Here is a 123,436-nt window from a genome sequence, read left to right on the forward strand (position 1 = left end):
TTCTTCCAGGAGTGGAGGGTTAAGAGGTCTGTCAGTTGATCGGCTGCACCTGACGAGGGAGCGACCAAAGGATATAAAAGAGCTGCTGTCTCTTCTTCTCTGCTGAACAGCAGCAACCGTCCAAATGACTTTCACTTTAGATCAGTTTGCTTTACTTCTTTTACAGCCAACATTTCATGCATCCACTTTACACCACTGATGCCTAAACATTCCCATATTTAAATATGAATTGTTATGTTTAGTTAAATATATTTTTGCACCGTTTATCAGTGTGTGGACTCTTATTCTGTTTGTATTTATTGTAGCAATATTTATGCTAATAAATAAAGGATAGAAAGGAAGACGTAGTGTTATAATCATGGCCCATAAACACTACATGTTAACCGGTCTCTCTCAAGTTACACTGTGGTGATAAAATCTTCATTTTACAATCACATCATCTGACTAAATCAACATAAACACTGAAACTGTTTTTGTAAGATTTACACATCGGAGGAAGTCTGGACGGAGGGCTGACGATTCAAGAAGAGAAAAATGTGTGAGTGAATGTTCTCTAAATCTTAAATTGCAGTCTTGAGTATTGTTTTCAGTCCCAGTTTAATGAGTAAAAATTGGCCCTGGTTGCAAAACCTTCTAGTCCTATAATTGGTCGCCCACGTCTCTGATTTGTTCAGACAGTCTCAGGCCGGGGAGAACAGGTCCCTGTTCATTTAAAGCTGCGCAGTGGAAACCAGCCGATGGTGATTAAATCGGGCAGCTATAATTGGTGAATACGAGCTGCTGCATGAATGTTTAAAAAAAAAAAAAGGACGAGGCTGAAAACACGCAATTAGTAAAACCTCCCCTGAAACTGGACTTTAACTTCAGTCGCTAAATGATTTGTCCGTGATTGTTAGAGGTCCGTTTTCTGAACCAGCATGAAGATTAAAAGAAGGGAAAAGTCATGTAATTCTGGCTTTGGACTGAGTTGACAGCAGTGTGCAGCAGCAGGAGCCTGATGGAGACGTTTTACTGAGCAATCTGCCTTCTTTTTAAGGGCAGCAGCTTCTCATATTCATGAATGAAGGAGTCCAAAAAGAATAAACTACATCTCAGCTGCTGTCTCACAAATATTAATATTTATGAAGACAGAATGAGTTGTCAACCACAGGGCCACTGATGTGATGGTTTCAAGAGTCTTGAGATGAATAATGGAAATAAATATTTCTAGTATACAACCTCCATTATTATGTTCTAATTTTATGTTACTGGCCTCAAGCCTACCTGGGCCAGTAGCAAGGTTGCATCACAGTCCTGGATGGCTGCGGAGACACAAGTTTATCGATGTGTGACCGACTCAAGTGCCATTTTTATTCTGTCAATCCTTTTTTAAGAGATGTTCAACTTCAATATCATCCTCATGAACAAACAATGTATTTCTGTATCTAAAATAAACATATATCCCCCGTTTAACTGATACTGCCCTTTGTATCATTTCAATCATGTTTCAGTCACATCATGTAAATATCACTTCACATTTAACTGGTTTCCGCTCCTAACAGTGTGGTTTACTGTTATACTGACTGAAAATAAGCCGTTTCAAGTACCAGCATTTTTTAGCCCTAATAATACTTTTATATAAATGGAATACTATTGCATAGATGCACCGTCAAATGCATGAAAACAATGAAACAAACAATTAAATTTCATAACTGCAATGTCAAATGCACAGATGATGAAACACTCTGTGAAATCACAATAAAACATCCCTACGTACATATTTCTCCTCTCTCTAACACCAAGTTAGTCTGTTTACATGAACTACATCACACCACCATTATCAAAATTACGGCGTCGTTACGTACAACAAATTCACCATGATTTCACCTCCTAGCTCATGGAATCAAAAGTAAATACTTTCCCCTCACACGAGGAACTGTAAATCTACTTTACTTTAGTTATTTTCAGAATGCGGTTGAAACCGAAAACTATTCTTTCCAAACTTGCATCTCAGTTACTGTGATGCTAGCTTGAAAAATACACTCGACAGTAAGGAACAGACACAAGTTTATCGATGTGTGATCAACTCAAGCGCCGTTTTATTCTGTCCCTGACGTGGGATGTTTCTTACTGGACCTGGTATTACAGTGACACCTACTGTCACGAGATGTAACAACAACAACATTTAACCCAAATGTATTAAGTCACTTGCTATTTACATGTCAGTTTTTTACTACTTCTAATAGAGGCTATTTTTTTTTTTCCATCATTTCAGTTTTTTTTTCTAATTATCAAAGAAAAAAGGGATAAATCTATATGAAACTCACCTCCATGGATAATCATTTCAATGTGTTGCTTTCAGTCCCTACAAACGTATGGTCTTGCTACGCCTTGCGCTACAATGGAAAAACCTGGTTGCCGTGGCAACCTGCCAACAGTAAGCTCCTCATACTGTCTGCTGTGATTGTACTGCTGTCCAACTGTCAGAAAAAAGAGAAATACCAGCTTAATATTTGTTTCTTTTATTTCTATTAAGGCATTTTCATGTTTGAAGAATATGTCTGACTAATGTACTGTCTGCTAAACTAAAAATAAATGTAGGAATGTGAGATGTTAGAACATAACAACTCCTTAACAACATATTGAATGTTCTTAAGTTTGTTTTCTGCCCACATGCTGAGCTTCTTGCAGAGCTGTAATTATCAAACAGTCTCAGTAAAGGTCGGAGACAGCAGACGGCTTTTGTACAAAGTCTCACGACAAAGCATGTGATAGTCGTTGAGATATTTCAGTCTGAACCAAAGTAGCAGAAGATGGAAAGTCCCACATAACCGTCCCTAGAGAAGTACTTAGAAATTAATAAACAAAAGTATAGATTAACTGTCAAATTTGGAGTTAAGAGGTTGGATTACTGAAACAGAAAAAGAGTTTTTGACTGTACAACATCTAATTTGTCCCGTATTTTATGGGCTTCCTAAAAATCCACAAATCACTGATCAACCGCCCCTCACACCTATTGTATCAGCGTTCTTTTCACAATATCTGGATTATTTTTTCTTAAGAAATTTGCTCCTAATCTTCCCTCCTATTTAGGAGACACAACAGATATTTTGAAACTGTTGGATTCTTTTAACAGCAACAAAGATTTCATTCTTGTAACATGCAAAGTCCAAAGTTTGTGCACCTGTATCCCTCACGATGCAGAAGCACTGTTATATATTATTATTATCATGAAACACGCCCTGTTCAGGTGCTACCGCCTAATGAATTCTTGTCGACCCTCATGGAAATAATCCTATCTAAAGGCGAGGTGTTAGCATGGGGAGTTTCTTTGCGCCATCATACATGTATTTAGTGATAGTGAGATATGTCGCAGCACGTCATGGCTCTACTGTATCTCCTTCCCAGAGAGGAGGTGATATTGTTTACAAACTGCTAAGAGAAGCTTTTTGGATAAACACACTAAACGCAGTCGAACCACTTGGACTTAATGGAGAACTCTTATCTTATCTGTGATCTATGTCCCAAAAATAAGATATTGACAGTTACCTTGTATTTCCTGTGATGGGTATTGTGGTTAATTACTGTTTCACATTGTAACACCTCTCCTCTTTGACTGAGTGCTGTCAATGTATTGGTTTACTGATTGGTTAATAAGGACGGGAGGTAACCAATGAGAGACTGTTCTGTGTATGGAGGAGGTTATTTTTCAATCAATGCCATTACTGTTTTAAAGATGCACTGCACGTCGAAACATCAGTAGTTTGCACCTTTTTAATAAATTTCTAAAGTGAGTCGTGTGCTCCAGTATCTTCTTTGAGAAGTGAACTGTTTATCTTTTTCTGAGAGCACAAGAGACTCTTTCAACTATGGCATAAAAATACTCTTTGAATAATAATTTGTGCCTAAAATGTTTTTTCCATTAAAAACATCCACTTAGCTTGTTAGAAATTCTTTTAAAAAAAGACATCTCCTCCTTCTCCTTCATGTAAAAATCTTTGAATATGTAAATATTGTTCTTTTCAAAAGTTAAACTGCAGGACACAAGATGTCTCCTCCTTCACTGAAAAGTCTGTTCTCAGTGTTTGTGCTTCAAGTTTCCACATCAAACTTGTGTTAGTTTTATACCGAACATGTGATTTTTAGTTTACCTGCAGGTTCTGAATTGTTAGAGTCATTACAATAAACTTTATTTGTTAAGTTTTTTTGGTTGTTGTCGAAGTCACAACCTGCACATAACCTGAGGGAGCAGAACCACAAGATATCAGATTTAATTAGGTAATGGTTGACGTGTAATGAAGTTAAATCCTTAAAAGTGTAACGTGTGTGTTTCCTGATGATGTCGATGTGTGTGAGTTTATTAATTTATCTCTTCAGAATATTTCCTGTGAGGTGGAAGAGATTCAATCATTCACACATATTTCAGTTCCTCCTCTGTTGATTCTGGTTGTGTTGTTATGATTTTCTACACTGTTCCCCCTGATATATTAATGTTTTATTTAGAACTGACAAATTCAAGCACCTTGTTTGCAATAAATTTTTCACTTTTCAGCCCATTTACTGGAAATTGCATGTATTATATTTTCACCAATTGGGCTAAAACCTGCAAAAACAACATGATCCTTTAACTATATTCCAGCTCAGTAAGTTTACACAACTGTTTCTGATCTCTACTGCAACACCGTGAGGTAAAGTTAAAGGATAAGTGGTGATATTCTATATTTTTATTATTATCTGCAATTCCCACTAAAATATCCAAACCAACAAAGAATTGATCTACTAAGACGTTTTTCTGTGCTTTAGAGCTCCATTGTAGTCTTAAAAACTATTAAAAACACATCAATGAGCCACACTGGGTGACATATTCCTTTTATTTTCATGAATTCACACACTGTAGTTTATTTTGACTCAATACTGTGATGGTTTGACCTTCTTGTTTGTTTTCACTGGTGTCAGCCAGGTCTCTCTCCTGGCATTTCAAATTGGTCAGAAGTCGTTTTTTTTTTCTTCTTTTAAACAGACTTTACTCAACCCTCACAAAGGACGCAGGCTTATTAAAGTGGCTACAATCGATCTTCTTTATAACAACATTGTATAATCTGTCAGTGTGTAATGTGTTGGTTGTGGCTCGTAGTGATGAACCTACAGAGACTCTGCAGCTCCTCTCAGTTTCCAGTCTGGTCGCCAGAGTAAAACGTTGGCATCGTACGTTTCTGCAAACCACAGAAACGTTGAATATCTACGTTTCAACACGTGAAATATGCAGCATATCAACATTTCTGAGGTGACGTAGTTCATATGTGATCTATATGAGTTGGTCTTTCCTGTACAGGAGGAGGAGCGGCAGGTGGATGGTTAATATGTTGGAAATCAGCAGAGAACACGGTTCGAGACCACCTCGAAACCAGTTCCTGCTTCCTGTTTCAACCGACAAAAGCGGCTGTTTTTAGCAAGACGTCAGGACATTTGCTTTTTTAAGTGAGACATCGGCTGTTTTTATTTTATTTTTATTTTAACCCAAACCATGATCTTTCCCATAACCCTAACCAAGTGGTCTTTGTGCCTAAACCTAACCAGACCTTAACCACAGCGTTGTCACACCATAAAACATCATAAAAGGTAGAAATGTTAATATGCTACGTTTGTAGAAATGTTGATATGATACGTATTACACGTGTTGAAACGTGTATATATTCAACGGTTCTGTGGTTTGCAGAAACGTTCAATGCCAACGTTTTCTTCTGGCGACTGGGTTGCAGTTTCAGCTCATTGTTTAGCTGTCCACTACCTGCTCAGCACCAAACAGACACAGTTAGCTGTAGACTAGCTGGTGAACATAGTGGAGCATTTAGCAGCTAAAGAGCCACATATTTCCCTCAGGAGTTGGTAGAAAGTAAAAACACACTTACACCGTGGCTTTCGTGGTGGTAAAAAACAAATGTAGAGTACATCGGCCTTGAGGCTCGAGAGCTGAAATGTGAGGGAACATTAAAGTCTCTTCTCTCCTCCATCTGTACTGATGGTAAAACAGCAGGAAGGTAAAAACAGACGAGAGTAGGCACTAACTGATCAACTGTGAGGAAATCTTACAGGAAGAGTTCTGGCAGTGAAGGAGGATTTGAACAATGTAATCAGTGGAGCCAACATTAAAAGCAGGACGCTGTGATGGATGAGGGGCTGCAGGGACGCAGACACTTGGGAAAAGTTTTCTGAAAAGAAGGATTCTTTTAAATAACTCAATCTCTTCAGGCTGTCAAAACACAACGAATCAACTCTGAGCTGCTTCATTTGGTCAACATTGGACTTGTTGACCCACAGTGCAGTCGTCTGGGTGTTGAACACTCGGGAGCAGTTTGATGCCTGATTTCATTTAGTAGTAGATGTTTGTTTGTGTATTTCTATTATGTTTTATTTTTTTATTTTACTTTCATTGTTTAAGTGCCCCTTTGTACCACTTTCTGACAATGTACCTTTTCAAGGGTTTATAAATTTGACAAAATAATCTTCTTAAATCAAAACGGTCACTTTGTTTCTTTCTGGGGCTTTAATCCAGATGTGCTCAGTTGTCATGGAGATGGATCAAGTCAAGTCAAATCTATATAAAGAGCACATTTAAAGAACAAGTGTTCACCAAAGTGCTTTCCAGAAAAAAAGATTAAAGGGCACCTATTCTGCACAGGTCTATATTTATATTCTGAGGCTCAACTGGAATATCTTTGCCTGAATTACAGTTTGAACTTATTTATCTTCTACTGGTCCTTTATGCAGCCCCTCAGTTCAGCCTCTGTCTGTTAGCTCCTGTCCCTTTAAGGCCCGCCTCCTGATGATTAACCATGAGGGTAAGGTTAAGGGACGATCGTATTTATGGTTGCGTTTAGAAACAGGAAAATGAACAGCGGTCTCTTGTGGCGAAGTCCACTGTCGGGTTAAAGCCTCCATCCACCCTCCTCGTCCTCTGAATGAGGAAATCTGTCAACATCTAGATGTCATCTGAACTGCCTCACTGCTCCAGGTCATAATTACTACGGCTGTCATTTTTAGGCAACTGACATCATGACCTATTGTGTCGTTTTTCTCGAGAGGACAGTCAGTGAAGTTGAATAAATGCAAAGACAAACAAAACTGATAACACAAAAGGTTTTGACTTTTTGTAAACAGGTCATGCAGACATTGAAGCCTCAGAACATTCACACACACACACAAACAAAAACACTTCCTCTGTAACCACACACACCTCCACACACCCAAATCAACACACACTCGAAGCCCTCATCTGTATTCAGGTCACTCTGTGTATAAATTCGTTGCGTTTTTGCTGTTGTTTACTTTTTAAATTGACACTTCGACCTTTACCTGTCAGCTACCTGTCTCTCCTCTCATAAGCAGGTGAACACGAGGACCATCACACAGACCCGGGGGGGTTCTCACATCCCCAAAATTTAGAGAAATCTCTGTGACAGGAAGGCCACCAGCTGCATACCTTCGCCGCTGTGGACATCAGTCTCATTACACTCTGTAACACTGATATTCTGTGTGTGTGTGTTTAGTGGATGGATAGTTTGATGTTTTCAGACTCTACAGTTTATCTGAGCTGTGGTTGGAGGATCAGCAGCAGTCAAAGACTTCCAGCAGATCAACGTCAGCTCAGCGTTCGTCGAATCTGAAAGAGTTTTCTTGTAGAAAAAGTTTCACAAGCGTAGTAAGTTAACTTTCTATGTAATGACTTTGTCTGTTATTAAAGTGTCAACATGAATCTTGAACAACTTTGGAAGAGGTGTAGAGTCTCATGGACAGTCATTGTTAAATCAACAAAACGGCTCCTTTCAGAGTGTTAAGTAACGAAGCCTCCAAGATCCCATGAGATGATGCACAATACTGTGCAAATGTTTTAAGCACTTGAGATGTTTAGAGTTTTATCCTTGATGCAACACCATCAGCGAGGCGTCTGATTGGTCTCAGATTTATTCTGCAGCATGACAACAACCCCAAACATCCAACCAGAGTCATAAAGAAGCTTTTATTAAGCGTCCTCACCAGAGTCCTTGACTGTGACAAAATAATCTCAACTCAAAGCTCCGCTAACACTTTTTCTCACAAAAAATAACCTTATTGACAGAGAGACGCAGTAAATTATTATTCAGTCTGTAATGTAATTTTAATATAGACTGGTGTGTTCATTTTAATACATTTATATTTATGTAAATGTGGTGATATCTGTACATATAGAGCTCTAGAGGCAGCGCTGTTGTTCTGTCCAGTAAAAACATGAAGCTTCACTTTCCATTCAGACAAACTGATGTGGCAGCTACAAGTGTTAGATTTCATCTGTGAGACCAACATTTATCTTCCAAAAGGAATAATATCAGATATCAAAATGATACAGAGACATTAGAACCAGCAGTTAATCACCAACGAGCTGCACAGATCAGTTCACTGGATCATGTTCTCACTGAGATGATGACAAAGGACTCGGGCTGCACGATGACTAGCTGGTGTCCTCCAGCCAGCAGCAGACGGGCGTTTATTTGGATAAACTGACCACATGAAAAAATATTAAATCTGACATATTAACTGTCCTAGAGTGAAAAATACAACAGTCTGGCTCAGAATCTCTGCCATGATGCCATCACCCTTGGACATCTTCGTCAGACTGCAAGGCATACTGGGTAACGTAGGCCGAGCAAGTGCCCTCCTCTCCACGCCGAAACGCTGACAGAAAAAAAAACTGACAGCATACAAAAAACCCAAAAAACGACATGAAGAATAAAGCTGGAGATTCATGTGCAGTAATGATGCTGTTTAATCAGCATCTTGATGTGCAACACCTGTCAGCTGGATGCATTATCTTGGCAAAGGAGAAGTGCTCACTAACCTAAATTTAAACAAATTAGTGAACAAATTTTGAGAGAAATAACCTTTTATGTGCATTAAAAAAAGAGTCTTAAAATCTTTTATTTCAACTCATGAAAAATGGGAACAGAAACAGAAGTGTTGCATTTATATTTTAGTTCAGTGTAGTTTGGAGATGTGACTCTGTTCATGTGATGCTACAGAAACAAATCTGAGCAACTTTGACACAGACCGTCCTTGAGCTCGCAAACTCCCTCCCGGCAGAGCCTGAGATACATGAAACATTTTATGAATGTGAACACGTTAAAAAAAAAAAAGAAACATTAACAATTCATGACCAACTGACGCAAACACAGGAGGAGGCCAGGGAGACGGACGTGGACATACATACAGAGATGAGACCTCGTCAACTGACACAAGCCGAGAGCACAGAGCAGTCTGCAGAGTCATTTTCAGTCCGTCCTTCTCATAGATAAGATGAGATGAATTCACTACCGGACAGCCAGAGACAGCTCGCCACCTGGATTCACCACAGTTTTGACTGCATATTGTAATAACTTAACAATGATTTAGACATTTTACACATCGTGCAAAAACAAAAATGTGAATTAATGAATTTAATTCTATACATCAACCAGCCCCCGGGGTCATATGTCCCTCAGTCTTTGTCCTCTTCCCATCAGTTTGTCATCCTCCTTTTGTCTCGTCTTCATCCCTCACATTCAGTTCCTCTTCATTTCCCTCTGTCTCTTCTGCTTCTCACTCTCCTTTTTCATTTTCTATCAGGAAGCCAATCCAGCTGCATTGACCTGCAGTAGTCAAGATAAGAAATGATCTGTGTTTTATATTGTAGAAGCAGTTTATTGCAGTATATTTCCAGTCTGACGATCAAGGATGCAGCATGTTTGTGTGAAGACTCATATTGACAGATTGGTTTAACAGGAAGGACTGTTTTTAAATATTTTAATTTATAATCAAAATACAAGCTTATATTTAAAGAAGACATATTCTGCACATTTCCATCTATAGTAGCAGGATTTCACTTGTTTTTTCTTGTTGTTTTCTCAAAATGTCAACTTCTCAGATACATCCATACGTTTTGGAGATCAAGATCCGTAATATGAGAGATGAGCAAGACTACAGGGAACTTTAACTATGTTCAGCATAGATATCCAACATCATAACAGATAGAGTTGCACATCAGCCACCACAGTGGACTCTCATGTGTCATCCCATGTTTAAATAAAATGAAGTTCAAATATTTTTTTTCATGCCTAAAGGGGAATAAAAACACTTTGGAAAAAAATCCTGACTGAGGTTGTCATAATTCATGCATGAAAGGGTTAAACATTTTAAGTTATAATAAAAATTAAGCTTATATTTAAAGAGGACGTATTCTGCACATTTCCATATCCATATTCTGGGGCTCTACTGGAATATCTTCTCCTGAATTACAGTTAAAACTCCTTATTTATCTTATACTGGCTCTTTATGCAGCCTCTCAGTTCAGCCTCTGTCTGAAACAGGCCGTTTTTAGCTCCTGTCTCTTTAAGACCCGCCTCCTGATGAGCCCACTCTGTTCTGATTGGTCAGGTTCAGGAAGCTTCCTCCGGCTCCAGAGGCTACGTAAACAAACTATAGTAGCAGGAATCAGATTCATAATATGAGAGAGGACAACATGAACAACAAAGACTACAGGGAACTTGAACCATGTTCAGCATAGATATCCAACATCATAACAGTATATAAATAACAGAAAACCAGAAAAAGCATAACGTCCCTTTTCATGCACTTTCATTTTCTCATGACAACCTTCCTTATGTGCTCTGTTAAGCCTGGTCTTCAGAGGCAGAGGATTTTACCTGAAGAACTGTCAGAAATTGCATGATGCTTAAATCTGCATTTCTTTATATGAAACCAGCGGTAGCAACAGCAGGAGAGCGTGAAGGATAGGAGGTCTGAGGTGGGAGGAAGAGGGGCCCGGTGTTTCTTCCCTCCTGCCGTGTGCCAGAGGGAGGCTTGTGAGGTAGATGATTTCCTGTGTGAGTGTGATTGATGCACTCTTCCTCACCTCTGCATCCTGCAGCTTCAAGAGTTCCTGACAGGGAACGGCCAAGCGGTGGTCGTCTTCAAAGAAAATGCACCTTAAACTCTGTCAGCTCCTTTTTAAGAGCTGCTGTGCTTGAAGTTCTCTGCATTTGTTAGTTAATTTTGTGGTTTCGTTCATTATATTTATTTGTTTATAACATATATTTGGCTCCAGCAGAGTTTTGCAGGAACAATTGTGAACGCAGGGTCAGGTGAAGCTTTTTAGGAGGTTCAAGCATTAAACTCCCAGAATAGGCTGTGACATATTTGGAGATATTGGGCTTTTTAGGGATTATATGATTTACAGTTTTTACATTTTTACTTCATTTGGAGGCGTCCTGGTAGCTGAGGGGCTCTGAGCAGAAAGATTTACACAACAACTTATTTTCAAAGTTTTCTTTTAATGATACTAAATGTTTCACAACACAAAAAACATATCAGATTATGTTATGACCATCAGTTTTTTAATTATTTCAACTTGTTTTCTATGAAATCTTCTCTTTTTTTAATGTGAGTATGGTGTGGCAGACGGCTCTAAATACTACAATACCCATGTGCCTTGGCTGCTATGGAGAAGAATTTGTCCAAAAGTAACCAAAAATCTATAGCGGTTAATTTACAATATTATGTCTTTATGTCCACAGTTTCATAAAAAGTCAAAAATGGTCCAAAGAACAAATACAGTTACTCAATCTTTTGTACTTATGATTCAGCCATGAGAGTTTCACGTCCATCAAAAGTGTCGCAGAGCTCAAACAGTCATCTAGTCTATGGAGAAAATGAACAAGACTTCGACTCCTGAAAGACTCCATGTTCCAATTAACGATTTACAGTTACAGAAAGGCATTCTGGGAAACAGGAAATAACTAACTGAAGTAGCTGAGGCATGTTGAGACTAAATGGGCTCATCAAAAAAAGCAGATTACAGCAATAAATCACGGACCAGAACTTCACATGATGAGACGTAACTGTGGAAGAGGCCAGAGGTTTGTTCCCTGCTTTAACATGATTATAAATAACCTCAATAGGGTAAACTTATTTTTCCAGAGCTTGTGCTCTCCAAACCAACTGAAGCGTAAATTCCATCCTGACAGGAGTGTGAATTGGGGATTAGAGCTCTGCTGGATTTTCCACATTTGTTTCAAAAGCTAATCGACATCTTCGGACGCTGCGATGAAATATTCATTTCACACGCACACGCACACGCACTGCGGTGGACGTCTTGACAGAAGGATTCATGAAGAGGATAAACTCTGGGAGAGGTCTGGCCCTCCTGTAGGTTTTTCAGTTTGATTGCTTCTGCAGCCTCACAGTTGGAGAGGCTGTTAGTGCTTCGATTCACTGACAGTAACATTAAATACGTCTGCTTCCTTTGTCTGTTTGTCGGCATTGTCTCATTTGTCAGTCAAAAGAGGCTTTCTGTGGAAATAATGATGAGCTATGGGCCTCCTGCAAGAACAACTCCACATTCTTCTCCTTCTTCTAACTTCTGTCAAACTTGAAACAGCACAAACTTGTTGTGAATCGCTCGTTTCAGCCTGATGAAAGTCACCTGTTCATCAGAAGCTGAACGTTCCTGAGGCTTCATCATTAGCATAATCAGCGCCTCTAAAATATCCACATAAGGAGACCTGTTCTGCTCTGTTTGTGGGTGAGTTTCATTCACAAAAATCCAGCGTCTGTTGTCGTATTAGAGGAGCTGAAACAATTAAACAATATGAATCCATCAGAGCAGTGTGACAGAAATAAAGAGGAAATGGAAGTTAGATGCTAAAAAGTGTCTAAAGTAAAGTGCTCCATGACTAAAATGAGAGGCTGTCATGTGACACAGATGTTAGAGGTGAGAATATTATAATCCAGTGGTTCCCAAAGGGTCCAGATTTTCTTTAAACATGAGGTTCATGGACCACTGATTCAGTGCATCTCCATCCATCCATCCATCCATCCATCCATCCATCCATTCCACTTGTCAGTGGATTGAAACACAAGACTTTCTTATTATGAGGAGACGGAGCTAATCACTACTGCCCCACCCCAACATGAAAACTAAAATAACTGAAGTACAATTTAAGGCTTAAAGCTCAATTAAATAAGTCAGGAGCCCACATGAGCATTGAACACAGTTTTCCTCGCTGTAATCATTCCTCCTGTTCATGCTGGATGTTAAAAGATCCTTCAAATGTGCTTTCAATGTAAGTGATGGAGGCCAAAATCCACAGTGTGTCCACAGGAATTTCAGAGGAGAGTGATGGAGAGAACCTGCTAGCTGCTGCCAGGCTTTATCTCCTGGGAACACTGGTGCCAGGTGTTCCCAGTTGGGCTAATGAGCCACCTGTGTGAGGTGAATAAACCATAAACCCCAAAATGATGGGGGTCATCACAATGCATTTAAAAGTTGATCTGAAGCTTATGAGGCTTCAGCAGTCCGTCCGTCAGCAGTTAGTCATATCAATTAGCTTTTTTCACACTTCACAATTTTATTATTTGGCTATTCTGAATTGTTACATTTTTATCCTACCTCTGGTGTTTCCTCATTGCAAATTCATGAGAGTTATGATAGTCGGGGGGGGGATTGTATTGTTTATATTGTGTAAAGCACTCCGTGTTACATTGTATTTGTATGAAAAGTGCTATACAAATAAAGACTGATATCTGACACATTTACAGTCTTTTTAGCATCAAATTCCCTCTTTGTGTTTCCTCGGACAGTGTTTCCCTGTTGAGCTGCAGTGATATCTACTTGATTTGACTCATTTTGGACACTGAAGCTTCATATTAGCTTCAGATAAACTTTTAAATACATTTTTGTACAGAAGGAGGACTGTGGATTTTGTCCTCCATCGCTTCCATTGTAAGTGCATTATGAAGGGATCTTCTAATGGTCAGTATGAACAGGAGGAATGATTACAGCAAGAAAAACAGGTTTCAATGTTCATGTGGACACTGACACACTTGAAAAATTGTGAACTCGTCCTTTAAAACCAGCATTTCAAAAACATTAGAAGCAGTGTTCCGCAGTTACATCTAATTAAGTCTTATTCAAAACTATTTTTACACTACCACGACTAAAAAACAGCATGAGAACAGAAGAAAAGTTGTTTTCCAGCTAGGTTACTTAAATTCATTAACATTTTTTCTCCTCTTTTGTGTTCAGTATCAGTAAAACCAAGCTGAATATATTCTGTCAGTCAACAGGTGTGCAAGGCAAGAGTCACATGACCCACAGAGCCGGCACTGATAGGTTTACTTGTACTGTAAAATTGTGTGTTGTAGCAACTAGGAAGCAGGAAATGGTACTTCAAAATAAGTGCTGCTCTGGAAATTTACTACCCACTCAGAAACACATGATGATACTGGACAGAGAGCAACAACTACTGAAATAAAAATTAATCACATCTAAAAAGACCTTGCAGTAAACTGGCAGCCATGATGATGATGATGATGCTGCTATGGTAAACAAGGGCCATCATGTTTTATATTTCTGTCTCTGGAAAGCTGAGCACAGTTTGTAGAAATTCTGGGTTTAAATGCTTGTTTGGCAGAGTTCTCATCCCAGGAGGACCATAAACACCTGTGTGATCATGGAAATATGTCGGAGGATGTCAGACAAACAGGTAAATGTTTGTATTTCCCCTGTAAGGTTTTCTCTTAGAAGCCGGAGTTTAGATGGAGCTGGGTTTAGAGTGCCTCAACACATCTGGTTTTAATAAGAAGACTCTTATTTTTCCAATATTTTGGGATCAAAGATAAAGAGCTAAGAAAAAGAAATCAAGATGAGCCTTAACTTCTTGTCTCTAATGTGTCAGCCTCAATTCAGCTAATTGAAGCTTAGCTGCCCACACACAGTTCGTAGGGCGTCGTGGCGGATCGAAACGCCACGACTCCAACAGCGATCAAGCATCAAACTCTGCCAGTCCTCCCCAGGAGTTCATCCTCTTGATAAACGCTGCTTTCAAAAACTTTGTGAGGTTAATATTTCAAAAGCAGCGTTTGAAGTAGATTATCTATAAAAGATGGGGGAACACCAGCAGAGCCTCAGTTTACATAGATGACAGATTTCTCCCACCGCTGGAGTCCAGACGCTGGAGATGGTTTCGCAGAGATGGACTCCTCCCTGCAGGTGAGAGATCAAACCTCACACCTGGAGCAGGAAATCTCCACTTTGAAGGGCTGAAGGCCTTCTAACAGCAGCACAGCAGAGAGAATCTGGTGTTTTTAATTCTTGTCAACACCATGAATTATTGTTTATCCCCGGAAGGCACGATTGTTAATTTCAAACAGAAGAAGCAGAAAATGACAGTGAAAGGTGGAAAATCAACCACACAGAGCAGTGTTCGTGACTTCTGTCCTGAGGAAGTTTCATGTGTCCTCAGACATCCGTTCAGTGCTGCGTCGCCTGAAATGACCTTTGTTGAAAAACTCCACAGGCGTCCTGATTCACAGGCATGCTGAGAATATTCTCTGAGAAATACTAATATAAAACATTCCTGGCAGGCAGTCTCGGCTCAGGACTGAATTATGAAACTTCTCACAGTGACTTTGAGGGAGGAAACTTTTATCTCGGGGACAAGCGGTGTGATCAAAGTAGAGGGGGACATGTAGTGCAGAGACAACATGTTCTCTCTGTGACAGTTTATCAAAACTCAATAGACAAATTAAACCTCCAATTTTGAGTTTGTCTGAAGAATTTAAAATATTGTCTGCACTGGTGCACAAACAGCTACTGTACTTTTGGTCCAAGTATGCAATGTTGTCATGGTAAGAAGGTTAATTTACAGCCAACACAAGGTCAGACTGTACTGACTGGGAGATATAATGAGGAGTGGCAGTAAATGTAGTTTCTCTTCTTTTACTAATTAACTTATTATGTACTTATGTTCTCATATGAATGTACGCTTCAGCTCTCTTACTGCAGTTAAAGGTGCAACGTGTAGGATTTAGTGGCATCTAGCTGTGAGGTAGAATACCAACTGTATACCCCTCCCCCTCCTTAGCATGTAGGAGAATCTATGGTGGCTGTGAAACTTGTGAAAAACGCAAAAGCCCCTCTCTAGAGTCAGTGTTAAGTTTGTCCGTTCTGGGCTACTGTAGAAACATGGTGGTGGGATCTGTGGAGGAGGACCTGCTCCTTCTGTAGATATAAAGGGCTAGATGCCACTGCACCTTTAGAAATGGACGATGCAAACAAGAAATTACATTTTGTTTGAGAGAGACCTTCTTTTCTTGCACTTTCTTATAATTATGTGGTAATTTGAACTATCTATTGATACTATTGAGAGTTTTAGGACAGTACTTGGTATTAGAAAGAGCTGTTTCTAATACCCAAATATCAAGAAGACAACGTGGTTTGTTGTGAGTCCGTGTCAGACCTTGATTTAATCTCTTTCTTTGCTGCTAGCAACTGTATTTTACTCATCAACATCCCAGCATGCAAAGCTCACCTGGCTGCGGGATACGTTTGGCTCAAACTTGCAGCCTTGAAGTCAAGCAGATGGAGGTCGGATCACATCACCACCACAAACCTACCACGAGTCTCGGATGTTCTCTTTCTTGCACTTTGTTTTCTGGCTTGTTTGCACTGCTCAGATATTAAATGTAGCACCGTTGGACCCAGAGAAATAAAATTTAATGCATACTGTGTATATATGGATGGGTTGACAGTAAGGTCTCATGAGTCTTGAGGATGTTTTGGTCCACACCTCAGTACGATTACTGCGTTCAGATCTGCCCGAACGAATCGTACCAACAAGGAAAACCAACCAGAGTCCCCTTCAGCTGGACTGAACAAGGCAGGTTTGAAAACCCTCAAAATCAAAGAGGGAATTTTCTATTAAAACAGTGAGATTTGATAAAGTGACACCGCTGAAGCCTCATATCAGCTTTTACTGAAAACTTGAAGGTGTTTTCATCCAGAGTGGATTTAATCCTCCATCACTTACATTTGAATCTTGTTGGAAAGGGATCTCTGTGTGTTACAGTGTACAAATGAATATGTGACAATTGTTTTAAGACATGAAAAATGTTTACCTGTCCTTTTAGGTTTCAGTATTCTTTGAACAAACTAATTCTTCAAACCTGTTGTGTTGCAGAGTCTAAACAGGCTCCAGGCTAAATATCTCCCCAATCTCTCTGTCTGATTTGTGTTTTTGTCGTCTTAATACTATTAATTGGTCTCTCCTGAAAAAAAATAAAAAGTGATGGAAGTTGTGTGAAGAATGGGGGAAAAAAAAAAAAGTTTGAGAGAGAAGTTTAAACTCTGCTTACTTTTGCACCTCTGGACACCTGGAGATTGCTGGGTAAAAAAAAAGTGGATGTGTTTGTCAGATTGTCTTTTTAGGAACGTTAGGAAAATGATCAGATGCAGCGTCTGTCCAGGATCAGGTCTGTAATAGACATGAACATTCAGCAGGACAAAGCCAAAAGCCTCTCCAGGGGGACATTGGCGGTTTTACTATGTTCCCTGTTCCTGAATCACTAAATCTGCAAAGTATCTTAGTATTGATTCGTGTTCCACTGAATTAAATCCACTTTTCTTGTGAAACCTGGTGTACTCAAGTCCATAGCAGGCAGGGAAAACATATATGATGTTAAATTAAGGCTGGTCCGTTACCGACTTGATGTTTTCCAAACTGTAACACACACACACACAGCGCTATCTCGACGTACATAATAAAAGACATTATACACAAACTTTATATGCTCAAAAACATGTTTTGATCTGAACTTATTTGCAGATTCCTCTACATCTTAGCACCACTTTTATAGGGCTTTATTGCACATGCGCACTAAAACTACCTTACGGCACAATCCACTGTTGCAAGAAACATGTATTGTATGTTCCGGCACTCCAGCACCCAAGAATAATAACAATACATAACCATAGCAAAGTCCACCTATAATCCTCTTCAAAATATACTTGAACGGTACATATAATATGCATAAAAATTATTGCAAGAACTTAAGTAATGTTAGAACATAGTGTTGGGACTCAGGAGCAGGTTTGGTTATTAGCAATAAATAATAATTATCAAAGATAATTTCCGGCAGATCTCATCCAACAGGAGCCAAGAGTTTGTCTCTGCTGGATTTCACACATGGGTGAGAGTTGAACAGAGCATGATGGGAGATGACGTCCGTTTGGAATCATTTTGTTTGACTTGGCAACTTTCTTTATCAAGCTTTGTGACAGCGTGCAGGCCCGCTTTTGTTTCATGCACGTAATAACAACAAAAACATTTTACCAAATAATAACATGTGCCTCTTACACTTTTAATGAAGCTAATTTAACAAAATGAAAAGAGATATCTGCTAAAAATAGCAGTACCATTTGATGTGTTGCTTACCTGATGGTTCTATTTTTTTCTATCATTATATTGGTTCCCAAATAGGTCTTTATGTTTTTAGTATGTTCCCATCTATCAGTTAGTAAAAACATTTTTTTAGTAGAAGCACAAGAAGCTCTTCCTGCAGAAAAAAACTCAGATCTACTTTAAAATACGAGGACGTCGCTCTGGACGCTCTGATTTAAACTACAAGAAGATGAGTGAGATTGCTGAAAAACAGCAGGTACTCTCAGTTTTAATTATTTCAAGGGTGAAGATGAAAAAGGACCCACATAGACAGTCTGGACTGGATTAAAATCATTGACCAGCAGGTAATGTTAAGATCACCCCATCTCCCCTACAGACAGAAATCCAGTCAGACTGGACCTCAGTTCAGCTAATTGAAGCTCAGCCATCCAGAACCGACAGCGTGCATGTAGTCGATCGATACACCATGACTCCCAACAGCGATGGAGAAACTCTGTCATCCTCTTGATTACTGCTGCTTTCAAGCTTTTTGGAGGTTAATATTTCAAAGCAGCATTTGAAGAAGTTTATCTTTACAAAGAGAAGATGAGGAACACCAGCAGAGCCTTAGTTTGGAGTCCACACACTGCTGACAGTCTGCAGAGATGGAAACCTCACACCTTGGAGCAGGAAATCTCCAAGTTGAAGAGCTGAAAGCCTTTCTGAAGAAGAGCAAACAGGCATTTTTCATTTTGGTATTTGGTTGTCATGGTTATGCAGACAGATGGAACCGAATGCAGAAAACAACAGGAACTGAAGAATATAAATATTTATTACCAGCTGTAAAAACCCCAAAAAACATCCCTAACCATGGCAACAATGATGCTTAAACCCAAAATAGATGTTAAATTACTGCTTCAAGCAATATTTTCTATTCATTTGATAAAACCAGAGGCAAGGCAAGTTTATTTGCATGGCACATTTCAACAAGGCAATTCAAAGTGCTTTACATAGAGGATAAAAAGCATTAAAACAGAATATAAAAGCAACACAAGTAAAAAGACATAAAAAAAACAATTAAAAAGTGTTAAATTTGGAAATAAAAAGGAAGCTAAAAAGGGGATATGACAGATAAAACAAGAGAATAAAAGTAACAGTGCAGAGTAAAATATTAACCCTTAATGTGGTTTAATGAAAGGCAGCGGCAAACAGAAAAGTCTGGAGGAATCGACTCAGTTTCTCCATCACAGTTTGTCAAGCTGTGCCAGAGAATGCATTTGTTTACCTGCCAAATAATTAGCAGAAACTGTGTCTCTGCCCTGCCCCCTTACTTTGTCAGTGAGATAAAAGTTTACTGGTTTATTAAACCATTTTTATGCATAAGAGATGATGATTGAGATATTTAATTTACGACAGTGCTGCTGATTTTATTCACTTCTTATTAAGACGTGACACTAACATGTTAAATTGCTATAGAAGAAGCAGAAAATTACAGTTTACAGTAACCACCATATAGAGTTAAAAAGCAGCGTAGTGCAGAGGTTTCTTCATGTGTCATCAGACATCTGCTGCATAACCTGAGATGACTTTTGCTGAAAAGCAATTTTAAGATCCACCTGAGGGGCCAGATTCACAAACTTTCAGCGAATACTCAGAGAGCTTTTAACTTAACCTAAAAATCCTTGGAAGCAGTCCCGATATGATTGAGGAAAGTTCTCAGAGCAGCTGAATAATAGAGTATGCTAAAACATTTATCTCACTGACAAAGTAACGGGGGGAGGGCAGAGACACAGTTTCAGCCAATCATTTGGCAGGAAAACAAATGCATTCTCTGGCACAGCTTGACAAAGTGTGATGGAGAAACTGAGTCGAGTCCTACAGTTTTATGTTGCCTGAAGCAGTAATTTAGCATCTATTTTAGGTTTAAGCACCAGTGTTGCCATGATTTTATAGCTGTCATGAGATCAGACTACCGAGGGAGTTAATAAATTAGTAAAGTTTATGTAGTATAACATCTCTCACAAGAGATTTATTAAAAATAAGACCATAAAAACAAAGAGAGAAAACAAAATATGCAACAGAAAGACATAAAAGAAAAGAAAATATAAGCAACTGAGACATAAAAAACCACAATATTACGAAACACTAGACAGCATGAAGCGAGACAAAGGCCGGTTTGAATAAATGAGTCTTCAGCTTCTGTTTAAAGGCGTCAGAGACCACAGATCATGTCTATAATCACCTCTTGCTTTTATTCGAGAGCGATAGACAACCAGTAGGCTCTGGTCAGAAGACCCTAAGTGACCTACTGGTGATATAAGGATGGAGCAGGTCAGAGATGTACACAGATGCCTGACCATGCAGATAAGATGAAGATAAGATATACTTTAATTTCCTGTTGGGACATTTGTTCTGGTCTCCGTCCTGCAGTTACACAGAAGATAAAATCATACATATGGCATAGTAAAAGTAAAAAAATGCCAACATGTTAACAGCACATGGCTTCCATACACACCTACTGATAACGGCGACATATTGCACAACCCTCATGGTCAACATCTACATTACATATTAGCGTTTAGGCTTATTAGATACAGGCAGGAATGAATGTTTATAACGGTTCAGCCTGCTCTTGGGAACCTTAAATTTTCTGCAAGAAGGTAAAAGCTTGAACTCTGGGTGGAGGATGTGAGTTGGATCAGACACTATTTTCTGTGCCTGACTGATAATAGGCTCCTTTATAAAATTATTTGGAGGGACGAGTGTTTTTCCACCCTTATAATTTTCACAGCAGTCTGTACCAGACGAGTGATCTGTGATTTCAACTGTACCGTCAAGTTACCATCAGGTTGTAATACTATATCTTATAATACTGCATGGTACCATAGTAACATGGACTTCTGCTTAACTCTATAGACCTCAAGTCTACATAAAAAAGACATCTATACTATAAAAATACCACACATAACCCCAGCTATTCGTTGTAAATATGATCCTAAGTGCTTCCCATTATGTTTGAAACGTAGAAGTAGCTGTGGTACATACAGTCATCTTATGTCGTTGTGGCCCTAAAATCGCATTTTTGTTTTAGCTCTCAGTCCAACACAAGATTAAGAAAATATTTGGGATAGAAATCCCTCTAAATCCACATCACTTTATATCGAGGTTAGATGCTAATTTTGAACGCAAGTACAGGAACATTCTTTAGAATTACTTTGTATGCAACATGTCTCATAATATTACAAAAAACAGCTAGATGAAGAGCCCCCTAATATTCTAACGTGGTATGAAAAACTCATGTCCATTTTGCCGTTGGAAAGGACTATCGTATGTGTTAAGAGGCACCTGAATATACCTGAAAGAGGATTGGTCAAGAGTAATAAGTATGGGGGTAACAAATATAACTACATACAAACTGTATTTTGTAAATTCACTGGGTTGTGATTACTGTTGTTTTGTTCTGTATGTCTTGTCGTAGTTGTAGGTCTTCGTATTGTATCATCTTGTTATTGTTGAAAATATTGAGCACAAAAAAAAAGAAGAAACATATCCACTGTTGAAGTCTAGAGCAGAGACTTTCAACATGGACCCTCCAGCTGAGTGTATTATCAGTATGAACCCAGAGGTATTGATTAGAGCAGACCTGAGTGATGGATACATTGTGGGTAATCACCAGCCTGAGGTCTCCCACTGCCTTCAGGTCGAACACCATCTCCTCAGTGTTCTTCACAAGATGGTTAGTGTCACGCCACTGCACAAATCTCTCTATTTCAGAGTGGTAAACTGATGAACTGCTGCCTCTGTGCAGCTGCAGATGGCTGTATCATCCAAGAATTTAATGATGTAGTTCTCAGGGTGGACTCTTGTACATTCATTTGTGTACAGTGTGAAGACAACTGGGGAGCCGACATCAGTGCTGATTGACCTGGACTCTGAGAGGGCATTGTTGACCCCAACATCAATTTCTGAATCAACATGTGAGGCTGCAGTCAGTTAAAAGCTGAGCTAAAAACAAACGGTAGGCGTGCGTAAGCCTTGTGGTCTTCCAGGTGTTTAGTGACCAGGTGTGTGATGGTATTAATAGCATCATCTGTGCCGCTGCCTGTAAGCAAACTGAAAAAAGGGTCTAAAAACACATCTACCTCTTAAGCAACGACACCACGATCCTCTCAAAACATTTCTTGACAATGGATGTCAGTGCAACAGGCCAAAAAAAAAAAAAAAGTAATTGTTTACCTTTGGACAAGGTTTATTCGGGACAGGTGTAATTATTGGTTTCTTCCAGAGGGTGGGGATGGTGTGCAGGTCCACAGATTTTTTGGAAGATTGGGCAACATGATGATGTCAACACCTCTGCACATGTTTTGAGGAAAAATGCAGAGATGCCGTCTGAACCTGTGGACCTCTTAGTGCAGGTGTGGGGAAATTTTAGTGTTAAGCAGAATTACTTTAGTTATTCGTCCAGTAATATAACTTCAGAATCAGCATAATAACACTAATAAAGAGTTTCTCAGTCAAGAGGAGTCACATAAATCAGCTTTGGGAAGGAATGAACTTGCACTCAGGGAAGGAATTGGATACGTAAAGTGACTGAAAGTAAGTTAAAGAAAACAAAGGCAATGACTTTATACACAAAACATTTATTACTAAAAGACTAAATGTAACGATGACACAAAACAACTCTCACAAGACAAACAATGACGCTACAATGAATGAATGCAGAACCCGAGTTTGTCAGAAAAGGGGACGCAACAGATGAATAAACACAGAATGACTAGTGACCATCAATGGAAGCAGCTGGTAAACTAGGGTAGCACCCGGTTAGCAGAGCTGAAGTGTGCTACTTCCGTGTTCGTGGGCTGGTAGCTGCTGGGTGGGATGGTGCCGTCAGGAGGGATGAGAAGTTGTTGCCGCCGCGGGGAGTGGAGATGAAGATCCGTCAGCTGAAGTTGGTTTCAACGCAGAGAAAGAATGGGACCTCGTACCAGTAACAAAGGAATCAAACTATTGCATTCCAGTGATGGTCTTCTGTAGGTACAGTTAGGTAAGGGACTTCAGAGAACCAATCAGAGGACTGCTGACCCCCCCAGGGGTGGTGTCAATGCTTGACCCCCCTCTGAGGACATCGCATCCACTGGAGGTCAGATAATGAGTCTTATTTTTAAAAACAACTTCTCTTGTTACCAAACAACTACCATGACTAAAATCTAATGTTCTTATGGTCAGGAGATTACAATGCTACCAAACAGCACATGTTTATCTCTAGTGGTTATTGAGATATTAATTACCTGATTTTAACACATACCACTTGGAGAATTGAGTTAAAAATCACAGTAAATTTCAAACATAGTTATAGATACAAATGTATACATTCAATCAATAAGAAAGTGATGGCAGTATAGCCTTTTCTGCAGGGAGTTTACCAGGATGAGAGGGGGAGTGGTTGTGCAAAAATGTGTTCAGACACACATTTCAGCACGGCAGCTCCATCCTTAGTCCTGTTGGTCAAACGGTGTTGTTGGACATTTTATTCCACCTTTCCTTATGGAAGACTCTCACTTATTAATCTAGACAGTGTTCTGCTGAGGAATATCCTACACAAGTGTGCTTTAAAAGTGATTAGACCTTATAAAGGGTCACATCCTTGTATCCTGGGTAGTAACAGAGATTGTCTCTAAAACATCTCTATATTCAGAGGAGAAGTCCTGCATTTCAAATCTCAGGTATAAGTCATTTAATTCATTTGCTTTATGCAGGTCATCAGAGGTACTGAGACGTTTTTTTATCTGGAGTCACATCAGTGATTTCCTTCATAGTGTCCTAAAGTTTTTTGGAGTTCATTGCTGAAAGGTTCTGTAAGGTTCAATAATCTCCTTATGTCTCCTCTTAGCTTCTCCAAGCATGTGGTCAAGCTCTTTTTGCACAATTTTCAGTTGCACTATATCCTGGTTCTTAAATGCCTTTTTGTTATGGAATTTTCCATCTCTAGGGGTTACAGATTGGGTTACATTGGGTCAAGCCTGGGCCTTGAGGTCACACTGTAATTCTTAAGTAGAAAGAAGACATTCTCTCCTCTCCTTGAGACTCGAGAACCCTCTGTGATGTCTTGGGGAAGCAGAAACCTCTCTGATAAAGGGTAAATCAGCATTGCCATGGCTACCAAGGTCGGAGGGAGCTTTCCTAGACAACACAGATAGGTGAATGCATCGATTCTATTGACAATCAGATATTCAAACCAGAACATGCTGACGGTGACCTGAACTAACACGGGTAAAATGCAGTTCCTTGTTTAGAAACTAGTGAACCAATTAGACTCATTTTTAAGACTAAAAGTCAGACTTTCAGGGGGCAGAACGGAAAGAGACGGCATCAGAGTTGCAGAAGACTTCGATGTTCGCTATTTCAGTTCTCCTTGATCAAGATAAACATTTTCAGCATTAAGACATCAAAGGCTCGTGTGCACTCTCTCCACTGAGGCACTGACCATCGCTCAATATCTCCATGACACCTTTTATACTAATGCACTTAGATAAGAGACAAGAAGATGGAGACACTGGTGAGGAAGGAAGTGGTTTGTGAGGGACTGAAGAAACCACTTTGTGTGTATCAGGAGGTGCAAGCCAACATCAGAAAATCTCACCAAAGAGTACAGACAAGGACAGAGATGAGAGGGGACAGGATGACAACTTCAAAACAGGAGATACAGTTCCACTTGAAAATACAAGGGAACAGCAATGAAAGAGGGAGAAAATGAAGGGCGATTGTTATGTGGAGCTGAGCAGGTGGACCTAAACGCAGGAGACTGTAGACAGAGAAAGGCTGAAGAATAATGTCTTTCTTTAGGCTTGTGCAGGCAAAAACAAAGCTGGCTGGTAAACAAAATACAGAACAAAGCCTCCAACAAAAATGAACTGAAAACCACCACTAAAATACAAACTAAACTAATGAAACAACAAGGAACAGGTGGCAAGACCCAAGAGGAGGCTGGGAGCTGATTGGCTGGGGAAGACACAGGGAGCAGAGCAGGACTAACGAGACTGATGCAGGGCAGGTGTGGAAGGAAGAACAGGCTGAGGAAAACAATAAAAAACACACAAAAAGGCAATAACTACTGGGCTTGAGGACAAATCAAAATCAGAACTTCATTCAGTAAAATAAAAGTCTACAATATAATCATCTACAATCCTCTTCATATATATAAACCATCATTAATTAAACTGTCTTGCAATTGTATAAATATAAATTGAATAAGTGCACAGCAAACAAACCTCAGCATTACATCGCCAACCTAGGAACCTTTACCAAAAAGACCAGAAACATAACTTGCTTTTAACATAAACCAATTAAAAAAAAAAACTGCATATTGAGGCTACAATTTAACATAAATTGGACTGAAAGACAACAGTTTACTATGAGAGTCAATGTAGTAAGCAACAGCTTCACACTGTTACCAGTCCTACTCCCATTCAGTCCAGTCTGAAACAAGCAGAGAAGCCTGAGGGCACAACAGGGAGCTCTTTTAAACCAACTCACTTGGTGTTGATTAATTCAAACAAGAAGTGTCGATTGGAACGGGGAAACTTTTCTTGAGACTTGATGCAGTTTTCTTGTTTGTGTGATTCATTAAAACTGCAAAGAGGTAACTTGTGGGTGCAGCACCTGCCTGAAGTTCGGTGTATTTTAGAGGATTTTCCAAATAAACTTGGTTGAAGTGCTGTGATTGTGTTTTAAAACGACAAAGAAAATGCTTCAAGTATAAGATAAAGCAATTTGTAAAGTTGGGAGATTCATTTAGGGCTTTGTGGTGCAATGTAACAAATAAAAAATAAAAAATCTGTGAAATTACATTTATCTGTTGGATTTTAATAAGAAGCTCAACCCATCAATGCTGTGTTTTTTCTGCTGTGTAATTACAGAGTGAAGCTGCTTTGTCAGGCCAGACTGTCAAACACAAAGGCTATCTGCCCCCTCATCACCATGGTGACTGTCTGTCTGTCATATGCACAAAAACAAAACCATTAAATACCAATTTTTGGGTATTAAATTCTCAAAGCTATTAAAAACCATTGGGTATTTAATATCTCGTTATTAGTGTCAATTCTGTGATAAACAACAGCCAGGACTGAATTCTTATTATTCTTAAAGGGGAACGCTGCCAATTTTCCATATGAAAGTGTGTTTCCAGGTGTTGCAATCAAAAAATGTGTATTTCTGGAGAGTCAACGTTCATCAAGATGTCACCGGTGTGTCAGATTTTACAGCGAAAACGGTAAGAGCAGGTTTTTTATTCTCACATCCCACTGAAAATGAACTTTGCTTCATAACGCATCGCTCTCAGTGTGTCGTTGTGGTCGCTGGGCCAGTGTCTGACAGTGGGCAAAGCAGTTGAAAGTATCTTTTCTACATGTTTATGCTTGTTGAACAGGTGTTTTTGATAAATAACTCTTAGTGGCTTCTTGCACTTACAGTAACGAGTGTAGCTGTTAAGTCAAGTAAAACCTTATCTTTCACTTCACCTGGTTCACTGTGTCCATGCAGGCTCTCTGCTCTGCTGTCCACTGTGTGTGTGTGTGTGTGTGTGTGTGTGTGGGCAGAGAGGAGAGGCTGCTGCATGATCATAAATTACACCAGAACACAGTAGAGAACTCTCAGCATAGGTTTTTTTCCCCATTCATTCAGCTTAAGTGCTGTGAAAAAGCACCAAGCCCTGCACCTAACCATTATAATGATATCCAACTTTGAACTTAATAATACGGAAGTGAGTAAAAACCAAACAAACACAGATGCATCACGTCAGCCAAAATCCCTCGTTCAGTGTAATTAAACCCAAATTTAATGGACATAATGTAATTTTGACATTGCACAGTGTTTTTAAATCTCTCATACGACCAACTCAGTCATCAAACGACCTTCCTGAGTTGACAGATGATGTGAATCCCATCCAATCCGACACATCGTGAACACGACGTTAACATAACCAAAAACTTAACCATAGTGTTGTCACATCATAAAACTTCTGTATTTCTCAACAGTGATGCCGCCAAAGGCACTAACACATGATGCGGTCCTGATGATAACGGCGTCAGATCAAACATCAGGAAAAGACACCAACGATGCATTTTGTCCTTAATTTGAAAAACTTGTTGTAATCTGTCGTAGTTGTAACATCTGTTCATAAGAGTGAAAACTTGTAACATTTAATGTTATATGATCTAAAAGACTTATTGTATTTAATTCTTTTATAAATGTTTCATTATTGTAACTTTGGTTTTTGCCATCTGTTAGCATGCCAGATGTTCAAGGTGCCGCTTTATCTTAGCAACAGCACATCAAGATTCCTGTTCTTAATGTGTGGGAGGTTTTAGTTTCATCCAAATAGCAATCAGCATTAATTAAAATGCAAATGTATCAGACTGAAATATTATCATCTGCAGTCAGAGTGTTAAATGACTCCCTACTGACCATCTGCAGAGATGAAGACACTTTTACATTAGACATTACAACAAAGACAGTTAAAGAACAGAAACTTAAAGTATGTAAATTGTCTCAAAAGGCAGAAAAATAAAGAAAAAAGAGCAAAAGTTACATTTAAAGCCACTTTAGTAGTTTAGTAATCCAGATTTCATTTCTAAATCATTTGATCGAAACATAGTCCAACATCATAAGATGAGCAACTAAAAAGCATTAAAAAAAAAACCCACAGCTAAAGGCAGATTCTATCATCAGTAGTCACACACAGTATTTAGAGGCTCAAATCCTTACATCAGTTCTCACAAGTCTGATTACTGATAAACCAAATATGTATTGAGTTATTAATGATTTGCTGTTGTAGAACTCAGATTCGATGTTGTTTGTGGGTCTGACAGATTAGAAACTTTCAACCAGAGCATGTGAACATAAAGATGAAAAGAAGATAGACTCACAATTTTTCAAGTCAAGAAACAGGCTGTAATCATTGCTCCTGTTCATACTGGCTGTTAAAAGATCCCCTTCAAATGTGCTTTCAATTTCAGTGATGGAGGCCAAAATCTACAGTGTGTCCAGACAGTCATTTAGTGCAAAATTACATTTAAAAGTTTATATAGAGCTTTAGTGAAAGTTCAGTCAGGAAGACAATCTTATTCCCATCCCTCATGCATGCTCACTCATATCTTCCTTACTGTCTTTGCCCATTGATTGAGACGTCAGCTGTTCACATCTAACCAATAACACAGTGACACACCTTCATTGTCAGCCTATCACCATGCAGCTGTCTTTTTAAACATCTCCCTCTCTGCGCCAGTGTTGTCATGCTGCCATTACCACCTCCCCATCACCGCCCAGTCTCTGCAGATTCATCGGTGGATCACTTCATCAACCTCATCAGCCTTATCAGTCTCAGCAGACGTCATCAGCCACCACCATCAGTGTCTGGACTCCATGGGGTGGTGGTGGGGGGGGGGGAGATTTATCTTGCTGCTGCTGCTGCTGAGAACTGATGTCCCTCGATTACAAAATCTCCCCGTAGAGTCTAAGCGCCAAAGACTTTTGATAAGATTTAATCATCAGTATCATCGGTATAATGAACAATTCTTTTTGCTTCATTCAATTGTCTCTCCTGATTGAACTGAAGCTTATATGAGGCTTCAGCAGTCTGAGTTAGTCATATCAAGTAGATATCTGCCACATTTACAGTCTTTATAGCATCAAATTCCCTCTTCATGAAGGCATCTTCTAATGGTCAGCATGAACAGGAGGAATTATTATGGCAAAAAAATAATTATTTCAATGTTTATTTGGGCTCCTGACTGTTGTTTTAAGAAAAACGTATTTATTATACTCTATAAATTGTGAATCTGTCCTTTAAGTTACTCTTTATTACAGTGTTGTCTCCGCTGCCATGCACTATTGCACAACTTGTACAAGACAAAAACCCTTTATGTAGCAACAATGTATATTATAATATAACATAATGACATTTCCATACATACATGGTGGGCCTCCACTTGGATCTTTGATCTGTTTGGTTGAAGTTGGCTCATGGTGGACGGTGATAGACAGATGGTTCACCTGCCAAGTAGTTTTTGAAAGCTCTTTTCCAAAGTTTCCAGTGACGACTTCTCAGACGGTTCTGTGTAACAAACCATCTGGCTCCTCAGGTAACACCCTTCCACACAAACACACATGCATGTGCACGCCTTCAAACTCAATATTTTATACCTCCTAGGTGCAGTACATTTCTGTATATGAATTACAGTATAGGCTATTGAGCTTTGAAAATGTGTGTGTGTGTGCACACATCTTTGTACAGGTGTACTTGTGTTCCTACATGCAAGTTTATGTGATTGCATGACCATATAAGCCGAGAGCAAGTGGTTCTCATGGCAATTTTCTTCTTCATTCGCTCTGATCTCGTGTCTTTGATGTACACCTAAGTTCAAGGCCCTCAATAATTTATCATGTGCACTCGCACCTACACAGAGGCCCATACACAACCACACAAACAATCCTTCAAGACAATAAAAACATTGAGTATCTTGCAACGCCGCAAAGATGCAGCTGTGGGGAAAACCAAACTAAATCTGCCTTTGTTTGGTTTAGTAGATTTGAGACCATCAGTGAGTTTATGCAGCTCCGCTTGCAGCCAAAACCTATATGCAACTCGGGGGGGCTGATCATTTCATACCTGGCAAGATGAAGAGACATTTCAAAGCACAAGAAGCTTTGGAGAGAATCACGCAGCTTATTGACAGCGAACAAGACTCGGATGAGGAAGCCTCTGAAACTGAGGACACAAAGACAGATAATGAAGTCGAGTTTGAACTAGAGTCTGATTCCTCCGATTCATCTGATGACTCCACTGTGACTGGAGAGTAAACAGAAGAGACAGCGGGTCCTTCCGATCACGAATGGAAATCAAAGAATGGGCAACTTGTCTGGACTCCCACTCAAGCGGTGTGATCCCAGGACTCACACGGTACGCCACCGCTCATATCAGCACTGTGACGTCCTGTTTCGATCGCTTCACGACAGAAGAGATCATCCAACTTCTTGTGGATATGACTGTTGCGACCCCTCCTTTTCTGCCTGCAGTGGTTTGACTGGCCGCTTCCTGCAGGAGCTGGCAGTCAGGGAGGGTCATTACGGTAATGCTGGGACACCTGAGTAGGCCTCCACCAAGGCTATAAATACTAGTCTGATCCCATTGGGTACGTCTCAAGTCTCTTATTTTATGTCTCCTTGCTCCTCGCTTGAACTGGAAGTTGTTCCCGATGCGCCATTTTGACAGCCGCCCCAAGTCTCTTATTTTGCTCGGAGGAGCGAGGAGCGAGGAAGCACGAAGGCAGACTTCCCGGAAGACTTTTAGCTGAACGCCATAGCATATAAAAACTCCGCCCCTACATCTGGTACATTTGAACGAGATGGCGGAAAAACAGTATAAGTATAAATGCTTGTTAATTTCTTCTTTGCAACCAATCGCTGTAATTCAGATGTGCTTACGTTAACGACTTCAAAAAGCAATGAAATTATAATACAAGAAGACGGGGATACTAAACATTGTTATGTGTCAACTAGTTTATTCAATCCACAACCCGTTTTGTTATGTTATAAATCACACTAACAGCACCCACCAAAGTGTGTAACATCCTTGATCATTATTGAACAGCATTTATCGCACATCAAGTGTTACAAACAAAATTACAAGCATCCACGTGGCTGCCACACGGTATTTGCAGCTGTTCTCTTCAAGGAGCAAACGGGAATATGTCTCATTTAACAGGGGAAGACGAAGTGACACAAAAACTTATCAGATTAAGGTCACAAAATGACACTGAGGCACACTGCCAAGAAGGCCTGGTGGTGAGTTTACTGTTTCACATCTGTTTTCTTCGTGCTATTTTGCTCACCAGCACAAGCACCTTCATGCAACATCACACTATCACCATAGTCCACGTACCCACTAAATATAATGTTTGCTGTGAATATTGTGTACCTTGCTTTACTGTAAGTGATCACACTTAGGCCCTTCACTTTGCATGTGAGACCCTCATGAGTCGAATGCATATGACAATAATCCTTGCTAATAACAGACAGTTGAATATGTTCTGCCACTTTTACTTTCCTGTAATAAGATACCCCTTTACTAGTATTGAACATAAATATGTTGTGTGTGGAACCATGCCAGGGTTGCAATAAGGTGATGTGGTTTGTACTCCACAGGGAAATCATTAAGATGATGAAGATGGAGGGAAAGCTAACCCCCACACAAGTGTCCAAAAAATGGGACAATCTCAAGAGGAAATACAAGGTGACAATGAGTATTTATCATGAGCTCAGTTCACTTCCATATAAAGTATTTTTACATAATGCATCACAGTCCGGGGGTTTCAGTGTGTCTACATTTCACTGATAAATCCTTTGTTTGATATCTTCCAGGAGCTCAAACATCCACCGACAGGGAAAAAAAACAAACGCACCTCCAGGGGGGCTTTAATGGCCTTCTTCAAAGAGTTACATAACATAACAATTTGCTGTATTTGTGATGTGTTAGTTCAAATATTATTAATGCAAGATATTTGTGTGATTATTACCTCTAGTAAAAGTAGAGCTGCACGCCTCAGGGGTGCTCTCCTGCGTCCCGTGTGCTCCTGCTCCCGCTGGAGCATGTTCCATGCGGAAATCACAGTGGTTATGTTTGACATACTTGTAGATCATTTGTGTGGAGGTGTGAAGTTGCCTGTTTATTTGTAGCCGCCGTGAAACAGTTAGAAAATATATTTTTATTCCTCGCATTCACCGGCTTTCTCGCTACCATTGCTGCCCTCTCCTCATCCACTCTCTAGCTCGCTTGACCACTGCTTCTCTCTCTCTCTCGTCTTTTTTAAAATGATTCGGGGAGCCGACAGCAAAGCCTCACTTTACTTTTAACGAAGTTTACTTTCAAACAAAGAGAAATGTCCTCCCCTCTTTCTAGTAACGTGTTTGTCTTCCCTCACAGCTCTAATCAGTCTGATGGCTTTAATATACAAATGTCAATTAATCTGCACGAGTAATAAAGAAATAGAAGAATCACTATAAGCGTTTTCCACTGTATTTCATTGCATTAATGCAGCAGATCCAGCTGTGATGCCGTCATCAGAAACGGACGTCGCTTCACATGACGCTTCAGAGGAAAGCCCGTCTCATGTCTCTTAAAACAAATTTCCTTGCTTCCTCTCTCCTCGCTTGGAAAAGACGCAAGTGTGTTATGTGCAGTTATGTTGCTTTATTTTCGAATAAAACCAATATTTGGCACTTTAATTTCTCTTCACTGGCTCCCAGTAAAGCAAAGAATTGATTTTAAAATACTTCTTATTGTTTGTAAAGCTATGAACGGTCTAGCTCCCTCCTACGTTGTTGACATGCTCTCTGAATACACACCAGACAGACCCTTGAGATCATCAAATAAAGGTCTCCTCACCAAGAATAAATACTGAATCAGCTCATGGTGCCTTCAGTCATTATGGTCTTACTCATGAACTCAGGTCTGTTACAACAGTGTCTTCCTTTAAAAGCAAACTAAAAACATCTTTTTTCACAAGCTTTTAGTTAGGTTAATGGGTAGAACCTTCTTTTTAGAAATAGTATTATTGTTATTTCTTTTAACAATGATAATACCTTCTTACCCTACTCTCTTATTGTAATACCTTCTCACCTTCTAATTTTATGTGCTGTCTTATATGTTTTTAATATATGTAAAATCTTCTTATTTTAGGTTTTATCTCATTTGTTTTATATATGTAATGTTATATATTTTTGTCATGTATGATCTTTACTTGTTTTTAAGCACATTGAGTTTACGCCTGGAGTATGAAATGTGCTATATAAATAAATTTGACTTGACTTGACTTCACCTTGACTGGCTTCCCTTCTTTGTCACATGCATCGAGCCGGTTTGTGACAATGACAAAGCTGCAGGGGAGACGTCCCGTCACAGATCGGAAAGACTGAGATGCCACTGACCCTGCAGGCATATATCGGGGCTGCTGATTCTGGCTGATGTATGCAGGTCACGTAATGAGTCGACCTGCAGCCTGTGGGATGACAACACCAGACAGGCCATTTTCTGGGCCACCATGTCCCACCGTCTTGTAAGCTCAAACTTGTGGTTTGATGACAGGCTGACACGACCTGCGCGTCATAGGCACGACAAGCTGGCTGCCTTTTTGGACCATCTGGGAGAAATGCGTGCATCATTTTCCCCTTCTGTTCAACCCGGGCCAGAGTGTCTGTAGATGAGCAGCTCAGAAATGGAAACCTGCAAAATATGTGATAAAGATTTGGGTCACCTGCGATATAACATTATATACATGGAAAATGCAAATCTACACGGGAAAATCTGCTGACGGTCTCCCAGAGGTGAACCAGAAAAAGAGGGTCGTCCTGGACATGACGGAGGGTCTCCGGGGGAACACTGTGATGTGTGATAATTTTTCACCAGTTAGGCACTGGCGGAGGAGCTTCTTAGAAGGAAAGTGGCCATGGTCGGACCAATTCGGAACAACAAGCCAGATCTTCCCCCGCTACTGCTGCAGAAGAAGCAGAGAGAGCTCCGATCATCCCTCTTTGTCTGCACCAAGACACACATAGCGGTGTCCTACATACCGAAACAGGGGAAGACTTCAGCGCCAAGCACTGTGAGCCAGCTGTGAGTAATGCAAAGCACCAGCAGCCAACAATAATTACTGACTACAACCGCTGCAAAGAGCTGTCGACAACATGGATAAGATATTCATTTATTCTTTGGTCTTTTTCTTTTTTTCTTTTTGCTGATTGTCGACACCTATAGCTGTAGGAGGAGGATCTGTTGGTGGCCCTTGGTTCCCTTCTACAACATCCTGGACATCTCTGGCTTCAACAGATCCCTCCTGGAACCAGACCAAGATCTTCCAATGGAGGCTGTTCATGGAGGAGTCAGGGAAAATACCGGAGTCCCTGCAGATGCTACGGAGATAGAACATCCCCCGCACACCAGCCGCCGCTGCAGTGGTGGCGGATCTGCAGCACTTGGGACAACCCAGTGGGAAGTGTGGACCCAGACAGCACCACTAGCAAAGGGATGGTGGTTCTGCACTGGCTAAAAGAAGAAAATTGGTAAATCTGAAAAGACCACACATCGTCATACTGCAGCTCCTTATGTGCATGAACAGAACTGAACACACACACACACACACTTTGTTATGACTTGGCTCTTTGGCCACAACAAATAGGAAGACACACAAGTTTATTACACAAAGTAAGCCAAATTAAAGGATTAAATAGTTACAATATGGGGTATGGAAACCAGTAGTGTCATAAGCTTGAGTGCAGTGTGTGTGTGTGTGTGTGTGTGTGTGTGTGTGTGTTGTAGGGTGCACGAAAGCAAAAACAAGGAACTAAAGCAACATAACCCAAACAAACAGGTGCCTGTAGGGAGAAGGGAAAGAGAGCTGTCAGAGAGACAGAGCTGTCTGCTGCAACCAGGATTAAATAACCTGGAAACACTGTGGGGCCTCAGGTGTTCCAGGACGCGCTAACGATCACCTGCAGAGACAGAGCAGACAGGTGAATCACACAGTGAACCAGAGATGACAACAAGGGGTCATTACAACACACACACACACACACACACACACACACACACACACTAATATTTCTGTTCTGAATTTTTTGATTTGTTCAATGTTCTTGAATTTTGAAAAACAAATCTTGTTGTTGTTCCAAGTGATTTTGTATTTTTGCTTTATTTGTAGTGCAAAATAAGCTAATAGGCTATTAGAAGGTAAAAACTTTGAAGGGTAATTAAAGTAATTAAAAAGTAATTAAAAAAGAGTAATTAAAAAGCAGTAATGGACATTTTACATGGATTTTAAGTTAACAGGTGAGATTCTTTATTTATTTATAATCTAATACTGCATAAAAATACTAATGCATAAAAATCAATGTTGTTCCTAATCATTGACATATCCAAGACTGATAATAATAATTAAACAAAAATATCTCCCTCCTGGTCTTTAGTATATTGAAAATATTTCAGTTTTGTATTATAAAAATTAGTGCTACCATCACTGGTTTTTAAAGGGTTAAAATTCTGCAAATATTCAGGGCTGATGGTTAAAAAGTTTAACTCAGTAAAAGTGGAAAACAATATTAATATATAGTATTTTTTTTTTTTGACGCAGACACTTTTTCCTTTAAAAACATTGGTGCAACAATGTTAAGTCAAGCATGATTCTGTTTTAACGTTTTAATTTAATGTTTGGATCGTTAGCTGGCTAGCATGCTAACCTCAGCTAGCCGCTTTCAAACTTCCCGCTCTGGCGTCGCACGCCGACAAACAGCCGCTAGATGGTTAAAAACTCTGAATATCAGTTAGTTAATGCTGCGAACTGAAGCTCAGAGGGTTAAACAAGCTTATTAGAAACAGAACGAGGCGACAGAAGGATTAAAAAAGAGTGAAAATAAAAGTGACAAATAGCATAGAAACTGTTGCTGACAACAAAACAAACCATACTTTCGGTTTCTGCTGAGGACCAGCAGAGATACTAAACACGAGGAGATGTCTCACTTCGCTCTAAATCCAGACACCACAATAGTACAAAAAAACGTACAAACGAGGCAACGAGTTTTTTTTTCCTACCTGTGAATTTTATTTTATCTTTTTTCCCTGAGCCTAATGAACCCTTTCACTACGTGTTCATTTACCTCAAATGTGAAGTATTTCCAAACAGAACTCCTGCTGTTTTCTTTGTCAGCCAAAACTAGTGGTGGAGGCTCTGCACTTGCCATCTTTAATGAGCCATACCACCATACACCATAACAACCGATGTGGGCACAGCAGCAGTGTGTCTCAACTCGCTGTCGGAGAGAAGAGAGAGCAAGAAAGTGCAGCTGGTACCCAAGTATGAAATAAAATGAGTATAGAAACCGTTTCAAAAATTCAGAATCGATATGTCAAAAAGTTAGTTTGCACATTAAACAAATACAGTATATATACAGTACCAGTAAACACACTTTAACGTACGTATACTCAGCTATGCATGAATTTAAAGTAAAGACTTCAGCTTCCAGCAGACGTAGGAGGCTAAAAACTTAAAGACCTCTCCAAAGAACTCAAGACAAGATGAACAGAATTACATTAAATAAAAATAACATAAATAAAATAAACATAAATATTAATTTTATGGTGATATCAGGGCTTTCAGTTCTTGTTCAAAGACTCTTGAGCAGGGAGGGACTGACACTTGTAACCAGGTCAGCAGAGTAGGTGGAAATAACCGAGGCAAATAAGGACACAATCTGATAAACACACACACAAACACACACACACACACACACACACACACAGCAGATATGAGTTTCTGATCTGCATTTTGTGTTTACAGCCGTTGTTCTCTGTGAAACTCCCATGTGAGGTTTTAAATTATCTTAATCTCATCTCATGAGGCTGCGATCATCTGCGTATGAAACAGGCATAAATCCAATATGAGTCTGTTACTGTTTTATATTACTGAGCTACCAACGCACACTACTGTCATGGAGAAAAGTAATAAAAAGAAATTCCCCAAAACAGCGAGCAGTGTATTCATGTTGGTCTTGTTTTTATCAGCTTTTCTTCTTTTTTTATCTGTGGTGAAAGAAGTATTTCAGATACTTTACTTCATTAAAAGTATCAATACAGTAATGTAAAAATACTCCATTACTAGTAAAAGTCCTGCATGAAAAATCCTACTACAGTAAAAGTACATAAGTATTATGAGCTTGATGTAGTTAAAGTATTGCAGTAAAAGTACATAAGTATTATGAGCTTGATGTAGTTAAAGTATTGCAGTAAAAGTACATAAGTATTATGAGCTTGATGTAGTTAAAGTGTTGCAGTAAAAGTACATAAGTATTATGAGCTTGATGTAGTTAAAGTATTGCAGTAAAAGTAGTGGTTTGGTCCCTCTGACTGATATATTATTATATATGACATCATTAGATTATTAATAGTGAAGCATCAGTGTTAGAGCAGCATGTTACTGTTGTAGCTGCTGGAGGTGGAGCTAGTTTACACTACTTTATATACAGTTAGCTAGTTTAGTCCAGTGGTTCCCAACCTAGGGGTCGGGTCCCTCCAAAGGGTCACCAGATAAATACCTCAAAATGACTGTACTTGAGTGAATGTAGTTACTTACCTTCCAAAACTGTTTATCATAGCCACTATAATAAATGCTTTTTAACTTTTGTACTTTGACCTTCACTCTCTTTTTTACTAAATGCATTGATATAATCTGCAATCGTACATTTTAAAGGGAGAGCTGACCTAATCTATGGATACTTGACTGTGCAGAAGCTTTTAATGATTAAAAAAAACAAGATTTCGGGTCCCATCTGATGTTGCCATCAATTATGTATACTGTTAAGTGGTTTGAGGTCTGTGAGGGTAGTTGTTTTTTTGCCCTTTCAGTGCCTTTCACTTTGGTCTGAAAAAAACTTAAAGGATCTGAAAACAGCTTAAGAGGGTCACAGAGAAACTTAACCTGTCTGGAAGACCTGATACACTGAGGTCACAGATGCTAAAAGCTTCACTATCAAGATAGCGCGGGCCCCCAGCAAACACCAATTCAGCCTGATGTCCCCCAAAGCCCAACAAACTCTTAGGATCTGCTAAATGAATTTGTGAATTGTAAAACTGAAGTCAACTTACAACAACCTGTTCAGTTACGTTGATCTAGTCCACGCTTGTTTTTGAAGCAATTTTTCTGGCTCTGGCTCCACATTCTTCATCCTGCTTACAAAGCTCTGGTTGGCTCTGCTGTGTTCAAGGACTTCAAATGCAGCTGGAAATGAGTAGATACACTGAGATACATGGGGTGTTGATCAGAACAACAGGGGCGGGTGGAGGTATGAAAAGGACGCTCTGCAGGGAGGCAAAGAATCCAAAGAGGAGACAATCAGAGACATGATGTTGTTAATGTTGTTGATTAATTAGTATTAATTAGCATGTTTCAGATGGAAAACATAAGCGGTAGACATCAGGTTCTTCCTGTGCAGAGATGTAATCTCCTCTCTGTAGAGTGTTCTGATAACCCCGTTCAGAGCGATTTACTGTAAAATTGGATTTGACTTGTTGAATTGAGTTCATGCTGAGGGTCCCCATGCTCATAAAGAAACTAATAAAGCTGCTGCAACAGACCACCGAAACGGCACAACTGTCATTTTTTTTCAACCAGGAAAGGCACCACAAATGAAAAAGATGGTGACCCAGTAACATCCATTTATATGGGTACACAAACAGCCAATCATGGATCTCCATGGTGACATCAGTGATTTGGAGCATCAGAGAGACGACAGAGTTACAGCGGTTATTGTCTTTCTGCTTGAGCTTGAGCCAAAAAATACATTTGACTATTATATAACTATTATATGTGAAGTGACTTCCATAATCTTTGGAAGCTGTTAAAAGTCCCACGACTTTCACAGCAATGTTTTATATTAATCAATATCCCTTTAATGCATGAATTATGAAATCACAGAGTAATATTTTTTTTATTGTTTATTTTTACTCTTAAACAAGTGAAAAATCATGTCAATAACTTTTTAAATATATATATATATATACTGTATTTAGAAATGTGTCCACTGTAGTCGACACCATGCATCAACAGAGTAAAAAGTGATTCATGGAAATCAATTTAGGAAAAAAAACATATGTTTTTATATATATATTATTTTACTACTAAGAGCAAATGGTATGAATACACATAGGAACATTAAATAACAATAGAGAGGACATTTGAAAAACATATCATAGGCCCAATAGACAGAATGTACCCTTTGGTCCATAACGTCCACTGGAGCGGACGGATGTATTTTCAGTCACAGAAAAAAATATACAAGAAAAATATTATTAAAAACTTGATAAAAGTATTTCTAACATCTTATTTAGTTGAAAAATATAGATTTTTACCTGTTTTTTTCTCTGAGAATAAAAGTATTTAACAGATATTCCTGAGCTACTTGGTGCATTTCCTCCATCCTCCGCCATTTTGAATTTATGATTCAATATCTCAAAGTCACAGAGAGTCAAGAATGATATTCAGATGGAGTTGTAGACGACACTTTGGGGGTTCAACACCTGGTAGTTGGGACATGGCACTACAACTTAAATGGTTCAAAATGGCTTCCAAATATCAGTCCGCTGTAGTGGACACCATGCATGAAAGGGATAAAAACTATTTCAATTCAATAAGTTTGTAATGTAACGTCTTGCTGAAGTTCTTAGTGACTGATAACTAGCTTTTTACTAGTGGTTCACTAAATGAGGATGCAAATTAAAATGTGAGAAGTGTCTTAATATACCTGATAATGTGTAAATCGGTTCCTAAGAAGTGACTGTAGCATCACCGGCTGTAAAATGACTTCATCAGTAATCAGGACAAAACAAAATGAAGTTAACTGCCGATCCTTTGTACATGTGTGACTCTGTTTTCTTTCTGCAATCCAGGAGAAATACGGCCCCCCTTTACACCTCGCATTAAAATGCGTTTTGGGTGATCGGATTGTAATCAGTAAATACAGATGTAAATACACCCAAGATGATCCGATCGGCCAGATCTGGGACACGCTGTGACCACATGTAACACAAGTGTAAAAACAATTGCGTTGTCAGTCCACATACAACTACTACTACGTGGGTGGGAGTACGTAATCGTGTGTGACTGTTCCAAAGCTATAAACACGTGTAGGAATTATTATGTCTGTAGTGCAGAGTGAGTGATGTTTTGCTTTTTGTGCCTGATGATGAACAAACTTTTCTGAATATGTGATGCACTATAAAAAGTTAAAAATGTCTGCTGCCAAACGAAAGAGAAGAGAAGAAGTTAATGTCTGAGGGTTTTAATGTTTATTTCCAATGATCACAGAGTCACTTCAACACAGTCAGGAATCCTAATTTTGCAGCTTTGCACAATTAAAATGCAGATAATCATTATTGTGTATTTAGTAGTAACGTATCCATCTGTTTTTTTAGAGGACTTGCTTCAAAACCAGAGTGGAAATAGAAAGCAAAACGATTCTGTAAAAACATTTATTTCTCTAAGGAAAGTTTAACATCTAAATTAGCACCTTGCTGATTTATACAGTACGAACCATGAAGATGAACATCATCAGTGTGAGAAAGTTCAACACGGCTTCACTAATTAAACCCTAAAACTGCTGTGTTCCCTCCTGCAGAGAGAGGGCTGTATGGGGAGGACGTCTTTAAGTCCCATGATGAGGAACCATGTTGTGTAATAATGTATGCACAGCATGTAGCAGCCATGTAGACACACACATCAAAGGCTCAACTCTCTGCACTCTGATCATAATTATTTTGTAACGAGTGGATGGAAAATTATCTGTGACACAGTTTAATAGAAAAACAGAATTTAATTACTGTTCAAAAAGTGGAGTGCTGTGACAGCTGATGACAACCCCCCCCCCCTCCCCCCCCACGGTGTGTCTCAATCCTCCTCACACACACACACACACACACACACACACACATATCACCATCAGCCATGAGCTCTTCTATCTTTTTCTTTGTTGTTTTGGCTCACCTGCTGTGCACCTTAAGCACAGCAGGATGGAGGTTGGGAGTCGTGATGTTCCCGTGCTGCGCTGTAGAAAAAAGCTCTGGGGGGGGGGTGGGGGGTGGGTGTTTGGTGAGGTTTGGTGATTACATGAACTGTGAAAACAGTCACAATGATTCAGCCGAAGCCTCCAGGGGTCTCATCAGCACCGGGGGAGAACGAACATCGCACCAAAACAAACTAGAGAACCAACTTTTCTTACACTGTTATCATGTTCCTCATGAACTCTCCATCATCCACTGTCAGTCACAGGTATATGATTTATTTATGGGATGTATGAAGGTGCTGTTTTGTTTTTAGACAACTGAAAACAGAAGTCATTGTTTAGAGTTTGTGTTGCACGTACGACATGATCTCAGTGTGCTTGGTTGGGGTCTAAAACTGATACCAGTATCAGTCACGTACGTGTTTCTTTACCCTTTGTGCCCAAGTGACACAATTTGTCTAATACAAGATATACATCCTGCCTGGCCTTCTAGTGTTTTTTGGACTCTTTGTGTGTTTTTGTGTTCTTTGGGGTTTCCTGTGTTGTTGCACTTCTGTTGAGTCCTTCTGAGGGTTGAACTATGAAGCAAGTTCAACATATTCAGGCTTTCTTTGTGTGAGCTGGCTCCACAAACCCTAAACTCGCTATCAGAGATAAGTGCTATCACGACGGTGGTTATGAACTTTCTTTGTTAACTCAGGCTTTCTGCTTCAGGCTCTGTGTGCGTCCCCATAAAAGGGGGTGTTTGGCGCGTCATTTGACTCTTTTTCCACACAAAATGGACCGATCGTGTGCCGCTAACTTCAGTCAGGAGGAACAGGTCATTATAATGGAGAGATATGAAGAATATAAAAACATTATCACAGCAAAAAGCAACGCTGTTGCTGCAAATAAGGCGAGAGAGGAATGCTGGCAGAAAAATGCTGATGTAAATTTGTTCATTAAAAAACAAATTCATTAATTTATTAATTACGCAATTAGTTTATATACTTATTTTACCACTCAATGCACTCTCCCACACCCAGAGCTCTTAAACTTTAAACTTGATGCAGCAGATTTAAACTTTATACTCAAGAAGTGCGTTCAGGTCTGACTCTGTCTCATAATGAAGGATAAATGGAAATCACTTTAGATTCTGGCCAAATCAAAGTGAAATTAATATTATAGATTGAATATTATCTCTGATAAATACCAATACATTAATCTTTTTTTTTGTTCAAAGTATTTCTTCAGTAGTTTTTTTTGTTTGTTTTTTTTATTTGGAATACAATTTGATATATTGTAACAAAATCCCATCCTGCAAGTAACCCTAACCTCCTGCACCATTACAAATTTCATATATCATACACATATACATATCAAATCAATGGTAAGTGTGATAAAAGACTCATCAATTTTCTAATTGGTGTTCTAATAGCTGCAGTAGCAGCAGTGTTAAAAGGACTTTGCAGCAAAGCAGGTGGTTAGTGAAAGGACGGCGCTTTTTATTGTCGATTTAAGCCGAAACTCGGAACATAACCTGCTCCGGACCAGGTTAAGTTTGCTGTATAAGTTACCATGGTGATGAAGCCAGGCTTTAGGCTCAACATACCTTGCTAACCCACTAATCTCGCTTCGTAGTACACCCCTCTGGTCATATGTTTTGTTTGTTGTGTTGCGTACTTGGGTTTGTGTTCGTGGGTATTCTTGGATGGGTTCGTTTTCTGGGTTTTGGTTTTCTGTTGCTCTGTTTCCCTTGTGTGTTCATGTCCTCCTCTACACCTACCCTGCTCCCTGTGTTTCCTCAGCCAATCAGCTCCCTGTCTGTTCACTCCCTTCTTCTCCTGAGTTCTCCACCCATCTCCCCACCTGCACCTCATCTCCCAGTTAGTTCAGTTTCTTTTTAAGTTAATGGTTTTCTGTTCAGTCTTTGTTGGATCATTTGTTCTGTCTTGTCAAGTCTGTTTTGTTTCAGAGGTATGCATGTCCTGTCAGCTGTTGTTTGGACACTCACGCCGAAATAAAGCGGTTTTCTTCAGTCCTACTTTCTGGTCTCGGCAATTGGGTCCACTCATCCCTGCTACACTGTGACAAGATATCCGTTATTCTATCGATAACTAAACAAAATCTACTGATAATGAAATAAAATAAAGGCATGTTAATGGTAAGGATAATACAAGACAACCATTATTCGATAAATAACAACAAGCTCTTTTCCCCCAGAATGAGGACTCATTTCTCTCTTTGTGTCCGACTCTGAGCTTCTTTTTTTTTTCATATTTTGGAAAGAATTCCTCCCTAATATTTCTGTAGTTTTGACATTCTGTTAGAAAGTGTAATACGATTGTGATGTCAGAAGGTCAAAGGTCAGCCAGCCTCAGGACCAGTTGGCTCCTTTCTATGTTCAAGTCTTGTCAGGCAGGAGCTTTATAATGGCATCATGCAGGGTTGCTCTTTTTAATATGTCTCCAGAATTTGATAGATCTTATTTGAATACTAAGTGAAGGATACTGGCCTAATTCAGGCCTGCATGCAGAGTTGGGGGGGGGGAATTAATACTTTTGCAGAACTAATTTTTGTCCCATTTAGCCCAGTCATTTTGTAGTGAGGAGCCTCAGACCTCACTGCCATACAATGCAGCTGATTCTATAAGCGATTTAAATATTTTGAGCCATGTCCTAATTGGAATTTGGATTTGAATTGAACGCTTGACGGTATAGAAAACCCTTTTTGGCTTCTCTGTGAGTTCCTTCACAGCAGGTATTTGTTTGTTCTATTTGGGTCCCATCTGTCTTTAAATGTTGGGTCATTTCTCTGTAACCTTGATCCTTTTTTGGAAGGTAATAATTTTGGTCTTCTTCATGTTAACTGTCAGGGCCCAGGTGTGACAGTGCTGATGGAGATTCTGCTGAAGACCCTCTTCAGTAGGAGACAGTAAAACCAGATCATCTGCATTAAACAGAGTCTTGATTTCTGTGTCTTGAGGAGTGAGACCAGGTGTTGCTGATTATTCTAACAACAATGTTCATTGATATAAATATTGAAGAGGGGCTGAGGTTGCAGCCGTGCTTCACCCCTCTACCCTGTGAGAGGAAGTCTGTGTGTTTATCTCCGATTTTGAGAGCCATTTTTTTTATTTTCATATATTGATTTAATTACATCAAACCCCTTTCTATCAGTTTAAAAAGGAATCCCTCATGCCAGACTGAATCAAAAGCTTTTTGGAAATCAACAAAGCATGCAAGGACTGCTTCTTAGTTTTCCTTAGATACTATTAATTTAAGGAGAGGAGAGTCCTCGTCCTCGAGGCCTTTTCTCTCATAAAAGTGAAATATGAATTCTGCAGATGTGTCTCAGTCCGGATGCTCTGGGCGTTTCTTTTGCATCTCTTGCAACGTGGCACACAACAACGACGCTGACGTCAAATCCAGAGTGACGGAAGTGCATCAGAGCATTAAAAAAAAAAAAAAAATTCAAAGTCATGGCTGAATATTTTGCTGATTTCAAGAACAACTCAACGAGCGAGCAAGACTTGATTAGACAGAATAAAGGTTAAGGATTAAACTGCAGCACTTCGTGAGTCAATCATAGTGGGCTGGGGAACTTTGAATAAATCTAAATGAACATTTTTTTCAATGTTTCTATCCGCCGGCACAAAACAAACCGAATAGAGCTCAGTGACGCTCAGAGGATGCAAACAACACCCGGGAACTCTCATCTGAGCTGTGTGGTTTGTCGTGTTGGAAAGGCCCACAGCACAATAATAATAAGCAGCTGTTATCATCCCGGCAATGACGGTGACATTTGGAAGTGAGTCAGTCGGTACTGTATCTTGGAGCTAATGAAGTGGAATACATCACATTTAATGAGAGTTTATTGGTGCAGCCTGCAGGGAGGTGGACTGTATTTTGAAGAATTCCTGAATACTGAAGAGTCTCTGATGTGCTAAACAAGACTTGCATTCGTGTTTACTGCATAAGGAGCTGATTTCTTGTGAAAGAGGGACTATTATAATGTTTATTGTAGAGAAAAAGTGAGACCAGAACTTCAGGATTCTGTTCCAGTAGTAAGAAAACCTCATTCAAAATCACATTGACACTTTTAACTACACTAATAACTAAAAATCCAGCCTTGGAACAGAACTTTTCTCAACAGTATGTCATGTGGCTCGCTTCAACGAACACCGTTTTCCATAAGTCCTTGACGTTTGCAGGCCAAACGTCACAGCATGACAGACGAGACGAGTCCATGAGTGAGTGGTGGGATCACGGTGAGTTCAGACATGTCTGTAATCACAGCAGGACAGAGAGGAGTGAACACTGAACGAGTCTTTACACAGCACAGACAGCAGCTAGAAAGATGAATAATGACTTTAGAAGAATGTGTTGAGGAGTTTTATGGATATGTATGAAACTAAGTTACGATGACATAAGTAACCACACTGCTGCATGTGTAGTTTTGTCATAGGAGTTGGGGTTTTTCCTGTGCTCACAAAGATTTGTGGAAAGTAAACTCCAGGAACACACACTATTTTTTTTCAGAAGGACAAACTATAGAAACACTAAATGAGAGATTGCACTGAGTTACAGAAGCTAGTGGAACCGAGGCGAGAAATTCATGTTCTCCTCAGGATGAACTGACTTTTTATCTAGTGCCATCATCAGTTCAAATTTTCAATTTGTCCAGTATTTTGGTTTATGACCAAAATCCCTTCAAAAATAATGACGTTCCCATCAGCCACAGCTGTTTAGTGCTAATTAGCTAATTTGAGCATGCTAACATGCTAAACTAAGATGATACCTACTAAACAGCAGCACGGTAGCGTTATCATTGTGAGCATGTTAGCATGCTGACGTTAGCTGCTGTGCATCACTTCTATCAGATACAATCATACTCACCAAGTTAACTGTAAAAATTTGGGGATGCAGCAACATCACTAAAAAAGAAATCTAACAGAGCAGGAAACAAGAGATGCTCTCATGTTATTGTTATATCAGCCAATACTGAAAGGTAAAAATATTCATCAAAATCCAGAAGTGGAAGAAGCATTCAGACTCTTTACTTCAGTAAAAGTACCAATACAGTAATGTAAAAATACTCCATTACAAGTAAAAGTCCTGCATGACCAATCCTACTACAGTAAAAGTACATAAGTATTAGCAACAAAATGTACTCTAAGTATTAAAGTAAAAGTAGTGGTTTGGTCCCTTCAACTAATATATTATTATATATGACATCATTCAATTATTAATACTGAAGCATCAATGTGTAAGCAACAAAGTACAAGTACCTCAAAACTGTATTTACATACAGTACTTGAGTAAATGTACTTACTTTCCACTGCCATCAAAATCACATTACAAAAATACTCACATGACACGTTTTTCATTAAAAACATTTTGAGTGAAAGTCGGTTTTTCGACTCCTGCGGTTCATTCTGTCAAGTGGATAAAAAGCCATAAAAAGTCTGTTGTTGTATTTCCCACCTGGCAGAATGAGATACTTTTATTTGAAACCCATTTTGCTGGTCCAATTTGACAGCTTTATATTTTCTCCTCCCTCAACAGATCAACCCTCCTCATTTTTAAGAACATTCAGTGGTCCAAGCTGATGGATATTTCCCACCTGACAGGAGGAGATATCCCACTTTGAAGCCCCACTTTCTTTTAAACTTCTATTTATAGATTTTCAATTTACAGAACAAAAAAAAAACAAACATTGGGAGTATAGGACAGAACAAAGACACCCCAAAAACAGCAATTATAGGGCTCACCTGTTGTCAATGTCTGATATCTGCTGGGTTAGTTCTATAAGGTGCTTAGTTTGATCCATTATCCTGTGAGCTGCATATGAAATGATCTGTCCCCTGAGGTAGGCTGAGTGACTCCCATATGATAGTACATGACATTCCAGGGGTGCTATTGACCTCCAGGTAGAAATCGATTTGGTTGGAAATGAGCTTTTTGAATGAATGTGGGTCAAGCTGCCATTAGCACTGAGGTATGGGACTGTTTGGAAATGACATGTCTAGTTGGACACAGCAGTGGTTGGAGGTCATTATGCTATAGTACTGGCAGCTAGTTACAAAGGAAATGGTTCTATGGTCAATCAAGTGGAGGTCAAGTCTTGAATATGAAAGGTGAACTGGCGAGAAGAGTGAATACTGTCTGGTAGTGGGATTGGAGCGTCTCCAAGGATCCAACAACTTGTAGGACTGCATGAACAACAAAATCAATGCACCTGATTTGGTCACAGCTTTGTTTTGTCTGGGAATAGATTTATCTTACATTGGCTGTGGTGTACAGTTGATATCTACCTAATATTAGTCAGGTGAGTTTCCAATAAGGCGAGAGAAGAACTGAGGGTTATACCGGTTGGGGCCGTTAAGCTACCTAGATTGCCATATAGCTTTCCTGATACAATGACAAATCAGCCATTGTTATCTGGTATTTCACTGATTGGCATGACTGGAACACCTTTCCTTATTAGTATTGCTGCCCCCCTAGATCTGTCTCCATAGTTGGAGTGGAATATCTGTTCAATCCAGCCTTTCTTCAGCTTGGTGTGTTCAGAGATGGGTCTCCTGAACTCACATGATGTCTGAACCCAGTGACTTTAGGTGTGTGAAAACCCTGTTGCACTTGTTGGATCCCCGTAATGTCCCAACGAATGAACCCGGAGTTTTAGCCATTGTCTTGATATATTGTTAAAAGATACGATTGTGTAGCCAGTTGGATGGTTGCAGGTAAAATATAGGTTCCTATCATGATAGAAAATGTTGAAGAGTGTTCAGATATGTCATTGTTTTCCATTGGGCAAAAAGCACAAACAAAAATAAAATGGCTTTGGTTCCCTGTGCTGACCTGTTCTTAATTCCCATATCGCTCTAGCTTCTCCTACCTTATAGGGAAACTTTGGTATTTTTCAACCTGGACCCTTTTTTCCAATCTTTTTGTGTCCAAGTGACTAACAGAGACAACAATTTTTGAAATTGGTCCATTATCGAGTGAGCGCGTTGCAGCTGGCAGCCGCGAAATGGGCTGCAATGTAGTCCGACAGGGCAATTGCCCCCCCCGTCAATGTACATCCACTACAAATGTTTTTACCACTGACAGGCTCAGATTGCTATTATAGGTGTCTGACAACATTATGGAAAGGACCCTACAGAGAAATAAAAGGTTTTTCTTTGCCTTTCGCTTGATCCCGTCTGTTTGTCATTGTGTCTAACCAAGTCGCATTCTCAAATCTCACAAGACTACAGATCTTCAGCCTTGGCTTTGAAAATTTCTCCATAAAAATAAGCTACACTTTCTATACTCCAACACAACAAACTTTTCCAACTCTCCAACTCCATCATGGCTGAATATTTAGCTGATTTCGACAACAACTCATCTATCGTGAGATTTCAGAATGAGTCACATTTGTCAAGAAGTGCCTGCTTAAAACTTTTTAAATGAAAAGTTCTGCAGAGCCTCGTCACACACAACTACTCCATAGCTCAATCTCTCAAGACTATAAAGCCCTTTTTTTTAAATCTCTCTGCTGGTGACTCCTCCTGAGAGAGCAGCAGCAGGAGCATTTGTCACAGTAACAGCCCCGAGAAAATCTTAAATGTGTCTCGTTTAAGCTTTGTTACGAACGTTAGCAAACTGCCAAATGATTCAGCACAATGACTTTTTTAATTAGTGTCTCCTGCTGTAAGGCAGATTTTAATAGTGGTTTTATTTTTATCGGCTGTTTACAAGGAAGCATGTCTCAAAAATAATCTTAAGTGAGTCATTAGGTATTCTGTGCTCTGTGCTGTATGTGTGATATTTAAAGCAGTTTGCGTGTTTGAGAGATACAGCAGAGACACTGAAATCACCTCTAATGCCCATAGGGGAAGAAGATCAATCACTAAATCATTTAATTTTTGGGCTTGGCTCTTGTTTATCTCCACTTACCCCGACTTGTCCTTGTAAAGTGCTCTGAGACTCATTTTGTATTGAAATGACTGGAAACTGATAAATGACTAGATGTCCAATTCAGGTTTATATTACATTATTCTGTGTAGAGCTGAGCAGCAGAGGGACAGAAGCAAAGTTGTTGTCAGCTGAATTTATCTGTTGACCATAGTATAAACATTATTATCAGGATTTTACCTTTAACTTATGGGTGTAATCAGTGGTTCTGATCTGTACTTTGTTTTTTTTATCGCCCTTGTTCAAAGTGCTACAGAATAAATTGATGCTCTCTTTGGCACTTTGCAAGTCATGATAGGGAAATTTACACAACCAAGAAGGATGCATTTGCATTTCATTGGTGTAATACATAACAATTTATACCAATAATGTGTTTTAATTTAAAAGATAAAGCTCTTTTTATTGTCAACAAATCCCATGAGAAGACCAAAATCAACAATTAACTGATCTACTAACATGTATTGTGTGTGTGTGTGTAACCAAAGCCTGATATATCTTATTCCTCTGTGCTGTAGACCTCTGTTGTTGTCCAAAAACTATTAAGAACAAATCAGTGAGTCACACTGCTGCACTGGGTGACATGTTCCTTCATTATGAAGAGTTTGGGCACGTTAATTGGTTTAGAAGCGGCTCCGAATAGTTTGAGCTTTGACTTCCACTCTTTGACTGATATCATCTTGTTGTGTCCTCTTCTTCTTCTGCAGTGGTTTAATGGCATTAATGCTGTCTCCCGGCTCCGGTTTGTGGTAACAGCACGTTTATTCTACATCCGCAGTAATGACAAAGGACAATAGAGTAGAATGATCATCTCTTGTGGACAAATACAGCTGCCTGGAAAGATGGCACCACATTAATGTTAACTGGCTAATACCTGGAGTTTTCAATCTGCAATAAAATACAAAACGAATAATATCTAACCAAATTAAGTAAGCTCAGCTTTTATGTGCTTTACAAGTTAGTTAACATTATTTTGTCCATGGCCATTCACAGACATGATGCCTCGCTGGTGAATTCTCCGTTCCTTTGAGGATTACCCATAATCCCTTGGTATTGCTACTCAAACATATGGCGTAGTTGTCCTGTTTAGCAGGATTCAGAGGAGACATATTCTGCTTTTTTTAAATTTATATACTGTTACGATTTCAGATATTAAATATGATAAGAGTTCCCAAACTTGAGGTGAGACAAAGCCCAAGTTTAATTTGAAATGTCTTTTTACTTTCACAGCAAGATGACGTCAACTCATGCAAATAAACATCTGTCCGTTCTATAATCTTTGTTGCTGAGGTTGTTTGTGTGTCAACTCGCATGTTTCAGATCTGATTCAGGCTCCAACATGTGCAGATGGATTTGAGAAGTTTATATTTGGAGTAAAGAACGAGAAAACGTAGTGAAATCCTGCTACTATAGTTTGTTTACGTAGCCTCCAGAGATGGAGGAAGCTTCTTGAAGCTGACCAATCAGAACAGAGTGGGCTCATCAGGAGGCGGGGCCTTAAAGAGACAGGAGCTAAAACGGCCTGTTTCAGACAGAGGCTGAACTGAGGGGCTGCATAAAGGGCCGGTTCACTAACAAAGACCACGCCATTTGAACGGTATAAAAGTAGATTTATTTGGATTGTCGAGAGGGTTCAGGATTGATGAGGAGAGTGTATGGTGGGCTGGATGCCGATCGAGGAGAAGGATGAAGGGGTCGATTGCCGGGGGATGAATGGGAGCTGAAGGTTGGGGTCGAGGAGAGGGCTGAAGGGGGTTGATGGCGTTGGGACGACCAGGGACCAAATGGAATCACAAAGAGGCTGGAGCGTCTAGGAACCCGGGGGTTGAGCCTCAGGGTGGGGGACACGTGTCTCGATGAGCTTTCTGCTTCGTCATCCCCCTGTGGTTCCTAGAATAGGGAGGGAGGAGAAGAATGGAGTTTGTGGGGGTAGGGGGCGTGAGAGCTGAGACGTACGGGAGAGAAAGGAGTTAGGCACGCTTATATAGGTATGCACAGATGATTGAATTAGTGAGGCGCAGGTGATTGAATTTAGTGAAAGAGAGGGGCGTGGTCTGGTTCCTGAACCTTTGATATAATAATAACTCCATTATAAGATAAATAAGGATTTTTTAAAACTGTAAATCATAAAAAGATATTGCAGTTGAACCCCAGGATAAACATATAGACTTAGAAAGAATACATCCCCTTTTAATATTAACCTTTTAAACTATGTTACATATGAAGCATGTTTTTGCATTTTCTTTGGCCGATTTCTGGATATTCTGTGAAAATTTGCATTATATTTGGATGGAAACCTGACTGTAGTGTCATATTTGATTTTATCCACTGATGCATCTTTGTTCTCAGAGAGAATGTGATTGTGCAACCAAAACAACTTATCATTCATGGTACAGTAGGTATCAGATTGCTTGTTTATGCTCCAAAATGTGCACTGAACTATAATGTGGGTGCCTTTGTCCATGGCCATATGTTGTGTTTTGAGCTTTTTTCATTTTTTTCTCTTTTTTCATTGGATTGTGACTATAAAAGACTATACACGTGTCATTTACCTGTTTAATAAAAAATTGGGTCTCATTGTAGGTATCAATTTCCAATCTACCTTGCTTGCCTGCTCATTAAATTGGCAAACAGCCTCTTTAATCATCCAAATTGATTTAGTGTATATCAGCTGTCCATTCTTGCAGGCTCAAGAAGTTCAATCATCATACATCCTGTCCTAGAGTCCAAACATTTACTAATTTCATCCTTTTTCCTTTTGCGCAAGCTGAAACTTTTGGGACCATTTTTCTTCATCCACTCTGAGATTAAAATAGAAAAGGACAGAAAGGTTCCACTCTCTGATTTTCACTTTCTTCAACTCTAATAGTTCATCCATCTGTAATCTGCAGCTTTTCTGCAGCAATTTATTTTTTGAGAAGTTGGAATTAAGACAGAACGAGGTTGAACCTGCTTCATTCAGGGGTTTGGTTGGAGGAGGAAATGGCAGCGAAACTAATTTCTTACCCAAAAAACAATGCAGTCAAGTTCCAATTCTTTTGTTTAACAAATTGAAAATTAAAAATTCACAGCATATAGTATAGTATTTAAAAAATGTCATAGACACATGGGTGGATATGCGGTCCCTTTTTAGGCACTAAACAAAAGAATAAAAGAAAAGGGATGACTGTTCTTCAGGAAGTGCCCCTAAATATGTTCACGTTCGAGTGACAGTGCCATCTAGTGGCCGTAGTAATTATGACGGGAGCAAAGGAGGAAATCAGATGACGTTATGGATGGGTCAACAAAATATCCAACTTTAACACAAGAGTCACTTCCTGTTTCCAACAGCGAATCAACATTGTTTTTTAAAAGCCATGACTATGATCAACCCTTCATCTGTCTATAGTGGCTATAATCAATATTTTTTATTATAACAACAATGTATGAGTTGTCAGTGTGTAATGTGTTGGTTGTGGCTCGTAGTGATGAACCTACAGAGACTCTGCAGCTCCTCTCGGCTTTACGGAGCTTTATAGTGAGTTTCAGCTCATTGTTTATCTGTCTGGCTGCAACTTTACTGTTTTGGTTCACTCTCAGCGCTCTTATAGCGTCGTTTTGGGCCGCAGCAGGCAGCTGTTTTCAAAGAAAAAGCTCTAAAAAGCCACTGTACACTACCTGCTCAGCACCAAACAGCAAACAGACACAATTAGCTGTAGACAAGCTGGTGAACACAGTGGAGCATTTAGCAGCTAAAGAGCCAGATATTTCCCTCAGGAGTTGGTAAAACAGAGCTAAAAGAGAGTGAATATTGGACTTAGATTCACCAGGTGGACAGAAACACGACTCCACATGAATGATAATGTTGCTCCGTAACTGCTGGATGTGGAAATAAGTTCATCATATCAACTTAAAAGATGATGATACGTCAGTGTTGTGTTCACTACTTGTTTCTGCTGAAAACAAATGGACAAATCAGTTTGTGCAAGAAGATGAACTGGACTTTTAGTGTCACATGCCAAGTGTACAGGACTTATAGAGAAGATAACTTGCTAAATTGCAAATGAAACATCAAGTGAAGTACAGTGGGCGCCTGACGCTGGGCAGCTCATGTTCTTGAAATAATGGCGTTCGAGGAGTTGTAAGTTTGTAAATAGGCATATTGAAACACTGAATTAACAGCATTTGACAAGCTCAGAACAGCTTATTGTGAAGAAAAATGCAGATTAAAACCACACTTGGCTTGTGACATTTTAGTGCCAGAAGACTTGAAAAACTCATCCCACTTATTTTCTGGCTTCAGTAACCTCACAGACACTACAGTCATGTTTTTCTCTGTTTTTCTTTTATGACAGCAATCAGAAAACATTTCACACACACACACACACACACACACACACACACACACACACATCTGTCTCCCGTCCAACATTTTTCAAATCTTCTAAAGTGTTGTATTAGACAGAAATGGACTGCAAACCTTGTTATTACAAACTTTTTTACAGAAAGTGAAGTGACCATTGTCAGGCTTCTGTTTGTCTCCTGATGATAAATGGATCTTCGCCTCTTAGTAAACACAGCTCACATTGTGAGTTTTAACAATAAGTCCCTGATTCTCTCCGGACCAGCGCTCACATTGGATGTGTATCCTTGTCACGGCTCTGGGCTGTCGGCCTGGGACCGTTTGATACGAGGAAGCCGCTCAACTGAACTACAAAACAAATTAATTTTTGTCACCGGAGTCGGGCCGAAAACTTCCCAAAGTTGAATCACAGATTTTTTTTTTTCCTTCCAGCAGGGGACCGTGATACCACAGAGCCGGAGCTGCAGACGAGTGTCGATTACATCTGTTTTCTGTCCCTTCAAACGTGTCAAATTAACCTGACGTGCAAGACGGTTTGTCACACAGAAACATTTGAGAAGTCGCCCTTGAAAACTTTTTGGGAAAGGGCAGGCACTTTCAAAAAAATACTTGGCTGGTGATTGGATGAACCATCTGTCTGTCACCGTCTCACTAGATCACAAGATCATGCAAGAATCCTCATTGGACGTGCATGTATTTTGTATAAAGAGCAGGATTTTATGTATTTTATTCATGGTGTCTGACCTGCATTCACTGTTTTCTCTTTGTTCCTTTCAGCCAGAAGTTACACAACCGTCTTGTCATGCAGGCGTCAAGAAAATGTCACAACACAAAAGAAGTTTGATTCTAGTTAAAGCGCTGCTCTTTCTGGTTTTTTTCTCCACAAGGTTTGTTGCTTTGTGTGTCGTTATAATTGATGTTTTATCACCATTCGAACAAAACGGGACCCAAACTGAAGGATTCTGTGCAGAGATCACTGGCTGCTGAACCACAGACGTCTGATTGTTGATGAGATGTATTAATATTTTCACGGCTGTGTGTGTGTGTGTTGAAGCCAGTATGTTGTTGTCCACAGATGACATTTCACTTGACATTTGTCGGTCATCTCAACAGGATTAAAGAACTGAACACCGTCACGCTGCTGCCTTCAGACGCTCCTCGCTCACTGCAGATGAACAATGACGTTATTAACGGCTGAAAGGAGTCGGTGCAGCTCCGCTATACATGACGACATCACTCAACACAACACACTGCACTGTAATTTTGTTTTACAGCCCTGTGTTGTACATTCATTCATTCTGTGGTGGCCAATAAAACTGGAATACTTCCTCTGGCTCATTCTATCAGTGTTCATTCTGATAATCTTGATGAAGGTTTAGTATTTTAACAAAGATGGTTATTCGTTTTTATCAAATTGAAAACAAAAATTAAAGACATTTAGATACATTTTTGTCCTGCATTTTTAATTTTTATGTCTTCTAAGAAGCTGGTGAAGTACAGCAGGCTCCAGCATCAACATTTCATACAATTTATTATGCTTCTCAGTTCATTGTCAGGTTTTGAACATGTTTCTGCTTCCAGAAGCTCATTAGGCGTCTTTGAGTTGTAGTTATTTTAGCCTTAAGTTATATGCAAACGCTTAAAAATAATCCAAATTAGATCCAGTGAGTGGATTCAGTAATGGATTTGAAAACAAACGGAATAAAAAATAACCATTACAGTCTGAATAAAACAGACTTCCAACTATTGAGTCAGTCAACATCATTAAAAAACAAACATCAAGCATCAATGGAAGAATTTTCCAACCAGACATGTAGTGTTATTAATACTCACCAGTATAATCAGTGCATCTCAGCTGGTCTGAGTGTCCTTCAGTCATGGTTTAAACCAGATTTTAAAGCGGACATATTCTCCTTTTTCTGGTTTTCTGTTATTTATATGTTGTTCTGATGTTGGATGTTAAACATGGTCCAAAACTTGAGGTGAATGTATGTAGAAATGCTGTCTGCAAGTCGAAAGTCAGGGCTTGAAGGCTTCTTTGCAGCGTTTATTTCTACCTTGCTGATGTGCCGATGTCAGCTTGTCGTGCATGCCCATAAACAGCCGTCCGTACTGTAGTCCACTTTCATATTTCTGATCGGATTTCGGCTCAAACATGTACGTTTGGATTTGAGAAGTTGATATTTTGAGTAAAAAACAAGAAAAAGTAGTGAAATCCTGCTTCTATAGTTTGTTTACGTAGCCTCCAGAGTTGGAGGAAGCTTCCTGAAGCTGACCAATCAGAACAGAGTGGGCTCATCAGGAGGCGGGGCCTTAAAGAGACAGGAGCTAAAACGGCCTGTTTCAGACAGAGGCTGAACTGAGGGGCTGCATAAAAGGCTAGTATGAGATAAATAAGGAGTTTTTAACTGGAAATAATGCAGATATTCCAGTAGAGCCCCAGAATATAACTATAGAGCTGGAAATATGCAGAATAATTCCCCTTTAATTGTTTAAAAGTGCTCTCTGATAGTCAGAGTACTCACTACTTGAACTAAAAAAGAAGTTTTGACTAAACTTTAAAAAAGAAAATTCAACACAACAGTCCCTTCTACCAGTTATTACAATCTGTTTAAACTGTTTTTTCTGCAGGATTGCGAATGATTTTAAATAATAAACCAACCATCTGGTGTCTCTGTGTATAGAGAAAGGAATAAAAGTGGAAACCAGGTGTGTGTGTGTATACTTAATGAAGGTTGCTTTGAACCAAATGTGACATAAAGCAGTAAGCGAGACGTGTGCAGGTGTGAAAAGATTTTTAGTACATAAAGGATTACAAACTATTTCTAAAGCTTAAAAATGAACCATCACCAGTAATTAAAAATTAAAATCAGTGATCATCTGTCCTGTTCCTCCTCTATGCAGATTTTTCCAGATGGTGTGAAGATTCAAACGCGACCTCTGGTTCATAAATACGCTGCACGCACCTGTTCAAAGACTTGTTCCTACATACGGGGCCGTGAGCAGCTGGCAGAGTTTAGCATTTTGTGGAAGTTGTGGTGGGTCTGTAAGCCACCGTGTGTGTTTAATCTTCAGCTCTGAGATGAAGAGTCTACAGATAGAAACACCAGCGTGTCACCAGGATTCAGACGACCAAATGTGACTGACACGGAGACGGAGAGGAGGGAGGTGTTGGGAGGTTTTCTATTTAACAGAGAACCAAAAGCATTGTCTTTAATCACAGATATTCACGGACAGCTTGTTCTCCTACGGTAAGAAAATATATTAAAACATATCTTGACATTTCCTTTGCTGACTGAACAACCTTCAGGCAACTTGAGCAGAATCCATTTATAGCAGAAATGTGCACGAAGACATAAACATCACAAAGAAAGTAAAGCGAAGAAAGAAATGTGAATGAGAAGAAGCAGGAAGAACAAGAAGACATTCATGCTCTTTCATAATTTTTATTTAAATATGAGGCATCCCAAATACCATCACGGACAAAACAGAATAAAAAGTAGTTCACCGTCATTATCACTCTACATAATCTACATTATTTTAACCTCCATGCTGGCTTTTTAAACATTATTTTGTCATTTTTAGTGAACTCAAAGTCCTGGATGGCATTTTTTTTTTAACCACAGAGAAATAACAGAACATGGTCTGTAATAGACACGGACATTCAGCAGGACAAAGCCGGAGAGTTGAAGGTGAGGTAGAGACACTGTGTGTGGTGAAGAATTAAAAATCGTCCTCCTTCTCAGAGTCCTAACTCAGTCACATCTTAACACACAGACACGAGACGCATATTGATATTATTCAGTGTGAATTACACTTCTGAGAAAAAAAAGAGGCTTCTGAACTTGGCTGAGAATCTTCACTTTTTTAAGTTTCCTTCAGTATCACAGTAATCCAGTGATAGTTGGCTGTACATTTATGGCTACACTGCAAACAGGAAGTGCTAACAGCTAATTCAGCAGACTTTTAATGGAGCCAATTTGACAAAATGTACACAAATATACACTAAAATAGTTTTTTTTTTGCTTTCCTGATGGTTTTATTTTCTTTATTTCCATTGACTTAGTGGTTCCCAAATAGACCGATATATTGGTGTTAGCATGTTTCCAGGTTAGCAAACATATTTTTGTAGTAGGGACAAGTCTGATCGTTAGCTAGCTTGTTTACCTGCAGAAATTTTTTAAGTTTTCTTACTTAAATAAGTTGTAATAATAGTGTGTAATGGTGATCACACTTGATTTGATCACCACCTGCTGTTATGGGAAAAGTTTAGAGGTCAAAACACTAACTATTGTTAGACCACCGTGTTTCAGACCAACGTGTTTCAGCTTGTGGTCTTCATCAGGGTCATTACAAAACACATTACAAACAACATTTTAATAGAGTAGATTAGGTATGAAGCAAAATGGTAAAAATAAAAAAATATAAAAGACCAATCATGTACATCCAAACACATATCAGCCAACTGGGCATCTACAAGGACTGGTTGGATATATGGTCATGTGGCTTCAGGCCAGTCGTTGTCCCAGACTGGCAGAGAGGCAAGAGGAGGTCCAAGAAGGGACACGGGTGACTCCGTATTTGGTTTATTAACCAGAGAAGTGCAATTAAGGATTGGTACTTGGGTTTGCACAGAAGAGGTCTTAATCCAAAATGTGCCTATTTGATATGGTGTACTTTAAAAACACTTTACCTACAAACAGTAGTAATAATATAAATAACTTTATGAAATGCCATGCATAGAAAGAGTAGGAAGAGCAAAAACAACATAAAACAATATAAAATGATACATTATAAAAACCACTACAAAACCACATAAATAAGGGATATTTAAGAACGACTATAAAAACTCATTAATTGATAAATCCATATTCATGCCCCTGGAGATTAAACTTGGCTGGACTGGACTTAATCACTTCTACACCTATAAAAATAGAGATGAAATGTAATGTTGCTTATATATTGAAATGTCTTGCAACAGGACTGTTTACATCATTCCTCTTAATGGAGCTCCTATGTTCAGTGATATGCAGGTTATTGGGGAAACTGAATAAAATAAACAAAACCCTGAAGTGGTGCCAGAAACAAGTAAAACACGTTAAGTTTTATTTGACATTCGAACATCACATCATAATTACCATAAGTCTGTTGTGTAAACTTTTTTGTAAAAATTCTGTGTAATTACAGCTGTGACAGTGGGTTGACTCATAATCAGAGAAGCTGTCCAGAAAGCTGCTAAATTACCAGAATTAAATGCAAATTGCAGCATAAAAGCAGAACATTAATTTAACATGACACCGACCCTATTAAAACACACACTCACACACACACACACACACACAAACACACACACTCAGAGCTGACAGAAAATGCCAATTTACTTCACATCAGAACCAACACAGCAGTCTTTATGCTCTCCCACCTCTCGTTATGCTTCTTTTCATTACTAGAATCCTGGAAACGATGTTTTGACATCAAATGCAAATCACCTCTTCTCCTTCCTCTTTAATCACAGACTCTCCTGCAGGGCTCCCAGCTTCCCCCGTCAGACAAGCCGATTTATTCAGCGCAGTCGAGAGTCAGAGATACCTGCTCTGTACCACCCTGAACCGGTGTATGTGGCAGCGTTGTGAGGCCTTACTGTTGCTTTGTGTTTGCACTGTGGCTTTGATCACAGGCGAAGGTTTTTACATGTAGCTGTGAGGCAGGTCGGGCTCATTGCGTTACAATTTCTCTGCCTCCCAGTACTGAACAAGCAAGTAAATTGGGCTGCATTTTTTTCAATAGTGGAAGAAATGAGTAGATCTTTAATTTCATGCATTCAAATTAAATTACTTAAACACTTAATAACTTAAATAAGCAGCAAAATGTACTTAAAGGACCAGTGTGTAGTGGTCAGTGGCATCTAGCGGTGAAGTTGCAACCAACTGCATACACCTCTCCCTCCCCTTCCAAGCGTGTAGGAGAACGTATGGTGGCTGCAAAACTCGCGAAAAACACAAAAAACGCCAACAGCCCTCTCTAGATCCAGTGTTTGATTTGTCTGTTCTGGGCTACTGTAGTAACATGGTGGTGTGACATGGCGTGCTCTGTGTAAATGTATTTAGTGTCTTAGTAATGTTACGGAGCATTGTTTCAATGAATGGGTCTCAGTTTTGTTCACATTTTGTGCTCTGCTAGCACACAAACAATGTGATACACATTCCTGATGGTTTTATGCTATTCTACTGATCAACAGTTGGTGGTAACGTGGCAAGAAATGTAGTAATGTACCTGCAAAAGGCTGAGAAGAAGACCAGGGTTAGGGTTAGGGTTAGGGGTTGTTAGCTAGCAAACACTGGAAGAACATAGGCTATATTTATATAGCTAGCTTAAGGCACAGTACAATCACATCAATAACGAGGTATAACCAACCATTGTGATGATTTTACATAACTAACCAGTCTAAGCAGTAGGCCAACTATGGAATTAAACTGGCTGATAGCAGGTCTTCCATCTGCTGACATTAGCAGGCTAACTAACCAAAAATAACTAAACATTAATGATGCGCACAGTCGTGGTGATTCTTACCTCTATATTGTTCTTTCTGCTGCTCCTCTTCTTTGCACCGCTTCCTGCCTTGTGCGCCTGATAATTTTGTCCTTTTTTGACTCAATTTGCTGCTGCGACTCAAAGGCAGACCCAGACGCTCTCACAGTCTTGGAGGATAGCGCGTAATATCGTGCATGCTGATCGGTTACATGTGTCACATCATGATAGCAGGCAGTATTTATTCCACCATGTTGTCAACTTGTGACAGTTCAGGGGGCGCAGTGTGTTTATTACTGTAATTAAAAGGCTGTTTTTGTTGATGATGTTGTTACTGTAACCTGGCTTTCACCCTGTTAGCTTTTGTTGTGTTTAGTTGGTCTCTAATTTCATTTATCTTTTACAAAAGTACAATAAACCTATTTTTAGTTACTCATGGTTGGTCTCCCCTGCTTTGTCCAGCCTTGAGTCGGGTTTTGACAGATTGGGGGCTCGTCTGGAATCAAATGAAGCATTTTGCTAAAATGAAATTTAGCCTTTGTGGTAATTTGTCCGCCTTTGTTTTTGCTTCCTCCTGTGATGATGGAGGTTTGTCAGTTTGTTTGTAGGCATTTGGTTTTTGGTAAGTCTGGACTGAAGACTACTTGGTTATTTATTGTGCATCCTGGTTTAAGGTATTTGTTTTTGCCCACTAGGTTTTGGTAACAATTTCATTACAAATTCTTAAGGATAAAATAGATTTTTCAGTAAAACAATGAGTATTTCCCTTCATTTGTCATGGCCTAAGAGCTGGGTGTGTGTCTTTGGGATTATTGAGATTCAATTTGATCACATTGTTGTTTCTGTTATTTTGCAATAGAAAGGTTTTATGGTAACCAGAGATGATAAACCATGTTTCCTCAGTCCTTAGCATGCGAATGAAATCAACTAAAAAATATCACATTATAATAAAAACATTAAATCAGATTGATACAGATGAACCAATGTGGGCGCAAAATGTTCATATTTGGTGACGTGTGGAATGAGACGAGCTAGCAGATGCCTGTCAACTTTGGTAAATATTAATAGCTGAACCATTTGAAAGTTTTGAACCAGCAGTGCAGAATAAAACTTTAAGATTGTGCAAACGTCTTTGAGTTTAACAAGGTCTGACTTATATTAATATTGAGGAAAACTGACATAACTGTGCTCATCAATGAAAAAGCCCCAAATGTAATAATCATGATTGATGACCATTTCCCAGAACATGTCATATATAGCGTTTATATATTATTCCTACCGTCTAAGCAGCCAAGCTTTATAGAACGGCACAGAATTCAACTTGCAGAGTCTAAAACTTGCTTGTGACAGGTGGTCCATCACAGGGAACTCTGGGTCTGCTCCAAAACCCAGCTGGCACTGTGCCGGACTGCGCCAGACTGGTGAGGTGTGGTTTCCACTCCTTATAAATTCAGCACATGAAAAGGAGCCAAATCATCAACAGCTGCTGTGGTGAGAAAAAGATACCGACCGACAGCACGGCACAGAGTAGAGACTGAGAAGAGTCAGGAAAAAAAAAAAACGTTCACGTGGATGAATCCAAATGGAAACTTTTTAGTTGAGTAATTGTAGATCTGAGCGTCCCAACGAGCATGAACTGTGACATCACAACCTGTGGTCCAGTACGCGACTTAAGGCACGTTTCAGACTGTGTGACAAAAACCTGTGTCTGACTGTACCAGATTAATGTGAGGCTGTCAGATTGTGCGATGACTGTGTGGTGAATCATAGTGTTACGATGGAAATAGAAAAAAGCTTCGGTGGCCCTGAGGTGCAAAACACAGCAACACTTCACAAAACACAATGTCATCTTTTGTGAAATGTTGTGTTTTGCACCTCAGGGCCACTGTAAAAAACTTTATGAGAGCAGAGACGTCATCGGCTCGTCATCCGTCTGCATCTCTCGTGTTTTGACAAAGTGCAGCAAAGTCACACAGACTTTTACATTTTCCTGCCATTGTTTTGCTTGTGTGTGTGTTTAAAATGTGAGAGACGGCTGCTGAATGACAAAAAGCATATTTATTAATATTTGTATATTAACAGTGGATCAAACACAAATATAAAAGCGGTCGGCTTGAAGTGATAAACTCAGGTAAGACTATTGCATGTGGCATTAAAATGAGGAGAATGCGATCGGATCGGCCAGACCACATTTGGAGGTCTCGCATTGTGATCAGGTGTAAATGCAATCTGTACATAATATCCACATTCATAAGAAACAAAGTCACCCAGCTCCACCTCTTCCTGCCGGCTAAAGCAAGTCCCACAAAAGCTACAAGTAAAAGCAGCAGCCCAAAGTCTTCATTTGCAAAAAGTGAGTTAGAAATGAATAACTTCAATTTGCGGCAGCAGTTTTCCTGACCTGGAATGTGTCTCGTTTGTTATTGATCACATTGGGGGCACAATTAAGAAAATGAGAACGCATTTTATCTAACGAATTTAATCCTTAACTCTTTTAATTTCATCTGATGCACTTTGCTCCAGGCGCTGCAGCAGGCTAATGCTAATGCTAATGCTAATGCTAACGCTAACTCAAGGACAAACAGCCGCTGACGGTCCTCGTCTGGACTCTGTGAGACTTTAAATCAATTTTCATCAACATGAACATTACAGAACATACACGCTAACAAAAAAGCGAACTATAAAAGCGAACATCTCAGCTCACGTGTTGAACTACGCGTATTCTCACGAAATAGGATGACGCTCTGCTCATATCAGCATGAATGAGACAAAATTACGAAGATGTGTGACTCAGTAATAAATCCTTTGTAACTTTTATTAACCCAGATAAAGGTCACATCATTGCTAAAAAAAACCTGTTAAAGAACCTTTTAAGCCCAATGACGTTTATTCTATGTAGAGAGGACGTCTCTTTGGGACGTCTGCTCTCAACCAATTAAAGACTAAATTAAAGTTAAAAGTTTTTTTATGAAAAATAAAAAACAAAACATGTATAGATGTGTTGCACAGCAAAACTTCGAGAAGTGTTTGAACTGTTTTTGAAGTCATGTCCGGGTGGACCTTTACTGAACATGGAAAGGACGACAATCTGTGTCGTCTGCTCACAACCAAATAATATTGATTAGAAAGAGAAATGAACACTTTGATTTTTGTTTATCTGTCTCCAAATATGTGCACACGTTTCTCAAAACTGACTTGATTTTCATGCTTTCATGTGTATGTTGCGGTTCTTGGCGTCACACTAGGACAACTTTTAGCCGGAGACAGAACGTCATCGTCTGACCAACGTTTGCTGGGTCTATCTCATCAAAAAGATCACAAAAATAAGCTTAAAATGTCAAGTTGACCTGTTCTCAAAGAGCACACGCTGAGTTTATATTTTGACATGTACAGGGTATACTTGAGATATAAAAATCCTGGTTGAAAAGAGCAAGTCTTAAAACACGATCAAAAAACAGCGGTCGTCGTTGTGAGGGCGATGAGTCAGGTTTGAGTTTGTGTTAGGAGACTTTAAAACACACTTCAAGTCCTCTTCTGTCCTCTGAGACTAAACCTGCTCCTCTACTTTCTTGTTTTCATCAGTTCAGCTGAAGAGCTTCGAGTCTGCAGTCTGCAGGAATCCAACAAACCAGACAAGAGTGCAGATTTAAAGTCATCTGCTTTAAATTCCAGGCAGATTCTGACTGTTAGCCAACAACAGGTCAGGTCTAACTTTAATCTAAATGTTTATTAATGCACATTGTTTCTCTCCGATTCAAAGTTTTAATGAAGACATCAGTCTGCTGTTTATTCTCTGCCATCGCAGCTCTTGTGCTCCTGACAGCAGCAGCATTATTTCTCACAATTAAACTCTAAAGTTTTAATTGTCATTTAATCCTCTCAGGATCTGTTTTAGACCAACAGTGCCTCCAACAGGTGATGCCCCATCATTACACCAGCTCAACAGAGGCTGTGTGTTCATGCACATTTAATCTCCTTTCAGTCTGAAATAAATTGGAGAAAATTAAAATATTTTCACCTAGACACTATATATATAAATTTTAATTTGTCAGGCTACTCAGCATATTAAGTGCATATTTCCAAAAGCTGTATACAAACACATGTCAGGGGAAAACAAAACAAAACAAACAAACAAAAAAAAACATACCCACTCATTTGACATCCTAGACAACCACCTATGTGTCCTCATCACCAGGCCCACAAGGAATCTGCACCCGCAGAATTCCGAAATTTCCCACATATTTTCCGCAGATTTTAAACCAATAGAGATGCTGCTTGTAAGTTTTATGTTTGAGTGTCATGTTTTTTGCCGTTTTTAGAGGTTCTCAAAAGATATTTGGTGAAGTTGAGGTCAAAGGGGCCTTATCAGTTATTTATTTATGTATTTGTTTGTTTATGTGTTGTAGTGTTAATTGTTGGGAGATGATTAATGGTTAATGTTTTTGCATATTAATTTTTGCTCTCTCTGCTCCACATTGAACCTTGCATTTTAGTGGCCGTGTGTCTGTGCATTTTATTCCGGTAGAGTTTTCCGACAAACGTTCTCACTTTGTTTTGAACTGTTTGTGACGAAATAAAATCTCAGATTCAACGGTTTTACTAAAATCTACTAAATATTTCTTTCAGCCTGCTTGAGGTAATTTTAGGTTGTTTTAATGTATTGTGTATGTGCTTATTTTTGCTCAAAAACAATCTTTGTTGTCTTAAATGAATATCGTTTATCACATTACAAGCAAAAAAAAACATTCCGCAGATTTTCATTCTGGATCAGCAGAATCAGATTCTCATAGATTTGACCATTAAATTCATAATGAGACGGCCGGAGACAGCTCGCCACCTGGAGTCACCACAGTCCCGTAAACTGCAGCGGAAGAGCAGGTAGTGAAACTAATCAAGTCAGTTTACAGGACTGTAGCGACTCAAAACGGCTAACGTAGCAGCTACCGCGTTACTTTTTGATTATAAACAAACTTGTGAATGTTGTAATGACTACACGATAACTTTCACAATTAGACATTTTACACACTGTGCAAAAACTAAAATTTGAATTCATCTGATAAATCACCAAGCTCTAAATGGATCCTACATTTCCCATAATGCAACTTGATAGCCTCTCATCATTAAACCACCCGTGCCTCCCTTCCACACCTCCAGTTTGTAACACAGGCTCTCCATCCAGGTTAAAACTGAAATCACCCTGATGACATCACTATGACATCATCGGGGTCGCTTTCTCAGAGTTGATGAAACTCCTCCAGAAGCACAGAAGATGTTATATAACTGTTAACTGATGAGTAAACTGATGTTCATGTGTACAATGAGTGAAGTTATGTCTAGTATAAGTAGTAATAAATAATAAGTGTGTGTGTGTGTGTGTGTATTTGTGTGGCATTTTAACAGAAACTCCTTTAAAGTAAACATTTTCAAAGTAGAAACTTTTCTAATCGGATTTAAAAGACAAACAATGAACTTTATCTGTCCAACAAAAAAAAAACCACTCAGAAGCAGCTTCTCATTGATGTAGCTTTTAATACTTGATTCTTTTGTACATCACATGTTTTATTAAAAATAATCACCTCTAAAAGAGAATCACATTTTTTTTTTTCCTCAGACATCAACCTGAGTGACTCGTCTGTTGAGTGCATTTACAAAAAAGGACAGACGTCTATAAACAGTCACGGCAGGAAAAGATGAAACCATCTCAGTGCTTGTGACAGATCCCTCTCTCTACTTCCTGAACGACTGACAGAGTCTGTTTGAATGAAAGGGGGGAAAAAAACAGCGGGAGGGAGGTCGAGATGGAAGTAGTTTCCTGTTTCCTCTCGGCTCGCTCGCTCTGCAGCGTCTCCAGCAGACGACAACAAAGAGAGCGACCGCTGTTCACCGCGAGGCCGTCCAGTAGGGAATGACGGGAAAGTCAACACACATCTGTCGCTTCTATTCCAGCTTCCATCGTGTTTCTTATTCGCTGATCAGTATTCAAGCTTCTCACTGGAGATTCTCCAGAAAAAAAAACAAAAACAAAAACAAAAAACACCTGCAAACTCCCGCGGAGCCGCCGCGAGCCTCTGCCATCAGACAGACGCTCAGGAATCCTCTGAATAATATACTCAGACACAGATGAAACACACACACACACACACACACACAGACACACGGCGGCGCCGAGGCGTTCGCTTCAGGTGGTTGTTTCCTCTCCGTCAGTCGTCAGGTTCGATGACACACTGCTCCACGATCTCCCTCAGGTTTGGGTTCTCCATGGCGGCCGCCACCCGCTCCTTATCGTTGATCTGTTTGTTAACTGGAGACAAAAAAAACAAACTGCGGTTTACTTCACCGAGACAAAAAACGCTCACAGCCTCAACAATGTAAAACTAAACTCTTAATTTGGGGTTTTTATATTTGTTCTGCCACCTCTTGATTAATTTCTTGCTGGTTTTATTTTCAGTCATGTCTCTAGAAATGGCGACGCTCGTCTGTTGGTCTCAAACGTTGGTCCATCTAACAGTTGTCATGGTAAGTCTGGATTCCCTGAAATTTTGAACAGATATTCCTGACTCCCAGATGATGTATCCTAATAACTTAGTTGATCCTCTGACTTTTTAATCTAGCGCCATCATCAGGTCATTCATTAAATTGGTCTAATGCTTCAGTATTGCAGTCATATTTTAAGAAAAAATGTCTCAAACGTGAATATTTTCTGGTTTATTTAGTCTTATTTGATAGTTTGAGGACGTCTTCTTGGGCTTTGACGGACATTTTTAACTATTTTCTGACATTTAATAGATCAAACAACTGATTGATTCATTGAGAAAATAATCGACAGATTAATTGATAATGAAAATAATGGTTAGTTGCAGCCATGTTTTTGCTGTAAGTGAGTATTTCTATTGTTCTACTCTGTTTCTACTCTTTTAAAGGGCCAGTTTACTCCATCAGAAGTCCATATCTGTAACTTTCTGAAACCGACAATCCAACATTCACACAGTGATTGGTCAGCTGTGCGGAGGTGAGAAAGAAACCAGTACAAACCAGTGGTGTCATCTCTAGTCCTGAATATTTCGATCCTAGCCTCAGATATATTTGGTCCTGGTATTTTCATGTAACAGAGTGGAGAATCTGCGTCGGTGGGACAGGGGGACTATTATAACGCTGCACATGATGAGACACATGCAGACAGGAGCTGCTGCCTCCAGTGACCAAGTTTTCTCCACATTTCAGCTCTGAGAAAGTTTGCTCGGCTTTGACAGAGCTCCAAAATCACAAATCAACTTGAGTTCTGCCTCTTTTACTTCTCTTCTCTTAGTATTTCCATCTAAGTCTATTGAAATGTCAGTCAAAATACAACTATTAACGTGAGTCAGACAGATCTGTAACAGGTTTTCAGTCGCACGTCGCTGGATATAATCTGTGAGGCTGCTGAAGAATCGATACTGATGTTCTGTTTTGTTGCTCACAGCTGGCTTCCCTTGAGTTTATGAAATACCTGCAGCGATCACACAGCAGCTGGAAGTGAAATCTGCGTCTCCAAAACTAAGAGGCACAGCAGCGGTAACTTCTTCTTCTAATGATTTAAATTCCCCCCTGATACACCCAACCGGATCTGTCAGGATCTAACGGATAACGTTCGGTGTTCTTCTACACATCCGACAGGTCTGTTACACACATATTTTCCAGGTTTATACAGTGAGCAGCTCTTCTCAGTGTGAATCCTCCATCAGAGCTGTCGGGTATTTTATTTTAAGTAGCTAAAAGTCCAAACTCTGTCTCCTCTGCAGATTTTCCTCTGTCCTGTTTTTTCTCAATATTTGCTGTAGTGACATTACTGCATGCATGGAAGTGTTTCTATCTACTGAACGCAGCCTTAAATCCTTAAAGAAATACTTTTTATTGTGCCTTAAGTTTGTTGCCTGATTGGACAAATAGGTCTATCAGGACAGGAAGTGGTATTATTGTGTTTTGGGACTTGATGGTTGGTTCTTCATGGAGGTGAACTTCTTTGTTCCACAGATACATCTGAGCCTCTTTCTAACTGGTCCGTTTAAAGCATAGACTGTATAAAAATATGGACGTAGTTACCGTGACGTCACCCGTTGGTTTCTGAAGAGCGGTTTTGAAGCTCAAAGTGAGCCGCTCCGGCCGTCGCCATCTTGCCTAACTCTCAGCCAATCAAAAATGGGCAAAGAGGCGGGCCGAATGGCTGAAACAAGCCACCTAGCGGCTGGCGGACCTGTCACTCAAAGCAGCCATGTCCTTCATTATGCATAACTTTACAGCTTAATAAAATTTAAACAAGTGAGTTATAAAAAAATTCACCCCCGTACAGTTGTCATGAAAGAGGAAATTAGCTTTAGAGACCAAAACCGCTTTTTGTACCAGGCTGTAAACATGTTTATTTCTGCTGTAAAGTTGGGCATTTTAACATGGGGGTCTATGGGGATTGACTCGCTTTTGGAGCCTCAAGTGGCCATTCAAGGAACTGCAGTTTTTGGCACTTCCGCATTGCCTCTTGATTTAAAAAAATGATTTCTCTCTTATGTCTACATCAAGTTGTATCAAGCCCTGGACAAATCTGGCTGTTAACATGACAAAAAAAATCAATACAGCCATTAATTTGACAAAAATTAAAGGTGCAGTTTGTAGAATTTAGTGGCATCTAGCGGACCAGACTTGGCAGAAATGGAATATAATATTCTTAACTATGTTTTAATTACTGTTTAATCCCATGAAAATAAGAATTGTTGTGTTTTCGTTAGCTTAGAATGAGTGCTGTACATCTTCATAGGGAGCAGGTAGCTTTCCACGGAGCCCTCCATGTTTCTACAGTAGCCCAGAATGGACAAACCAGACACTGGCTCTAGAGAGGGCCTTTTGTGTTTTTTGTGAGTTTCACAGCCACCGTAGGTTCTCTTACACACTTGGAAGAGGAGGGTCAAGGTGAAGGGTTTTTCAGTTGATTTACAATCTGCAACCTCACAGCTAGATGCCACTAAATCCAACACACTGCACCTTTAAATACAATAAACACAAGAATCATCTTTTTAGATCATTTTGACTCAACATACACTTACCATCAGGCAAAAAAATGAATCATTTTATTGAACATTTTGTTCCTGAAAGCTGCTTACTTTAACCTCACTAAACTTTCAGAACAAACGCTGAGTTTATTGACCATATTTCTAGCTGACATCGTGCCACTGTGCAGAACATCGCCTCAGTGGGAGGTCGTTTAATCTAAAGAAGCCATTTGCTGCTATTATTTAAAAAAATAAATAAAAACAGACTTACTATCTTCTTCAGTAGAATGGGTTCCTTCTGAAATATAAATTTCCAGCTGAGAAGAGAAAGGAAAAAAAACATCTGATGATAAAAAAGGCAAAGTTGCATGCTGTGAGTTATTTTATTATTTATTCAGCTATTACTCAAGACATTCAATTAAGAACAAAATAAAGACTGTTTTCAGTTTTAGGTTGGCGTTAAAGAGGAAAAAGAACAGAAGCAGCAGAGAACAAAAGTACTTAATAATCTAAATCTGCTGACAGAACAAAGACAGAATAGAGAAAAGATAAAAGAAATACATTTATGTGACATATGAAGGGAATAGATTTAATTTAATATGTATAGTTTAGTCAATTATGTGAGTGTTGTCATTTGAATTGAATATATGACATAACAGATGTAGACTAACAGATTGTAATGTGAGTTAATTAATGCAAACTGTCAGATAAACGTCATTATGAGACACACGTTTTGCTAATGTGCTAATAGATTAATAGTATACAGGATACGTGTAAAAGTGTATAAGACATTCTTCCAAAAAAACAAGCGGTTTAAAAGGGGAGGGATCGTCTTATATTCAGGCTCATATAGTAATAAAAATATGTGATTAATGGAGCTTGAATAATCGTACAGGCTGGACTTTCTCCTGATGTATCTGGTATTTTTCCAACCGCAGGATATAACGGTGTGAAGCTGCATCGAGCTCTCTGCACTCAGCAGATGTTCAGCAGCTTCCTGGTAGAAAAAAAAAATCACTCCTCTAATCAAGAGGCTACTCATCTTGTTTACAGAATAGCTTTCATGCTGCAGAGATTAAGCTCTCTGCTCTCCACCTGCCTCCTGACACCGCTGCGCTCCTCTCTACGTGACCCTTGACCTGTCAAACTGGGTTATAAATAAACAGCTAATTGGCCGGAGGGAGTAGATTCTTGCATGTGACGAGGAAACAGATGTACATTCACCTCCACTGTATTGAGGTTGAGACAAATATCCCAAAACATGGACAAATAAAGCAGAAAGTATCTGCATGACTAGAGATAAATGTGTGTTTTTGTGATTTGGATGCTCTGACCCTTTGCACTCACCTTATGTTTAAATGGCAGACATCGTTGCAGTTTCACTTGTAAGCACAGGCCTGCAAACACACAAAACATCAGCATCAGACACAGATACTGATCACACATGATGAACGGAAACATTTCAGCACTCAAGAGGAAAAAAATATCCAGCAGATTAGAGAAGATTATATCAGAATTTATCGACGTCTGCTGGGAAATTATGATGCAGCAAACAGAGAAAACAGCAAAGATGAAGCAGGAAACAGTTAGCGGGCTGATTAATGATGAGAAATTAACTCTGAAGTACTTTTATCTGCTGAAGGATGACGGTGTATTTGGAGATGTGATTGAAAAACATTCTGAGAAGTCTTGTTATTAACTGTTTTTGTGAACTGATTTTCCTTCTCCTAGCATCATGTTCATGTTCTCCAGTCAGTGTTTAGGGTTGGAGTTTGCTGGGAGACTGATGTTTCTTGTCTTCTACAGATTTCAGAGATCGATTCTTATCAATACTGATATATCTGCACTGATCCGTCAGCCTGTCCCATTTACCCGTCGGGCTCTACGATAAGAAAGCTTTGCCGAACGAAGGTATTTTAGACGCGTCATCCGGAGACTAACGTTAGCAAAGTGGAGCTTCAGCGCTGTCAGCTGAGCCGTCTGACAACAGCATACCGACTGTGCTAAATAAATAAACTAAAAGAAAAAAAATGTATAAAAGCTTTTTTGATCCAGTTTGGGATCTTCACATAAGTTTTTGTGAACTTTATTAAACTTTTCTCTCTTCATGTTCTTCAAACTGTCGTCTATCTGCTCTGCATTCTGGTTTATTTCCTCCTCTTGTAGTTTAGTAGATTTTGGTTTCTTTCTTCTTCTCTGACCGATTGGTGCCTGTAAGATTTTCAAGCTAGAAAGAAGCTCTTTGATTCTGACGGACTGACACGAAATCTTGTCATTTACTTTTGATGCTCAAAATCACTGAGAGATTTTCTGCTATCAAACTCCGGAGGGGGGGGGGACCGGCTGGGAAAGGGCAACAAAATGTTCCAAAATGGACCCGGAGATGTGGGACGAACCACCGGCGGCTGCCAGCAGCTGCCCTCCTCGGTGAAGAGAAGGGACCGTTGAGCGCCAGCAGCCCCCTCTGGTCAGGAAATCATCTGCTACACAAAAAGTCTCCCTCCGGCGTTCAGTCAAGAGAGGCCGAGATCACTTCCGACCTCATGAGATCCGTCAGTCATTCACCCAATTAACAACAACGTCCTCTGGGAAAATCTGTCAGTTCACTCAGACTCAATGAACGCTGCGTGCTGACAGCGTACTGAGGCATCCAATAATTAGCGAGTCTACCAGCTCTCTGATTATTCAGTAACGTCTTTTACCATCTTTCCGTTTAATTTTAAAGATCTTAAAGTCCGCCTCCAGTCAAAACTGTTTTTCTTCTTCTTCCTTCGGTTGGATGTTGTTCTCTTCTCGGTGCAGAATGATATACAGAACTGTGCAAAAGTTTTAGGCACTTTAAATTCTTATCCGTTATGCAACGCCATCAGGGAGCCGTCTGATCGTCCCAGATTTATTCTGCAGCGTGACGACGAGCCCGAACATCCAGCCAGAATAATAAAGAACTATCTTCATCATCAAGGAGAACAAGGAGTCCTGCAGCAGACGGTTTTGGCCCCCACAGAGTCCTGATCTCAACATCATGGAGTCAGTCTGGGTTCACATGAAGAGACAGAAGCAGCAGAAGAAGAAGAACTGTGGCGACTTCTCCTCCAAGATGCAGAAACAACCTGAAACATTCGAGAACTGCTGCTGTTTTAAAGACAAAGCTGCTCACAACAAATATTGATTTCATTCAGGTTTCTTCTACTGAACTCAAGTTAACTGATTAAAAAAACAACTATTCATGGCGTTATTGTTAAAAGCATCTTCACTTTACTTTTACTGCCTAAAACTTTTGCACAGACCTGTATGTGTATCTCAGTTTAACATCTGGACGTACCTGCAGGATTTATGACATCATCAGGGCTGCAACTAACGATTACTTTCATTATCGACTAATGAAGATGAAGATGCAGATTAATTTTCCAATCAATCAATCATTTGTTTTGTCTAAAAAAAAAAGTCCAAAAATAGTGAAAAAAATTACAATTATAATATAAAGAAATGTATTAAATCATCATTTTAGAAGCTGAAACCAGCTAATTTTGTCATTTTAGCTTAAAAAATTACGATTGTTAAATTATCAAAATTGTTGCTGATTCATTTTCTGTCAATCGACTGATTGATTAACCAACTAATTGTTGCACACATACACTGAGAACAAGTAGGAGACATCTTGTGTCGAGCAGGAAAACTTTTGACATCAACAATATTTATTATTATTGATATTTATTCATTGATTCTGGGTTTTTACGTGAGGGGAGAAGGAGGAGATGTTGTTGTTTTGAGGATTTTTAATGAGGTAGTTGAACTTTGTTCTTGTTCAATAACCACATCAGACACAAATTATTAGTCAAAACAGTATTTTTATATGTTGTAGAATATATCCGAAAAGGGTCTTTAAAATATATACATATATGCTATATGGCCAAAAGTGTGTGGACAGCCTTGTTGAGATATCGTGCTATAAGCGTCCACATACTTTAAAACACACATGAAGTACGGAGGATTTAAAAAGTCTAATTAAAATTTTAAAAAAGTGAAAAAGAATACACAACACTAAATGCAATACACTTCCACCTCCTTAGTTTTCATGAGGAGGTGGACGGGAGCTTTTTATTTTTCTGAGACAAGAAACTAATTACGTATCGATTTCATTTCTAACTAAGGGAGAATTTTTGGCTCACTGGCTGACATTAATCAATACAGAATTCAATGTCCAGCTAGGCCATAAACAAAGAAACAAACATGCTGTTCTTCTTCTTTCTCTTTCAATAATGCATCCAAAGTTGCAGTTTCACCAAAATCATTTTTTATTTTTCTTAAATATTTTATTTATTTTATTTCCTATTCTGAAAAAGTTCACATTAAAAGTTTCTGTTTTGGGCTTCTGTAGGAGTCGGGACTAAATGTAAAATGAACAGACGGTTTTGAGAAGTGAGTGAAAGACAAAAGGATCCAATTAAAGCAGTAAAGCATGATTATCATGTAGCTGATACTAATTTATATTTAACTACACCAGTGCAGCGCCTGTTCAAAATGAAGCTGTTTGGAGCTGGCTGTTTTATTAAAAAAAAGAAAGATGTGCATCCTAAAATAAAGTGGATTGATCATTTGGGCTCTTAGATTGTTTATTTTCTCTGTCTTCAGTTCAGATTTGAGTGGGTATGTTTTGTCTGTTTTGGTGCTTTACAAACGCCAGTCTCGCAGCATATGACACAAACTGGTTTTGAACTTCCCGTGGGAAGTATTTCCTTCGTTCTACATGCATCCATAATTGTGTATTGGGCTCTGAAGGCTTGACCTACGCTCAACCATGTACCTGAACGCCTCCTGTGTAGTCACTCACTGTTGCTGATCTACTAAACGTGCTACTAATGCTACGCTTTCTGTCTAGACATGAGGTAAGAGTGTCCATTCTTGATTAAAAGCTCTTTTCGCTGTCTGCTTTTCTCTCTTTAGAGCACTTTTTTTTCATGTCACACCTCGTCTCCGGTCTCTCTGACATACTGGAGTGGCAGAGCCCTGAAGCTCTGCCCTGCCCCTGCACAGAGCGGAGCCTCTCACTGATTGCTGGTTTATTCAAAATGTATTAATATTAAACGTATCACGTGTCCAAATTGCACCAAATTCGACACGGCACTCCCTTCTGTCCCCAGCCACACACCCGCCATGTGTGAGGTCGATCAGATGAACGGTTCAAGAGATACGTGAAGGACATACATACAGAGACATACAGAGAGAAACAATTAACTGTCCAATCACAGATTGGGATTAATGCTGCTGATGGCAGCCATGACAGACAGCCTTTCACATTAAAACTGTTTCCTGTTGGCTACCTGGTTGCAGGAACACTACTATTGATTTTACATTTAGTTATTTTTAGTGACTGAGAATTCTCAAAACTGCTGGCAGTCGATCACAAATGTAACTAAATGTGTAATAGTTTCCTTTGGAATCAGCTCGGTGCAGATTTACCGGCATCAGCGTAAGTGTCCGCTGATAAATGACAAGAGGCTGAGCACAGAAATGCCAAAGATATGTTCTGAAACAGTGTCACATCACAAAATAGTGACGAGTTTAGTTTTCAACTGTAAAACCTCCTGATCGCAACCGTTAAAAAACTAATTTAAGGGAACCTTATCAAAAATGTTTATTTATGTTATGGGTTGTGCAAATAAAATTTATATCAGCTGACATATCTATTTTTTGAACTTTCAAATAATAAATATCAGCCTCAAAAATCCTGTATTGGTTGGGCAACAGTATGTATAAGAGTTGCAATGATTAATCAACTAATTGTCAACTATTCTGATAATCACTTAATCGTTTTGAGTAATTTTTTTTAAAGAAATCAATGTCCAAATTCTCCGATTCCAGCTTTCTTTAGTCTTCTTCTAATGTTTATAACTGCTGCACAACAAACTGTCCAAACAGAGTGGAAACATGTCACTGTGAGGCAACCTAAGCAATTAATTTGACGGCAACATTAAAACATGATCATTAAAAAAGGTCAAAACAGTAATTTAAATGTAGCACATGAATTCAAAACTGTCTCCAACTCGCTCGCTCATTATAAAACTCTCCGGATGACTTTGTTTACTATACACCTACGTTATAAATCACGAGTGAAAATGACGGTAATTGGAGTATTTAATTGCCGAGTGACGAGAATAATGTCTATTATTATACGTTCAGCTGGGAGCTCAAGGGCAGACACAGGATACAGAAATAAACCGCTAATTAAACCAGGGTCTGGCCGCAGTCAGGGGTCTATTCCAGCGCTGGACATGTGCCTGCTTAATATCTTCTAGCTAATGGACTTCTGAATCCAATTTACTGTGTGTATGTACAGTGTATGAACAAGAGACAAGTTTTACCCTCCTACCATCCGTTTAGCAGGAAAACTACAGGGGGTGGAAAACTCTGCTTCAATTTTAATTTCATTTTTTCCTTCTTACATGTGTTTTTTTTTCTCAACGCAGATAAAAAAGAGAACTGAGAAACGAGTCAAACAGCTCTGAATATGTGATGAAAAAAAAAAAAGGTTTTGTTCCTGTTGCAGCTCCAGTTCGACTCTGAAATGTAGGAAGTGAGCTCGCTAATCCTACAGCTGCTAACAACAGATTAGACTGATCAACGCTATAACCAGCAGTAAAGCAGTAATGAGGTGAAAGGCTGAACTTTCAGTGAAGCACCCTGAAGTGGTAATGAGGGATCAGCTCCTCAGCTGCTACTTCTAATCTCAACTTTTTTTTTTTTTTTTTTTAAATAGAACTTGCAAAAATTGTGTGTAGCAGCACAGAAAATTAAAGGGTTTTTTAATATAAGGCCACAGTTGCAGTTTATGTGAAAAAAATGTAATTACAAACAAAAAAATAATACGTCACCGAGGGGTAAACTATTCCTCTAAAAGAAAACTACTAAGGGCACATAGTTTTTGTGAACTTTTGTGGTTTGCATAAATTTAATAAGAAAAACAAAAAGAAAGCTGCTGTCAGACTACTGCAGACGTCCCTCCTGAGGACTTTTTGTGGCGTTAATGTGATGTTGTTTCCCGGGTAACAGCCCAAAAGTCCAAAAGGCTACATAAGAGAAACAAGCAAGTAGGAGGCTGCGATGTTTAAATGAGACATATTCTGCACATTTCCAGGTCTATATGTTTTATTCTGGGGCTCTACTGGAATATCTTTGCGTAATTTACAGTTAAAAACTTCTTATTTATCTTCTACTGGTCCTTTATGCAGACCCTCAGTTCAGCCTCTGTCTGAAACAGGCTGTTTTAGCTCCTGTCTCTTTAAGGCCCCGCCTCCTGATGAACCCACTCTGTTCTGATTGGTCAGCTTCCTCAGGCTCCAGAGCATGGATGTATCATAAGAGCTGGATACCGGACTAAAAATGGCGCCCATTCAGTCCTATAGGAATTGCTCACCTGGCGCATACCCCAAAACAAGTTTCTAGCTTCCGAGTTTGCTTCCGCGTTGTGCGGCCCACTGAATATGCGCAGTGGTGTTTCCCCCGCTGGCCCCGCCCACAAGTTCCTGCTCGGCCCATAGACTTTACATTGTGATGATGTCACGGATTTTCGCTTTTCTCGGCTCGAGGAAAGTTTTACAAACATAAAACCTTCATGGATCAAAAGTTCAAAATAGAAAGAGTCATAATTGACGTTGTTTGCAGTTCGAGGCGTCCTGTCAACAGTTTTACAGACGTCTCTTCTACAATGGTGGTCTATGGGGAAAACCCTTTTTGGGCCGCAGGGAGATTTTGAGCTGCAATACCGCGAGCGACCACTGGGAAAAATTGGCTGCAAGGCTGAGTGGCAGCGCCCTATCCAGCTCTTATTATACATCCATGGCTCCAGAGGCTACGTAAATATCTATAGTAGGATTTCAATTCTTTTTCTCGTTCTTTACTGGAAACTTCTCAAATCCATCCGTACATGTTGGAGCCTGAATCAGATCCAAAATATGAGAGTGAACAACATGAACAACCTCAGCAACAAAGATTAAAGATTGGACAGATATTTATGGACATTATGAACTTATCTCGTCAGGAAAGTCAAAAAAAAACATTGCAAGTGAAGCGTCAGGGTAGCTGAACTCTGGGTTTGGTCTTCAGGAGCATTTTTACATACGTTCATGTTGAACTTTGACCGTGTTTCACATCATATCAGGATATAAATAACAGACAATCACAAAGAGCAGAATATGTCTCCTTTAACATACTGGTGTGACAATGAAATATGATCCAGGAAATCCAGTTTGAGTAACAGATTTGGTTTGTAATACTCATGGACAGGATATTGCGACTGTTGAACTATTGAAGGATTTCACAACTATGAAAACTTATAACTGCAGCAACTATTTTATTTCCCGTCTCATCATGTCTGATGTCATGTTCAGTATTTCTGTAGCATCTGTTAAGTTGTTTGAGGATGTGAAACAGTGTAAACATTGAGACGCAAGAAACATTTCAGAAAAATATTCTGATGATAAAGTGAATTAAAAGTAAAAAACGATCGTGAGGTAAACAGCAGAAATCCGGCATTCATGCTACAAAGTAATTCACCAGAAATGTTCTCGCTGCTGATTCAACTGTTCTTCTGTGACGCTGACAAACTGACTCCATTTACCTGAATGAGAGGGCTGCGTTCTTTCACACAGAGCTGACGTCAGTGTGAATGTTTCCTTAGTCGACTAACAGAAAATGAACAAAAACAATTTTCATATAAGATGAAATCTTAAAACAAAGATGAACTGGTTCCAGCTTTTTTAAATGTGAGTATTTGCAGGTTTTCGACGTGTTTCCATCCACCTGTTTTTATTTGCACTTTCAATTTGCGCATAAAAACCTGAGAGTAAATGCAGCAAACTTGAAAGAAATCTCAATATATTGCAAGAAAGTTTTTACGCTTGGTTGAGGTAGAAAAGATGGCGTATCGATAAACGTAAAATGCGATAAAGTGCAACGTAAACAAAGAGCTGAAAACATCAGATCTGTGTGGAGCGATGAAGAGACTGTAACCTTCCTCAAATGTCATATTTCCCGTCACGTTTTCCATCGTTTGAGCTTTGACTGCCGCTCTTTTAACGATATCATCTCATCGTGTCTTCTTCTTCTGCAGTGGGTTAACGGCACCGATATTCTGGAGATTCGGTTAAAATCTGCGGCTTATGATATCAAACTAACTATCACCTCTCTAAGCTGCCTGCTCCTACCGAACCGTCTACTTACCTCACTTGGATGTTGCCATAACAACAACTCAACAAGACCTTTTTATTGGGAATGTTTAGTGAATTATTCCTTCCTCCATTAAGTGCTATTTCAATATGAACATTGAATAAAACAACTCCCTGTAAAGCAAAAAGGCTGCTAATAAATTAACTACTATACAACTATATTTAACACTGTCACATAATATCATTAGCTGCAGCTTTAATCCTTCCATCTCTTGTGTAAATGCTGTGATTAAAGTATTACACCCAGTTTCAACAACATCAATTAAAAACAGGAAAAAGTGAGAATATAAACAGGTTTTTTTTTCTTTCTTTTGTCAGAACAAAGCGCTGCATCTCTTCCTGTCTGACATCATCAGCAGTGATCAGATTAAACCCTGAATAAACCTGAACGCTGCAAGAATAGAAACAAGTCTGACATCTCAGCCGACATCTGCGTTGAAAGCCTTTTGAAATAAGACAGACAGAAGTCTCAGTGTCAGCCTTTAGAGGCACAGATCAGATCATGTCGTGGTGTCCGTTGTGTTATCAGCAGAGTGACTCACCAATCAGAGTAGCCAGAGAGCAGTGAGGCACGGTGGGAGAGAACTTGATAATGATGAGGTACTCGTCCTCCCCGAGCTCCTGGACCTCCACGCATTTCTCCGTCACCACATCGAGCTCTTCCAGGGTGTTGGGCTTCTCCGGGTCACGGATCGATCGGATCACGTCTGATAAGACGACGGGAAACAAGACGTGTCGTTGTTGACTACAGCAAACTTTATGTCTGATGTTAGAAAGCAAGTAGTGACTAAAGAGCGTCTAAAACCACTGAAAACATTTACCTGAAACTTAATTAAAGAGAAGATGCAGAATAAATAATCTAATATAATAAACCAAAAAACATATTAAGAGACTGATGATCACTTCTTAAAATTACTGCATTTATAATTAACTGATAATTAGAATGGTGTTTAATATGTAAAAACAACATAAAATACACCTTTTGTAGTAGTTTGATGTTAAAACATTAAATAATTTTATCTGCCTGAAATGTTTAGTCAGAAGACTTTTAAAATGTTTCAAGGATCCGCAGAAAAAATAAAGAATAATCTGATGACAAGATAAGAAATGACTGTTTTCTAAATCCATTGTTTTACCCCAGTAAAGATAAAATACCAGTTTTGCACCAGTACCAGTCCCAGTTCTACCATTCACTCTAACTCCACTCAATAAATCATCTATTTGAGTTGTGCGTCAGTGATAATCCCAATATACACACCAAACTACTCAGAGAATTAACTGTTTAAGTTGTGTAACAGTAACAGTCCCAGTAGGTGCTGATCACTGCAGCTACACTGAACTCTAATCAGAACATTAAATGAAACCAGTTCCAGTATTGATTGCAATAACTATTGTTCACTGTTGTTGAGTTCTGTACCTGCATTATACCCAGTAAACAATCACTCCATTTAAACCAAACTACATTCAGAAAATCATCATGTTTACTTTGTCTTCAGTTATGTTACCTGTTATAACTAGTTAATACGTCTCATCTTACGATGAATTATAATTTAACTGTTTAACACATGATTCATTCATCTATCAGCAAAGAATCATTTTAAATTTTCAAAACTAGTTAACCTTTCTTATCTTGAGTCATGAAGTGTGGCTGTAGTTAGAGCATATTTGTCAAATATCACAAATATTTTATTAAAAAGTTGGTTTGTGGATGCAGAAAGTAACACAAGAAAACACTTTTTGACAGGATTTTAAGTAGTCAGACTGCTGTGTAGCTGTTCCAACAACAACAACAACAACAACAACAACAACAACTGCCTGTACATTACTGGAGTCTTGAGTATTATCTCCAGTGATTGAAAGTAACTAAGAACATTTACTGAAGTACTGTACTAAAGTACAAATTTGAGGTGACCCTTTGGAGGGTCACGACCCCTAGGTTGGAAACCACTGGACTAAACTAGCTAACAGTATATAAAGTGATAATAATATATCAGTCAGAGGGACCAAACTCCTACTTTTACTGCAATACTTTAACTACATCAAGCTCATAATACTTATGTACTTTAACTGTAGTAGGATTTTTCGTGCAGGACTTCTACTTTTACTTGTAATGGAGTATTTGTACTTTACTGCATTAGTACTTTTACTTCAGTAAATAATCGGAGTTCTTCTTCCAGCTCTGTTGGTTGTGGGTTAGTATTTGCAGTAAAGGCCTGTTTACTCACCGTACACTTCTAACGCTTTCTCCTCCATCTTCTTGGTCTTCAGGACATTCCTGGTATCCACAAGTCCAGAAAACTGTAAAACCTTGTTGACAGTTATCGACAGAAGGCTGAACACTATTTCCATTTTTTAGAAAGCGCCATCATAAACACGAGCGACAGTAGTGACTTTGACAGGAAAACAGACGCAGCTGAAGCTGACCAGCAGCGCGCAGATTACACAGATCGATAACGTATTGGGATTAATATCAACAGCCACAGTCGGTATATAATCCAGTTTTCGCGCAATTTGGAGATCGGTGGATTTTATCGCAGCCAACGAACGTCACTGTGTCGCTTCCGCTTCCTGTATTTTGGTTTCTGGCAAAAGCAATCGATGACAGATCCAGAGATGATGCTATCGATCAATACTGATCAGAATCAGAATCTGTTTTATTAGCCAAGTATGCAAAGATACACAGAAGGGAATAAAGAATACAGATAGAGCAAAAGTACGGTAATAATGATAATTAATTAAATAAACAAAATAAGATTAGGAATTAAATTTAAAATTAAAATTTAAAGTCCATTTACACAATGGATCATAATATCTGTGAAATCGAATAAAAAACTTGGAAAAAAATATGGACTGTGGTAAGGAGAAAGAAATTAAGTGTGTTAAATGAATATTATTTCATTATATTATCACATTATTTGATATTACATTACTTTAACACTTGTATTTAGCATTTATAAGCACTATATAAACATTTAACAAATGGTTTATAAAACACAATAATGTAGTTTTTCATTATTGCTGATTAAAAGGACATTCTTAAATCTTTATTTTCTTCCATATTCTTTATTTTCTCTTTATTTAACTTTATTCTTTATGCATTTGTCATCAATTATAATATCTCTCATGAAGACATATTTTATATTATTACAACTATGTTTTACTATATCGTCATTCATGTTTTAATATTTATATAGCATCCTTCATGTACGAGTGCCCACAAGAGGAGTTATAGTTGTTGAAAAATGTATTAATGAACACTTATATTTGCTTACAACTATATTGTGTGGTATTATAGCCCATTTCTAAAATATTTATAGATATATGAAAATCCCTTGATTTTGACATGAAAAACATGTTTCACTCTTCATCTGGGCTCCTGACTGTTGTTTCAAGACAGACTTGAAAAATTGTGAACCTGCCCTTGAATTGAATTTTCAACCTGTGACACAATACTGTCACCCTGAAATTTCACACTAGTTGACTGAATTGTTGGTTATTCTTTATTTTTAAGCAAAAAAATATTCATGCATTTGCGCTGAAATTTGGCAGATTTTTTTTATTTATTTAATAACAAAATGAGGATTATTAAATTAACATCCTCACTCGATTAAGTTGACTGTATTATATTTTTGCGTTTTTCTATTGGTCAGAAGCGGTCAGCTGACAGCAGAAGACTGGACATGTGACTACCTGGACTCAGATGCTGTTTACATGACAGGAACATCTCTGACACTTTTGCTTTCATCGCTGTCTGGAGGCGTTTACAGGACCATTTCTTTTTTAGAAAATGTCTCGTTAGTCAACAGTTGAACCCGCAGTCTGTGTGAAACGTTTTGCATCCAACGTGTCAAGATGTTGGAGGCTCAGCGGCCGGAGAAGATCTCCATCGAGGTGTCTGTGATCCCGGAGAACCAGCACTGTGGGGAAGTTGCGGACATCCAGAAAGCTGAACTGGCCCCCGCAGGCTCCCTGCTCGGCTGTCTGGATGCCGGGGGGAGGCTGGTGGTCTGGGACCCGGCGGACAGAGAGGCTCCTCCGGCTACAGTGGACGGCTGCTACGGAGAGTGAGTCCGACCGTGTGAACACCCTTCCTGTTAGCAAAATACCAGTGGTGACAAGGAATAAGTACATCTACTCAAATACTGTACTTCTGTACAATTTTGAGATACTCTACTTTACTTGAGTATTTCCATTAATCATCTCACGACCCCTCAGATGTATCTGCTGACCCTTTGGAGGGCTCCGACCCCTAGATTGGGAACCACTGGACTAAACTAGCTAACTGTATATAAAGTAGTGTAAACTAGCTCCACCTCCAGCAGCTACAACAGTAACATGCTGCTCTAACACTGATGCTTCACTATTAATAATCTAATGATGTCATATATAATAATATATCAGTCAGAGGGACCAAACCACTACATTTACTGCAATACTTTAACTACATCAAGCTCATAATACTTATGTACTTTTACTGCAATACTTTAACTACATCAAGCTCATAATACTTATGTACTTTTACTGCAATACTTTAACTACATCAAGCTCATAATACTTGTGTACTTTTACTGCAATACTTTAACTACATCAAGCTCATAATACTTATGTACTTTTACTGCAATACTTTAACTACATCAAGCTCATAATACTTATGTACTTTTACTGCAATACTTTAACTACATCAAGCTCATAATACTTATGTACTTTTACTGCAATACTTTAACTACATCAAGCTCATAATACTTGTGTACTTTTACTGTAGTAGGATTTTTCTTGCAGTACTTTTACTTGTAATGGAGTATTTTTACATTGCTGTATTGGTACTTTTAATTAAGTAAATAATCTGAGTTCTTCTTCCACCACTCTTTGGACTTGGTTAATATTTACAGTAAAGGCCTGTTCGAGTGTTGCTCACTGTACATTTCTAACGCTTTCTCCTCCATCTCCTTGGTCTTCAGGACATTCCTGGTATCCAGACATGAAGTAGTTTAAACTAGCTTTACTTTTAATTTTAAGATTAATCAATAATAATAATCATGGTGGCAACTGATTCGTGTTCCTCACAGAAGTAGCTTGATCAGGACAGTCAGAAGACAACTTACTAACTAGAGCTGCAACAATAAGTCATTTAAGCAATTAGTTGTCAACTATTAAATTAATTGGCAACTATTTTGATAATCGATTAATCATTTGGAGGAAAATATTTTCTGGTTTCTTTAGTCCTCTGTGACATTAAACTGAATGTCTTTGGGTTGTGGACTGTTGGTCGGGACAAAACAAGACATGTGAAGACATCATCTTGGGCTTTGGGAAATAATGATTGACATGTTTATATAGACCAAACAACTACTCGATTAATCAATCATGAAGTAATCGTTAGTTGCAGCCCTATTATTAACAGTACATTTCCATTCCTAGCTTCTCCTGGGAGGAGGTGAGCGTCCACAGTCGAGGCGCCAGCAACTTCAGACTGCTGGCTGTTGGATCTCAGTGCAACCTCAAGCTGCTGGAGGTAGAAACAGAACGACCAGCCTCCATTTCTCTGCTCTCTGTCTATGAATATCCTGCAGACCGCCTGCTGCAGACTGTCAGAGAGAAGGACCACAGTGAGTACCACAATCAGTTCACCCTCACAGGATCAGACTCCAGTCCAAGCACGGAGGTCTGCTACTGCAGCAAAGCAAAACTAAGGACACTGAAACAGAAATGATGCTGCAGAATCAAAATCACATGTACCAGACACAGACATAACTGTAAATGATATAGTCATATATATTAATATGCATATACACACACTGAGCACTTTATTAGCAACACCTGTGCAATCTAATGCAATCTCATACAACAGCTCCTACATTAATTCTACCTTTACGAATCATAATATTTATTAATGACCGAGTCTTTATTTTCAGATGTGTGTGAGCTGCAGTCGGTGCGTGTGTTGTCGTTTTCTGCTGGCCGGTGCTGCGTGCTGCTGAACGGCGCCTGGCTGCTGCAGCTGCAGTGGCAGCAGACGGAAGAGGAGCTGCAGACGTTAACCTGCTGCAACATCCAGCCGACTGACAGCAACAGACACAGTGCCGTCCACCACTGTGTGTGCAGAGAAACCCTGTTCATCCTCAGCTCCACTGGACTTATATGTATCCTCAACTCACTAAGGCTGAATCTATTCTAATACTAATACGAATAATACAAACACCACTACTAAATGTAATAATAATATCACCATTGCGGCTGTAGTATGTGGTGCTATTTAACTTGATTGCATTATACTGAGAAATGTTTAGTCTCATTGGTATAATTTGGGTGGCTAGATAAACTGAAAAACAAACTAATCAGATAAACTACAGTAAGGTGAACTAATCAAAATGCAGATAAGTTAAACTAAATGAAACTTAAGTAAACTAAAGTAAACCAAGCTATTTTAGTTAAATTATTCCTAAATAAAACTAAGCTGTTACTGAATAAAGTTCAGTTACATGAAATTAAACAAAACCAAATGAAATTAATTGACTAGCAATTAATGTAAGCTAAACTAAAATAAACTAGTCAAGTGAAGTAAAGTTATATTTAATGAAACTGAGCAAACTAAAAATAAGCTAACTAATTTAAAACAAAGGAAATTCAGTGACTTGGTTAAACTACAGTAAGTTAAACTATATGAAACTAAGCCAAACTAAACCAAGTGTAAAGCTAAACTAAATAAAACTGCAAAAAGAAGCTAAATTGAGCTTAGTTACATGAAAAGTAGGCTAAATTAAATGAAAGTTATCCTTGAGGAAACTAAGCTAAATAAAATAAAGCTAAATTAAGATAAACTAAGTTGAACTAAACGAAATGGAGAAAGCTAAAGATGAGCTAACTAAGCCAAAACAAATGAAATCCAATGACTTAGATAAACTAAAGTAAGCCAAACTAAGGTTAAGTAAAATAAAATAAAATTTAATGAAACTGCAGAAAAGCTAAATTAAGCTAAGATACATGAAACAGAGTTTAACCCAATGAAGGTGAATAACTTACTATAGCTAAACTAATGTAAGCTAAATTAGATGAAACTAGATTAGCCTTGAGGAAACATAGCTTAATCAAATAAAACTAAGTAAACTTAACTAAGTTGAACTATGAAACTGAGCAAAGTATGCTAACTAAGCTAAACCAAATAAAACTTAATAAAGTAGGCTAACTTAAACTAAACCAAGCTCAAGTATACTAAACTAAGTTAAAATAAAAGAACAACCTGAGCTAAATAAAATAAAGGTGAGTAACTAAGCTAACCTTAAGTTGGCTAAATTAAATGAAGCTAAGTTATCCTTGAGCAAGCTAAGCTAAATTAAATAAAATGTTAAAGTAAACTAAGCTACGCTAAATGAAACTGAGCTAGACCTGATGAAATTAAGTTAAATCAAGTGAAGTAAAATTAAGAAATAGAAAAATAAGCTAGCTTTGAAACTGAGCTAAAGTAAAAAACATGAATAGAACCAAGCAAAAGGTAATTAAACTGCGACTGATTTTAACTATTTGAGCTCGAAAGTTCATTCTTGACTTTGAAAACAGTGTTATTTGAAAAATACTTGCTAGCTTTTTCTGGGCTTTTAATCACATCTCATGGTCTTCCTCAGCTAACTGAGTTTTTAAAATCTTAACTAAACCAAGAAAACTATATGAAACTAAGCTAGCCTTGATGAAAATAAGATACAATAAACAAAACTAAGTTGAAGTAAATCCAATTAAATTTAAATACACACAACTAAACTGATAACTAATCTAATCTAACCTGAATCTAGTCTGACTCTTTGTAAACTATCTGTTGATCCATTAACTCTGACCTCCAGCTGTTTGTAATATCACTGATGGCGGTCTGCTGGCCACCGTTGACCTTCCTGCCTACCTGAGCTCTGGCCTGGCAGAAGAGGAGCTCGTCTCCTCCTCATCCTCCTCTTTCTCCTCCTCGTCCTCCTTCTGTTTCCTCCAGGTGTCGGCTGATCTCAGTACAGCTGTAGCCGTCACTCAGTCTCACAACGCCATCGCCGTCGACCTCAACCACTACTTCAGGTACTGCAGCAGGAAAATAAGCAGAAACCCCCTAATTTTGGGGGTTAGTTTGCAATGATGGAAGAAGAATTCAGATCCTTTACTTAAGTAAAAGTACATAAGTATTAGTAGCAAAATGTGGTTAAAGTAGTAAAGAAAAAGTACCAATTCATCCCTCTGACTGATATATTATTATATATGACATCATTAGATTATTAATAGTGAAGCATCAGTGTTAGAGCAGCATGTTACTGTTGTAGCTGCTGGAGGTGGAGCTAGTTTACACTACTTTATATACAGTTAGCTAGTTTAGTCCACTGGTTCCCAACCTAGGGGTCGGGCCCCTCCAAAGGGTCAGCAGATAAATCTGAGGGGTCGTGAGATGATTAATGGGAGAGGAAAGAAGAAAAAACAAAGTTCTGATACACAAATCTGTTTTCAGTTTTTGGACTTTTTCTCTAATCTTTGATTTTTGCTGAAATATTGGATCATTTGAACATTTATTGAAATGAAAGCATGTGAGAAGTTTAGAGGGAAAAATCACTATTTGGTGGAGCTGTTAACAACTCATAGACATGTGAAATGTGACCCCGACTACACACTGCTTTTTGTAAGACGTCAAAAGCCAAAAAGGTTGGAAATCACTGGTTTCATCTTTAACAATGTGTTGTATTTTAAAAGGCCTGTTTGTCTTTCTGCCAAATGGTCTGATGTGACAGTTCCTGACTCAACTGGAGGAATATTAAACCGATTCACTACAACAAACACATCATTTAACTGCTCTCCACTCTGACTCATCTGCAGTTTAATGATGCCCAGCAGCAGACTGAGACTGACTCACTGACACCAAAACAAAACAAGCTTCACATTGATATACTGTCTTCCAGGATTTATCCAGACCACCTGCTGTGTGCTGTCCCCCCTGCTCGCCTCCCCCTCCGGCCCCAGAATCCAAGAGATGAGGACAGCCTGCCGAGCTCCAACTGCAGCCTCGCCGCCCTCAGATCGACCTTCTGTACTGATCGGTAAACTACTGAACACCACGCAGACTTCACTTCTATTGATTATAGCCCTGAGATAGCTGCCAGCGCAAGATTTATGTTTAGATTTGTTATGTTATCGGAGCTCACGAGTGCAAGAACACCTAAAGACAAATGTTACGATAATACATCTTGATGAAGATGACACTGTGTCCAGACACTGATGAAGACATATTATCTTAACATTTGTCTTCGGGTATTTTTGCACTTTGTCACCTTTTTTTGCACAATGTAATTTACTCACAGAGACTAAACACCTGTTGCCAATCATTGAGGAGGACAGAACAAAGGAACAACTGGATGTTTTATTGCCTGAATGGTAGGAAATCAGTCTGGGATGTATTTAAAATACTTGAAGCTCAAAGGATAGGTTCACATTTCTCAAGTCTGTCTTATAACAATATCCATGTGCCTTTTAAAATACATTTTTGCACAGAAGAAGGACTTTGTCTTCCATCACTTAAATTGAAAGGGAAGAATTAGTATCCTTTAAAGCATATTTTTTAGTATGAAGCTAAGAACATTATATGATTGGTCACTTGCTAATGTCATGCGTCCACAGTAGCTTTTTCAGGTTGTTTAGGTAAAGATCTCCGGCCTTTACAGCAACACCTCAACAACACTTTCTCTCCTTTGTCCTCTTTCAGCTGACAAATAACTAAACTGTTCATCACAGCCGACATGTGTTGAGCAGCGGGACAGACAGTCTGGTTCTCCTGCTGTGTCTCAGCTGGATCAACCTCATATTACTTTTTTATTCCTGTTTTGTCTGACAACTGAACAAGCATGAAACGGCAATTTTATCATAGCTCATAAATGCCTCTTGTTACTCCTCTCTGTTACAATGACGACAGCTGTGCTTTGTGATCGGCTCTATCGACATTGTGGAGTAAACACAGAAAGATGTCTCGACTGTGTTTTGGCAAGAATATGCACAGTTTTCCTACAGTTTGGTTTAACATGTACATGCTAAAATGTGAAGCAGATTTCGGCACAGTGTAAACATATGCAAAGGCTCAGCCGGCGCACACTCATTTTACCATTTGCACCTCATCATATGTTGTCATTGTAAGCAGTTATCATGTGTTTGTCTGATAGATAATATTAAAAACTGAATCCTGATCTTCTATACAGAATTTTAATGATTTCACTAATAAACCTGTGAACTCTTCACCTGCAGCTCTTGGGAAGCTCGTCTGGCCTCCATGTTCAGCAGAGCCCAGCAGCCTGTGCCTCCCCCAGCCTCCTCTTCCTCCTCCTCCTCCTCTTCCTCCCAGCCCGCTGGGACCTGCTGGTCCTCTTCGCTCCCCCACCTGGAGTCCCACCAGGCTCTGTCCTCGGCCCACAGCAGAGTTCCTCACGGCGGGGTGACCGTCGCTTTCTCCGTCCCAGAAGCGTCCAAGCTGTCTCTGCTCACCGTCTCCGAGTTCTCGGCCCTGCTGACCTTCGTATCCACCGGCAACAGACAGACCACAGTGGCCTTATGGGATCTGGAGTCGGGGAGTGTGAGCTATCACCAGGCGGAGGGTGAGGCGGCTCCGGTTCAGCGCTGCGGAGAGCAACATCACAGACTGCTGCTGAAGAGTAAGACGGCCTCTAACGTACAGTAAACCTCAGCAGTAGGTTAGACTAAAAATCTACTATAATCATCTTTTTACAGTCTTTATAGTCTTTGTTCCTGTTGTTTATAATAACATTTTACTCACCAAATTCATTGAGTTCTTGGGATATCATGAAGGTCATAAAGGTCCAACAGGGCAGGAACACAAACAGTCTCTAAACAGAACTGCAACTTCAGATCTCAGCAAAAAATGTAGTAAAATGTTCTCAGAACTGGTAGGAATTATGGCTGAAACTACAAACTAATGTTGTTTAAAAAAAGAAGAAGAGTAAAACACATTTGTGCGAGGTTGCAATTAGCCCCACTTTGTCATGTATTAGCAAACATTTGGGTCACAGAAGTAACCATCAGTTTCTCTAAAAGATAATTAACCAGCGATGTTTGAAACACCCCAGAAGGTCGTTTTAAAAACACTCAAAGCTGCTTTGAATCCAGAATCCTCAAAGACTTTTCTAACCATCTGGATGTAAATATTCCATCTAATGTCTGCTGGACAATAAAAAAGATTTTTAATCCGTAAGTTGTGACCCTGTTTTCTCTCTGGTAGCTGGAGGGATGCGTCTTTAGAGGTGCCACTTGGCAAATGAGCTAAAAATATTTTTTATCATGCAGCAGATGGAATATTTTTTTAATCCAGATGGTTAGAAAAGTCTTTGAGGATTCTGAAAATACTGTCAGATAAGCAGTAAATGTTTTTGAATGACCTTCTGGGTTTTTAAAACATCACTGATTAATTATCTTTTGGAGGATCTGATATATGCCAAGACATGAGAGACAGAGGCTGAGGTTAGGTTGTAATTATCTGTTTTTTTATGTCTGTCTTTCTGAAAAAATGTCAGTTTAAATTCTCATTATATCCATGAACTTTTTGTATGTATGTACTTTTTGTTCTCTGCTTCTCTGTGTTAAATATTGTCGTCTTGTAGAGGTGTCTTCATCTAAGTTTAATTCCTGTTGTCTGCTGACACTCGCTGTCTTTATGTGTCTCCAGAGTCCGGCGTGTTCCAGGTCATGTTCTCAGTTTCCCAGCAGGACTTGCTCAGCAGGTTGATGTTGTTCGGCAGTGCGGCAACAGTAGACGCAGTGTGTCACCTGAACAGCTGGGGGCGCTGCTCCATCCCCATCCACGCCCTGCAGGTAGGAAGGAGGCAGCGCTCACCTTTACTGACCACGAAGTGTATCACCACGACCTCCTGGTGACCTCTAGATGGTTTTGTGTTTTGCAGGCCGGTCTGAAGAACCGTCAGCTGGACACGGTGGATTTTTACCTGAAGAGTAAAGAAAATGTCCTGAACCCTTCGACGGCGTTCGGCTCAGCTGATCAGCCGGCAGCCTCCACGCTCAGCCTGACAGACAGTACGTGTACAGACATCATAAACTCTCAATAAAACACTTCTTATAATTATAGTCTGTCCTGCCGCTATCATATGAAACTAAACTAAAGCCCAATAGTTACATTTAGGAGCCAATATCAATATTTTTTAAATATCATAGTTTGAAAAAATCAGTTTTTATTTTTTTAACATAAACATTACAAACAGTTTGATAAGAATTGCTTCAGTTTGGTTATTAAAGAACAAAGGAATAAAACAGTATTATATAATAATACTGTTTTATATATGTTTATATATAGCTGCAGTTTCTTGTTAAGTCAACATATACAGATACTGATATAAACGTGGTTAATTAAAATTAGCAGATCATATTGCCCTTACGAAAAAAGCACATTTGAAATTCAGTCTTTCACATGTGAACTGAGACATTTCACATGTGATGTTGTGATTTTACATGTGTATCTTAAAATTCACATGTGAAAAAAGACAACATGTTTTTAGCTTTACATGTGAAAAAGATAATGTCACATGTGAAGTGAAACATTTCATAAGATGTTGTGGTTTCACATGTGAACCTAAGTTTCACATTTGGAAATCACATGTGTATCTTAAATTCACATGTGAAATGTCCGAAAACCACATGTGCCACTGAATATTTCACATGTTAAAACACATGTGAGTTATCACATGTGAAACAGCACTTCACATGTGATAACTCACATGTGTTTTTTTCATAAGGGTGGCCATTTGGTTGGAACCTACTAGAACATCTCAGAGACATTTTACTACATTGACTAATGTAATCTTTCATTTTAATCATGTTATTTTTTTCTAGCATTTATTTAAAGGCCCTTTTTGTGATATTAGAACATTTATGACTCCCTGTTGTGGTGTCACCCCTCCCCCCATGTAACCCAAGGAATTGATATGAACGGACTGAAAACACATAGATGTTCATTTTTCTACAAATACAAACTTATGCCATCAGAGTAATCAATACAAATCTAACAGGTAGTGGCTTTGATAATTGCAGTTGGGTTGTGTATACTGATATTTTGCTGATATTTGTGTCTGCAGGCGTGCAGGAGTTGTGTCCTGCGTTGGACCTGCTGTGTTCGGCCGTCAGAGACTCAAACAGTGAAGCTCAGAGCCGACAGTTCTCCGAACAGCTGCTCAACATCACCATGAGCTTCGTCAACACACAGATCCGCTCCGTCCTGACAAACACACACCGTAAGACAACACACACACACACACACACACACACACACACACACATGTCTCCGTCCACAGCTGTAGATACAGACTGCAGTTTTAACCCATTTTCATTCATGCAGACGAGGACGCGGACGTGCAGAGCTGCGTGGACGTTCTGGACCGGTACGTTACTGAACTGAGGCGCTACATGAAGAAATTCCCCTGGCCTGCAGGGGGCGACACCTCCAGCACCGACAGCACTGCTCCTGCTGAGGAGGAGGCGCAGGAGGACGAGTGGGAGCTGCTGTCCACAGAGGTGACATTTAGTCACGTAGTTTAAATTTCTGTCTTTGTTTTACTGTTTTTTTTGTGAGGAAAAATGTTGATTCGTGTTCATGTTTTCATCAACTGCATCTATATGTTTGCGTGCTGCAGGAAGTGGTCCGTCAGTCCATCCTGACCAATCAGATTCCCAGAGCTCAGGCCGTCCTGAGGAGGCGGAGCCAGCCGGAGCAGCGGTTGTCGTCTCTGAGGACGGAGGGTCTGCGTCAGGTCTTCTCCTGCCTGCAGCAGCGAGACCTGCAGACCGCCAACACGCTCCTCACCAACATGGTGAGCCTGATTTATACCCTCAATATGTGAATAAAGTTAAACTGACGGGTGACTTTCATCATCGTGATCAAACATTAAACTGCAGATATTTTGTTTTTTCAGGGTTTCAGCGTGAAGCAGCAGCTCCACAGTATCTGCCTCTACACCGACGACAAGGAGCTCAGGGAGTTTGTGGTGAGTCTGGTATTTTACAGTAAACACAAGCTTCTTCACACCCGACAGCATCGTTATTTATTCATCTGTTTAACCGTAAAATACAGTTTAATTCAGCTTTCAGTCTTTTTTGGGGAGACACATTATCCATACAGACCACATTGATTAACACCTGTGTGGATTTTCCATAATTCTTCCTACAAATATCATCCAAATCAAAGTTATTCATATGTAAACAATTTACAACATGTGCTGGTATCAGTGATGCTGCAACATGTAATGACATTTCACATTTCAAAATAATTGATTTGTCTCTTAAGCAGCAATTTGAAGCGAGTTTGCCAAGACAATTTATTTACACAAATAAAAATAAAACATAAAAATATAAATATGACAATATTAGAAAGAGTTGAAATAAGTGCAGAACAAAGATGTCTCATATTTAAATAACTTTGGTGGTGGTATGTGTTCTCTAATGATCTATTTCAATAAGTTTCAGTTGACAGATTACACTTTTTTTTGGAGGTTTTAAGAATTTTTTGTGCTTTTGTTCCATTTTATTAACTCCAAACTGCCCAGTTTTCAAGCTAATCAGTCCCTCCAGGGTTTCGCAGAGTTTTTTTGTGGTTATTGCAGCCAAAAATGCAGCAGCTTTTCTCAAAAATTAAAATCTGTGATGTTTTATCTGCTCTTTCTGTGGTAAAATTAGGAAAATAGGAATCGGGAAAAAGTGCAAGCAAAAGAATATAAAATCATTTTATTAAAACTACTGTAAATGAAGGATCATATGTAATCACTTCCTTTGGTCAAACGCATACTGCATATCACAGAAACAGCTTTATTCCAGGGCTGATTTTTTAATTTATTGTCTGAACATGAGAACGATGGGCTCAAAGTTATATAAAAAAGAAAATACTGTACTTGAGTTCCATTTATATCCTTGCTGAATGTGCGATGTGATGACGTAGCGGTCTGTTACTTTGGCCATGTCATGCAGAAAGGTTGCAGTAATTTAGCAAAATTGCAAGCTCTCGCAAATATTGCAGAGATTTCTTTAATTTGCGTTAATTATTGAGATTGCAAATTGCAGTTTCCTGGAGGGACTGTCTAATGTCAAGTTTTTTTTAAAAGCTTCCTGAAGAGTTGAAATTTCTCCTGACTGCAGCACCTGATTTACTGCTCTCCGCTGTACGTCTTAACTAGCGCTCTGATTGGTTGATTGCTCAGGTTGAGGAGCTGTTGAAGAGGAGTTACTTCCCTGAGGAGGAGATGAAGAGTGTTGAGTTCATCAGGGAGATGGAAAAGCTGGGGTCGCTGCCGGCGTCCCGCTGCCCAGCGAACGCCACGTCACAAAGGTAAAAGATGAATACACTGAATCTCATAACACTGCAAATATACAGCACATCCCGTGGCTATGGTTACCATAGCAACATTAAAGCCTTTCAACAATACAAGTACGCCCTCAACACAGCTCGGTCCACCTACTGTTCACATACAGTCTGGCTCCCAAGGTTCTCTTTTCCGTAATAAACCAATTTCTTAAACCAACAGACAACAAGTACAACAAAAATACACACAACAGCATGTTACTGTATGCAAACATAACTGCAGCTCTCTTGCTGAAATTAAATCATGGGAGACAACTTTCTCAAGCTAAATCGTGATAAATCCGATATATAATCATCAGGAAAAGAAAAAAACATTTGTAAACCAAGTGTTCAGGGCAGCTGAAACTGTTTTTTGTACCAGGCTGTAAACATGTTTATTTCTGCTGTAAAGTTGGGCATTTTAACATGGGGGTCGATGGGGATTGACTCGCTTTTGGAGCCTCAAGTGGCCATTCAAGGAACTGCAGTTTTTGGCACTTGCACTGGCTTCATTTTACAGCCCTGGAGGTTGCCGCTTGGTTTTTACATACATTCACCTCAAGTTTTGGAGCTTTGACCATGTTTAACATCTGACATCATAACAGTTTCGTAATGACAAAAAAATCACAAAAAGCTTAATATGTCCCCTTTAAAAAAAAAAAAAACACTCCCGCACATCCAGAAGCTTTTTTTTAACTTGTTGTGTAAAGCTTTTTATACATAAAGTGTATTAATATTATTATTACTATATAGTTCACTCAAAAACTAGCTGTTTGAGATGATGAAGCACTCAATAGTAAAAACTTCATCACCTCTCTGACCTCTGTCTGAACATGATCATCATCTTCTTCTTTAACTCTAAATCTTCTCTTTATCTTCCACTTTCTGTCCTCTTGGAGTGAGGTCCTGCTGAGTCTCCTGTGTTTAGACGTTTGATGCTTCTGGGTAGAAATGAGGTCTTGACTGTCTCGACTCAAAGAATTTTAAAAAACCTCACTGTTCTCTGAGTTTCCTGGTTCATCTGTCCTTCCTCCTTCTCTCCAGCGTGGTTCAGATGGTCCGCAGGGAGGCGGGAGGTGAGGAGGTTCTGGAGGAGCTGGTGGGACGGAGGAGGTCTGACGAGGAGGAGGGGCTCTGGAGGAATCTCAGACTGGACTGGGTGAGGAACTGGGACCAGAGCAGTCAGACCGCCGTCCTCCTGTCCAGACTCCAGCACACAGGTAGAGACGCTACATCACCAAAAGCAGAACCAGGATCCTGATGTGGTTCTTAAAGGTCTTAATTTCATGATTCTCTAATTTTCTTTCTCCGTGTTTTTGCTCCATCAGATTTGACTTCCTGTGACTTGGCGGTGTTGTGGCGTTACCTCACCGCCCTCCACGACCAGCGCCGAGTGATCGACTGGATCCAGAACAACGAGACCTCCGGCGCCGCCCGGTGGCCAGAGTTAACACCGGAGCTGGTCAACAACAACACGGTCTGCAGCAGCTACATGAAGGAGAACATCTTGGACCTGCTGGCCAGGTACAGCAGCCATTTACTCCAGAGATGTTGAATAAGTTTAAAAAAAATAGAGCAAAACAATAAATCTCTAAGAATCTGTCATGAGAGGAAACAAAGAGGCTGAATAATGAAATGTGCAGGTTTCCAGGTTTTTGCAGAATTTGCACAAGAAGAGAGAAATCAATATTTCCTGGTCTTGGCACCAGGAGGAGACACATCGTCAAAGACAGAAATTACATTTTTCTATGTGTATAAACCCAAAATATTTCATAGTAGAGAAGATTTTTCTCCAGATCGCCGTCCATTGGAGGCTTTTTGACTTTTTCGATGCTGTTATATGTTTGGATGCTGATGACACGGTCAAGAATCTGTCACCTGGTAACAAACAAAAGACAAAAACAAGACATTTGGGGAAGTCAACTTTGGGTTTTGGGAAACAGTGATCGACATTTTTCACCATTTTCTGACAAACAGATTAATTGACAAAATAATCGACAGATAAGTTGATAATTAAAATAATAAGAGAAAATCTATAAACTGTTGATAGGACACCAACTGCAAACAAGGTCAATTATTACTCTTCTATTAAATCCATGAAGGTTTTAAATTTGTCAGATTTTCCCGCAGCCTTGAAACATGACTTCAAAGTTTGTGATGTCATCCCCGTGTAAAGTCTATTTACTATTAATAGTCTAGTTTTGCGGCAGGCGAGCATCATTCGAGGTGAACTGGCGCCATCTTTGAGTCCAGACAACATGAGACATCGTCAAGAACAGCAGCAGAGAGGAAGAGGAGAAACATCAGGAAAGATGCAAACAGCTGAGCAGCAACAACAGACACTTGAAATGTTGCTACACGCCAAAAGAAAGAGGAAATTATTAGAGCTGCAACTATCTTCGATTAACGTGTTTAGCCTATAAAACGTCAGATAACAGTATTTATAATCATTTCCCAGAGCCCAAGATGATGTCTTCAAGTAACTTGTTCTGTCAGTCAGTCTAAAAGAATTTTATTTTCACTTGAAAGAATTATAGAACAAACAAATGCCTCAAAAAATACATCAAACTAAACGCTTGTGTTTGTACTGTCACTGGTGGAGAGTCGCCTCCGTACAGAAATGACCAGTTCAGATAAAACAAAATGTGTCCCATTAACAACAAGCATAACACTCTCTCACACCTGGAAACACCTTTGACCTCTTTGTGCTTGTTGTTCGGTTCGTTTTACTTCGTGTGTGTGTGTGTGTGTGTGTGTGTGTGTGTGTGTGTGTGTGTGTGTGTGTGTGTGTGTGTGTGTGTTTTTCCTCGTAGGAGAGGTGTGTTCATCCCGGAGGAGCTGGCAGACCTGGAGCAGCTGTTGTGGAGGTTGGCTCAGGGCGGAGGGGCGATGGCTTCGTCCCCGCCCGTCCCTCAGTATCGCTCCCCCCTCGGACTCGACCTCCACAGCCTCTTCATCACCTTCTGCCTGGACCGCAGCCTGCAGTACCTGCTCTACAGCTACCTGGAGCACTACAGGTGTGTGTCTGCATCTGTCTGTGCTAGCTATTAGCTTCATTAACAGCTGCTCTGATTGTGTTTCAGTTTTATTCAGTTGATTGTAAAATATACGTCAGTGAGTTAATTATCTGCCTCCACAGGTTGACACCCAGAAACTGTCCCCCGCTGGCCAATCAGAGCCTGTCTGAGAGTCAGCCCTGGTTTGAGATGCTGGTGAAGATCCAGGAGATCACCAGAGACCTGTCAGGTACTAACAGGCTGCTTCTCTAGATGGACTGGTTTTTAATGCAAGTTAGATTTGATTATTTTGATAACATTAAGTTATGCATATGATTTGTTTAGTGGAGTTAGTTTTTTAGTTTAATATAATTAGTGGTGATGAAAAGATTAAATAACATTTCTGATAAGTGATTTATTATTTAAGGTAATTTATGAAGCAAAAATGTTAAAAACATTCTCTGGTTGCTTTTCTCTCTTGTGTAACTTTATAAATGGAATATTTTGGGGTTTTGGACCAAACAACGTTTGAAGATGTCGCTTTGGGAAGTTGTGATTCTGAGTTTTTCACTTTTTTTTGGACATTTTTTAGATTAATACATGAACGAATCAGTGATTAATTGACGGATCAATTGATCATGAATATTACTAGTTGCTGTGCTACTTTATTTACTTATGTTTAGTTTCTTGCTATAAACAAAATGTTTATAGCAAGAAAAACCTATTTCAATGTTTTGGTACCTGACTGTTGTTTTAAGACAGACTTGAAAAATTGTGAATCCTTTAATCGATTAATTGAGGAAATAATCTGCAGATTAATAGATTATGAAAATAATCATTTGTTGCAGCCTAGTGTTATTTATGTAGCTACACTAAGTATACTTCACTTTAACTTAACTACACAAACATCCAAACATCACCAGAGTCTGTTCCTTCTTTCAGACTGACTGAGTCTCTGTCTGTTGTTGTAGACCCAGGACTGGTCTTCCAGGCCAGTCTGACCAGTGCTCAGGTGCTGTTACCAGGCAGTCAGGCGTCTCTCAGCAGTCTGCTGTTAGAGGGACACAGTCTGCTGGCCCTGGCTGCCATCATGTTTGCCCCCGGAGGAATCGACCAGGTAAACATCAACTTTAATCTCACCTGTTGACCAGGACCTCTGATCCCACCTGGTTTATCTCAAATGTCCATATGTGTCTCTGATTCTGCTGTAATGTGAGACAAGCTGAGAGGATTTCAAAGATTTAATTTATCCATTTAATTTGTCTATTTTAGCTTTTATTGAAGGGCTCCGTTATCTAACTAATATACAGCACGATGTTCAGGATGATCTGTATATGTGCGTCCTGTGTGTGCAGGTGGTGGTTCAGGGTGAAAGGTCGGGCAGGTCGGAGAGGACGGTTGACCCTCAGCTCCTGAAGATGGCGCTGGCCACCCACCCCAAACTGAAGGCCGCCCTGTTCCCCGCCGGGCCTCGAGGAAACAACCAAACCTCTGATGTCTCCGTCTACCACCTGCTGCAGGTAAACTCACACCTGTCGGCCTGTAGCGGGCTTTAATGTTGTTACAGTCAAGACAAGTCAAGTCAATTTTATTTGTATAGCCCTAAAAAAAAAACCTTCAACAGGGAAAAAATGTAAGAAACCTCAGGAGGAGCAACAGAGGAGGGATCCCTCTTCCAGGATGAACAGACATGCAATAGATGTTGTGTGTACAGATTACAGAAATACAGCAGGATGACAAAACGATAATGGATTTATAATATATATGAAGAATGTGATCAAGAGAATGCAACTTCCAGATGCCGCAGAGACATATACGACCTGAATAGAATGGGAATAGAGTGGATATTTCAGTGAATTTGAAAGTATATAAAGTAACTGTGACTTTGTGTGTTTTCCAGTCGCTCCAGCCTCTGGACCCGTCCAGGCTGTTTGGCTGGCAGGCAGCAAACACCCTGAACTCCACCGGTAAGCTCTGAAAACAAAGAGGTCATCAGTCATGTGACTGTGCAGCCCAGCCTGAACCACCTACTTAAAGAACATTTCAATGCATGTGTGGTCCTGGTTTAATCTGAACTGTATGTCTTCAGATTCTGGTCTTGTTTTATGTAGCTTTATTAAAGTAGTAGTAGTAGTAGTAGTACAAGTAGCAGCAGCAGAAATAGTAGAAGAAGAAGCAGCAGTAGTAAGTTATAGTAGCAGTATTAGCAGAATGAGTAGTAGCTGCAGAGGGAGAAGTGGTAGCAGCAAATAGTAGTCAAAGTAGTGTCAGCAGTAGCACCAGTACAAAGTACTACCAGCAGCAGTAAAGGTAGTATTAGTAGCAGGAGTAGAAGAAGTAGTGGCAGCAGTAGTACCGATAGATGTAGTCGCAGTGGTAGAAGAAGCTGTAGTAGCGTGTTTAGTAGAAGAAATAGTAGTAGTAGTAAATGCAGTAGAAGGTGGTAGCAGTAGTGGCAGCAGTAGCACCAGTAGACCAGTAGTAGTACTAGCAGTAGAGATAGTATTAGTAGCAGCAGATAGTAGAAGTAGTGGTTGCAGCAGCAGCAGAAGTAGCAGAGGTAGTAAATAAAAGGTGCAGAAGAAGAAGTAGTAGTAGCAGGATTAGCATTAGTAGTAGCACCAATAGAATTTGTATCTGCAGCTCTTTGTAGAAGTAGTGACAGTATTAGTATTAGAAGTAGTGGCACTCTGATAAATATTTGATATAGTTAAAATCCAAATAAGACAAAAATAGAGCTTTAATGTTGAGTAAACCTGTGCATTAATTTTTTGTGGGGTGGTGGTCTGTCTCCATAGAAACGACGGAGCTGCCCCACTTCTCCAGCCCTCACCTAGTCAACAAGTTCGCTCTGGTGGAGAACCTGGACTACCTGTACTACCTCCGTCATGGCCGACCGTCCTTCGCCTACGCCACCTTCCTCGTCCAGCAGCTGAGCGGCTGCAGTGACGTCAAGCTGCTGTGAGTACGACACGCTTCTCTTCCTTCATCTAATCCTATGAGACGTGCTTAAAACAATGGCGTCCAACCTGGAGACCACGAGATAAATTCATAGATGGAACAAGAAAGATAAAATGTTGTTCTGCTACACAACTTTAGTAACGTGTGTGTGTGTGTGTGTGTGTGTGTGTGTGTGTGTTTCAGGCTGCAGCAGGCCTGGCAGCAGGTGTACAGGTTGGCCCTGCAGTGTTTTAACGTGGCGTCCGTGGCGTCGGCCGTCGTTTGTTTCTGCGAGCTGCTGGGAGTCTGCAGCCTCAAGCCGAGAGTCGACATCAGAGCCATGAATGTCATCCTGCAGCACTGGAGCCAACACAACACACACACCGCTCCCACACAGCATCTACACACACTGGGTAAACACAACACACACATACACACACACACACACACACACACACACACACCGACACAGCATCTACACACACTGGGTAAACACACACAGTCATCCTCCCTGCTGACTCTTTTCAGTGTCTAAAGGTGTAAAGCTGGTGGAGGCGGAGCCCGGAGCAGCGGAGGAGCTGATTGGCTACCTGGAAGCTGCAGTGACAGACAGTCTGGAGCAGAAGGGCATCGGGAGGTAAGCCCCGCCTCCAACCTACTGATGTCATCATTAGGGTCGCAGAAGACACGCTCGGCCGCACCAGAAACAGGCAGAACAGAATTTACATGCATATTCTTGCAAAGTGTTTGATGCTGGGTGTTTGGTTATGTGCTGCCTACTGAGAGTGTGTGTGTGTGTGTGTGTGTGTGTGTGTGTGTGTGTCAGGTCGTCCTACGAGGCGGCTCAGGAGTGGGCGTTGCCTGTACAGTTCTGTCAGCTCCACCGTCTGACTCTCAGCTCTGTTTACCCCGTTCACTGCGCGGATGACGGGCAGTTCATCCATTTCCTGTTGTTTGTCCAACTGCACAACTTCCCACCGCATCAGGTGAACACACATCTCCACAACATCCTCCAGATTAAAGCTGTATGACATAACTTTGCACAACAGCACCACCATGAAGCTTACTCACAGCTTACTCCCTTTTTAATGACATATGTATTAACAAAAAAGGCATCACTTCCTGTGCAGAACTGCAATATTACACCAGGTCTTAAGTTGAGCTAAACGCTTCGTTAAGCTTAACTTCATATTTTACTGTTAAAAACTCATCACATAGAGCCTTTTCAACCTTTATAATAAGTGTCTAATTGTTGTAAAATATGAAATATGTGTGTTAAAAGTTAAGAAATAAAAGATAATCTATACCTTCTGCCTGCTGTCTTCCCCAGGTGAGGTCATTGGCGGCTCAGTTTGGCCCCGCCCTCCAGGCCCACCTGAGCCTGGCGTTTCAGGACCTGCAGGTTTGCAGTCAGAGGAGGGGCAGTGGTGCTGAGGAGCAGACTGGGTCTCTGAACACAGTGGAGGCCCCGGGTTGCCCGGAGCACCCCAGGGAGCTGTTCCAGGTGCTCCTGCAGAGTCAGGAGGAGGCGGCGGCCTGCACATACCTGCTGCAGGAAGCACTGGTGCAACGCTGCCCGACGCTGGCTGTACTGGCTGCCTGTCAACAGGTAAACTGATTAAATGTACAGAGCGACTCCTGCTACTCTACAGTAACACTAAAAGGTTGTGCACAGTTGCACAATTATGAAAGAAATGCTAATCACTGGATGGTTTTTCCAAGATTTTCTGTGTCATTTAGTGGTAATTTGTCATTTGATTAAACATACCTTAATTTTAGAATATGCACCATGTGAGTGCTTTTTTTTAAATTAAAATAAAATTGACATGCAGTGAACCTTTTTTGCCAGCTATTTGACTGTAAGTGTTGGATCAGACTCAGTAGTGGCAGATACACAATATTAAAGCACTTGGATTGGGATCAGGGCCAGAAAAACTTGATCAGGACATCTGGAGTAAGAACAGCTTATTTGAGTGATCTTATGATGTTGTCAAACGCAGACACCAACACGCCCCTCCAGCTGGTGTCAATCAAACGCAGACACGCCCCTTTAGCTGGTGTCAATCAAATGCAGACACCGACACGCCCCTCCAGCTGCTGTTAATCAAACACCGACACGCGCCTCCAGCTGGTGTCAATCAAACGCAGACACCGACACGCCCCTCCAGCTGGTGTCAATCAAACGCAGACACCGACACGCCCCTCCAGCTGGTGTCAATCAAACGCAGACACCGACATGCCCCTCCAGCTGCTGTTAATCAAACACCGACACGCCCCTCCAGCTGGTGTCAATCAAACGCAGACACCGACATGCCCCTCCAGCTGCTGTTAATCAAACACCGACACGCCCCTCCAGCTGGTGTCAATCAAACGCAGACACCAACACGCCCCTCCAGCTGCTGTTAATCAAACACCGACACGCCCCTCCAGCTGGTGTCAATCAAACACAGACACCGACACACCCCTCCAGCCAGCAGAAACAAAAAGCATTTCTGATATTTCCCCAAAAATATGTTTTCTTAATTTTAATTGATAAAAAATATTACAAATATGTTTTAAAAACGTGTTTGGGGATGATTAAATGTCATTTCAGTTGAACTTTAAAATACAAGGATCTTGCTCCAGATGGGATTTAAATTACTGGAGAACCAGCAAATTCACTGAACAGTAGGTCATTGAAGCTGTAATTATTACCGGGGTGGGGCTGAAAAATGACCAACGGAGGCGCTGCAGACTGGAATAAAATCACTGACCAGCACAGTTAATGTAAAAATCATCACACCTCCCCTAGAGAAATAAGTCCAATCTGAATGGGCCTTAAAACTAATATACGTTTTTATCTAAAGACTTAAAATCTGGTGTCAATATTAACACTGTTTATGAGGTGTTTCACTGTGCTGTCACTCCTGTTTGATTGACAGGTGCCGGAGCTGCTGCCATGCCTGTGTGTGTGGGTGCTCACCTCCGTCGATGATGTCACAGCTGAGGAAGCCACCTCCCACCTGTCAGAAGCCCCCCAGCACCATGAGTGGACCCTGCATGACCTGTCAATCATCTGGAAGACGCTGCTGGGGCGGGGCCATGTCAGGCCACTTCTACGAGGCTTTGAGCTCTTCCAAAGGGTAAAAACCTGAGAAAAATTAGATAGTAGTATGAGATCAAAGAAAGAGAGTGAAAACATCAGATGAGTGCACCACAGCGTACCTCTCCTCTGTCTGAAAATGTGAAGGTCACCTGTAAATGTGAAGTTATCTATTTTCTATAAAGAGTAGAAGGTGTTTGCACGTCTGACTTATAAAGGTCAGGTGCCTGATGAAAGAGTCATGAAACGTGGTTCAGAAAGGATTATACACACTGGATTAGAGCTCCCTCCTTAATACTATACATAATACAGTGTGACATTTCCAGTCTCTGCCAGCAAAAAACGGCTTTCCTCACAGAATATATCATACAACACACTTTCACACTCGTACTGTTGTATGAGATACTATTAATCCAAAGAGAAGAGAGTCCTCGTCCTTGAAGCCTTTTCTCTTGTAAAAGTGAAATATGAAATAATAACATTAAAGCCGAACATAAATCCCACATTAGTGTATCTTGTCTATCAGTCTCACTCTCCTGTCAAGCTCTTGGAAACTATCTTCATTATTTTCTCCAGCAGTTAGCATTTGTCAGACTGTCGTTTTATCTTTTTGAGCTCTTGAGTCCTCGCTGTGTTTCTGCAGTAAAGACGTCGTCATGAATTTATTTCCTCAGAGGCAGAAAAACACGTTACAAGAGCCTTCAGAAACTCCTGCAGGTTAAACTGAGCTAACCAAACACTTTAAGTGCTGACTGACTCTAACAGCTGCAAGAAACTCACTAGCCTAGCAGCATTAACGCTACAAACAACCCATAATGCAACACTCTGTAGGAGCAGCAGTACTTTCTCCATTCAGGAAGAATCTCTAATGTTGTGAAGAAGGGCTGCAGCTAACAATTACTTTCAGTGTTGATTAACCTGCCAATTATTTTATCAATTAATTGATTGTTTCATCTATAAAATGTCAGTAACTATTGAAAATTTAACGTTCACGTCTTGTTTTGTCTGAGCAACAGTCCAGAAACCAAAGATGTTCAGTTTACTATCACGTGTGACAAAGAAAATTGTCAAATTCTTATATTTAAGGAACTGGAGCCTTTTTCCTTTAAGAAATACGGTTATTTGATAATGGAAAAGGTTGCCAATTCATTGTCGATTGACTAATCAATTAATCAACTAATCATTGCAGCTCTATTGAACACATAATCGTCTCATCCTCAAATATAAGGTGACTTTTTTACGTAATATCTGGAACAAAATATCATCTTATATTCGGGCCAAAACGGTATTCCATCTTTTCATTTGGGAAAAGTCTTTTCATGACTGAACCTTCAGGGGTTTTGTCAGGTTTTATCAGCCACATGAATGTTTAAAGTAAAAACGTATAGTTTTTCCCAATGTTGGCTAACATTAGCCACCATAAGCTACTGTCATACCAGACCAAATAAAAGGTGGGTTTGTTTGCATCTGAATTGAGGAATGTGACGTCACCTCTTTCATAATGGTACAGTACCAGTCAAAAGTTTGGACACACCTTCCCTTGTGGCTGGTGCTGTACACAGTCTGACTTTAAGGTCAAATGTAACATCAGGTAACATCTATATTGGGATGTGGTTGATTCTTTCCAGTTGGTTTTATGTTCTTGTTTTTGATTAATGTGAATGTCAGATTATTATTGCATAAAATAAAACAGATTCAGATTTAGTGCGCAGTAACGGGCAACTAATATGCAGATAAGAAGTTCAAGTTATGACTGTTTGACATCTTTAATTCGGTGCCTCAGACATCTCTGTGTTTTGTTTGTCTCTCAGGACTGTCCTCTGGTGTTGGTGTTGAGGATGTTCGAGTTGTGTTGTGACTACAGGAACTTCTCTGAGGCCAAAACGAAGCTGCTGGACTTCCAGAGGACGCTCATCGCTGTAAGTCCCACTTCATTCATTAAAAATGTATAAAATCCACTTGCAGAAATGGAAAACCTGCTTGAGAAGATAATCAATCACTGTGAACATGCTGTAGGTCTTATGTTTCACCGTTTTCTTGATGTTGTTGCGAGTGGAAACTGTTTTGAAGAGACAATGCATTGATGGTCCCTCTCAGAAAACTCACATATCTGAGATTTGACTGTCAGCTGCCACACTTTTCATTGTTGGGAAATAAAGCAGGAAGACAGACAAAAAGAATAAGTTGTGAGAAGGAACATGGTAACTGTGGTTGTTTGGTGCTGAGCAGGTAGTGTACAGCGGCTTTTTAGAGCTTTTTCTCTGAAAACGACGCTATGAGAGCGCTGAGAGTGAACCAAAACAGTAAAGTTGCAGCCAGACAGATAAACAACGAGCTGAAACTCACTATAAAGCCGAGAGGAACTGCAGATAATTCTCTGTAGGTTCATCACTATGAGCCACACACACAACACATTACACACTCTGAGCTCATCCTCTCTAATCGGCCTTCTCTTCTTCTTTGCTGATCTAGCTGAGAAATGGCAGCCCGACGCCCTCCGGTGGGCTCCCCCTGCAGTGGGTGGAGAGCCAGGCCTCCGTGCTGCTCCTCACTATGCTGCAGCGCTGCTCCTCCCAGTACGACCTCCACCGGCTGCTGCAGCTCCTTGCCGACGTCGACAAACTTCTCAAATCCAACGGTGAGACCTGAGAGTCGGAGCAGGAGATGAAAGGGATTAGTATTCGGCTTCATTAGCACTTTGGCAAACCAATTTCCTGCCTCTTAATCATTTTTTTTAGAGCTGATACGGCTCAGCTGCTCATTGACATCAAGCTTCTGTCCTCTGATCTGTCTGTAGGATTAGTATACTTCACACTAAAGCACCAGTTTCTGCTGAAGTTTAGAAAAAACTTCTACTTTTTATTGTTTCTTTTATTTAAAATTGTTATTATTTGTCATTCTGGGGTGTTTGTAGGTCCAGACTTCAGAAAGCTGAGTCAGCTCAGTCAGGTGCTGCAGGGGTCAGAGGTCAGCGTTTCTCCCAGGCTGCTGCAGTGCAGTACTCCCTCCGTCCAGCAGGAGGAGTTCCAGGCTGCAGTGGACGCTCTGCAGGCCAGGGGGTGCTACAGCCAGGCCAGACAAGTCGCCCTGCTGGCCGGCCTCCCCATCCACCGCCTGCTGCTCAGCCAGGTCGGCTCCAGATTTATATTTACATCTTAGATTCTGATTTAACATTCAATTTACACTCACATTCATATGTACATGAATATTTTACATGTGGCTTTAATATTTAACCATGCTAGCAGCAGTGTCAGCTGACCCATCACATTCAGACAAGATCCTCAGAGGATGAATCCTACTCAACCAATAAGGTTGACTTTTGTTGTTTAGAGTGAAATATCTCGACAATTATTGGATGGTTTGGCATGAAATTTACATCAGATATTCAAGCTTCATAGAGGAAACAATCTAACCACTCTGATGATCCTCTGACGTTTCCTTTAGCGCCACCAGCAGGTCAAAGTTTCCACTTATGCTGTGATATATCTCAACTTTTTGATGGTACAAAATTTGGCCCAAACGTTCATGGTTCCCAGACGACTGACTGACTTTTGACTGTTTTTTGTTGCACCACCATGACGTTGGACTTTCTAGTTATTTCTTGAAATGTCTCGACAACTGTTGGATGGATTGTCATGAAATTTGGTTCCACTCAGGATCAGGTGTAATAACTTTGGTGATCCTCTGACTTCTCATTTTGCACCATCGTCAGGTCAAATTTCAGTCATTGTGTCCAGTAGTTTGGTTTATGACCAAAAACTCATCACATTTCCATCAGCTTCAGCTGTACAATATGATCATAACTGATAACACTGATGCTGATGCTTCTCCTAAAGCTGCATGAATGGCAAAATCATATCATGGTCATATTATATGAACATTCTCACCTCTGCAGACAGCTGGAATAGTTCTGCTTTTACATTTTATATTTCTTTGTTTAAGAACAAGCGTTTTACAAGTGTAGACATGCTTATTGGCTTTTCAAAGATAATAGATTATATATTTTCACCATACATAGCTGGTGACTAGATTTGATTCACTTGATTTGGATGTTTGATGTGTTATTTCTTCCATGTAGCTTCTCCAGGAAATAAACTCCCAGAGGGCCAAGCGGCAGTGGGGGAGGTTGGAAACGCGCGTCGGTTTCTGGAGGAAGTGTCACGAGCAGCTGAAGGCCGACAGCACCGATCCAGAATCGGCCTCCCAGTTCTTCCTGTCGCAGGCCGAAGCCGAGCCCGTCGGCTCGTCGGGGGCCGCGGAGGCTCAGGCTGAGCTGCTGGATGTCCAGGAACGGTGCCTGCTGCTGGGGCTCGCCGCTCACTGGCTCTCCCTGGACAGCCCGGCTCCTGTGGACAAAGTGGAGAGCCTGGAGAAGAAGCTGTGGATGAACCGGGTCCGACAACACGTCCTCACGGTCGCCATGGAGAAGGAGAGCGTTTTCAACCTGCCGCCGCCCGCCGTCACGCCTGAGATGAACACATACGAAGTGCTCATGAAGGAGTTCTCCTTCTCCAACATATCAGACCTGAACACGGAGACGTGTCTCAGTCTGGAGGGACTCCCGGGTCCCGCCGAGGAGCAGGACGGGCTGAATATCAACTCGGCGCTGGGTCCAGAGGAGAGGAGGATTCTGGCTGTGCTGATCGGTCAGTTGTTAGACGAGGGCAGCATCCATGAAGCCAGCCGGGTGTGTCGTTACTTCTCCCTGTATCACCCGGACATGTGGGTGGTGCTGCGCTGCCGAGGCCTCGCATCCGGAGAACTGAACCCGGAACCACAGGAGGAGACGTCAGAAGCTCCGGAAAGGAGGCTCATGACTACCTGTAAGCTTAAACTACAATCATTAACCATGAATACTTTAAGTCCCTCCTCCTCAGTTGGATGTTTGAGCTTCTCTGTGCAGAGTTTGTTTTCACATTTCACACGTTTCTCTGCTCACCTTAAATCTCAGTTCACGTCTCGTATCTACAAGCAGGATTTATGACATCACAACTAGTTTGGAGCCAATCGTGGTCCAGTATGCAGTTTACACAAGTGTGATGAGGAAACGTGAGCCTCCAGTGCACAAACACTGACACTTTACAGAGAAAGAGGAGACAGCAGGAAAACTTTCACAAGGATCAATATTTGCATGTTCATAGATTCTGGATTTTATATGGGGAAGGAAATTTATTCTTAATGACCGTTAAACAATAGAGACCGGAGCCGAACTCTCAAAATTTAACAGAATTTATTTTCTTTACAAGAAGGAGCGTTTCACAGTGCAACACACAGGATGAGGTTACAAAGAAAAAGGCTCCTTGAGGAGCGCCTACAACAGGGTTTTATACACCTTAAGTGGGCGTTACAGTTCTTCTCTTAATCTATCAAATACAGACTTATTGATAACGTCATGTCTGTTTTCAGTTCTCCTGCCCAACTGACCCCCAGATGACACGTCTCATCCTGTCTCCAACGAACTTTAATTTCTACATCTTCCTCTTTACAAATATAACGCAGAACTTCCTTTAACCTCAGCTGATGAGTCTGCTGATGTTGCAGAGTTGCAGGAACAATTTATCATGATCTAGATAAAACAGTAACACTTATACACAGTGTAATCATCATTGTTATAACAAACAAGGTGATTGATTTTTTTGGTGGAAAATTATATCAGACATACATTAATATTCCAAGCACAGTATTGAACTAAATGTTACTGATTGTAATTTTATTTCACTGATATCAACCTCACAGCCTATTCAGTTAATTAGCTAATTAATGCTCCTACAAACTGAAGACATCAAGCTCTCCACTGGTGAATGCAGAATATTTATTACCAGAATTACATTCATATTGTCATATTCTGACAATTTATAGACAGATTTAATCGATTTAATCAAGACAATAATCTGATGAATAAACTCAGAATAAACTACAAGTTGAGAAAAGAGTGAGAATTGGGAAAAATTGCAAGAAAAGGAAAATAATGCAATTTTTTTTTTTTTTGTGCTAATTTTTAAACTTATTTTCTGAACATGAGAACCATGGGCTCAAAGTTATATAAAAATTAAAATAATGTAATGGTCCAAATCACAAGCAGTCTGTTGATTTGGTCATTTAATGTGAAAAAGCAGTAATTTAGCAAAATTGCAAACTCTTGCAGATATTGTGGAGATTTCTTGAATTTGCGTTACTTGTTGCAATCGCAAAATCACAATTTCCTGGAGGTACTGACGTTGATCTAGATCCAAATCCGCTGCCTTATAAAAACAGTTTCTGTATCTAAACAAAACATCAATTTTTCTTTCTCATCAGTTTCTTTTTCTCTGCGTCTCCTGCAGCCACCTCGTTCAGCAGCTTGTCGTCGTTCGTGATGCTTCCTGAAGACGACGTCGCTGTGCAGCTCCAGAAACTGGTGGAACAGTGTCGCCACGGCAACAACTACTGCAAACAAGTCCTCAGCCTCTACCAGCTCTCCAAGGTGCCGTCCATTAATCGTTTTGTTAGTAAAATATCAGAAAATATTGAAACATCACATTTTCCTCACGTCCTGGCCGATGTATTCAATCATAAAATCATCTTTTAAAGGATTGGCATCAACTAAGTGGGACAGGTGACTCTGAATTCTAACATCTTGATTAGCAAAATACATAAATTGATGACAGAACAGCTTTTTACCAGTCAAACAGACTCAGCAGGAGCAGAGAACCAGCCTCTGTGTCTGGTTAGCTAATGTGGCTATGACTTGCTACGTTAACGTTAGCTAGTCGATCTGCTGACATGCGGCTAAATGACGGACAGTGTGCAGGATTTTTTTTTGGTTCTTTCACAATGATTAATACTCAAAACAGATCAGAACATGCAGAGAATCTAAGAGACATCGAGCTGCATTTAAAATAATTTCCAGTCAAACTGTCTTAAACTTTTATTTCTGGTGTTTTTAGTGTTTGATGTTCATTTACAGGCTGCAGCAACAAACGCTTCACTGTTCAATTTGTTGTTCGGTTCGATTAAGTTTGATGATTATCGTGTTTACGCTGATATTTACTGCAGATAAACAATATTAAAGGAATCAGATCAGGGTCATAATACTGTCATAAGAAATAAATATAATATCTCTTTATTGTCAACTGTCTATATTGGTTCATTTCATTATTTTGGGAAACAAATGTAAAGCTGGTTGTACAGAACGACCTCCTGAGCTTCAGAAATATACTGGATGTTATTAATAATTCAACTTTGGTATAAAGTAGAGCTGCAACGATTAATCAGCAACTGTTTTGATGATTGAATAACGGTTTTAGTTATCTTTTAAGTAAAAATGTCCTGGTTTCAGCTTCTCAAATGTGAGGATTTGATGCTTTTCTTTATCATAAATGACAGTAGACTGAATATATTTTGGTTTTGGACTGTTGGTCAGACAAAATGAGGCATTTGAGGACGTCGTCTTGGATGTTGGGAAATTATAAAGAGCATTTTTCACTATTTTCTGACATTTTATAGACAAAATCATTCAAATTAATATTGTAAAGAAGGCTCACATTGTGTTGCCCTCCGACTCTTACAGTGAAACAGGATAAACGATGCTAACATTAAAACTCAGTCTGTGTGCGTCCTCTCGTCCTCTCCAGGAGCTGCAGTGTTCCTTCAGTCAGATCTGTAAGGAGGAACCTCGTTCGGTGTTGGAGAAGCTGCTGCTGTCTGACCAATCAGAGCGTTTCAGGAAGGCTCAGGCCTTTATCAAAGCTCAGGGCTTCTCCGCCGACACCGTGGCCGAGCTGGTCTCCTCTGCTGTGGTCCAGGCGCTGCTGGCCTCCAACCAGGAGCTGCAGCCGGGTGAGTGAGGACAGCAGGACGCGTCTGGATAATCCTGAAAATGTCTTTCTGTATGTTATGTTATATGTGTGTGTGTGTGTGTGTGTGTGTGTGTGTGTGTGTGTGACCCAGCAGAGAAGCAGGTGTTCAGGCCGTCGGAGGGACGCGACTCACTGATGCAGCTGATCAAATTGTGTGATGACCCGAACCTGGTGGGAGTCAAACTGCTGGAAAACCTCAACAGCGTCCCACTGAGAGACCTGAACTGCAGTACGACACACACACACACTCACACTCACACTCACACACACACACACTCACACACACACACATACATTCACACACACACTCGCTGTCTGAGTTAGTCATATCAAGTGGATATCTGACACATTTACAGTCTTTTTAGCATCAGATTCCCTCTTTGTGTTTCCTCAGACAGTGTTTCCCTGCGTCAGGTGTTTTTAAATGTTATCATCTGTTATCTTCCTTCCTCTCTATAGTTGTGGAGCTGCTGATCGTGGCTCACGACTGTTTCAGTCTGACCTGTAACATGGAGGGGATCGTCAGGGTTCTCCAAGCCGCCCGTCACCTCAGCCACACCTACCTCGCACCAGGCGAGCACTTCAGCCTGCTGGTACGAGCTCTCACCTCATCAGTGTGTAACTGGAGTTGATGTTTGTTAATTAGCCGGATGACGGTGAACAGAACAGAACCTGAATGATGCTAAAAGGCGTCTTTATGTGCTTTCAGGTGCGTCTGCTGACGGGTATCAGCAGGTATAACGAGATGACCTACATCTTCGACCTGCTGCATCAGAACCATCGCTTTGAGATGCTGCTGAGGAAGAAGGTGGACACGGACAGAGGACAGGTCTGACACACACACACACACACACACACACACACACACAGATAGTAATCATGTTAATGTCCAGTTATCAGACAAATATAAATGGAGAGTTTCCCCACACTGGATGTCAAAACTGGACCATCAGAACTGCCAGTTCAATAAAGTTTTCACTTAGTTTATTGTGCATAAAACTAACTTTCTTATTCTCATATTTCTCCAGTGATAACCCCCCATTCATCATGTTGAAATCATGTTAAAGCTATAATATGTAATTATTCCACATTAAAATGTCTAAAAACAACTAGACCTATGTTATATATATTGTTGAGTTGTGTACTTACATTATCCCAAATGTTTCCAACAATTTTCAAACTCAGAGAAATCTGTAATTTAATCAAAGTAACGGACCGTTTCATTTGGTCGCCTGTCAATGGCGTCATACCTCCTCTACCAAAGAGTAAACACGCACAAGATGCATACGGCGGCGCTGTGTTTGTCCGCTACAATGGCGTCTACCAAAGAGTAACTTACACACATACAAGATAATACATCGGTGTTGTGGTTGTTCCACACAAACTGTTATAAATGGACTTTTATTCAGTTTTAAACCACATTTTCATGATAAATTTAGGTTGTTTTTAGCTATATCTTTTAGTCGGAAGAAGGATTTTAGTCATTGGACGTCTGGATCTTAAGTTATCAGAGAAATAAACTGGAAATAACACTGGAGTAATCCTAACCCGGTGAAGCTGGTTGTTTAACAACAAAGACAACAACTCCCATGATCCCTTGCTACTTCACACCATCATCACACTCCGTCTTTTCGTTATTGTTTTGATTGAGAACCCTAGCGGCTGAAATTACATATTGTGCGTTTAAATATGTTATTTATCTAACGTCATTTTAGTTTTGCATTAAATTCTCACACATATTTGCAGAGAACAAGTCTGAAAATTCCTACATTTTCCAATTTTCATAAGTATATTTTATCTTTTTACAGTATATGTCTGTTGTCTAATCTGCTCCTGATGCTGTTTGATGTTGATGCCATTTAATCAGTTAGTATAATGTACATTTCCACAGCATCAGACTCTGCTGCTCTGTTTTACTTTTTAACAGAAATACTGTTTTCACGGATCTACTTTGATATTTTTTCGTTCGCTGTTAGTGAAACTCTTCCTGTAGAGATGTTTCACATTAAAAGCCTTCCAGCAGCTCAAAGTGTCTTTTATTGACGATCTCTTCACAGCAATGAAAAAACGGCAAAGATCGAAGAGATTGGAAGGAATGAATGAAAACATTATATTATTGTGTTGTGCATGGACCCTGTTAAATAAACTAAACTAATATTATATTACAATGTGAGACATTACAGTGCAGGTTCTGTCATTTCACACTCGCTTTAGGATGATGCTTTTGATGCTTACCTGAGAATTTACAGGAAACCAGTTTTGACACTATTTTAATGTAACTGAATGATTAAAGATTCCCTCCAGACATGTGTTAAGACATAAAAATACTCTGCTCGGAGCAATAATGTTTGTCTGATATGGTTTTTCCACACAAAAAAGTATAATTACTATGTTAAAAACCTTAAAAAGGCATCTATTCCTTCTCCCTCATTACAGAAAAACATATTTTTAGTGTAGGTGGATTTAAACTAGCGCATGTTCACCCCACATTAACCCGACATTCCCTCCTGTCGCAGAGCTCCAGTCTGAAGACGGCTCTGCTGGACTACATCAAGCGCTGCCTCCCCGCAGACAGCGAGAAGCACAACATGGTGGCGCTGTGTTTCAGCATGAGGAGGGAGATCGGAGAAAACCATGAGATTGCTGCCAGGACGCAGCTGAAGATCATCGAGTCTCAGGCCTGGGGTGAGTCAGGAGAACGCTAACAGCAAGCCTACAAACGAATTTACAGAAGACATGAGCTTTTTATCTGGTTTGAACCGGCCGTACTGGTGTTTTTGACCTTGAGTTTTTGCTGACTTGTCTTTAAAACAGTCGTGACTCCTGAGCTGAAGAGTTCGTTGGTGAAGGTGTTGGGTCTGCTGAAGGACGCTGCAGAAAGCTTCTCCAAGGTATCTGAACTCCTCTACAGGCTCTTCAGCTTCTACCTTTAACACAAAGAGAGATATTAACTCTGTGTGTGTGTGTGTGTGTGTGTGTCCAGGACTCGTGTGTGCGTCAGGCGAGTCGTTGTGTTCGGATGGCTAAGCTGGTCACTCTTCAGCTCCACTTCCTGAACCAGGGATCAGACCTGCGCATCATCAACCTGCGACCCGCAGAGCTGCTGAACGCCGTCATGGCGCTGCCTCGATGCTACCAGGTCTGTTTCTGTTATAAAACACTGATTCTGCACTAAAAGATTCCTCCACCCATGTAGCATCACACCTCTGTAACATTCTCAGACTCATGATGGACAGTTTAAAAAAAAAAAAAAGGTTAAAATCAATGCAGCAGAACCAGAGATATTGTCCTTTTTACTCCACACATTCTTCTTCCTTGTCAAAACCAAGCAGCAACCTCCGGAGCTGTAAAATGAAGCCAGTGCGGAAGTGCCAAAAACTGCAGTTCCTTGAATGGCCACTTGAGGCTCCAAAAGCGAGTCAATCCCCATAGACCCCCATGTTAAAATGCCCAACTTTACAGCAGAAATAAACATGTTTACAGCCTGGTACAAAAAACGGTTTTGGTCTCTATAACTAATTTCTTCTTTCATGACAACTGTACGGGGGGTGAATTTTTTTATAACTCACCAGTTTAAATTTTGTTAATCCGTAAAGTTATGCATAATGAAGGACATGACTGCTTTGAGTGACAGGTCCGCATGCCGCTAGGTGGCTTGTTTCAGCCATTCGGCCCGCCTCTTTGCCCATTTTTGATTGGCTGGGAGTTAGGCAGCGTCACGTACTGCCAAGATGGCGACGGCCAGAGCGGCTCACTTTGAGCTTCAAAACTGCTCTTCAGAAACCAACGGGTGACGTCACGGTGACTACGTCCATATTTTTATACAGTCTATGGTCAAAACCTGGTGCCTACATTACCCACAATGCAATTCAGCCAACGACAGGTGAGGTGGTGATTAGGGTGTGTTATGCTAGTAGCGGCTAATGTAGCCTAGAGCTGCTAGCCTCCAGCAGAGATGAAGAGCTACAGAGGTCTGATAACCTCACATCTTCTTTTTCCACACCTCCAGATCGTTTTTATTTTTAATTTGTAGTCTTCATTCTTCAACTGACGCTGACTCAACTGACATCACTTGAGGCGATTTATCAGTTTTCAAACAGCTCCCTCTGGAGACACAAAAAAGTTTTATACTACTTTTTCAACATATACAGTTGTACTCTGCAACTGGCTCTCTTAACTGTAGGGATGTTAGTGTGCTAATGTGCCACTAGCTATACTGCAGGCTGTTAGTCATGTGACCAGTGTCTCTACAACACAGCAGGAAATGATGTAATGAAAAATATATATACACACCAAAAAGACATGTGCAATATTACTGTAATATGCAAGTTATAGTGCAAAGACTCAAGGTAGTAGTGGGGATGATGGCAGTGGAAAGATATGGGTAATGTATAATAAAGGTTTTTCACAATAAAGGTAATATGTGTAAAAAACATAACGATTATTTTCATCATCGATCTGCAGATTATTTTCTTGGTTAATTGATGAATCATTTAGTCTATAAAATGTCAAAAAGTAGGAAAACTCCAGTCTTAGTTTCCCAGAGTCCAAGGTAACTTCTTCAAATGTCTCGTTTTGTTTGATCAACAATCCAAAACCCAAAAATATTCAATTCACAGTGATGAAGAACAGAGATGAGCAGCAAATCCTCACATTTGAGATGCTGGAACTAACACATATTAACAAAAAGTTGCAGATTAATTTTCTTTCCATCAACTAATAGAATACAACACACACACACACAACATAATATAATTAAACAGTTTATTGTAGAAATATATGTTAATAAAATAAGAGATATTTGGCAGCCTCAGGCCTCCATACACTAGACAGACAGTAGATCATGTCCCGTGTTTCCGTCTCTCAGGTGTTTGTCGTGTCGGAGGCGTACAGCTACAGTCCAGACTGGGTGGAGATTTTGTACCAGAAGGTGATCCTGAACGGAGACTTTTCTTACCTGGAGGAGTTCAGACGTCACCGTCCGCTCACCTCCGGCCTGTTCGAGGACATTTTCAAGAAGTAAGTCGGTGCTCGTGGATTCAGGAAAGCGGTGCTCTCGTGTCTCGTCTCTCACCTGTATGTGTTGTTGTTGTCGTTGTTTCAGGCTGGATGGCGCTCCCAGCAGCGTCACTCCGAACGTGAAGCGCCTGCTGACACACTGCGACGACGTGTGCAGCCGCTACAGGCTGGCCTACCAACAGAACCTGCATGACGTCACCAAAACGCTGCTGCAGGACGCCAAGACGTCCAGCTACCTGAACGACAAGCTGGCCAGCTGATCAGCTGACCGAGTCACTGACTGGTGGACGTTCAATCAATAATCAATAACTGAAACACTGTCAGTGTGCAACACTTGTGTCTTTATTAACCTGTCTTCTGTGGAGATTCATTAAAATACTTTTACAAAATAACTAAATAGAATAAGTTTCTATTGATAAATGAATGAAATACTGTAGATTTACTGATTTGTGTTTATGTTTATTTTGAACATGTAACAAATAAAAAACAAAGAAACAAAACAAGAAATAAAATGAAATGAACAGTAAACATATGCAGCAAACTCTCAATAAACAAAGTCTCATAAACATAAATATTAATGTAAAATTTATTGTGATTTATTGTGTTGTGTTGATCTCATCAGATCTTTACACAGTTGACATTTTTGTATCAGAGCTGCATTAATTAGTCAGTAAATCAATTAGTCGATCAACAGTAAATTAAACAAAATACCAGACCTGCTGGTTTCAGCTTCTCAAATGTGAAGATTTAATGGGTTTTTTTTGTCGTTAATTATAGTAAACTGAATATATTTTAGTTTTGGACTGTTGGGCGAACAAAACAAGAGATTAGAAGATCATTATTGTGCTATTTCCTGACATTTTATTGACAAAACAATTTATTGATTAATCGAGAAAATAATCTCCAGATCAGTCACAAATGAAAATAATTGTTAGATGTGCTGAGTCTGAGCTACAGGGGGGGACGTTTGGTGAAATTACATTTTTAGAGATCAAAGGAAAAGACACAAAAATATAGTTGAATGCAACAAGTTTAGTTCACTTCTCTGAGATTTTTGTTGAAAGGCTTTCTGGGAAATGTAGGAAAAACATGAAGCAGGTTTTAGTGAAAATCACTAGCAGGATAATTCTAGCTTTATTCAATAAGTTTCTAATTGTCAACAAATCACATGAAAACAAACAAATCAAACATGTTTGTCCGTCAACAAATGTTACTCAAACGAGAGGAAATAGTACATTTGTTGGGCAGTTTCAGCAGCGGATGAATACACATTTGATGCTTTAGTGAATATCTCTGGCAGCAGGACGATGTGTGTGTGGGATCAAATTATAATAAACTACAGTGTGTGTTCATGGTGATGAAGGAACATAGATCACTGATGTGTTTTTAATATTTTCTGGACAACAATGGAGCTTCTGAAATTCACAGAAATTCATACAATCACTCAGATAAGATCGCAAGTAAACTTTATTTCCTGTTAGTCTTGTGTGTTATGCTGTATATTAGACCTGAATGATATGAAAAAACATGTTTAAGACATTGATATTTAAAAGAATTTAAAAGAATTTATTGATTTTCATTGAGAAATTATAAACTGGAAGGTTGCAGTTCTCTGTTCCTCCACTAGAGGGCACTCATCGCTCAACTATTTTCATTCTCTTGTTGCCTGTCTGTGATTTCCTCTAAATAGTGTTATAAGGAAACAGATTCCTGCTGTTACAGCTTGTTGATTTGCACTTATTAAGACTAAATATTACAATAAATTATCTAAACCTCACATCTACAGTTTACATTATAATTTTAATATCAGCTGCAAATGTTCTAATCTCTCAGTTGCTGTTTTTACTGAGTATAAGTGACTCTTCACCAGTTGTAGAATTCCTTATTTTTACTTTCTCAGCTTTTTATTTTCTTTTTTCAGCTATTTTGGAGAGTTTTAACTTTCAGAAACTTGCAGATGTTCTGCTTTTTATGTTTGTTTTTTTGCTCATTACCGCTGCAGGCAGTGCTGGTAATAAGCTGCTGAACGAGAGAGAGGATGCTGGGAAGCATCCTGGAATTAAACCCATCTGTCTCTGGGCCGCGTGCACAAAAAAATATATTACCGCTATCAGGTAAACACACAACGTCAAAACCTCCAGAAAATGATATTCTGAACGACACACGTGCATTATTATTTTTTAAACAGGTTTCACAGACGATGAAAAACTTTCTAAATAGCGACTTCACCTCTCGCTTAGATAAACATGCTCATTACAGTTTGGTTTTTAAAGTTGCAGCAGTTATAAATGTTTGACGTTTCTCTCGCCGCCTGTTTGTCAGCAGTATCGTCTCTAATGGAGAGCGTCATTAAGAAAATGATCTCATTATTCAGCTCTAATTAGCAAATTAATCAAGAGTTTGTATAATGCTCAGTAGAGCAGAGAGGAAAAGCTTCACACCAGGGATTCAGCTCCAAATATACTCAATTTATTCGAGGTTTACACCCAGAAAACAGGATAAATTACATCATGATCTTTTGACCTTGAAAGTTATGATGACAATTTCAGTGAGAGACAAATATCTAAAAGTTTAACATTTAGGTTTCATACTTTAATCTGCAACAATAGCACATACTGTCAGTCAGTTTTCATACGTTTGCTCCGTTAATTTCTGCTCTATATGAAACAAACTGCGTCTCTTAGAGCTAAAAGAGAGAATTAACACATGCAACATGAAGTAACGTCGCGTTTCATCCTCATTTCCTTCCTCTAAAGTCGAGTGTTTTCATGTCAGTTCTGCAGCTTGTTTCTCAGACTCACACATGAAGAAATAGAAGAAATATTCCTGCAAATATGATGAGAAACAAGTGAGTCAGTGCATCTTATTATAGTACAGTAAATGCTACAGGTATGATTATTAGAATGGGTGGGTTGGTTTTGTATTGTGCTCTTCCAGAAATCCAACAAGCCACTTGAATCGAGTCAAAATCTAAAGTTTTTTATGGTCTTGATTTCTAATTTAAATGTCTCTAATCTGTGTGTAGAATAAAAAGTTCTACATCTTCCAGTTTCTAAATATAAGTAAGGTTCATGTTTACATCTTAAGGTGTTTATTACAGCTGGTCATCTGAAAAATCTGACGTGTACACATGACTGAACTGCCTGAAACAATAAAGTCGAAGTGTCTCAGACAAGCTAATTAATGCAGCGTTAATGCCGATGAAGTCAATGAACATTATATTTCACTCTCTGTTCAGTATGTTAATTACACTCATTACAAACAGCACTGCTAACCGCCACCTCAAATTCTCTGATGATGTGAAATTGCAAGCTGTACAACCTTCCCCCCCTCGCTCCTAACTCCCATCTGATGCGCTGTGAGTGTCGTACCAGAGGCAAGAAGAAGTAATTATGTTTCACTTTCATCATGATGTTTGTGCTTTGTCATCTATGTGGTCTTGTATTGTGGCAAGTTGTCTCTCTAAAATCTCCAGTAACGAGTCGCTGACATCACCGTCATGTTGGTCGTTTCCTTCCGGATGACTTGTTTGGAGATTTAGGTTTGTGGACTTGTTGCTGATTACATCACAGATTAAATGGCAAAAGAGACAAATATTCAATCACCTTTCAGGCCACTGAGGAGGATATTTACTAAAGACGCCAGTTTGTCAAATTGTGTTTCCTTTTATTTCCTTAAAGACTATGTTGAGGTTTTGTGCCGGTAAAATTAAATAAAAGCAGCACAGCTGGAAAAATGGGAGTGTTTGGTCTCATGTATTTTAAGGCGTTCCTGTTCACAGGTGTGAAATATGGGAGGAGGGAATGTAAATTTATACAAGTAGCTGCTGCAGCTGATTTATCACCGCAGACTGATCGCTGCTGGAGAGGAAACTGTGTTTGGAATTTAACTTCTGGGAAAAGCAGAGATATAAAATCTGGAGTAAAGTAGAGAGAAGAGAGGAAAATGCAAATGAAAAGCTTCACTCGCTCAGCATCACAAGACTTAAGAGCAGCAACGCAACAGTCTGTTATTTTTCACATGACTCAACCTTTCTGTTTCCCGCCAGTAATGTTTATTAACTTGGTCTTCAACAAACACTTTTCTTTTGTGTATCAGCTCTTATTTGGAGGCACTTAATGCAAATCAGATGAAGTGCGGTTGGGCTCATTTACCCTTAAATCCTTTTTTTAGGGAGACTTTGTAACATCTGTCCAGAGACTGCAGATAAAAAGTAGCCTCTTGGATAGCTGGAGCATTTACAGTAATGTTTATTAATGTGCACAGTCCCTGTTTAAACTCATGAATAAATAAAATAAAATAAATATCAGTACTCCAAATTAAATGACCAAATGTGTGGTTTGATCACGTGACTCCAGAGCGACACACAGGAGCGTTTTCTAATCTCTATCGGCAGGACGACATCATGTCTGTGCTTTCCGATACTGTTACACATCACTGTTAAACAATAATGATGTTTTATGGTGTGACAACGTTGTGGTTAAAGGTATAATATGTAATTATTCCACATTAAAAGGTCTAAAAACAACTAGACCTATGTTATATATGTTGTTGAGTTGTGTACTTACATTATCCCAAATGTGTCCAACAAGTTTCAAACCCAGAGAAATCTGTAATTTAATCAAAGTAACGGACCGTTTCATTTGGTCGCCTGTCAATGGCGTCATACCTCCTCTACCAAAGAGTAAACACGCACAAGATGCATACGGCGGCGCTGTGTTTGTCTGCTACAATGGCATCTACCAAAGAGTAACTTACACACATACAAGATAATACATCGGCGTTGTGGTTGTTCCACACAAACTGTTATAAATGGACTTTTATTCAGTTTTAAGCCACATTTTCGTGATAAATTTAGGTCGTTTTTAACTATATCTTTTAGCCGGAAGAAGGATTTTAGTCATTTGACGTCTGGATCTTAAGTTATCAAAGAAATAAACTGGGCAAACGTTAGCAGCAGCTCGGCTAACAGCCTCTCCAGGAAGTCTGGTGGTCGCCGAACATCGTCGGGGAAATATTGATTTTTTTAGGTGAAACAGCTTTAATTAGTATTTTTAACGATTTTAATCTGCATGTAATGCATGTAATCTGATTGTTCTGGAGAGGAGGAGACCTCTGCGGATAATTCGGCTCCCGGTAAAAACATCCCGAATGATTAACACTGGAGTAATCCTATCCCGGTGACGCTGGTTGTTTACCAATGAAGACAACAACTCCCATGATCCCTTGCTACTTCACACCGTCGTCACACTCCGTCTTTTGTTATTGTTTTGATTGAGACCCCTAGCGGCTGAAATTACATATCATGTGTTTAAGGTCTGGTTAGATTTAGGGAAAGATGATGGTTCGGGTTAAAATGATTACTTTGTTAAGTTTAGAGAAACATGTTGTGGGTTAAAGTTACTACTTCTGTTTTTTTAAGAAAACTGTCCCGACTCACAGTTGGAAACAGGAAACAAACAGCATCTCTTGTGGCAAAGTCCACTGTTGTGTTAATTCCTCCATCCACCCTCCTCCTCCTCCTCCTCTGAATGAGGAAATATGTCCACATATATATACATCATCTGGGTTATAATTACTATGGCTGTTAGGAAGTGCTGCATGGTTCTGATGACTAATACGACAGGTGCTCTGTAGTGAAGCAGGTGAACGTACAAAAAACAAAACCCAGGAAGCAATCGATGCCTACACTCAAAGAACAAACTCACTATATTTTTCCAGGGTTGTCTGCACCACTTAAGGACAAATATTTAGCTTTATTTTGTTCTTTATAACTATCTGTAGTTTTTAGGCAACTTGAGGAGGACAATCTCAATAAAAACATAGCAATCCTAGTAATTAACCTGCTAGAACAAAACAAATGTGGTGATGCATTTGGTGCCCCTGACAGTCTTACTAAATATCCTCATGACTCCTTTTAGGCGACTAAACTGTTGTTTTTGTTTGGACCTCAAGAAGTCCAGCAACCACTTAATGGAAACTAATGGATCCAGATTAAGAATTTAAAAAAAACTTACTGAAATTACAAGTAAATGAACAACAATACCACAGTTTGTTATCCAACTTCTAGGGTCCGTGCATGTAGTAGAATTCATTTGCAGTTGTTCACGTTGTATAATGAAAACCCCAATTTTGGGGGTATTACCAGGTTTTATTGTCTTAAGAGGTGCAATATAATTCAGCGCGCTAAAGTGTCTGCTTGTTCCATTATCCAACTTGTACAAAGACAATTGAAACAGGAAGTCAGGAGCCGGAAACAGAGACAGCTTGCCTTCAAAGTAAAAGGTGTGCGTTTTGAAGCGTGTTGGCCGTAGCTCAATTTAAGGAGAGGCTATAATAAATAAATAAACAAATAGACTAAATATATATGTAGGGATTAATCCCTACATATATGACTGAAGAGGGTCCAGTTAATTCACTTCTCCCATATATTTCGACGTTTCACACAGCAGATAATCCAAATGATGTGCAAAAGCTGATAATAATAAAGGAGTAACGTTAGCATACAACAGTAGCTACGGTGGTGGGCAGGTTAATAAGTTAAACTGTGTTTGGTTGGAGAGGTTAACTCGATAAAGTCATGCACACAACAAGACAAGCAGACCACAAACGTAAAGTTGGACTCACCTGTACGTAACGGCGATGTCTGCAGCGGCTCAGTGCGTCTCCGTAACACACGCTGCTTTTACTTTGAAAATCCCCAGGTTGGTTCCGCCGCCTCCATTTCTTTCTTTTTTTTAACATAGTTTTATCTCTAAAGTGTGTAAAAGAAGTTATGAATTATGTTTGTTTATTTATTTATTATAGCTCTCCATAAATTGAGCTGCGGCCAACACGCTTCAAAACACGTAACTTTTACTTTGAAGGCGAGCTGTCTCTGTTTCTGGTTCTCGACTTCCTGTTTCAATTTTCTTTGTACAAGTTGGATTGACTGACTTTTATTTTACTTCTTAAGACAATGAAATCTGGAAATACCCTGAAAAATGGGGTTTTTAATTATACAACGTGAATACCTGCAAATGAATTATACGTCATGCACGGATCTTCTAGATCACTGCAACCAACTCTAAAAAAAAAAGAAAAAAAAAGTCATAACATCTCATCCTGACTCTCTGCGGACTGACTGTACCGAGGAAACATGTTAGAAAGATTTAAAAACAAGCTTTAGAAGATCTCTCCATTTAAATATTAAACACAGAAATTTGTGAGAATGTTGCTTTAACATATTTCCCAGCATGTAAAACATTTACTGAAGCAAACAGCTTCCCTGGAGACTCTTAGATTTACATGTCAGAGATGTGTTTGGGTTCGCTGGACACAGTATTTGTGCTTTGTGTCATCACACTTGAACAACTTGTGTCTCTTTTAGCCCCAGTAGGTCTTCATGTCTCCGGTTCTTATTGATCTGATGGCGATGATGCAGTCAGCAGTGAAGTGTAAATGGCATCTGAAGGTGTTTTAACACTTGGATCGACTGAGGAGGGGTTTTTTTTTTTCCTGACCTCAGGCTGTTTGAGGTTGAGAGTTTTGTCTGTTGAAGTGTGAAAACTCGGGTCTGTCTGCACGAACACTATTCACAAAGATTCTCAGCAGGTTTAAAGAAAACCTACAATGACAACCCCAGTGATTTTATATGAAGGCTTTCACACTGAGAGGAAAATACCTTTAAAGGTTGAATACTGAATTCAAGGAATATTTACGTCCACCGAGGAGGATACAGTCTGTTTGTAGCCCTGATGTTTGATTGTGTGTTTATTAGTTAAAACCCAGTAAGCATTGATTTGATGATTTGCAGATGTCTGGATATCTGGGTTAAAACCGGGCTGAATTTAATTGAAACATTACAAAATGTCTAATTCTATGGATTACATATAATTTTTTGTTTAAACAGCATTTCAGTGACTTTATTTCAATTTAAAGCAGGTCTTCAAACACTGAAAAGTAGTAGCTGAAGCTGAAACAACAGTTAAAAGTCAGAAATATTCAAATTCTACTAAAACGATGATCATTCATGATGTGCCTTCATTTAAAACAATAGAAATGTCGTAGACCAAAGGATTTTACCAACACTTCAACAGAGGTTCAGTTAAAGTCACCAGTCCAACACAGCTAATAAGCTACGACAACTTCCTCCATAGGTCAAAGTTCATCAAATCAACCAGCATTTGTCGGTTTGTGGGGTTTATCAGAGACTACCTCCAGACTTTGGGGGTGGAGAGGATGGAACAGCCTGCCAGCAGTCCTGACCTCAACCCCATTGAGCACTTGTGGGATCAGCTTGGGGCGTGTGACAAATGCTGGTTGAAGAATGGGACATCATCCCACAGCAGTGTGTGACCAGACTGGTGACCAG

General features: G+C 39.7%; 2 protein-coding genes and 4 long non-coding RNA genes across 8 annotated transcripts in view; 3 read left to right on the forward strand and 3 right to left on the reverse strand.

Moving 5' to 3' along the window:
- Positions 1 to 2,619, reverse strand: part of LOC121897104 — a 14,625-nt gene extending 12,006 nt beyond the window's left edge. The window contains exon 1 of the long non-coding RNA XR_006096183.1: positions 2,307 to 2,619. This is a non-coding gene — a long non-coding RNA (uncharacterized LOC121897104). The remainder of the gene's footprint in view (positions 1 to 2,306) is intronic.
- A 26,361-nt stretch (positions 2,620 to 28,980) lies between these two features.
- LOC121896688 lies at positions 28,981 to 32,892 on the forward strand. Its single transcript, XR_006096079.1, has 3 exons — positions 28,981 to 31,046; positions 31,407 to 31,494; positions 31,623 to 32,892. It is a non-coding gene; the product is annotated as an uncharacterized LOC121896688 (long non-coding RNA).
- A 971-nt stretch (positions 32,893 to 33,863) lies between these two features.
- LOC121898080 lies at positions 33,864 to 38,320 on the reverse strand. Its single transcript, XR_006096346.1, has 3 exons — positions 37,894 to 38,320; positions 35,910 to 36,062; positions 33,864 to 34,748 (listed from the first exon to the last, which is right to left on the reverse strand). It is a non-coding gene; the product is annotated as an uncharacterized LOC121898080 (long non-coding RNA).
- Positions 38,321 to 52,616: 14,296 nt separating this feature from the next.
- Positions 52,617 to 54,412, forward strand: LOC121898079. The gene is made up of 3 exons (XR_006096345.1): positions 52,617 to 53,617; positions 53,862 to 53,971; positions 54,198 to 54,412. It is a non-coding gene; the product is annotated as an uncharacterized LOC121898079 (long non-coding RNA).
- A 10,709-nt stretch (positions 54,413 to 65,121) lies between these two features.
- Positions 65,122 to 80,450, reverse strand: ciao2a (cytosolic iron-sulfur assembly component 2A). Its single transcript, XM_042412415.1, has 5 exons — positions 80,079 to 80,450; positions 78,396 to 78,560; positions 69,977 to 70,026; positions 68,901 to 68,946; positions 65,122 to 65,913 (listed from the first exon to the last, which is right to left on the reverse strand). Exons 1-5 carry the CDS (start codon positions 80,200 to 80,202, stop codon positions 65,813 to 65,815), a joined length of 486 nt encoding a protein of 161 aa, XP_042268349.1. The 5' UTR covers positions 80,203 to 80,450; the 3' UTR covers positions 65,122 to 65,812.
- A 501-nt stretch (positions 80,451 to 80,951) lies between these two features.
- spg11 (SPG11 vesicle trafficking associated, spatacsin) lies at positions 80,952 to 115,655 on the forward strand. 3 transcript variants are annotated; one of them, XM_042411781.1, is made up of 40 exons: positions 80,952 to 81,917; positions 83,272 to 83,459; positions 83,766 to 83,993; positions 85,686 to 85,905; positions 86,772 to 86,909; positions 88,105 to 88,508; positions 89,537 to 89,682; positions 89,772 to 89,901; positions 90,957 to 91,112; positions 91,217 to 91,392; positions 91,512 to 91,688; positions 91,791 to 91,862; positions 93,069 to 93,196; positions 94,253 to 94,428; positions 94,537 to 94,732; positions 96,022 to 96,225; positions 96,348 to 96,454; positions 97,176 to 97,321; positions 97,560 to 97,724; positions 98,105 to 98,171; positions 99,003 to 99,165; positions 99,349 to 99,557; positions 99,673 to 99,781; positions 99,971 to 100,130; positions 100,475 to 100,753; positions 102,066 to 102,266; positions 104,038 to 104,145; positions 104,699 to 104,864; positions 105,141 to 105,355; positions 106,305 to 107,049; positions 108,550 to 108,689; positions 109,840 to 110,044; positions 110,156 to 110,293; positions 110,524 to 110,657; positions 110,774 to 110,893; positions 112,581 to 112,749; positions 112,879 to 112,955; positions 113,048 to 113,203; positions 114,932 to 115,083; positions 115,169 to 115,655. In XM_042411781.1, the coding sequence occupies exons 1-40, from the start codon at positions 81,706 to 81,708 to the stop codon at positions 115,341 to 115,343; spliced, it is 7,257 nt and encodes a 2,418-aa protein (XP_042267715.1). In that variant the 5' UTR covers positions 80,952 to 81,705; the 3' UTR covers positions 115,344 to 115,655. The 3 variants fall into 3 exon arrangements, with proteins under 3 accessions (XP_042267715.1, XP_042267716.1, XP_042267717.1); XM_042411782.1 differs by having other exon boundaries at positions 110,159 to 110,293; XM_042411783.1 differs by having other exon boundaries at positions 99,682 to 99,781.
- The last annotated feature ends 7,781 nt before the right edge of the window (positions 115,656 to 123,436 follow it).

Source organism: Thunnus maccoyii, chromosome 5 (genome assembly GCF_910596095.1).
Source record: "Thunnus maccoyii chromosome 5, fThuMac1.1, whole genome shotgun sequence".
Classification (NCBI taxonomy): domain Eukaryota; kingdom Metazoa; phylum Chordata; class Actinopteri; order Scombriformes; family Scombridae; genus Thunnus; species Thunnus maccoyii.

Bases quoted from the DNA above. Each gene is read 5' to 3' on its own strand.
- ciao2a (XM_042412415.1), bottom strand. From the start codon at position 80,202: ATGGAAATAGTGTTCAGCCTTCTGTCGATAACTGTCAACAAGGTTTTA. The intron at 78,561-80,078 runs GTGAGTAAACAG...TCGTCTTATCAG, and splicing joins GAAAGCGTTAGAAGTGTACG to ACGTGATCCGATCGATCCGT. The intron at 70,027-78,395 runs GTGAGTCACTCT...GTGTGTTTGCAG, and splicing joins CTCTCTGGCTACTCTGATTG to GCCTGTGCTTACAAGTGAAA.
- spg11 (XM_042411781.1), top strand. From the start codon at position 81,706: ATGTTGGAGGCTCAGCGGCCGGAGAAGATCTCCATCGAGGTGTCTGTG. The intron at 85,906-86,771 runs GTACTGCAGCAG...ACTGTCTTCCAG, and splicing joins GACCTCAACCACTACTTCAG to GATTTATCCAGACCACCTGC. The intron at 104,146-104,698 runs GTAAGTCCCACT...TTGCTGATCTAG, and splicing joins TCCAGAGGACGCTCATCGCT to CTGAGAAATGGCAGCCCGAC.